This window comes from Falco peregrinus, chromosome 9, assembly GCF_023634155.1.
Source record: "Falco peregrinus isolate bFalPer1 chromosome 9, bFalPer1.pri, whole genome shotgun sequence".
Classification (NCBI taxonomy): Eukaryota; Metazoa; Chordata; class Aves; order Falconiformes; family Falconidae; genus Falco; species Falco peregrinus.
Window position 1 is genome coordinate 34,174,873 of NC_073729.1, and position 144,179 is coordinate 34,319,051.

Sequence of the window (144,179 nt, forward strand, 5' to 3'; positions counted from 1 at the left end):
TCTGCCTTTGCATAAGATGAGGGACTTGGAGCCATGATTTGAATATCCATACAGTGTGGCCAGCCTGTATAGGTAAGTGGTCCAGGTTCACGTCCACCGATGCGAATACATTGCTTCCACTTCATTTACACCTAGCTGTAAATCTCCACTGGGCAATGTAGATTGACAAAGCAGATGTACTCCAGAAGACTACTACATCTAATTTCAACTGAAAGTAAAATTACTTGTAACCAGCCATTTTCTATGTAACACCACAGAAAATGAGGACTTTAAATAATAGGTAGGTCTCTTTGAATTTCTCCACATAAGTAAGTGACGTAAGAAGCCTGTAACAAAGCTGAAAATTGAACAGACTATAAACCCTGCCTCACACCCTACAGCTGGTTATTTTTTTTTTGTGTTTTCCTGCAGTAAAATAAATGAAGTAGACAGGTATAACCACCTATTTCAAGAGGGATGTTTTCCTTCTGTGTTGTTTCTTCCCAGTTTTATCTTTGGAAACAAAAATGGACATTATCATCCTCCGTTCAGCATTCAGGAGGAGGTGTTTAACTTGCCTGGAAAAAGAGCAAATTGAAGATGAGAATGACGGGGGGGGGGCGGGGGGGGGGAAGTGCATCACAAACACAGGCAGAGATTGTGTTTTGGAAAGATTGTAATAGTTCTACTGTGTTTCAAACAGAAGCCCAGCAGACAGAGGGATCCTGCAGAGATTGCAAAAGATGTTGGAAGCACTCTTACATTGCAAAACCCAGGACAAGGAGGAGACACACGCATGGCACAGTAAGCTCTGCCCTCGAACCGCAAAACCTCTTTTAAGCAATAAGCCAGAACAGTAAACTTTCAGCATTTCTACTTTGTGCTTCCCCCAGGCAAGGGAAACAATCTTCATTATGCTGAAAAGTAAATAGAGGCAATCTCAAGGAGACCTTTTAAAGAAGCAGCAAAAAAATCTGTTGTGTACAGCCCAAGGCTGGGATGCTGCACTTTTGGGACCAGGGAGAAGGCTCAGTTCAGGAGGAGGGAAAGCAGCAATGCCTTCATCTGAGCTGGGCTCTCCTGATTCTGGGATGCAGGGAAAGTGATTTCTCCTTCATAAAATGAGTCTGAAGTATAACGCGGTGCACCATCAACTGTGCCTAAGTGGAAAGCAGGTAAAGTACAGGAAAAACATGGACCTGTTAGAGCAGGTCCAGAGGAGGCCATGAAGATGATCAGAGGGATGGAGCACTGCTCCTAGGAGGAAAGGCTGAGAGAGGTGGGGTTATTCAGCCTGGAGAAGAGTAGGCTCCGAGGAGACCTTATTTTGGCCTTTCAACACTTAAAGGGGGCTTATAAGAAAGATGGAGACAGATTTTTTAGTAGGGCCTGTAGCAATAGGACAAGGGGTGATGGCTTTAAACTAAAGGAGAGTAGATTCAACTAGATAGAAGGAATAATTTTTTTATGATGAGAGGGGTGAAACACTGGCACAGGTTGCCCAGAGAGATGCCCCATTCCTGGGAACTTTCAAGGTCAGGTTGGACAGGGCTCTGAGCAACCTGGTCTAGCTGAAGATGTCCCTGCTCATTGCAGGGGCTTGGACTAGATGGCCTTTAAAGGTCCCTTCCAACCCAAACTATATGATGATTCTAAAAATGTTTTTGTCAACAAGCCCAGGAGCTTGTGATGCCCATTTCCTCCCCTTTGACACAGGTCCTTCTGCCCTCAAAATGGTCTTTGAGCTACATTTCGCCTTTGGCTTCCCTGTACTTGCTCGCGGGACACACAATTCCCTGCAGCTGATTACACTCCCCAGGGCAACACACGGGTCATTCCTTTTCTCTGTTACCAGTTAGGAATAGTGGTATTGGCACAACCCGCTGAGCCAAGGGGCTTGGGAGGGAAGCAAAGGCTCCTCCAGGGACACACCTGGGCATGTGCCATCCAACAGCCCTACACGATGACCAGCCACAGCCCTGAAGTAGGTTTCTGTGCCAGTTATCCACATACCAGCCCCAAAAACTGGGCCACAGGTTTTTTCTGCCTCAGTCTGAAGGGAGAGAAAGGGATTTCAGTCTGGATTGCAGCTGGGTGTTGGGAGCGTTACACTCTGTTCTTGGCGGCGGAACTTCCTTGGGGATGGGAGAGAGAGTTATTGATTTATTTATTTATTACTACTTCACAGCTGGCCTACCTCTTCTACCATCACGTGAGGTCAAAACATGGCCACGTTGCCAGCGGTGACAAGCTGAGCTGAACCTCCAAGAAATCTTTGAGATTCATACTCGGTTCCCAGAGTTCTGCCTCTTACTAAGCACTATTTTCTATGAATCGTTCAAGCAGGATTTTGTAAGTTTACTGAATATATGTTATGAAAGCTCTAAATATTTGGAAAGTTGCGAAACCATACATATTTAAGAAGCGTTAGCAGCGTGCCTTGAGCTAGCTGACATTGCCATACTTCTGTGCTGTTTTGGCACCCAGAAATCTGAAATTTGTCCACCTTCCACTGTATTGCCCACCTTCTCCTGGACTATATGTGGAAACATTAACAGAATACCATGTGTCAGAAGGAGACCCAGCAGTCTCATAATTCTAATAAAGAGCCTAATGAAGAACAAAGGGATGCTGCAAATGCACCCTACAGAAATGCCATCCAGGAGATATTAAAACTCTGCAGTACAGCCTGTCTGGCATACCTTCCCTTCAGCTCCTGCTGTCCATTAGCAGTGACACAGCTGGCCAGCGCTGCCTCTGTCACAGCAGCTCAGGGTGTCCTCACCCTCCCACTTTTCGCACGACAGCACAGACACAAAGAGACATTCGCACCAGAGACCAGCCTTCCGATGCTCCTGCCCGTGCGGATCCAGAAGAGATCTGAGCCTCATCCCTGGTATTTTATTTCAAGTGTCTTTTCTGTAACTCCTTCCTCTGTAGGTTAATGAAGACTTAAGTACTCTGTCTCAGCAGCACTGATGTAAAACGGCTGCTTATTGCCTGTTCCATCTCACTGACTTTTATTGTGATACTTAAACCAAAATGGTGAACTATTACACTTCATAGCCTGCAAATAAAAGCAGAATGTTAAAAAGCAGAGGCTATAACCTCTGATCCAGTCAAAATTGCTCTAAACATCTAAGGCTCATAATCTTGAGACAACTTTACTGGGCTCCAAAGAGGCAAGGAATGGCACGGATTATCATCCACTGCATATGAGAGACTTTAATTGTAATGCTACAATTTTTATTCTACACATGCTCAAAGATAACAGAAGAAATCCTAAGCCAGCATGTGAAACAGCTCAGCTCCATTACCTTCAGCAGAGCTACTCCAGTTTACATCAGTGGGAATTTAGCCCACTAGCTGGAAGACTTGAATAATCTGCAGCAGATAGGAGATATTGGTTCTCCTTTCCTTTGGACCACATAAAGGAGCCACTGAGGTGATGGCAGCCAATTTTCCCCGTTTCCAAAGACCCACCTGTTCTGCAAATCATTACAACTACAAACACTGCATTTCCAATTCTGCACTTCACCGGAGCCACTTGGGCAGTGCAATATCCATTTTTAGAGCCAGGAGGTCCTGGGGGTCAGGTCCACAGTGGCCTGGGCACAGAAATCAAATAGGAGAAGGAAGAGAGTTGGCTCCCAGTTGCAGTTTCAGCTTCCTGATCTCGGGGAAAGCCAGAAGCCAGTTGAAACTGGCTCAGCTTAAAGAGAGAAGGGACTGCTTTTTGCTGTAACCTCACTCTTTACACACATGCAAGTATGTTCTGTTAATTTTGAAATAATATTGTTTTTAAGGACCTACCTTAGATATATCTGAGTTAGCCAAGATGGATTTAAGTGCCATATTCCAACACGCTTCCCACCCAGGCAGTGGAAAAGCACTATTGAACCAAACACAGCCTGGCTGGAGACCTTCAGTAATGCAAGCTTCCCAAGTGGTTCAACATTTCTTACGTAGAAAACCAACGGGTTGACACTACTCAGAACTTCTGGTTTTACACTGAGTGGAAAGTCAAAGTGGCTAAGTTGCAAGGATGAAATAGTCTGAGGGATTTCTGATTTGGCCCAAAGCAGGGAAAATTGGTACTCTCACAAGAGGAACTGTTCATGTGGAACCTATACACATTTCAGAGCTCGTCTTCCTGCTTCTGGTTTCCTCACCGGTAAATCTCAGCAGGTTGCTGGAAACTAATACCTTTGGGGAAACTGGAAAAGAGGAAAAGCTCCTATGAAGATCTGAAAAATTAGGCATGGCAGCCATTCAAGAAGACCCTGTTTCATTGAAAAATGTCCGTTCAAGTAAAGAAGTTTTCTGGTTAGAGCATAGTCCCAAGGACCTCTGCTAGACCCTGGCCAGGACCCTGAAATAACATCTGAGAAGATTGCCTCCCATTGAGAACACCTTTGTAGGTAACCCTGGCTTAATGGGACACTGGGAATTTAACCAGCACTAAGCAAAATAATAGAGATAAGATTTTTTAAGTGACTCACTGTTTGGAGAGTCTTTTGGGGTACACAAGTCAAGACACTTAAATCTGTTAAGGAACCTAGGAGGGACCAGACTTCAAAGAAGAAGTAGATTTAAAGATAACTGATTTACAGATCAGGTTCTTTAAAAGCTGCCTCAAGGTAGGGAATAAAAATAATGTCAAACAAAATAAGTACTACCAAGGCAACCCACAGTCTATATTTGCTATTGAAAAATCTTGTTTAAGATCAGTAGAATTCAAAGCAATTCACTCCTGCACACGGTAGAGCCGAGGAAATTCTTGCTAGAGGAAGCTGAAGGTGAAAAAGGCTTGAAAGTGTTCTAAAAGGGGTTGGAAAACCTCCTGGACAAAACCCCACCCCTTGGAGTTTCTTAGAAATATATATTCACCAATGAAAAAAAAAAAAAAGAAAAGAGAATAAGAATTAAAAAAAAAAAAATAGCAGCAACAACAAAATATTTTATGGTGGGTAAAGATAACATTTATAGCTCAAGAAGTGCCTGGGCCACCAGACCCTGGGAAAGTGCTATGGGGGAAGTGTCTCCATCTGTCTGACCCGTCCTTCTGTGCTCCCCTGGACTCCCCCATCCATCCACTTAAAAGAAGTGGACATCTGGCTAAGCAGACCATGGTCCGAATCAGTACAGATGTTTTCCTGTCCTTATATTCTTATGTCTGAATACCTTTATGGAGGTAATGATCTATGGAGCTCCTGGTAGCTGTGAAGATGACACTGGTCTGTACCTAGTACTTTTTGTCTAGACTTTACAATGACCATGACCACTGGTTTTTTCTATTTTAGAAAGAAGGAACTCAGTCCAGCAGTTTGGCCCCTCCACCAAAAAAAAAAAAAAAAAAAAAAAAAAAGGTTGGGGGTGGGAAAGGCTTTGGAAATACCTGAAAATAAATGTGATTAAGGGAATAGCAGTTTGCTATAACATAGTAGTAGCATAAAAGTTCCTGCGCTTTACCTCCGTGAGACAGCAAAGCCAAGAGAGATCTCTCTAATGTAACATAGCTCTATAGCTCCTCTTCCCAGGAACTGATCACCCCCAGATATTCACAGGATCCCCAGGGGACACTGAAGCACTGTAGCACTGTTATATCCTTTTTACAGAACCAGGGAAGTGAAGCACAAGTAAAAGAAGTGATTTACCCAAGGTCCCACAGGAAGCCTGCGGTGCACTGTGGCGTTAAAACTGAGACTCCTTATTCTTGGACAAACAGCAGTGTCCTGAGGCCAGCCAGGGACACTCTCGGGAGCAGAGTCCAGGTCAGCCCTGGCTGAATTTCCCCCTCCTCCTGAATTGCCTTGCTTCCCCCTCCTCGGAGGCATCCCCCTGCTGCGCCGAGCGCTGTGTGTAGGGTGACCTGCCGCCTCTACAGCCACGGCTCAAAGCCAAGGGAATTCAGTTCCCCCTCTTGAAATCCACTCTCTCTCTCATGGTAATGAGCACTTTAATCTATCAGGAAAATGTAGAGCTTCTTGGCGCCGCTTTTTATTTCTGATCTGTGTTTTCTCTCTCTCTCTTTTAGGTTAATTTATCTGATTACATGCAATGCACTGCAGCCGTGCTAAGGTACCAGTCGAGTTTCCACTTGGAGGCTTGGAGGAAAGATTACCATTAAAACGTGACTTCCATCCACTCAGCTGAAATTACTATTGATTGCCAAAGAAAAATATTTGTGCTGTGAAGCTGGGAGCTATGATGTTGAACCATATTAACATAATGTTAGCATAGCTACGGGTGTTTAGTGGCACGCAATCAGATTTGAAATGAACGTTGATTATAGATTGAGATTAATGTTCACATATTCATAGGAACACAATGAAAAGAGCAATTTCCTTTCTACTACAGATCAATGGTTTCCCCATTCAATTATACAGCTGTAATAATTGCATTATGCGGAAATATTTCTTAATGGCTTATTTCATTCTTTCTGTTTGCCTCTGTGTGTGTGTGTGTGTGTGTGTGTGTGTAAGAGCTTGTGTACTTGCACGCACACATGCATGTGTGAAATCTTTTGTCAGCAGTACTTGCCAAAGCCTGCATCCAATGCAAAATACTTTAATTGCTAGTGCAAATGTGTAATCTTTGGCTAAGCTAATAATCTCTTGGCATTTTCCCACTATTCTCTTTATTCCCCAACATTGCCCTCAGATTCCTTGGCTTGTTTAAGGTTTTAACAGCTGGATCCTGCTGCTCGGCAGATACGCCCGTTTTTGGTCTGTGTGCAGCTCTGAATCCCCAGCGTTGGCCTCAATGGCACCACCACACCAGAGACACCCCGCTGGGCTCATGCCAGTGTGTCCCACTGGTTTAGTGCTCATAGAAGCTGGACTTTTAGTTAAAAGCTTTGTGGTCTGGCACAGCTGAAACTCCTTGCTCTCTTAGTGCTGTCCCTCCACTCATAGCAGTTGGTGTAACTAAGCACAGGACTAATTAAGCAAAATAACTTCCTATGGGGTCCCAACCTTGTTCTTTCCACTCAGGGATTTGAACTCAAATTAAACATGAGGCCTTGAATACTGCAGGCACATCTGCAGAAACAGGACACAACCGCTAGACATCCTATTTTATCTTATAACCAAGGCAAGGTAGGACACCTTCTGAAGGGAAATGTGGCAGCAAATGGAGACTAACTGCGAAAGCACCTGAGGGATCAGGGTAGAAGAATCTTCTCTTCCTATTCCAGTGCAATGTTGCTTGAGGGAGCTCTTTTTATTTTCTGCAGAAGTAAAAGTTCCCACTTATCCTCTTTTTTGCTCAAAAACATATTAGCTCAGATGTATTATCCTTCTATGAAAGGACCACCTTTAGTTTCCTAGTTTGGTGGGTCAGAAGCCCACAGGAGAAGAATGTGTCTTAGACGAGAACAGACGTATGTTCCTGTGGGAGTTCATATGGTGTGTGTGAAAGAAAGAATTTTACACAGAGAAATGCCAAGTCCTTCAGAGAGAAGCAGGCTGTAATAAAAAAAAATAAGTTTCAGGAGCTGATGGAACAGCTTACAGTACATTACTTGCATCTGCTTTAGGGGATCTCCTGTTATTGAACTTTTGGGCTTCAAATGACTTGAAAACGTCTCTGCAGGGATATGTTGTTCGATAGCAGCATTGCCCACGATGCATGTGCAGAAGCACATACTCCAAGCTGCCTCCCAATGGAAGCCTGCAACTTTTCCAAGCTCTGTATCAGACACATCTTACAGACCATATTGATAGAAATGATAAAAACTAGTATTAGAATAAAAGAAGTTTTCATAAGGCACAAAGAGTAATGCATTTCAGAGGTTGTTCAGCTTCAAAGCTGAGGGTAAGGGTATTCTGTTTGTACACCATTTCTGCTGACTGTGCTCTCTGTGCTAGCAAGAGTTACAAGAAACCGTCACAGTCATCATGTGAGATCTGCACCATATATTTTAACTGGCTTGACTTCCCCAGCAGTGTTCAGTTTTTCTCTATGGAAAAAAAAAGCTTCTAGCAACACAACACAAAGCTATTCCTCAGCATGGTGTGGCTTGTTGCATTTGTCCGTCTTACAGTGCAAAATCTTTGAGGTAAAGAATTAATTTTTGCATGTTTTTTTTGTTTTTGCATCCAGAAAAAAAGATGTCCACATTTTGGTATATTCTAGCATTCCACATTGTAGGAGAAAACCACAAACTGTGCACAACATGTAAGCAGGATGTAAAGTTACATGTCAAACTAGTTTTAGCTGTTTTAGAAGAACCCCCCACTACCACCTTTTGATATGTGGAAGGAATTATTACACAGGGTTTACAAGAATTGCAGAGTCACTATTCCCCTTGTGATGCTGAGTCATCAGATGGTAACAAATGAGCAAGAATGAGGCAACATGACCCACTCATTCAGCATTTGAACTGACTCCCATTTTCCCCTTTCCTTAAAGTTTCACATCTCCCTTCACTTGTCTCAGTTTGTCAGAAGTCACATGGAAGGACAGGCACAGTTTCACCTCGTGTGCATTCTTGGTTACCAACAGTGGAGTTGCACAAAGAGCGGTGTAGTTGAAGGGTCTTGCCTGGAGGAGAAATAGATGGAAGTAATAGTTGCTTTTGTTAAACTGAGTATCTGGGCTTTTGGGAAGTGGGATAAGAGGAGTTAAATGAATGGAGAATGTGGAAGAAATGGAACTGTTTTGATAAATCCCAGTGAACAGAAAGCAGCATTCAAAGGCTATAATGTTTAAGATTTTGAAAACGTAGCAATTTTGAATGCATGTATTTCTGAGACCTTCTGGGGAATGTTGCTTTTAGAAAAGACATTTTAGTTTTCCAACTTTTTGTTTAACTGTATACTAAATTGTTAAGTCCGTTTTGAAGGTCCTGATTATTTTTCTGTGCTTCAGTCACTCCCAACAAGATGGTCCAGTCTCACCTAGTTGAAACTTACTTGAAAAACAGCAAATACTTGTGCTTACATAGATGCTAAATCGGGCCCTCGGGCACACCGAAGTAACTGCTGGTGGATGTTCTGCTCATGGAATCACTCTGGGTTCACAACAACAAGGAACTGGAGTGTGACACAGTACGGCTCCTGCCTGACCCACCTGGCCTCAGCTCTAGTGGATGCAGATTTGCAACAAGGATCTTCAGAACTACAAGCTTGAAAGTCCCATTGCCAACTCCTGCAATTTGCCATGACCATTCAAGGCAGATATTCTTCAGTGTTCTTTAGAAAGGAAATTATTATGTAAATTATTAGATCACCAAGGCAGCAAATGCTCAGAAGAGGCTAACGTCTTCACTAATAAATTGCTGAAGAGAGCCACAATATATACATTTAAGAGAGGAGAGAAAGCAAGCAAGCAATCAACAATCTTCCTGTCACAGACTTCCCTCAGAAGCTGAGGGAATTATGAATTTCACCAAACTTTGAATTAGCTTCCTCTGGAGAAGAGATGTGTCTTTGGCATGGATCTCTTTAGAAACCCAGGGAGGGATTCATGTCACCTGGCTCCAGACAACTCCAGTGCGGACAACTGTGTATGATCCAGTCACCCCGATTCATTTATGGTTGAGTCAATGGAGGGAAGCAGGGGTTTCTAGATCATGATTAATGACCATTTTTTGCCAAGCAATCAAGATGTGATGAATTGTGCTTTGAAACTGTTGACTATTCTCCATAATCCGTAGGAGAAGGTACACGACCAGCTCCTATGGAGGTGTTCAGACATTTGCAGTTTAGGTATCGACAGTCAAAGTTTGGAAAAAGTGAATCTCACACCTTTTTCCTAAATAACAGGAAAAATACAAGAATCTGAGCATTTGTATGAGCAAAGGTCATAGGTTTTTTAGTGGTAAAAAAGCTTTTCTTTAATAAAAAAAATCTGACTTTTAAAAATTATAATATTTAGTAGCTAATTATAATCTCTTCCTTCTCTTCAGCAAAAAATAAGGGAGCAGAATCTGCTAGAGGCTTGTTCAACCACAGGTTAATCTTAAATCACATCCTATTAGATGGGAAACATAAAGAAATGTTTTGTTCACCCGGTTATTTTCTACAGATTTTCCGAGTGGCCTATAATTTGGCCTAACACTTTACCTTGGAAATGTGGAAGCATATGGCACGACCTTCAACTCCTAATAGCCTTCAAGAAGCTGAAGTTGGATTATTTGGGGTCATGGGTAACAACTGAGAAGCCATAGGTCAAATTCAAAACCATATTACATCTCTAGAAAAAATTACCTTTCCAATAACTTCTGGCATGACCTCTAGCGTTGATTAATCTGTGAGGGGCTTTTGTCATCCGTTCACACATTCACGTATTCAAAATCTCTGGATTAAATATAAAGAAAAGTTCTTTTACCTTGATTGTTATGGTAGAATGTTTTGGGCTTTTTTCTTTCTTTCCTTAAGGACAATTCTTGTTTTAGAAACACTACTTATATTAAATACTTTGCCACTGAAGCTGATTTTAATCATATGCATGAATTCCACCAGCGCTGCTCTACAGAATACAATGGAAATATCACGAGATCAAATAAGTAGATTTTCCCCTTTTGGGGACAGATACACTTTTAAAAGAGGCATTGATATCCAATAGCCGTCTTAATTTATGACATGCTTAATTTTGTGCATGATTACTATAGCTGCCTTTGTAAAGGAGTGAAAATCCATGTTTTAATATTCTGTACTCAAAGGCTTTGCTGTTACAGTATTGCTTGTGCGGGTGCACAAGTCTTCATGACTGATAGGAGTGGCAGACACCCTGGCCATCAACACAGTGAAAATTAATATTTGAGTATCAGTGAGGCAAGCATAAGGGACAAAAAAAGGTCTGGAGAAGCAACAGAACCCAATTTTGTTTATCGACTTACTTACCCCAAAGCAAATTTCTCTGCAATCTAGAACTGCCTTCCCTGGGATAACATCCTCAAACGAACAGAGATGAAGCTTCTTTCTGCCTACTGGTTCAGTCCTGTCAGGAATAAATGTGACTTGATTGTTCTGTACATCACCATGAGGAGAGCTTGGCCAATGCCAACTGCATTTATATCTACAAAAGAAATAAACAGGAAAGTGGCAAAATGAAAGTGGAAGAAGCTTGAACAAAAAGACTTACAGAAAAAAACCTCGTTATGTTGCCTATCACTGCTACATGGGCAAATATAGTTCAGTATGTCTCTAAAACACCCATATGCTTTCAGATCAATAAACAATATGTGATATCATTGGTCAGATATTTATATTGTAATAACAATTCAAAGAAAGACTAAAAATTCTACCAGTTGTCATAAGAAATGTTACCTGTCAGAAAATAACACGATGACAGGTTGCTTGTTTTATAACTGTGCTTCTCCCAGTTTATACTGGGAAGTTGATGGAAGAATTATAATTCCCAGGCATGTTAGGCATTTATTTAGGAGACCACTGAGCCAGGCTTGTGAATCAGTGTCTTGTGAAAGCTGAGTTATTGTCATTAAAAGTGTAAACACAGCACACTTGAGGAAGTGAATCTCTATTTGCATCAAAGACAAAGCAAGTTTTGTTCAAGAGGGAGAAATATCTAATTGTTTAAATCATTTGGGGTTTTTTTAGGTATGTCTGAAAGTGGTGCTAGAAGCTGCATCTGCAGAGGAGGCTTGACATCCAAGGGAATTTGACTTCTGCACTCCAGGCTGGAGCTGAATTTCATCTTTCAGATTCATTGCTAAAGCGTGTTGAGACATTTGTCTCTCCCATGGGTTAACAGAAGTCTGTAAAATTGAGAATTCAGCATATACCACACTGAATTCGTTACCTAATCACAGTTAACTAGAATGCCTTGTGTAGGGATGCCCATGAGGTAGTTCTATATTTTTCTCTATACTCTTTTGTAACCTTCCATATTACAGTCTTCAGATTTCAAATGACATGCTAGAAGGAAAACTTACTATTTGGGAAACAGTAACCCGATAGGAAGAAAGTATATGTTGCAGCATGCTCTGCTAATGTAGCTTACAGCTCTGCCTCTGCGAACCCTTCCTCCTCTGCACTAGTATCCTCTGCCCCTTGGTCTGGGTATCTAAATTCTCAATGTCAGCTGTTTTTGTGTTACGCTGATGAAACAAATCTACAGCTTGCTTGTAAAGAAAAGGGCAGGTTCCTTTTCTGGGCATGTTGTTTTCTCCACCAAACTCTGTTAGTTTTCTTCCCCGTGGAAGAGTACTACTGGGAACGCTTGAGTGTTGTCCTGGCTGAAGGGTGACCTACCTCTGCCTGTAGCTCAGGAGCTGGGGAAGGACCTGGAAAGCACAGCTGTACCGGCCAGTGGGACTGCTCACGTGCTTGGTGGTAGGTGTAGATGGTTTTGGAGGAAGCATAATGTGGAAAAGTCTTGCTGAACAGTCTTTTGCACCAAACGCCAAACCTGCACCAAGATGAAGATAGACTACAGTTTTTTTACCAATATTTGCATCCTAAGAATGAGGAACAGAGCCCTGCTGGAAAAAAGAATGAAAAATTCAAGTATAAGACTTTACATCAGGCTGAAACCTTCATCATCACAGGTTAGCGTTCCGAAAAGGCAACCCTTGTGTTAGGGTTATGCTAGGTAGCACCTTGTAACTGGAAGGGCTTATATGTCACGCTACATTGGAATAGGCATACACTTTTCACCTCAGCTCAGTAAGTTCTTGGCATCAATCACAACTGCCTCCTTCTTCACCTGAAGTGGTTTACACAAAACTGCCCATAATTCACTCTTTCTGAGGTTCTCCAGCTCAATGAACCAAATCAAACCACCCCTGCAGATTACGGCAGGCTCACTGCTGCTCTCTTCCCTGCGCACCACGGAGAGCAGGAGGTAAGTAGAAAGCAGTTACAGTGCACCCTGTCTGCGTGAACCAGCCTCATTCTTCATTTTGCATTTGAAGTTCTGGATTTACCCTCCTCTCTCCACCTTCCCCAGCAGCTTCCCTCCACCCTGGGTATAAGCCATGCCAGATGTTGCTTTGTTCCTTCACTTTATAGCAATGTTGCTGCTGCGCTTTGCGTGCAGATGTTGGGGTCATAAAACGCCAGCATCATACTCCTTTCAACATTTTCTTTTTAATCTTTTTCTCCACACAGTTCCTCCTACCTCCACCATCCAATAGGCAGTTATGCAAAGTCCGTTCGCACGTGTGCTGAGTCCTTAGGGTCTATGGACCAAAGAAGGTGGCATGAGCACAGACTGCTGTGCTAGCACTGGCTTTTGCACAGTTCAGCTCCTTGCTGCAGTGGCCAGGTACTCTGATACTGGAAATTTTAGCTTCCAGTCTCAGGAGGCAGGAATCAGAAAGCTCCAGAACCTCCTCATCCAGCAGAGCTGAAAAGGAGAACGAGTGCCATGATTGCCATGACTGCCTCCTGATACCTTTTAGCTGCGGGCCAAGGATTTCTTAGAGCAAAGCATCAAAGCAGAGAGCTGAGTTGTAATATGAGGGGGTATGGAGGAGCAAGAGGATATTCTTCTTTCCTTCCTTCCTTCCTTCCTGGGGATTCCTGGCAGTTAAGCTGAGTTCAAAAGCATGGAAGGATCAGGAAGCTATTTCAGTGGATGAGGCCTCTGGCACGTACGCTTCAGTCTGGTGAGCATCTTGGTGAATGCTTTGCAGTGTGGGAGGTTCCATGCTGAGATCAACAAGTCTTCCAACCTTTAGTGCTATTCTGGTTCAGTTGGAAGCCCCCATCTGTTATTATCCTCAAGAGTCTCCCTGTGTAGCAGGGTCATCCCTGGATGTGAAGCTACAGCTGATCAGATGTTACTTGCACCTTCTTCAGTAGGTGGAAATCTAGAGACTTACTGTGTGTGGTAAACACCTTCCTGAAATCTGTATCGCTGCCTGGGGGGTGGGAAGCCAAAAAAAAGCAAGGCAAAGAGCAAATCCATCAGTTTCTATTGCACCTAAAGACCTGACTTTGTTTGCAAGTGAAAATGAGATTTATGTTATCAGCCTGCTCCCTTAATGATCATTGGCCGACAATGCAAACCCATCACCTAATGGAGTATGACTGGCAATCCCCACTAAAGAAAGAGCTCTGGTTGGGATGGCAGAGTTTGATCCAGGTTAGGTTTGAGGTATGCTGCCAAAATACTGAAGGGACTGAAGAGGGTCAGAAAGAGAGAGGCACTTGCGGCAAAAATTTTAATCAATTAATTTAGCCCGTTTCTTTTTTTTTTTCTTTGCTTGCAAAATGTTCATGGGCTGATTACAGTTTCTCCAAATCTATTTCTTATTCAAATTTACTGAATGGCATCTTTTGCCCTTTTAAAAATAAATAATATTGACTGATTATAAACAATTCTGTGGGAGGACACGCTGTTCAGTATTCAAAATACAGTCTGATTTAGCTAATGACTTGGTCACATGGATCACACAGCATCATTTCTCCTCTCCAAGTGACAGCTATAGATCTTGTGAGTCAGGAGGAAAATCAGAATACACCAGGGCTATGGATACTAAGGGAGTAGGATCTGATAAACAGGTTAGGGGAGTTTTAAACTTGGCGCATCCTAGAAGAAAAATCAGCCCTCCTGAGATTCGCTGGCTGGGTGCAAAGGTTATATTTAACTTTCTTTGCTTGCCTATCTCAGACAGAGACTTATACCAGAGAGCCAGAAAGCCCCTTTTATCTGTGCATGTCCTAACTAGTTCTGAATCTTTAATAAATGGAGAATGGAAACTGAGCATAAGCGAAGGAACACACAGGGTATGGCAAAATCTTGGATTTACCTTTGTGCTGTCTGACCAGCATGTTCTCAGCTGCAGTGGAAAGGATTCTGCTTTGCTGTTATTATAAGCCAACAGTAAATTTTTTACCTCCTGGTGGAAAAAAAAATAATATGAACACAAAAATTGTGACTGAAGGAGAGACTGAGACAAAGTGTCATCTCAGCGCTCATCCTGAGCTGAGGAATTTTACACCCCACCCATTCCCCCAGGGCTGTGCCCACAGTCTGTGTCCAGTTCCAAAAAGTCAGACATGAGTGTCCACCTGAGGTCACGGGAGGGATGGGGCAACCCTGTCCTGCAGCACATGGAAATGTTTAGGTGCTGCATCTCCAGTGCTGGGGACTGTTACAAACATGTTAAATTCCCATCTGTAGGGAAAGACACCCACTGAATTAATCTCTCTTTGTGACCAGTCTGGACAATCTCATGAGCTTCCTTTCAGTACTGTTTTTGGGACTGGACACAATATAAGAAAAAGGTCCCCAAATCCTCCTTGCCCAGGCCCTGACTGAAAGGCAATTTATTCCAGGCTTTCGTCTCCTGAGGCTCTGCCAAAAAGAGGGTAACCCGAGTGACTTTTGAATGCAGCCACTTGAAGTTCATCGTTTCCAGGTTCTGTGCAAGTGAAGGTAGATTGCCTCAAATATTTGCATAGCACAGTGCCGGGAAGGAGCATGAGTACAGATGATGCAAATCAAACCTGTATCTGAATGAAGTCTGCAGTGTTGTTTCATCTTTTGCAGCATCACCAAGGTCTAAGCAGATGTGATTCTGGCCTAATCTGAAATACGGGACCAGGATTAAGTTGAAATATTGGGAAAAGCATGGAAGAGAAAGGCTGAGGGGCTCTGGCAGGGCTGTGCAGGACAAGCCGCACATCACCTGCCTGCACACGAGAGCCTCTGGGGCCTTCTGCTCACTGCAGGACTGTTCCTAACTTTACATTAAAGCTAAATTTAGCAACACAAACAATATGATAGAGTCATATGGAAAAAAGCTCAGAGACTGTGAATCCATAGCATTATTACCAGCACAGAGTTATTTCAAAACAGCTGTTAAGAAGTAGGGGTGTGCTTATGCATGAAAATCCAAGTGGAAGTCTTTATGGCAAGAAACACGTGCTTGCTTTTATAAGTCCACCTCCCACCCTTATTTTTTTGCAGTTTCACCCTATTGTCAAATTCTATTTCTTCCACTACTTTTGCCTTCCAAAGAAAGCAAACATGTCCCATTTCCAGCAAAACGCTTATTCAGTGCCCGTCTTCCCAGTGCTAATGGCTTTCTCAGATGGAAGATGTCGTGCTAGGCAAGAACCAAATGAAAAAAATAAACAATTAATGGGCAGGATTCATTGTTTTTTACATGCCTTAAAATTTTGCTTTCCAGATTGGCAGCACCATGGGAAACCCAACACTTGGAGGAAGAGCAGTGCATATGGTGAATATGGGGGAAGTGAAGATGTAATTCAGGTAATAAGTGAACGCTGAGAGGGTTTTTTTCTTCTTTTCTTTTTTTTTTTTTTTTTTTTTTTTTTTTTTACAGGCAATGATTTTATAGCACATATCATCAAGTCCATATTAAACAGAGTTTCTGGGCTAATGCTTTCCAGCCTTGACTCTTAGACTTAGTAATTGTTCCAAATAGTACTTTAAAAGGTCTTAGCTGTATAAATACATGAGAACTCAATGTTTCCCTTGTGGAATAAATAAAAAACAAGTTAGATTAAAAATAAATTTCTTTTTTTAGTATTTCCAATTATGTATTGGCCAAAGAGGAAAAAAATCTCTATCACATGAAAAGGACTTGATGTTCCTAATGTTATTTTACAATTAACCTCTAATTTGATATTAGTTTTGGATGCACAAAAGGCCTCAGAGAAAGCCTACATACATTAATTTCTGCAGGGCAGACTTACAGAAGAAAATCAAGTTCAATAAGAATGATTGTTCTTGGCTATCAGACTTGGGGTAGAGACCCCCTTAATGTGACAGATGAACTACCCGCATACAAAGCACTGGGAGGACTAGGGGCCAAGCTGCAGCTTGTTCTATCACCACAAAATAAGCTTCATCCCATAGCAGCACCATCTATCAGGGTCCCCACAGCACCCCACTAGCAGCACAAAGTGGTTTTCTGCACAGACACATGGAACTGGAACTGCTCAATCAAAGAGCATTTGAATTCAGCGGCGAGAGCTTTGTCCAGTCTGATTTTAAACTAACCATCAATTCACCTTTTTGCCATTTCAAATGATTCTTTTGCCATCTGATTACATTTTCTTAATTAATATTTTGCTATATATTAGCTGTCCTTTATTAAATGCAAATTTGCAGAGGATTAAACCATAGAATAGATCTATGTTATATTGACTATCACAGTAAAAATCTCAATAAGCACGAGTGTTTTCCTTTGTTTTAGAAATCGATGGATATTTAATTAACATGGGGTAACAACTCTTGTAACTAGAAGAATCCCTTCAGATTTAAATGAAATCATTACATATGTTAAATCAGAACACAGATATATCTGAATAATTTCAAAGTTCTCTATGAACAAGAATGAATTTAAACACCCTCCATTCTTCCAGCCTGGTGCAAAATGTGATGCTTTATCCCAACATCCTCCTAACCTGGACACTCAGACACCCACTCAAGAGGGAATGTGGAGGATGCTCAGAGGCCAGGATGCCTGGCTGAAGGAATGCAAACCCATGCCATTTCCTGAAGCATTAGGCAATTCTTCCTGGCAATAGCTGGTAGGTACTAGAGACCATGTTTGCTAAAGGTTAGAACATCCACAGAAGACACAAGCAGTCTTCCCATGAGCATTGAGTTGACTCTCATACACTAAAAATCCTTAAGTATTTTCCAAATTCTCATTCATTCTGGGTGCTTAATTTGAATTTAGGGTAGCTTAGCCTGTCTGTCCACCCAGCCCTCGATATTGGAAAAGCTACCGGTGAAGGCATTGCTCTCCAGCTGGGACTTCTGAAGTCACTTAATGATGTCACACAGACTGATATTCCATGGGAGCTGGGTGCCTACGACTTGGACACTGTTGATAACTCTTGTTTTTAATTTTTTTCTTTTTCATCCCAAGAAAATCTAAAGAAAATTTTCACACATGCAGTGTTTCCAAGACAAGGTTAAGGCAGCATCTAATGTTTGGGAGTGGAATTAAGGAAGAATTAGTACTAGACCAGCTGGCAGAAAGAAGACGATGACAAAAATCAGTGTGGCTGGAAGGAATATTTTCTGGGAATTCTGGAAATTCCCATTTTGCCTATCAGTACACGGCTTACATTGTTTTACTTGTCCTTGTGTCTGAAATAAAACCAGTGATACCCTTCAGGTTAAAGTCATGCATCTCCTTTGCTGTGTCATGATGCATCTGCAGCATGGCAATGTCTGGGTAGATGTTTTGGAGGGAGAGTTATAAGTCTTGCTTTCATGGGTTACAAAGATCATTTACACCATGAAAGGAAATAATTTATTTTAAACAAAATATTATTTATTAATTATATATGAGGAATAAAGGGTTTGTTTGTTTGGGGAAGCAAAAGGGCTTTCTCTTGGTTCAAGTCCCCCTTTCTCCCCTCCTTCAGGCTGTCTAACATGACAACATCCCCCCTCCTCATGCTCAGCATTGTCAGTGAGGGGCTGGGGATCCTGCATCCTTAATCACTGCACCAGGGCGGGAGGGGGGTGAGGGGATGCACAGTGCAAGAAAAGAGCAAAGCTGACTGAGATGGATCGCATCGTTTGTGCCAGGACTGCAGACCGCACACCTCAATCCAGCAGCGACACTAAATAATAGTAAGCCCCAACGTTATGAATAGGCTGCGGAGTACAGGGCCTGGATATGGACTTTATCAGATAGCGACCTAGAGATTAACCTCCTGGCCCCCTAATCGGGATTGTGCTGGTACACCATTTATTACCCGTGTCGGGCAGGGGGTGAGACGGGGAGAGAGGGGGCAGACGGCTGCAGGCAGAGCAGGCAGAGCATGCCCGCCGTGCGCGGAGCCGGGCCAATTTCACAACAGCCGCTCTGTCTCCTGCTGAAGGTTTTGTTTTGTTTTCTTCATTGGATTCTAGGGTAAAAATTCTTGGAGTCTTTATTTACTGCCAAGTGGAACCACCGTGTGACTCCGGAAATACCTGTCGCCTAATTAAATTGTCTAGAGAGGAATTTTGGAAAGCACTTCTAATTCAGGAGCTTAATTTAGGCTGGGCCCATGCACCAGAGCTTTCTGTCTTATTATTAGATGGAATTTTAATCATTGCAGATCTCCCCCCACTCCCAGCATTTTTTCCTCTCTCCCCGTCCCCTAACAACCTGATTCTGGCACAATTCCCTTCCCCTTTAACCCTCCGGAGCTAAAAATAATATCCTCCTGGAACTAACCAAAAAAGAAAAAAAAAAGAAAAGAAAAAAAAAAAAAAGAGCAAGCAAGCACTGAACCAGAGGTGTTTAATTAGCAGGAGTGAACTGGAGATGGGTTCAGCAATCATTTTACAGCAGCCTGTCTAGAGACAGACCAAACGCATTATGAGAAAAACCCGGCTTATGGGTCCCGGGAGAAAGGAAGGTGATGTGTTCTCAGGGCAGCTTAAGCCTGTAACATCTGTAAGATGCAGCCCTCATATGCCTGGATTAAAACAAAAAAAGGTCTTGTGGCGAGTGAAAGGATGCTATAAGAAAATGGCCTTAAGTAAATGTTTCAATCTGGCCAATCACTCTATGCACTGTTATTTTTTGCAGTTAAATTGCACTTTTCCACGTAATTGCACAGAGGAATGAGATACAGGACACAGGAGTGATGGAGACAGCACAGGGTGGGCAGTGATGGTACCCACACAGATCACAGACATGTCACTTTTCTGAACCCAAGACCTCAAGAAAGCAGTGGCCTCACAGGTGGTTAGGAACCATGAACGTACCTTTAAAGCACACTGAAATCTTTAGATGGGAAGTATAAAGTGTGGTTAAAACGAGTAGGTCAAACTCTTTCAGACAGTGACTGTGTGTGCATCCAGGGCCACAGGTAACAGCCTCTGATCCTGGCATCTTCATGCAACCACTGGCAGAGAAAAATGCTGGAGAAGCTGCATGGACAAGTTGAGCCCAGCCCAGGCTGCGTGAGAAGTAAGAGCTTTACCCTGTCCGGTGGAGTCATCCTGCATTTACAGTGATGCAACTGCCACCATGAATGCATCTTCGGCATTTTTCACTGGAAATGAAAGGAGATCCCAGAACTTTCATCTTCCTTGCAAAGAAAGGTTTCCTTGCTGCAATCAGATTTTGCTAGGATTACAGGAAAACTGAGGGAATTCCTTTTGTTAATCAAACCTCTCTGACAACTGTAACGCACAAGCAGCTCTGCTCTAGCATGGAGTTTTAAACTGGATCTGTGTGTGGACAGCACACACTGGAGAGTTTTTGCTCAGAGGGTTAGTGCTGCACACTTTCCCTACAGCTGTTTTAATTCTTCTGTGTTGCATCAGCTCTGGGCACCAGCCTTCGCTCACCCTGGGGTGCCCCGCAGCACCCAGCTCCGCACCGCTGTGCCATAGCAAAGGGAAAACTTGTCTTCTCTGAGGACTGAAATTTGAGATTTTCTGTTTGGACAAAGCTGAGAAACCACTAACTCAGCAGCTGGATTTAGTCTGAACACACACACACCTACACACACCCAGGATTCTCCTCCTGCTGCAGAGAGGGTAACATCAGTATTGCTTTTAAACCCAGGGAGAGCAACAGAAGCCACAGGAAAGCGAACAGAGAAATGCATTGACCTACCACCTCTTCAAGGCAGAGGCATCTAGAATGTTATGTTTCTTTATAAATACATACACATATAGATGTCTATAAATCTGTAATATATATAATACACCTGGGTTTATGTTTCCTACACCCCTACGCCTGCACAAAGCACATTGCTACCTGGAAAAGAGGCGAAATGACCACCTGACACCTGATCTGCGCAGGGAAGTGCTTCAAATCCAGCCTGGGATCTGGTGCCAGATTTGCCAACCTGAGCACATGATGGGTTACACAGAAACGGCTGGGAGTATGAGCTCACCTCCCATCAAAGATATTCATTTGCAATCCTAAACTGAAGTGCTTGGATTTTGAAAGATGTACATGCGTTCCCATACATCTATAGATAAACAACTCCCCTAAATTTTTGACTTCTTGCAACTTGGAATTGCTTTTTTTTGTTCAGCTGTATTTACGGGGCTAGGTTGCCTGCTAAGACCATTAAGTATCAATCATTCATTGTTTCATTAGTGCTGAAATGACTCTCTAATTGACTTTGTAATTGTAGTTCAAAGCAACTTTAGCACAGGCTCAATGAAGTCTTCCTAGAGGCCTCTCTGCATCCTGCCTTTCATCTGCTGTCACTGGAACTTAATGGAGATGCCTCCAGCAGAAGGATGGTAACAGGCAGATCACTTGTTTGTAGGATATTGCTTTATTTTGTATTTAGTTTGATTTTACTTTTTTCTTCCAGGGTCTGATAATGACTTGATGTTTCTGCATTATGGGATATTTGTCTGCTAATTATCTAGCCAGGAGCTAAGCCATCACGTAGTGGACTCAGGAAATACACCATGATACTATGGACAGCAGAGGCGCCAAAATGTTCTTGATGCTTTCAGAATCCTGGGAACGCTTTTTAAATGGTCTCTTGTTTTTAATCATTCTGCAAAGGCAGATTTTTTTAATTTAAGTCTGAAGTTTATGCACACTTCCCTTGGCCTGATTCTTTTTACAGGCACTGCGGTGCAAAAGCCCTGAGACTCAGCAGTGCAAGGGCAGGCATGCAGAAGGAAAAGCACTGAGTGTCTTCAAGCTGACTAACAGCCACCGGCTCCTCCCTTCATCCAGCTGAAACGGACCGAACCACCGGGGAGCCCTCGCCACAGCAGCGCAGGAAAGGGAAGCAGGAGGGAATGCTGCTTCCCCCAAGCTAAAGATAGAAAGCAGAGTTCTCCTCTGCTTTTGGCAGAGGAACAGGAGTGGCATTTCCCCACCTACTTCCCCTTATGTTGGCCCTACCAGCATGGAAGGCAACATGCTACAAAACTGCAGAGGAAGCAAACTTGCAATGAGAAGAGACGCGCTGCTAAAAATACCAGAAGCAAGCAGTTTTGGCTGGGAGGCAATGCATGGGGTGCTGGAGGGCCAGAACTGGCTTGTTAAAAAACATACCTAGATCTTATGGTGCTGTGACATGGAGACTTCAGCAGCCAGTAACAAATCTTTTTAAAAGGCTCCACATCTGCATCACCGCCTTTGAGAGAGCAGCATCCTGGGGACCGTTAACCCCAGCTAACCTCTAGTGCTCACAAAAGACCCTGCACCGAGGTCATTGTTGTTATTACAAGATTATAATAAAATAAATATGCTGTTGATCTGGTTTAAATGTGTCATGCTCTCAGCTAGTACTGGTAGAGATTTCACCGTGCCGTGCTTAGGCCAGCTGCAATTCCCAAGTCATTATCTCACCTTTCCAAAAGCTTCTGTTGAATATTGGAGTAGGAATGAGTGTGCTTGATAGCATCAAAGGTTTGAGTTTATGACCTATCACCTTCTTACAGCGTTATTGCTTAATTTGTGGTGGATGGGTGAGATCTCAAGACTGTTTCATGCAGGTGCAGATACATCAGCTTACTCCTGCTGGAGCAGAATTTCTAGAAACCAGGAGACAGGTTCTCCATGGACCTGGTAGGATGTCTCCAGATTTGCTCCAGAATGAGAGGAAGCATAGACCCCGGCACATACAGGATCTGCTCTCCTCATGTAGAGCAGCTCAGCTCACAGTGCTGCACTAAACTGCATCCCCCAAAGCCCATCACAGCTGCAGGTAATAAACAGCTTCTGTGCCCAGGCCAAGAGCTGCTTTTGCTTTCATTTGTCATGTCAGCACCACGGCGGTCCTACACTTCTGCAAAACCTTCCATCAAGCCGTAGCTGGTAAAGCTGCTCACAGAGCAGTTCCACTGCAGGGAGCCCACAAATCAGTGTGTGCTCAAGCAGAGGCAGAAGCATCAGCAGCATGGGTAGCCTGGGCTGTCCTGTGTCCCACTGCACCCAGGTGCAAGGGAGAGCTCCATGTTACCACCACCACCACCAGCAGCAGGTCTGGGACAGTGCCCTAAAGCCTCTGGCTGCTGACTTCAAAGGAAGAGCCTTTGCCCTGGGAACTCCTGCCATTTGGCACGCACATGCCAAAATGAGTAACAGCTAATTTTTAACCTAAACATGGGTCCAAAAAGAGGGCAGAGGTGTAAGTGAGGTGAGAGGCAAAAAAAAATGAGAAACCAAACCCTTCCCCCCCAGTAAAACTCTGCTGGTTTCCAGGTGATTCCTTTTATTGCTTTCTGGTGCCTCCTGATTCTGATCACCTGCCTGGGGATCCTGCCTGGTACCCTTAATTAGATATAAGCAGTGCATTAAGCTATGGGGTGCTGGGGGTTGGTGTGGGGGTTGGCTGGGTGCTTTTGTGTGTCCTGTTTGAGCATGCAGCCTTGGTGGCCTGTGCTACTGGGGGTGTTTGATGCGGTGGGCTCTGCTGCCTGTTTTGCTTGTGAGCATGGGCAGCAGCGATACCCAGGAAGGGCAGATCAAAGCAAGGAGGGTTGGATAAGCCATTGGATTTCTACTCAGCGTAGCGGAGCTGACAGCAGTCATTTCTCTCTGAGCTAACTGGTCGGCATTCAGGTAAATAAAAATATTTTGTGCTGTTAGCTGTGCCATCTGCTACCCCCCCACACCCCACCCCCACCCCCCCCGGTGGTGGACACAGAAAGCTGCTGCAGGGAAGAAGGCACTGAAAGGCCCAGGCACTACCTCAATTCTCTGTGTAGCTTAAAAAGAAGGTTTCTGCAAAGAGCTAATCCTGCCTGCCTTGCACAGCCTGGGTGCAATGTTTGAAAGCAGTTTTTGGTTGTGATAAGAAATGATTCTTCTCTGAACAACAACAAAAAGGTGTTCCTTTACAGGAGTCTGTTTTTAAGGTCCATTCTTTTGTAAGTCTCATATTCAGGTGGATTTAAGGGTGAAGGGAATGATATGCCTTATCAAAAGGGCCACTGTGGAGCTGCTTTGGTGGCTGTTTAAGAAAAAGCTTTGTCAGAGGTCAGCATGGGGAGGGGGTGACCTGGCCCCTCTGCTTTCCAGCACAGGACTTGGTGCCACGGGGGGTTCAAAGCAGTAGCAGGGGCTGGCCTGGCATGTCATCACTTTGGCACTTCTAAATTGCTTTTGAATATATTGGCAATTTGAACAGTGCCAGCTGCAGTGTTTTTATTAGATACTTCCTGGAATTTGAAATTAATTTGAAGGCTTAAGTTCTTAAAGTCAGGAGAGTCTCAATTTTCTCTGCCACTTTCATCGAATCAGACAAAATATTGGATCTAAATGTATCGTGACCCTCCCACCTTGGGTAAATGAACTTTAATGTTTAATTAATTTATTTAATTTAATTAATTAATTAATTAATTAAACTTTAATGTTTAAAGTTTAAATGAACTAAAACTTATTGTATGAAAATCTCAGGTGCATTGTAATTTACTGATGATCTTGGCAGAGCCTGGTTTTGGATAGTTTAATCTGAATTCTCGCGTATGTGGACCTCTGAAGGCCTACAGGTTTGCTTCCATGACTTCAGTAGAGCTCTGCACAGCAGAACAGGTGAAAAATGGGGGGAAAGGAGTGTGTTTCAGCTTCCAGTGAGCTGAACAGAAACAGAACTGACTCTCTGCTGTGGTGTTACTGACATCTGAGAGCATTCAGGTGGGCTCGGGGATTGATCTCTGTTCCCTTCAAGGCAGGGGTGAGCTTAAGGCAGGTACTCTTACAACTGGTTGTTGCTGCCTCTCATCCCGTGTCACCATGAAAATCAGAATATGCAGTCAAGATCAATGCAATATAGGAAGTTGCAGCTTGATTTATGCAAATATATTCGATTTTATGCAAATGCATAACTGACCTTTCTTTGGTCAAAGTACATTGGCAGGTACAGGCTTTTGAGCTCGAGTGCAGAAAAAATGAAAGGTGTCTGCACCGTGCGATGGAGATTTCTTCAGAGAGCAAATATCTCTGGTTACCTACAGCAGAGACTGTGACAGAACATTTTGCTAACGTTTCTTGAAGAGATCTCCTGAATCCTCACAGAGAAAAGCTGGATGGACTTTTCAACAGAAACTTATTTTTAGCAGAAATAAGTTCTTGCAGCTGAACTAAAAAGTATTTGAAAAGGATTAGTTTTTAAACAGAAAAAGGCAGCAGGGGAAAGACAAATCTGAAAAATGTTCAGTGATTTTTTTAGTTTGTATTTCAGGAAAAGGCTTTTTTCAGTAAGCTGGTTATTTACTGAAAGTCATCTTCAAAAATACATTTACTTCCAGTGTTGCTTGTAGCTTTCTTTAAAACACTTGCAATCTGCTCTCCCCGCCTCTAAATTTTCTATGAAAAAACAACAATATAGTTTTGGGTAAGCAGTAAACATGATTGAACTCAACAGCTGTTGGGAGTTCATACGAATGTTCAGAAACATTATTTTAGAGGAATCTGATGAATTCTTTCTTCTCTGCAGCAATGAGTTTTTCTAAGCCAATATACCCCTCTCCTGTGCATTAACTGATCCTGAATTTTACTACACGTTTTCTAAGTATTACTTGTGTATTAGCAGCACAGCTTCTCTGTTAGCCATAACAGGTTTCAGGCAGCTAAACCCCACGCATAGCTTTGAAAACATACCCTCACTAAGCACGCAGTCAGGAAACAAAAGAAAGCAACATGAAAAAAAGAGGGAGAGGGCTGCCTGTGCCCAGGGCTCTGGAGTACGATCTAGGCAGGGCTGATGCACCCTGGAATGGACAAATACACACCACGGGCCAGGAGAACAGCAGTGTGAAAACGGGAGACAAACCAGCATTTCAGCTGTCTTTTCTGTGCAGATGAAAGGCTGAGGGTGTTCTCATTGAGGCAGCTAATCAGGGATCTGTTGTTGTTTTCTCTTTAAACAAGAACTGAGCCACACTTAGCTCTAGATTATAACTGGCCCAACAGCAGAAAGGTGCCATCGGAGCTGGACTCGGAGCCCTGCCAGGATGGGCTCAATCCTCCATCAAGGTCAATCCCACACAGCGGGATGAGTCCATCCTCCATCACAGTAGTGGGGTGCTGGAGCTGGTTGCTCCTCGGCTTATGTTCCCCAAAGCTTGGTCAATGATACAAAGATTGTCTGAAAGCTGAACTCTGATTTAAATCACAGCTTGGCAATCCACAGGACATAAACTATAAACTATAGTAATGACCTGGAATGACAATACCAACATAGAAATGTTGTCAATCCTAAAAAGCAGAGGCAATCAAAAAATTAATCATGGTGGGCGCAGCTGAACTGGTTGATAGGAGGGGAACTGGACTCACTTCAGGACTAAGCTGGATATCCAGGACAAGAAACCCAGCAATTCTAATGTGCAACACTAGCTAGGAAGCAGACCCACTGAGATATTTAGGCATTTAACTCCTACCTGGCTGCCTAAGAGATCATTTTAGAACCTCAACACTTTTGTAGATCAATCTTGGTAACTCATGACAAAGAGATACTGCTAGTAAAATCGTAGGTGGCTTGGCTACGTGGTTGTCCTTGCGTTTCTGTAGGTTTCAGCTGTTCGGTTTGCAGATGCACTTCCAGCATGCCATGAGGTGCTGAGCGGGCAGCCCTCAAGCCCCGCTGCTGGCTCCAGCCTGGGCTGATCCCGTGCTAACGGCAAGGAGCAGCCTCGGGCACGAGCCGACCTTCCCGCTCTACGTTCAAACTCAACGCAGTGTGTTTTGCAAAGCTTCAAAGTGCCACTTAATGGGACTTTCATTTTCCTTCCAGCTGAAGGGAAAGTGTTGTTAAACTCCCAGGCTGGCAAGTTGGAGTTTACACAGATGGAACAGTTAGTGCAAACCGCAGAACAAATACCAGCGACCAACCAGTTTCACACTTCTAAAGAAAGAAAGAAAGGAATGGCAGCGGCAGGCCAAAGCAAACAGGCCTTGGAAAACTCGAACCCGCTGGCTGGAATTTTCAGCTGTTACTTTTCTTTTCACATTCAGGCTTTTTTGGAGATCTCTCGATTCAGCAAAGCAGCGAGGGCTTTTGCATTCATATGAAATGATTTAAAGCTCCGTGAGGAGTGCTGTGCTCAGTCCCAACAACCACAAAACATACATTGTTTGAAATTTTATAAACGTGGTTTTCACTGAGAGCCACACTTTTTTTTTTTTAAAAAAGAGTTCATTTTCTTTCCAGCAAATAATATGTTGTTGAATTTCCCACATATTGCCTAGCTGTGGCAGCGGGGTGTGTCACTTTGTACGCTTTTTGCTTTTTAAACCTGAGGACAACTCCTATGCCCCCAAAAGAGCCCTGACTCCTATGTCTTTCCCTGGGCTGTCATCTGTCCCTGCTCCCCTCCAGTGATGCTGCCCAGCTGAGGGGGGCTGGGTCCCCCCGGGGCTCATCCACCCTGCCCTGCAATCAATCAGAAAGGTCATTGCTGAGCGTTGCTGCCTGAAACCTCTGCACCACCCTGCACCACTGCCTCGGAGCAAAGGACCAGAGCAGGAATTAATCCAGGTCTCTCCCATGGCAATGGAAGCATAACCTCTGGGCCAACCCCAGAGGACTTTATTTTATTAAGACACAGGGGTCGTGCCTCCCTTCATTCAGCCAGCCTTTCATTCTCATCCTCCAGTAACAAAGAAATTGCTAAGGAATTAAAAAAGGCATCTCATGTGAATACACAAGGCAGAGCCACTAGAGAATCTCCACTTGGTGTCTGAGACCTGCTGGGTAAAACTGTTAGGGGTGGGTAAATCAGTTTAGATAAAATTATCTTCTTGTATTCCCAGAGACCTGCATTCAAATGCAAACCTCATTATGAAACTGAAACGCTTCATGCTGTGTAAACTGTGACTTGTACTAACAACACCGAGGCAAGTTCTGCTCCCACTGAAGCAGATGTTGGTTGGAGTAACTTCAGACTGCGCCGTCAGCGCGCGGGGTGTCTGCAGGGGCCTTCTCCTACTTGGGATTTACAGTTACGGAGCTGAAGCAGCATCTTGTTCTGAGCAGTTTCATTAACAGTACCTGTTTCTACCTGTTTTTACTTCCACGTACCAGAGGTTTGTGTTTTCCTCCTTGCTGTATTAGCAGCACCTTCCTACCCCTGCATGCGCAGCAAGACTATCCAGTACCTCAGGTATTGCTGAGATCAGATTTTACTAAATCAGTCCAGACTTCACGTGAAGTTATGCAAACCCAGCTTAATTTGGTGGAGAGACTTCACTGTTCATTCTGGCTGAGACATTAAATGATGCTGTTTGAGGTTGTAAAAATGAGTGGAATTAACTTACGTGATGAAGGAGGAGGCAACTTGACAGAGGGAGTTGAATAACAAACCAGTTATTCTAACCAAAACGGTCAAATCTTAAGCAACAGGGGGCTGTGGCCAAAAGCGATCACTGTACACTCAGCTAACGAGCGCGGGGACCAGCTGCAAGTTTAAGGCTAGGTCAGGTTATCTCTGTGTTAGGTGTGATCTGAGACAGCCATGCAGACAAACCCCTCCAATTCACCCCTGGTTTATCTTGCATGCTCCTGCTAATTGCTTTCCTTGCTACATCACTTTGTACTCACTCAGGGTGTAAATTCCACTTGCTCTGCATGCTTACTGACACAATAACAAGGGGCCTTCACTGGGACACCTTCCAGGAGGACAGAATGGCAGCAGAGCAGGTTGCCCAGGGAAGCTGTGCTAGCTCCATCATGAAGGTTTTAGAGACGAGGCTGGATAAAGCCCTCAGCAACCTGGTCTGACCCAGCAGACCCTCCTGAGGTCCTTTCAGACCTGAATTACCCTGCCATCCTAAGGTGGGCACCTGTGCTGTAGAACTGGGGAAGGTTTTCTGGGGACAACGAGCTTAAGGGACTTGCAGGTCCCCAGAATTAGTATAGCCTCTCCCACATGGCAAGAAAGAGTCCATGTCACATCTACCTCCCCTTGGGTGAGATGGTGCGTATTCAGAAATGGTATCAACAGCCACCCACAGAGCAATGCAACTGGGCTAAATCCTTCCTTGGTGAAACACTGGAGTGCTGGTGCACCATCAGAGAGGTTGTTGTGACTCAGTATCACTTAGAACGGGGTTTATTTCAGCTAATACATCTGTTTATACAATTATGCTAAACTGGACCCAGTGATTCCTGAATTTGCAGTATTTTTCCTTTATTTCAATGCCAAGTCTGTGCAAAGAAAAGAAGATAGTGTCTAAAAAAGGTGGTGGTGGGGAAGATTACAATCTCCCTCTTCGCTCTGCAGTTCCTGCTTACAGTGACTAGTCCCTCCCTTTCAAACAACCTTTGCTGACAGACCCCCGCGATGATACATGGCAGGATGCACTAGAGTACCATGGAAGCCAGTGCAACGTGACGCATTTACTGTACTACAACGTACTGTATCTCAGTGCTAATGACGTCTGGGTATTGCAATAACCTCCACAGGGAGCAACGCTGCAGCACCTGCTTCTTCTGGATAACTGTCTTCATCTCCTTGCTGCAATGGAGAGGAAAAAAAAAAAAAAAAGAAAAAAAAAAAAGAAAAAGACCTCAGAGAGGCTGCTGAAGTGGAATGTCACATTAGGGCATGCTTGTTACTGAGAAACCATTACAAGGTTGCCAAGTGTTCAAAAAGATGCTCCCAGGATTGCTAGTATTGGAAAATTTTATGTAGCATTTAATCATCCAAGGTTCAAATTATGTGCCATAGTATAAACAGAAAAAAACAAGAAAACCTTTCATTAAGTGATGTTTAGTAATCGTTACTCACATATTATTATATGATAACATACCATAATAGGGCTTGGAACATAGGTCCAGTGGTAGAAGCATCTCTGACATTGTGTGAAGCTAACGAGGCTTGAGGGTCAAATTCTGCCCTCAGTTAAATCAGCAACGTGTGCAATTGTGTTGGTGCAATCAAAAACTAGTACTAAAGGGCACTTCTCAGGAGTGTACCAGTTCCAAGAATGAGCAAAAGGCCTTGCCCTAGGTAGGATCATCTACTTTTTACCAACTATTTTTGATTTGACATGGGATTACTGTGTCCAGCAAAGCACATCACCACCCTAGTAACACACAGAAGGGAGATTCGGGTATCTTTTCCACGGGCTTTGCATTCCTCGCGGGGTGCGGTGGGAGGGGGTGTTTGCTGCTGTTACCCTTCCACAAGGTGAAATCATAGAATCGTTTAGGTTGGAAAAGTTCTTTCAGATAGATCAAATCCAGCTGTTAACCCAGCACTGCCAAGCCCACCACTAACCCATGTCCCCAAGTGCCACAGCTACACATCTTTTAACACCTCTGGGGACAGTGATTCCACCACCTCCTGGGCAGCCTGTGCCAGTGCTTGGTCATCCTTTCCATGAAGAAACTTCTCCCAATATCTGATCTAACCCTCCCCTGGCACAACTTGAGGCTGTGTCCTCTCATCCTGTTGCTTGTTACCTGGGAGCAGAGACCGACCCCCCTGCCCACAGCCCCTTTCAGGTGGTTGCAGGGAGCGATCAGGTCCCCCCCTGAGCCCCCTCCTCTCCAGGCTGAAACCGCCAGCTCCCCCAGCCGCCCCCCATTAGAGTGGTGCCCCAGCCCTTCCCCAGCCCCACTGCCCATCTCTGGACATGCTCCAGCCCCTCAACATTTTTCTTGTAGTGGGACCCAAAACTGAACTGTATTCGAGGTGCGACCTCACCAGTGCTGAGTACAAGTGTATCCAGGGAAGCTGCTGGGAGCTTCAGAGTGTGATCCCTGGGGATAATTTTCCTTCTGAATGTTTCCGGTGGGAATTTCTAACAAGTTAGCACAGCAGTTTATGAGATCACCCTCTGCTTTCTTACATGTGTTGCTAAGAAGCAAAATGAGTTAATACCCAGCTGAGATGAATACAAGACACGGGTATTTATGCCTTTCTTCAGGCTCTCTTCGAACTCAGGCAGGCATAATTATGTCACTCACAAACACTTTTCCAAAATTTTCCTCCTATAAAAGGAATACCTAATCTTATACCTATTAGAAGATGTATAAAATTATTTTTATTTTTCATGAAGATTTAGACTCTGGAGGAAGAAAGCGTTTGGGGGCAGCACTGATACACAAATTTACTATATTCTGTCCTATATGAAGTCCTGTTCATAATCAATATGAGACACTGTCAGGAGGATCTTCTGTTGCAAAATGGTGAACATATGTAGCAATACATATGTCTCCTTTGTAATTCAGTAAACATTATGATTTGTGGACAAACGGCCAGTGGTCAAAAGGTTAATGTTTACCCAGTCTGAAACTAATATCTGAAAGCCATTTATCTCTGCAATGATATTGCCTGTACACATAAAGATTCTGTGATTTCCTTTGAAAAAATCTAGACAAAATCTAGTCTTAATATAGCGGGCATATTCCTGAAACAATAGAATTGAAATTTCTCCTCAGCTCAGAATTTTTTCTTCGATCTCTCTTCTATTTATTGATTTTATTGTTTCCATAAATACAGGATTTAGGTTTTGCTCTCCATTTAAGATCAGCTACAGAAATATGACCATTCCTTTAGTTTTCTCAAGTATATAAAGTACTACTTGTAATTCTCTTTTTGTCTCAGCAGATGTGATAAAAGCCTTGAGAAATATCCCTGTGGTTGTCAGAATGAATGTGGAAAGTTACAAGTGCATTTTTTTCTGTATAGATGAAAGCCATTGACAAATGAAATAATTTGCCGAGGAAATGATCCCTATTTGCAGAATAGAGAAAGTTTGCTCTTAGGTGCGTACACTCAATTCATAGTAACTTTATCAAAGAGCGAGTGGAAATGCTCGTGTGGCTTGTATGTGTCCTTTGCAATTTCAATTGCTATTTGAGCGTCAGCTCCCACTGATAGGAAAGAACATTCTATTTGCCAGGTGAACAATCCTCCTCCTGGGCTGTGCACACAGGAGCGTGCACACCCAGTTTTAGTCAAACACCGGGTGAAGGTGAATTCAGCATTTATTCAGACTCTCCCATGGGGGACACTCCTGTGGAAATCTCGCTGTGGCAAACCATAGGTTGCAGTTTGGTATTGTGTCTCCTGCCAAAGAACTTGTACACAGGAAGGCTATTAGAGGACTGGTTTTAGCTGCAGTGATTCGTTCCCTCTTTCTCTATCGCTGAGCAAGTAACCTGCAACTGGAGTTAAATTGGAACCTGGTATTCCATCAGTATCCTAGCTAGCTAGAGAACCAGCCCAGGAGTGCCCTGGGCTTGGTGCAAACTTAAATTGTAACCACTGTGTGGTGAATATACACTCCAAGCAGCGACTACTGGCATTAAATTGGAGCTGATGCTGTGTATAGAGGTCATCTTGGGAACCAATGTTGTGTGTAGAGGGCATCTTTTACATCTCATGAACTTTAAGCTAGAAATAGAGCTGGTTGCTCTGATAACACTCTGCCTCACATTCTTGTCTCTATGCTGGCTCTGTATGTTCAGATTTACTGCAGACTGCTTCCTCATAAAAAACTCATCTAATGATGCAACACAGCATCATGCAAGGGATCCCAGGCTAAATCCAAATGAGCAGGTCCCGATGGAAGTTGTCACACCCACTTGGCTATCTGTGGTGCAGGACCTTTGTTCATCTCTGGCTCAGGTGTCTCTTCACCACCCTTCACGTTGTTAGGTAGGGACATGCTGGAAGGAATGAGCCCTCCCTGCCCTCCCAGTGACAACACGGGCAGCTCCTGCATGTCCCAGGGCCATGCCCCATGTCCCATTCAGCTGCTGGTCCACGTCTCTGGCTGAAGGGTCCGTGGAGGGCTGCCTGTCGTTAAACAGCTGCCACGTTTCATCCAAGCAGTGGCTGCATTTTAGTGGTGGCTGAAGTGCTTCCCCTGTCTACTTTGGAAAGCTCATTGGGATAATTTTGGATGACAGATATTATTACTATATTTAATTTTTGAAACTCCACTGGAAAAGTTAAGCACTTGAAGAAATCCCTACACTTACTACGTTCAGCTTTTTCCCTTGTAAGAAATGACTGGAGAGTTTGTGCTTTTAATTATTATCATTCTCCCTTGAAATTACAGGCAAAGTACTCAGTGACATTCGAAACATAAATTACTGGCCTGCAGCCTTGTGCTACTGTTTCTCTATCTCCCTGCCAGGGCTGCAAATCAATTTTCTGCATTTCTTTCAGATTTTCTGAAGAAAATTGTGGAAAATAGCTGTTGGCACATGGCATTTTTCCACAATGGTTAGAACTATTGAATGGGGCTGTAATAGGCTGCCTTGGAGAAGCCAGCCCCATTAAAATGCCAACCTCAGACAGATCAGAACACTCTCTCAATCTGAATTTCATATTTTTTCCACAGGAAGAGTAACGTAATTTTCCTTGGTTTTGCCTGCAGTTCTGTAGTTTTGTTAAAAAAACCCAACAAAACAAACAAACAAACAAATATATCCCCAAACAGAATTAACTGCCCCCTATTTTTCATTTCTTCTTGTTTATTCTCTTCTATTTTGCTTTTTTCCCCACCCTTTGTTTTGTTTTGCTTAAATTCCAGCCCCCTAACCTTGGGTGATTTCTGGAGGGTTTGGTTTTAGTTCTTGTTTCTTTACTCTGGTTTTGTCAGGGTTGTTCCTTTACAAAGTGACGTGGAAATTCACCTGTTTGTAGTCATGATTATTCAGCCAGTCCAATGCTTTTCCCTCAAAACTGTCTCTGATATGTGTTCAGGTGACACTGGCATACAGAGACATCACTTTCTGACTGGAAGCATCTTTAAACCTGTCCTGGCTTCCTCGGGAGTTAAACTTATGGGGCACTGGCTAACACTGAGAAATTTTACACCTTCAAATTTGGGTTATTTCTTTGGATTTAGAGTCAAAACCCACTAAGACCACTAAGAAAAAAAGGTGAGAAATGACAGGAGCTTTGCAGTCGGTAAAGCAGGCTTCCTGCATTCCCGGTGGATTGTGTAGGATGAGTTGCTGGGAGGGAAATAGAGCATGGCTCTGCACAAGTCGGCAGGTTGCACAAGAGCTGAGAGCCAAAAAAACCAGAACAGCAAATTCCTGGATTTCCAAGGAAGAATTCTTGCAAAAATTTTGCTGATCCCATTGGCTTGGTCAAATTGTGGAGCTGGTTAAAGAAAAAAAGGACAGTGTTATGAACCTACTTACAGATGAGCCGTTTTGCTCAATATGGCAAAAGCATAGAGAAACAAGGTGACATCTCAGCTGCTTCTTCCTAAAATCTGATTCTTCCTAAATCCATGGAGAGACTCAGCTTCTGGGGTTTTGATTATATGTTTCATTGCAAGGCGGTGAGGTAATGTCGTACATGATAAAGCAAGGGAACTGAGCTGGGGCTGAGAGTGGTGGAAGTTTGCTGGTTTCATCCAGGTCTGGGGACTTCAGATACATCGAGCCATAATTTTAGGAGCAAGTATTTGAGGTTGGAAGATCTTGCTGCTGGCTGGTCTGATGTTTGTTTTGCCAGGGCAGAAGGAACTGCTGCAACACCGTTGTAAAAGAATCGTTTCAAAAGGGAAAACTGAGTTAACCTATGGGTGTTTCAGCTAGTGCAGAGTAATGAATTGCTATCTTCATTAACAGAAAGAATGCCAAAGAGGCTAAATGAGTCAGAACAGGCAGAGACACAATCCTTTAATGAGTTGAACAGGAGCTGGTTTGTAATGTGAGGTTATTGATAATCCTGGGGTTTATATAACAGCATGATTCTAGGTCAGGGAGCAAAAAACACACACTCCTATACACACAGACTCACTCGCACGCTGTAAGAAGACACACTCTACTGAACAGATGGCTTCAGCCCAGGTTAAGCATAAGCACTCAGGAAAGATGACTTTTTTCAGCAGAGTAAGTCCTCCTGCTTGCTTTTGCACCTCAATGTGTAGGGCAGATGTTGATTATTTTTTTTCAGTGAACATTTTTGCAAAGGATCACCTGGGCTACCATGGCGCTGGATCAGTTAAAATCATCCCAAGAAACTCCATTTTTAGAGATATTTTTTCAGAAACACTGCAAACATCTCTTCCACAGCTTGAGAAACAGTCTCTCATTTTGCTGACTCCCTGCATTTGTACTGGAGAGTTTGACACCTGGTGTCAAGGAGCTGGATCTGGAAATGGGGGAACCAGGCGGGGTGAAATAACTGTTGCCTCTCGGCTCTTGTTTTTGCTCTGTCTTGCTGCTGGTGGATTAGTATTGCTAAGGAAGGCGGCTTACTTCCCCAGAAAGGTAATACTAATGTGCAAAATGGTTCTATCATCACAAAAAAAAGCTTGTTAATAGTAGAGCTAATTTCCCCTTTTGCTTGATAGTAGCCTTCCCCTTTTGCTGTTTAGTAGCAGTACGACACCATCAAAGGGCAAATGTGACTTCAGCCATGCCAGGGTGCCAGCACTAAGATGGTGCTGGTTGTGAGTCGGGATCTTCACCCGGTTTTGCTATCCTAACTTCAGTCGTTTTGCAGGCAGCAGTTTCTACAAGCTCTCCTGACTGCACAGATTGTCAGCGCTGCCCATGGCACACCTGCCAGTACTAGCTGATCTGCTCTTTATGGTTCTAGGAAAGTCAATTAATGATATTAAAGAAAATCTGAAATGTTCTGAGTTCACTAGTCAATTGTGGCTTAAGCAGCCTACCTTAAATTCCCTCCCGCAGCATTCACTGAGAATCCTTAAATTCCCAGGCTTAATTTTCCTGTGGATTCCATATGGACAAACCTGTTACTCAATAAAACAAAGGAAACTAAAAGATCATCTGGAAGAATGTCAAGAGTGACAGCTCCTGAGTCCATGAGTGACACTTTTAACCATATTTGTATGAAGTTGAAGGCATTTTCATCCTTTGAATTGTCTTGGGTTTTGTTTTTTTATTTGGGTTTTTTTTGGTTTTTTTGTTTTTTTTCTTAATGTGCACTGATTCAGGGTGAAGTTCTTTTCCCAGATAGCAAAAACCCCTCCAGATAAAGAGGGAGATGTTAACAGACATCAGCCTAACACCAAGTCTCAGACCTGTTGCTTTCTCATCACGGTTAGTATTTGGTGACTGCCATTAAAAGAGTACTGCTGGCCAAAGCTGCCCACATTTTCACAGACTTGCTGTCCCTGAGGTCTGGTACCTGCTTTGTGGAAACGGACGTTTTGGTTGCTGTTGTTCCCATTTAAGAAAGCCACAGCTGAGAAGCAGATGCTAGGAATATCAAAGGCTAGAACAGAATTCTGGCTTCTGTCATTACCACTCACAGGGGACACAAAGTGGAACGGAAGACAAACCCCACTGAAACAAGTACAGCTGACCCCTAGAGGGGTTTTGCAAGGGCGAGCGGTGATGTCTGAGCACGCTGCAGGTGTTGAATCGCTTGGAGAACAAGCACAAGTGTTAGCATGCACAGGTGTCAGTAGCTGGAGAACCACGGTGCCAACTTCAGCATGCACGAGCAAAGCCGGGGAGCTGGAGCGGGGCACGCAGAGGCTCTCGGCAGCGATATCCTGGATGAAGCAGGTTTGCAGCTTCTTGGTGTGCGCTGGGAACACGCTACCTGAAGCTCTGTGTGCGGTTTCATAGCTTCAGCCAAAGTCAGCTTCAGTGCAGGTGTAAAAAAGGGAGAGGGTGTTGCAATGGGAGGATTCTGCCCCCTTTCCTCGTACTCCTAATCAGTGGTGGTGGTAGTGCTGCGAAGCGGTTCCTAGAAAGCACAGGACTGAGCCAAAGATACAGCTGAACTGGTGTCCCGTTGCATTGGCAAGAACAGCGATTGCATGTCATCGAACTCCCAGCGTTCACAGCACTGAAAATAGCAGGAATTTTCCCTTCTTGAACAAAATGACATATTCCTCCCGCAGCGATAGAAAAGAAACAATGGGGAAAGAAGATCAGGTTTGCCAAGAGCAGTGCATCCCTTTAATTTCAGCGTTCTCCCTGACACATAAAAAAATGCTTAATTAATTACAGAAAGGAACTAGGAAGTGCTTCATAGTTTGGAAATAAAGTCAAAATATTTCTGAAAAAACATTTTTCCACCAGAAAGAACCAAACCTCTGTTTTGCTGAAAACAGAAATGAATCAATGGCAGTTATTTTGGACAGATTACTCAGTTAAAGCAGCAATAAAAGTGCCAGGAGATGTCTATATCAAACTCTAGAGGCCAGGAGTTTTTCTGATCTTCTCCCAGTAATTTGAACGGAGTATCTGGGTTCATTCTTAAGTGCCATGAAGAGTTCTGGTATGATGAGGGTTGGAAACATGGGCTTTTGAACAGGGAGAAAATAAATTACAGTTGGAGAAGAAGCTGTGGAAGGCCCCAAAGGCACTTTCCATGGAGTCCTGCAAGCTCGGAGACAGCCCTGCTGCCCCAATTTGAGTTTTCCTATTCCCTCTGCTGCGTGAATGCACTACTCACGTGTTTGCTGTGTCTCATTTAGTTGCACAAAAATGAGTGGGTGAAATAGTTTAGATGAAAGAGAGTGTGTGGCAAGAGATCAAGAAAATAATTGCTGCTGTGATCCACTGTTGGAGCTGAAAAATCTCAATTAAGGGAGAGGATGAGCAGGAAAAGATGTTGGGAGGAAAGAGATGTATATGTATGTGTATACAGACACACTCACAGACTCCTGTTCCTTCTTGTGTTTTCAAGGATTTCTCTTGACATTAGCCCAAGAAGTCCTTTGGCTGCAATCCTCTCCCCACCCTAGAGTTAGTTTTGTTTCTCAGAAACTTTAGAAATTGCCTTAGATCTTGCTTTACACAAAGGTTTTACAGCATCTTTCAGGATGATCATTTACATTTCAGCAGGGAGTGCAGTGAGTTGACCTAATATAAATCCATGGAGACTTCACAGCTGCAAGTATCCTACCTTATCTAAGCAGATACTTGAAGAGCAAGGGACCTTTTTCATTGAGGATGCTCTATGGACATGGTGTGGGTGAGGAAGAAACTCCCCTTGACTGAGATGGTTTCCTGTCTCCTTCCTGGGACATCTGGTGACCATGACTTTTCCTAAAACAAAATAGGCTGTTGGGGCGATAGCTGATGACAACTGTTGTTGTCTTGTAAGCATTAATGCTGCAAGATCTGATGGGGAGATGGAGGTGTGGGCATGCCCAGGGTACTTCTCTCAGGATGGGCGGTTTGATAGGGATGGAAAGCTACAGGCTTTCCTTTAAGTAAGAGTTTTGCGACCCAGCTTGGTAAAAACGTGAGGCTGGTGTGCTACAGATGAGGCTGTGAATTTGTGCACTGTAGGATCTTGCTTGCTATTAGTCAGGGTATATAACTGCTCCATGCAAAGTACGTAAGCTGTATTTAAACTGTTGGTTTATCCATTAATGCAATGGCATATAAATGTCTCACTCGCACAGGTTTGCTTGCCTTCTTGGCTGAGAATCGTCATTCGTTTTGCAGCAGAGATCACATGCACCCTTAAACTGTGCTTTTGAAGCATTGACACGGTGCAAATGTGTGTGTGTGTAAATTGGGGCATTACATCTCTTCCCCCTCTGCTTCTGCTTGGCAAATAAATACCCATTTCACTTGTTGCGTAGTGACACCTTCTGTGCATTCTCAGCGGCTGTAGCACCAGGCAGCCTGCCCGCTTCAGAGGTCAGGCACCAGCATGGGTGGCTTGCTGGGACCACAGCTTCCCCCAGACCTGGAGACAGCACCTGCACCCACACATGCTTCATGCAGAGTTAATGGTGGCATGCAAAGTGAATATTTTTGCAGGCAGGTGACATGAAGCAGTTTGTTTGCCCCATCATTGTCACACACAAAATGCACGGAGAGAATTTTTCATGCAAATAAATACCTGCACATTTTTCCCCTGCGCAGAGAAGCTGATCTTAGTGGGTATCGGAAGAGGGCTTTGATGTTTCATCACCACCTGCCAGAGTGTGCAAGCTCTGAGTGCCAGTCCTTCTGCTAAAGAGCCTCAAGGAAGCAGAGTGATGAAAAATAAATAAATAAATAGATGAAAATCCCAGCTGCAATTAAAAACACATTGTGAGTGCCTTCTATTTCTGAGCATGGAAAGCTCTCTGAACTCAAAACTGCAGAAGAAAAAAGCTTATTCCAGATTCTCAAAAAACTGTGTGTGTGAGTGTCCCCCAGTGCTGGTCTCAGCGTGAGCACTGCTTCTGCACCAACGCAGTCTCAAATGCATATATGTAAAAAATACAGGTTTAGGACGACTGTGGGGAATTGGTACCTGGAAAAACATTGCAAAAGCTGTAAGTCATGTCATTCATACTTGTTGCTGGTGGAAGTTTATTGCAATGCCTGCCTACCATGCCTTGTATTCATTACTTCTGTGTCATTAAAGGCTTCACTTCATGGCCACAGCAGTAATGGCAGAAAATGTCAAAGACACAACAGAAAACACGATGTTGCAAGCTCCCTAAGTAGGGTCAGGTTTGGGGTTTGGTTTTTTTTTTGTTTTTTGTTGGTGTTTTTTTTTTTTTTTTCTCCTGGGAAACTCCTGCCTGTACAAGGATATTGCATCTGGTGAGGCTGTGGTGATATACATGTGGGTGGTTCAAGGTGTGGAACGATGTCACTGTTCCAGTTAGAACATGCTGATCATGATGTCGTATCAAAGAAAACCGCTTGCAAAATGACTGTCAGATGAACCCTATGCAAGGGAACATAATGGTTTGTATGTATATGTGTCATTTGAATATCCCTGTGGCAGCCTGCATTCCCGTACCTGCCTGCAAGAAGCCAGGGAGGGGACGCTTGGATGATGATGCAGTCTCATTCCAGGACAACCCATGTGGAGAGAAAAAGCATCTTCTAGCCTCTGCCTGCACTGACAGCTGTCCCTGAGACTGCCAAGGAGGATCCCCAGTGCTAACTGCCTTCACACTGGACTCAATACCATGCAGCTGGTGCCAGAAGCACAGCCAAGACAGGAGCGACTCCTGCAAGTCTCGCTCCAGTTCATACCGGCACACGTTATTACTAACACCAGAGGAAACTGGATGCCTCTAATTTTTAGCACAGAGTGTTGTCATCTGAAAAGGACCTCCTCTGCTCTCCCTGTGGAATGGGCGGCTGGCAGGAGTGCTGGTGTGCGAGAACCTCCCTGCACAGTGAACGCGAGTGGAATGTTCACCTGTATCACATGCCACGTGTCGTAAATCTCCGCATGGTCTGTTAAGGCAGGACACAGGATGAGACCTCACCGTTTCTCTCTTGCCTGTCTGTGCTGGATAAGAGACCTGATGTTACTCTAAGCTGGCAGGTGCCCCGTATAGCTGCTAAGGCTCTGCCCGTGCAGCGGCGGGGACCGGCAGCGTTGATCTGCGGGCCAGCAGTGCCCGTGCAAGCCCCGGGGCGAAGGGTATGCGAGGAGAAGGGCTGTGTGCCATGCCAGAACCCAAAGCACGCCATCCTGGCTGGCAGTAGCCAGCTCATACAGGTTATCACACGTGCCAGGACAGTTCCTGCGCCTTTTGATACCCCTCTTAGAGGCTATCGCCTTTTCTGACCCATGGGCATCCCTGGGTGCTTCCCAAAGGAGCTGCTGACTGTGAACTGCTTTTCTTGGTTACTTTGAACAGATATTTCAGGACTAGGCCAAGGATCCAGAAAGGTTTACAAATTCCACATGGCTTTAGAGACCTGTTATAAAGTCTCACCCTTCATTTCCCATGAATATAGTCTGGCTGACTCCAGCTGAGGATCTGGCACTGCTAACTTCTTTTCAAAAAGTAACTGTAATCATGCAATATTACATGGGAAGAGGCAACAATTAGTAAACCATCACATCATTCCAATTGCCTTAGTAAGTCTAAACCTGTGAGGTGCTGACCAAATTTTTTCCCATTCACATCCATGGGAATGAGAAATCCCTTGCACCTCAAGCACTTCGCAGTGTCAGGACCTTCTAGCATTAGAACAAGGGGTATGGCTTTCTGCCTTTAAACTTTCCAAAAGAAGATGTGCTGTGCCACATATTTCCAATTACTAAAGAGGATTAAAAATCTGCGTCTGGGGTGTGAGTTGTGGAGTTCAAAGCAGGTCCAGGACTGAAATTTCTCTGACACTCAGAAGCATTTTGGCTTGATCTCATCAGACCTGAAATTCCATTACTTTACCCTCGCGTGCAAATAAGCACTGCAATAGTTTCAGTCACTGCTAACGCAGCTATTACTTGAATAAAATGGTTCATTTGTTTTAAAGACCTGAATCAACACTCAGTCCATATATTTTAAAAACAGAACAACCAAAGGACATGTTACATGGCATGAAATCTGCTTTTGGGAGGTCTCTGCTCTGGTGGTTTCTGAAGTCAGCAGAACTCTTTGGCTGAACTATGCCTGTATAAAGCACCCAGGCACCTCTCACTCTCCTCTGCCCCCCCCTCGTGCAGACAGCCCTGCCTGCTGCCCACTGCAGCAGCAGGTGACAAGATGAACCTGTGCACCCAAATGCCCATGGCATGGCTGGCAGGGCACTTAGACCAGGGGGAAATAACCACAGAAATATGAATGATGCTTTAAACCCCCCAATCCCTAATTCATATGTTTCCGTCATGTGACTATCATCTTCCTGGTGTGTGTGGTGGGGGTTAGCATGAAATCAGCAGGCTCAGAGCAGTTTTAACGAAGGTTCATCTGAGGTAAGGCAGTAAGCTAAAGGCCACATGTTGCTTTTATTGCAGTTTTCCCCCTTGCTTGCCATTCTGAGCCAACGGTTCCCTCAGAGCCCTTCGTGCCTACACACACACACTGGCTGCACAGACAACAGGCGTGCGAGGCTTCCCTGCTGAACGCATTTAATATTCTGTCTGTGCTGGCATGCTCTTGTCTTGCTTCATAAAACCTGTTGAAAGCCAGTCAATTCATTAATCTTTTGCCAAGAGACGTTAAATGCCAAACAGGGAAAGACGATAATGACTTGACGGTTCATAAGAAAGGGCCTGATCCTGCAAGGTGCTGGGAGTGGGAGCCAGCGGGAAGAGGAGGGTGCTTGGCATGCTGCAGGATTGATCCCTCGCACATTTGCTGCTCTCTCTGTGCCCCAGTTTAGTACACAGCTTCCAAAGTGAAGCCAGGAAGGCACGAGCATATGATGAAGCCACAACCGTGATGCTGTCCTTCAGGGAGGAGGTCTCCACAGCCTGCCTGCTCTGACACGTCCCCCTGGCAGAGCCTGCACCCGGGGGGTCAGCAGGACTGATGCTCCAAAGCACACAGAGGAGAAACGGGGACAGCTCGGTCTGTTGCCAACATGAAGCCGGCTCTTCTCTGCTCCCGCGGCTAACTGACAGATAAAGCCCTGGCAGCGCTAACTGCAACCCATGCGCAATGAGTAATCCTCTGCGCCGCCTGCTCCAGCTTTACACCACACGACCACCAACACCAGGACTGCGGGTGGTGCTGGGGGGCTGGCAAGCAGGCAGTGGTGCAGCCGAGCCTCCGCACCCCCACCGCAGCTTCGACGCCTTCTCTCTGCTCCACATCTGAGAGTTGCCCAGTGCTTTGGGCAGGCAGGAGGAAGCAATACTGCCAGCCTCGAGCAACTGGGTAGTGTGAGTCAGGCTGCAAAAAGGCAATGAGCTTTGCTGAAAGCTTGTAGGTTTAGAGGATAATAATTGTCGACGCCTTTTGATTTTAATTTTAGGTCTTGAGATTTTAGGGTGCAGATTTTTGAGCCTTTTTCAGCTGGAGGTTATAAACATGTAAAGAAACAAGGTGAAAAAGAGTTCCTTACATGGTTGCACGACTCAAGGAGCTGTAGCTTTACTAATGAAACTGCAGTTATCACAGGACTTGCATTAAGCTAATCGGAGTGGGTATTGCTGAGGCCAACCAGTTTCCGAAAGGTCCCACTGTTTCCAGGGCAGTTAGCAACACCAAAGTGATGCACTAAAAATCAAGTACACTCAGCCTCCTTGGTGTACAGGAGAAGCGGATCAATACTGAATTAGAGGTGGATAAACTGCATTTAACTATATTTAACAGTACCACTGATAGCACTTAAACTTATTAGGTATCAATTATCCCTCAGTTTCACAGTAGCTTGCCTCCATCTCCTATCTGCAACATTTGATTGCTCCAGCCAGACTCCGTGGCAGAGCTGGTGGTGCTCTGTCCCTCAGCTGATGAAATCAGAGTCTAATTTTGCAGAAACTTTTTTTCCTGAGTCATTCATGAGTCCTAAATGTCCCCAAATGAAGCCAATCTGGTGTGTACCATTTTTTCTGATGTAAAGTGCCCTTCCCAGCTTAGTACTTAGGCATCCTCTCCAGTCTGAAGGTAGAAGAAAAAACTTCATAGAAAAGCTGGCTTAGTGGTTTTCAGTTACCATGTACTGCTGATAGGCTTCACAAGGAAATTGCAGTTTTCTGCAATGGGGGATATGAAGAGAGATCCTGCACACTTTTGCAAAATGATTCCCTTGAACATACGTGGTATACAAGGCACCACATGGCCTGCATTTCTCGTTATATTAAGATTGCCAGACTCTTCACTGCAAACAAGAATGGCCTTTGCTGTTGTGTGGGTTTTTTGGTTTTTTTTTTTTTGCATATGCCTACACTGATTGAGTATTTTTAATTGGATGCACTTTCTCGCCTCACTGCAGGCAGTCCAGTTTAGCTAGCAAACACCCTCCGCTCTGTGCATCCCTCAGTCACAGAGGTTATCTGCAGGCAGAGCCTTGGAAGCTCATCGCTGCTCATGGTTTTCCGTAAAGCAGATCAATTCTGACGGTAGGAGAGGATAACCCCAATTTCAAAGAGTGCCTCGATACTAATGGGGCCACCCTCCAGGGTGTTGTCTTCGCTTCTTCCCACCTTTGGCATGTTTGGTGGAAGAGGGGTGGGTGATGGCACTGCTGAAGCTTGTGGCCCATCCTGACTCTGCAGCTCTCTGTAGCACATGGAAGGCGGGAGTGGGTGCCTAGAGCAGCCTGTCTTCATTGCAGCTCTAATCCATCTCAACCCTAAAGCAGTACAACCCAACAGTGGACAGCAGCAGCCACATCTGGGCTGTGTGTAACATGCAAGCAGCTCTGTGGCCTGCGCTGCGGTAACTGCTCAGTGTAGGTGGAAGGTGGTATCGTGGCGCAGCCCAGCCTCCCCTCTCTGAACAAGCAAAACTGCCCCCGATGGGTGGGCTGCAGGCTCCCCAGGCAGGCTCGGGGGAGGACTGGAGTTGGAAAATGCCTGTCACTTCTGGAGGGCTTGTAGTCTTCGTTCCTCGGGCATGTGATCCTTGCAAGTCTTTCCAAAAGCCATGAAAAAGCCAAAGGATGACACCTTGAACTCCTCAGTGAAGGATGAGGGAAGATGGGGGGTATCTTCTTCTGGCCCTATCTGCTCCCATTGGTAGAAGCAGGAAGAAGTCCAGTGTTCAGGCATCTCGAGATCATGATTCTTCTCAAAACCAATTTGTTTTACTGTAGGTAAATTGGGAGATGGGGACTGGGGGAGCGTCCAAATCACCTACAGGCAGACCACCTCCTTGGTTTGAACATAAAGGTCCTGTTCCTCCTCTGGAGGATGCTCTGCCAGCCCAGATCTCTTCCGCTTGCTCCCCTTGCAGGAAGGGCTCTCCTGCCTGCTGTCAGTGCTCGGGAGCAGGAGAGAGGCTTTGCAGCAGGAGGCAGGTAGTGCTGCTGGAGCCCAGTGCTAGGAAAGGCAGAAATACTCCTGGGTTGTGGAGAAGAAAACATTTTTTTTTTCTGTTCTTTCGATCTTGCACCCAAACCGTGGGCACAGCTGTGGTCTGCCTCTGCCATCCCCAGGGTGCACCCAGCCACTTCAAACCTTCAGCCGAGGCTTTGGGCAAGGCAACAGTTCCCCTCTCCCCACATCGAGCATCTTCCCGTGGCCAAATACATCGAGGCAACAGGATTCCCCTGCCCAGGTCTGCACTGAGGTGCTACCGGTGTCTTTTGCTCCGCATTATTTGGGAACACCTCTTTGGCTGGCAAGTGTGGTGTGGGGAGGGCGGCTGTGGGGGATGCACTGGATCACTGCCAGGAGGGATGTAACACCATGGAGCAGCCTGGGTTTCCTGGATACACCCTGTCTTGCAGCTATCTGCAGCTCAGGAGGGTTTGGATCAGCCTCTCCCGGAGCGCAGAGCCTCAGCCGGGCCTCTTTCTGGCAGACTTGTTTATCTGGGTGTTACATTGCTTGAGGCCAAGGCTTAGTTTCTGTTGTACTTGTGCCAGTGTACACAACCCTGGCAGCTTTCGGCACATGGGAGGAGTGTCATTTTATCCCAAGTCTCCCTCGGGAATTGATAACTGTTTAACAGAAGATCAGGGAGAGGATGGAGCAACTGGAGGGGTACCAGTGTGGGGGGGAACCTATTCTGGGAGCAGAAAGAAAAGGCTGGACAGAGGGTAAATGAATAATAAACTGAGGTGCTTTAAATTTTTATTTTTATGATTTGGTGGTGCTGATGGTGGTTAGCTCCAGACTAGGATTAATGAATCCCCTGCAGCTATTCTGCTTTGACTAGTTCTGGCAAAGATTATATTAGAGAGAGAGGGAGTGGGGGGATGGAGGAAGAAAAAGCACCACTTATCAACATGCTTATACAGATAGGAGCTAAAAGGTGTAACCTGATGAGACATCTTTCATTTCAGACAATGCAAGCCCTGCACAGTCCCTCTGGGTCTCTTAAACAGAGGCTCTTTGGAGCCTCCCAAAAGTACATTGTGCTATGGAAAGTGTTAGGAGCTAATTATGCAGCAGGCTGAAGAAGCCAAGGCACCGGGCTGAAACCGAGAATAAGTTTTGTACCCAAAGCAGCTCTGGAAAAGCATAGTTTTGTGCAGCGGGGTGAAAGACCCAGATTTCCCTTCTTGCCATGCAGTGCCCATGCACATCCACAGTGCAGTACAGATGATTTTTAGTTTGGGCGGTCTCATAAGGACGTAGGTCTCAGGACATTTTTGAGCTGTCTTCAGTGCAGCAGAGGCACACCATCTGTGCAGTTGGCAGATCAACTGCGACAGGATCATCTGCAAAATTTTATGTGGAAAAAATGTGACCTGTTTCATAAACAACCCCCTATACTGAAATCAACCTCCTCTGGCCCTGGTCGACTGGGCCCCAGGAATTTTGCAGAGCACTTTTGGTTGCATGGTGCAATTTTCAAAAACGACCAAAGCAGCAAGGCACAGGGTGAAAATTAGGAGACTAATATTTTTAATGTTCAGTGTTAGTGGTGGCGGTGAAATGTGGAAGAAATTCAGGGAAACCTACAGACTCCTCTGCACCCAGTTCACATCTGTTCACAATTCACTGCTACCTGCCAAACAATTAAAAACAACAACCTGTTTTATTAGCTGTCACATCCCATAAAATATTTCAGGGCCCTTCATCAGCAGCTGACACCCTGTCAATAATAGCTCTCTGGGTTAAAAAAAATGTTCACAATGTTATTTCAATGTCTGGCTCTCAGAGGTTTATCTCTAGTGCCCATCACAGGAGTATTCAAGCACTAAATGCAAGGTTAACAACTTTACAATTAAGGATGTGAAAGATATATAGACACTGATTTTCATCCCACCCTGAGTTTGAGAAATACAGGTCTTACAGGCTGAATTGTTCCATGGCTGGTCCTCCAAGAGGTGCCTGGGCTGAGCTGCAGGCAGGCAAGCAAGTGGCTGGCCTTGACTTCAGTGGCAGATAATCAAACAAAAGCTCGGAGGGGCACCTCTCCCTGCTGAGAACTGGGAGCACTGGGGGATGGTGGTGGAATGCTTTTCCTTAATTTTTGTAGTCTAGGAAAAGAGAAGATGGGGAAAGGTATTATGTCATTGCACAAAAGACGGTGGTCAGAGGTTAGATCCATAAATGTATTTAGGAGCATAATGCTAACCAAAATGAGTGGACACAGGCATTGACGTATCTCTGCAGATCTCTGTGACTAGGTACAGCTAAAAGATAATTTCTGCGTAATAAGTACAAGATCTGGTTCTACTCAACCTTGTAATAGTTTGGGGATCTAAGCACTCATTTTATGAAGGCTTCATGGCAAAACTATGCCCAGGATGCTCAGGTGCTGCCCCTGCCCTTGCTTATGGCACTGCTGGCACTCACAAATTCATCAGACATTGTGCTGTCATTAAGCCCTGGTAGTGCCTATCCTGCTACCAGTGCTCCACTCCACTGCTGCAAAGTGTCTGAGGCATCCAATCTGAAAGAGATTGATCCCTTCGGCACAATCCTAAATCTGCCAAGGCTGCCTAATTCTGCCTTTTTTACCTCGCATAGGTACAGGGAGACTTCCCACAAACTTTCCTTGCAAAAATGTGTTTTTTAGAGTTTTAAAAAATTGCATTCACCTACATTTGAGAGTATGGTGCCCAAGGCTGAAATAAAAGTAGGCAAGACTGAAATCAGCAGTTTGAAAACACAAAGACTTACCAGCTGTCATTTTTAGAACTGAAGATATGAGTGACCATGTTCTGAAAACCTGTGGAAGACGTTTTGTACTTTTTCATATAAAAGAAAGAGGTTGCATTCCTTTTTTTCAAACGCTAAGCCAAATGCAATCTAAAAGACAAATATTTTCCATGTTCTGCATACTACACAGCCACAGAGTGATGAGCCTAGCCCCATGGAGCTCACAGTTTAAACAGACCAAAGAGAGATGAAATATCACGCCCAAGATCAAACACTAACTTGGTGGCCAAATCTGTGAGCAGAGCCCAGGCCCTTTGGTTCAGAACTGCTGGCCTCTTCATTCCAGCCATCTCTCCTGACGTGTTCTTTGATTTTCCATCCAGACCTAATTTTTCAGGAGGTAACGTTACATTCACTACTGCTGTTTCATTGCAGAGGTACTTTCTATCTGGTGAAAGATAATCTGTGATTAAATCAGCTGGGATCAAACAAAGCAAGAGGAGGAGGAAATCAGATATCGGAGTCCTGTTGAACACCTCAGGAGTGCCAGGAGCTGGCAGTTTCTGACTGATGGCTGCACCTCTGATCTCACAGGAGCTGCAGTCCCATCCATGAGCCATGAACAGAGCCTGCGGCATCATTTATGTTCCAAGGTGAAAACTAGCCGATTTGCTTGAAAGGAGCTGCTTTTCATATCTCTGTTTTCAGGGATATTTGCAGCATTAATACAGCATAGTTAAGTAGTGTGGGGGAAATCTGTGGGTCAAATTCTGCCCCGTGCTGGCAGCGCACATCCCACGCTGTCACCAGGTGTATCAGCATGAGCATGAAGGCAGGCTTTAGGTCTGAACGGCAGAATTAGGCTTGCATTGGTTTTGTGTTGGATGGAGATTTTCCCCCAGCTTTTAGATTACATTATTGCTGGCAATTACTCCAACTGAAATGTGATGTTTTGACATTATTCCCCCTCAACAAGGGATCGTGGTTTATTTTCAGTGAATGGCAGTTTCTTGGTCACTTCTCATCATGGCTCTGTGTTCTTCCAGAGTAGTTCTTGGGCTTCAGAAAGTGATTTCCACCCCAGGAATGCCAGGGCCTGCTCGGCATATCAGTGAGCAGTTTAATGCTCAGACCTTTGTGGTTTTGTCTGGTTCCAAACCTTCCTATATAACTGCAGCTATAGCCCGTGTATCTGAGCCTTTGGTCATCCTCAGGGTGACACAGGATATGGCAGCTATTGCTTTAATAGCAGGATAGGGGTGGAAAGACAGTGTTTTCCTCTCTGTAGCAGGAGGACCTCATTTAATAGGAGCATAATTTTCTGCTGGTGTACATTCCTGTGCTTGCAGTTGCATGCAATTACTCACAGGCCTGAAAAGAGCCACAGTAACTGGCTGTGGTGAGAAAAAGACAGATGGAAACAAAAGAAATTCCTGGTAGTGGGATGGTTCTTCAGAAGAAAAAAAAAAAAGAAAGAAAAAAAAGGGAGAAAAAAAAAAGAAATTGCTTTGGCTGTAGATGTTTGCAAAATCCCATGTCAAACTGTCACAAAGGGAGATTCCTTGGTGTAACTTCCCTGATGCTAGAGGAGCACACATGGTATTGTCCCTCCACTCCTACAGGCAGTTTCAAAAGAGCCTCAAGAAAATTTCAGCGGGATGTGAAAATCTTTCCTTTGGAAATCACAGCTTGTATGGTATCTGTTCTGTCGCATGATGCTCAGCCTCAGGATTTCTATTTTAAAAAAGCCACAGTGGGAATAGCATGGGTAAACCTTGGGTAACTCTTTGAAACTCTAGGCCCTTGGTGATCATAGCAGGTGAGCCGAGATAAATCGAGCGGCTCCGACAGGCATGGGGCACGTGCTCTTTAAGGAGCACGCTGGACTGCTGGAGTAGTAGAGGCGGGTGGCAGAAAGTACCCTTTGATATAATGATAAAACGTCCCCTCTCAAACCTCAGGGAGCCCCCTCTCCTAATATTATTCTTTCTTCGTTTTCAATTCAAACGAAAAGTGAAAACAGAAAGAAAATAACTCTTTTCTCTCCTTGCTCGCTTCCCCCCCCCCCTTCCTCTCCTGCTGCTGCGACGGCAATGGGAGGGGAAGAGAAAAGGGGCTAGAGCCACTTAGATCGGTTTCATGCACAGGAGAAGTAAGACAGGAATTATTTTTCTTGTTAGCCTTTTTGTAAGAAGACAGACAACCCTTTCAGCCCAAATACAATATTGTAATTGCTCATATTCAACTGACAGAGGTTCCCAGATGAGCTCCACTGAGGCGTCATTTACTAATCTGTCATGTTCTATAGCACCCGGCACAGAGCGCTGTAAAAGTGTCTTCTTCTCTTTAAGTTATTTATATTGTTGGCTGAAAGCGCTTTGCTTGTACAAACTAGAAACTATTAGATTAGACCAGCGGAGACAGCCAGAGGCAATCTTTTTAACAAAGTGAGTGGGATTCAAAGTAGGGTTGGAAAGCAAATATTATTTCACTGGAAGTCTATTAGAGGTAGTTCCCTGGATAACAAATAAGTGCTTTGTTAGCTTAGCTTGAAGAAATGCACCGGTCAGGTTGGCAGCAGCTGGGTCTAATGGTAAACTATGTGATAGCAGATGATAATTCTGTGATCAGTGCATCATGCAAGCCAATTTTGCTCTCCCTTCCTTCACAGCCTGCCACATCCCTGGGTTTACTTATTTAAAGTGCATGTCAGAACTTAGCAGCTGGGGATAACTCCATTTGTTTTAAAACTTCTCATCATAACACACACGCACACGCATAAAAAGAAAAAGTATGTAAATTCAGCCTATCAGAAAGCAAATATTATTCTCACCGAGGAAGGCTAAAAGGTTGTCCGTGTTGGAGTGCTTCAGTGAAAGTGGAAGCTGGGCTCAAACCAAGTTTTAGACAGAGCTCATCATGACAAACAGGAACTCAGAGTCTCTAAGTATTAGGTCAGATTAAAGCATATCCGTTAAAATATGCAAAGCAAGTCATAGTCACTATTAGGTTCTAATTCTGGCAAATATCGTTTTCATTCAACCCCTGAGACAGTTGCTTTCAACGGTGGATAACATGATATTGCTTTGGTAGAGGACAAAATGTCTCTGTGCCGTAAATCCATATGAGAGTGATTCCTAAAAGCAGAAACATGTCTGTATAACACCTTGGGATCTATTTCTTTCTATAAGAGGTGCTCCATCCATGTAAGAGGTTGTCTTTATTTATTATTAATAACCACTTGCATGCTTGGAAATTCCCTTTTTGGAGCTTCCAGGCTGAGGGATTAAAAATCAAAAGTTTCCTTTGTAGCAGGGTGGATAAAAGTCAGTCAAACCATGGGATGGAGAAAGTGTTAATGAGCAGATGATGGGTTTTTGCAAAGCAAAAGCCTGGTTGTTTCTGACTTGTGGTCTGGAGGGCTAGAGACACCAGAAGGCTTCCCAAAAGGCCATTACTCAACTCAGTTCCTTGTATTCACATGTGAAACTGGCTCTGGGCTGGATGCAACAGGAATGCTGGGATACCCAAAGGAGTCAGGGAAACCATGGCCCATGTCTTGCTCTATTGCACCCAGAAGAACTGGATTTCCCCTTGGGAAATGCGTGGCATAACCTGTTAGGGGGGATGGCAGGGGGTTGTCTGCTCCATGTAGTTGCTAGAGCAATTGGACTTGGTAGTGGGCACTGCACTCTGCCCCTTTTCTAAAAGGAACCGTAGTGCCACCCAGGACTATGCGTGGTCTTTACCTAACAATTACATTTTCAAACTCTGACCACCTTCAACATATATATCCCAGAGGCAGATTCATCCCCAGGGTGAATGTAAACCTGCTCCCTACACCCTCTCCACATCCAGCCAGCCTTCCCCATCCCAGTGGGCTGCAGGATCACTAATCAATTAATCCTTGCTTGCTCCACAGCTTGTCTTTGGCTCGCTGTGTCTGACTGGTACTTGGGACTGACAACACAAATCTGTGCTGGAAATCTGTAAGCTGGCAACTCTGCAGTAAGAGAACAGGTAACATGGATACATCGAAGCTAAGGCTTCGTTCATGCAGGCAAGCTGCTGAACAGAGAAATCTCCATTTACCTCATCTTAAAAAGCCAGCTATAAGTATGCTTTTACCATCACCCTTCAACGTCTCACTAAGACTTTTTACTCAACCTCCAAAACTTATGCAAGTTGACAATTAGCTGGACCCCATCCCAAAGCAGACAATAACTTAATCAGAGAAGAAAGTGCAGAACTTGCCCAGCCTGCTCCCACTCCAGCACTGTTACATGCGGTTTTTTGGAGAATCATTTTACTTTCCTAGCTCTGCTTTAAAACTTCGAGGAAGTTTGCCCTTTTGCCCTCCTCCCTCCTTATACTCCAAAGCCAGAGGGGAAAAAAATAAGAGAGCGACCCTTGAAGAGGACACTTGCTTTTTGTTTTCTGGTGAAGGGGCGATAAGGAGAAAGAGTGAGAAGTTTTGTAGGTGCAAAATGCAGTGGGAAATGCAGTTCAGAGTTACCTATGAGTTGTGCAGGTGAAAACCACCATCCACTCATTAATAGTCTTAAGCGAGTTAAAAGCTAGGGATTCCCAGGGACACACCTGGGTTTTACCTTGCCAAAGGAGTGGGAAGAAACAAGGTCCCCTCCCAAGCCCAAATCTCTCCTACGCAGTGGCATAGCCCCAATTCCTCTGTCTGCCAAAGATCCTAAGTGTGCATCCCTTCCATTCACTATTCACCTCTAATAGCGCTGCTCCCTGCTAATGATGGGTTAGCCTTTCTGTTGCTGGAAGCAGGCGGCTAAACTGCAGCTCCCTTTGATCATCCCTCTCCACTCTTCCCGCAGGGCCATATTTTCCTTAGGGAGAAGGGGGCGAGGGTGCAGCCATGTCACCAACTCCCTCTGGAACAAGCCAGGCAAGTCTTTTATCTGCAGGGAGGTTTTGCTCCATTTAGGAGGATTAAGGCTTCTCCAGTTTGACTAGAAGGCCTTGCCTGCTGATAAAAATTAATTTCAATTGCTTAGCACACCTGGCTCAATGCACCGTAAGTAGCTGCTTAAATGTATGTATGTTAAAAGCTCACTATTAACTGGTTTGGTGCTGGCAAACCCACAGCAAATGGAAGCAAATGGAAGGGAGCATGGGGACATGGGAATGAAAGTCCCTATTTCTTTTCCTCCTCTGTTGATGGAGATTTTTTTCATTCTCCACAAAGCATCAAATTCCACCTCTTTCTCCGTAAGAGGGTGACAATTATGACAAATTTCTTTACAGGCAATGAGAGATCAGGGGCCAGAAAAGGGATTTTATTCTTGGATTTGTCTGCAGTGACAAAGAGTCACCAAGTGTGGTTGGGTTTTTGCGATCACTCTTGCTCCTAGTTTGGCTCCTTTGCAGGTCATTGGTGGATCTGTTACACAGGAAAAGCATAAGACAATCCAGGTGATCTGCAGGGACATGGAAAGAACATGCCCAGGAGACAAACATGTGCCCTGGAAAACTAAATGCCTGCTGGGCCAACCCTCAGCTGGTAGAAATGGTTGTATGTCCACAGCAGTAAACACAGGTGGATTTAGGCTGGTGGGATTTGATCCTCTACTCACTTTTTTTTCAGTTCAGAGTACATCAAAGGTTTCCTTTTTCTGTGTACCAGGGGATCGATCCCCAAACCCCTGATCACAGGGCTGCGATCCTGTGGGGCACTTCCAATACACCTGGGCAGGCTTGTGGCTGGAGTAGGGCTGTGGGCAGCAGCTCCGCGTGCCTCGCCACAGGGGCCGGCCAGCCAGGGCCATATGCCACGCTGTCACCAGGCTGTCACCTGTCACCAGGCTGTCACCAGGCTGTACCGAGCCAACGGGACCGGGAAGTACCTCCCCAGCTCCCAGCACAAGAGCCTGGCGGAGACAGTAACGCTTGCCCTTGTGCTTCCAGTAAGAGAGCATCTTCAGCATTTTGCTGATGTATGGACTTACACAAGAGGTGGATTCCTGGGTTTTGTTTCTTTCCTGTTTTCTCATTGCCTTTCCCATTTTTGTGAGTGTAACTCATGATTTCAGAAGCTGGATGTTTCTGTAGGGGCAAGGTGGGGTTAATAATTTGGTTTAACTAGTGCATGTGTTTCATCGGCAGATGCTTACAGCAGAATGGGAATCTAAAGGCATCTGTCCAGGCTGGCAAAAGAGATTTTGTCACATTAATATATTTTTTTTTTTTCATTAGTTAGTTTGGTTTTGTTTTGTTTTCAGCAGCTCTTTTCCTTCCTAGAGCTGACTTACTCTCTTCAGATCAGTCATAGGCAGGCTGTAATGATCTTAATGCAGCTCTCTTCTGTGCAAGCCAGAGGCCGAGTTCGGTGATATATTGCAATCTTTATTGCCCTGTTACTCCTATTGTCTCAAGTGCTTCTCCAGATCGATGGTGAAATTCCTCTGCTTTAGTGGCCGTAAGCTGGGAGGCCGCTCATTCACCAGATGTGTGATAAGCTGAAGTGTCACAGGTTGGGCTTACGAACGCTCAGCCTGCAAAGGATGTCACACAGATCCATTCTACAAAATTCTCGGCCAGGGAAGAGTGGAGTGAATTCCTGCTAGTGTCACACAACTCTCCTACTCATTAATTCTGTTTGGATTTAGTTCTTCCAAGCAGATCTGGATGCTCTCCTCACCATCAGGCTGTCACAAGTATAATATGATAAAATTATGGAATAGAAATAATTCACATGTAAAGTCAGAGCTAGGTCTATTCAGGAGAATAAGGACTTCAGTGAGAAGTAGTAAGGATGCTCACAGGAATATGAGTTTGGATGTCAGTTTTCCAGATCTTTATACTAAAGCTCTGAGATTAGGGGGTCTGAAAAGTTAGGCCATTTGGTGTGTTGTGAGATTTTAAGCTTGAAACCCTTTCTAGTGCTTTTGCATATAATATCTCCTCTGTACAAATACAACTTTTACTAGCTGTTTCTCCTCAAACCTCAAGTTTGAGTTCACCCATTTAATTTCCAACCCTCCCACCTATGCTGTTGACTCTAATTCAAGCCACTTCCAGCCATGGCTTAGCTCCACCACCACCACATCCACAGCACAGTCCCATTCTCTGCCTTCTCCTGGGCTTCTTTGCATCTCTTCCCAATCTTGAAACACAATTGCAATAGCATCTCCTTCTTTATCATCCTAAATTCACAGGCAAGAGAACAATTGCTGACTCCCCCACCCCTAGCTAGATTTGGCATCGGAAGGATGGGAGTGGAATGAGAAGGGAAGTGATTGATCCAATGTCCATAGAAGAGAAGGAACGTAGAGCATCTGCTCTTCCTTCCCTCCTGACCCCAGGAAAAATATCATCTAGACTCCTGAGGGGATCTTTTTCCTGAAAAATAGTGAAATAGAATCTCCATTTTCCATTGAGAAACTTTCAACAACAATAAAAATTGCTGTAACTCCCAACAACTGCAGCCATAGCTGTATAATACTGGATGTGTTGAGGATCTATCTAAATTAGTAGGGTTTAGGAGGTTTTCCTGGTGACTTTGTCATGAGGATGAGGATTTGCTAAATTTTAGCATGGGCTTTGTGTTATTCGCCCTTTGAAAATGTATTTCTGGTCTGGACACTTTTCTAGCCAGGATTTCCAGCATAGAAAAATGTTATTCCAGAATCCAAAGAAGACAGCAACTGCTCAGCAAAGAGGTGGCAAAAGAGGTTTGGACAGCCTAAGATGTAAAAGAAGAAAAATAATAATTAATAATGTAAAAACTTTCACTTCAAAGGAAGAAACTAAGGGCATAAACACAAAACTAAAGCAAGGAATATAACTGTTCGGCCAGAAATGTGAGGAAGTCAGATCCATCGAGACCGGGCCCATAAAGCCCCAGGATAGAGAGCCTTATGAATAACCCTGAAGTAACCTTGTCTATACGTTGTTTCCTTGTTTTAAAGCTGTGTTGCACGTGCACTGTGGGGTACCAGGAGGAACAGGCCCGAGAGGTTATTAGAAGCAAGATGCAAAGAGACTGATGGGCTGGAAAAACAGTCCCCTATAGGAACAAATCTAAGTGCCAGTATATACGAGAGACCGCAGTAGATTGAATGACGTTGTGTGTGTTGGGAGAGCTTCAATTACTTAATTAAGGAAACGATGATACCGAGAGCGGTTTGAAGAGAAAAGCTCTCTCATTTGGATTCATTTCACTTTATATCTTTTTGGTGAAAGATGGAAATAAAAACGGAAGCAGACATGAAATTTAATAATGTTATTGCTAGAAACTAAAATGGAAAAAATACTGGGAATGAATTAAAGTCGAGGCATAAAACGCTAAAAAAGGAAAGAGAAAAATGGTCAGGCAGAACCTAAATAATTCATTTATTTCCAGCAGTGGAAGAGTATTAAAAAACAAGGTACAGTGATTACAGCAGGCGACTGGGAGTTGGGACTCTTGAATTTTATTTCTTTTCCTTAACATATGTCATTCCGTAAGTCAGTCTTTCCATGCTCCAGTGTACCCAATACTTCTTTGTATGACAGTAATGTAGTTGGACTTAATTTGCTGATGCCCTGTAGGTGTAAATTGTTATGAATTGGCAGAAATCACTTGAGATTTAAGGATGAAGTTATCTTTCCATTAGGAGCTTGGCTACCAAAACAAGTTCTCCATTGTACTCCCCCACAGAAAATGGAGCTCCCACTGAAATTTCCCATTTCATATCTCAGTCTGGGTAGAATTCTCCCCTGTGAAGTGATACTTTTAATAGAATATCTCCCTCCAACTCCCTGGTGTGAGCATTGCTTCTGGGTAAGCAGTGTGAATTGCCTCTCTCCTGTTCATAAAGTTGAATCAAAGCTTCACTTAAGTCTATTATTATTATACTTTCCCTTGCAGGACTCAATATCATCTCACATCTGAAGACTGTGGGCAATCACAGATGTGCTGACGATACGTACTCTCTACTTGGCTCTTCCAAACAGACCTGCTGCTGGTTCCTGACACTTGGACAAGAGGAGGATTAGTTGCCTCTTTGCTGGACAACTCTGGCACCTGCCAGCAGAGGCTGACAGTGGTCCGCACACAACCCTTGGAGAAGCAAGTGTTACATCTAGGTGAGTCTAGATGCTTGCATACGTTTAAAACATGGCATTTGCCATCACTCTGTGAATTGCTTTCCTACATGCATTTTTGGAAGATGCTTGTTTCCCCTCTGGCTGGTTTATCTTTTTAAATGAGACATCCTTTCTGAGCAGAGAATTTATGCCCACCAAACCTGCAAAAGCACATTGCTACATGTTCAAGTCAGTTCAGCTCTCACATGCAAGCAAGGTATTCCAAAGCAAAAACTTCCAGATTGTTTATATCCGTTGTAGGCTGGCACGGTACTGATGTTGCTCCTGTACATCAGAGAAGCCATATGAGAATTTGGTTGTCCATGATGGTGCAGATAATCTGTTATCAAAAGCGACTGCACATTCAGATAGAAGTGGCCTGTGGCTCATCTGTTTTGCCAACCTCAGTTGCTGCATCTGGATTTGAATTGCTAAAATCAGCATAAATGTTATTGTTGAAAGCCACAGAGTGTGGTTTATGTCAATGATAGAGAAACCTCAGAAAGTTTGGAGGTTTCCAGTCAGCACCCAAAAGTTTGGATATTTCTCCAGCTGTAGCCAAACAATTGAAATACTACTGTTCCAAAAAGTTCAAGTAGTAAACTCTGGAGAGCAAGTTGTTTCACAAGATTTCTGAAATTTATGGTTTCAGTCTGAGGACAGAAATGTTGCAAGATCACCCCTTTGCTTGATATCTCTTTGTTGCCTCCCTTAATTACTTTTATGAATATTATCACCTCATCTGAGAATCCTGTGATGTTAATGGGGCTACACTGCGGCAGGTTCTATCCAACCCTACAAACGCAACCCTTCTCAAAAAGAGTTTCCAATCTAGACGAATACAACACCTTAAAGAGCAGGAAATGAAGTAACATTGCTCCAGCCTCGCAGGGAGGTGAGACAACTTGCCTAAGGTCCTGATGAGATTCGTGACAGAGCCAGGGACTGACGCAGACCTTCTGAGCTGCCAACCAGCCCATTATTGATAAAACTCCTCATTTTCTCTTTCTGCCAGTGAAGAAGCATGAGTACGGATGCTGAGAGTCAGTTACCAGAAGAAATAATTGCCTGTGAGATTTTCAAACTTCAGAACAAATCCTGTTTTATTTTTGAACAGCAGTTAAGGTCATTTCCAAATTGGTATGAATGGAGTTGACTATCCCTGATTCAGAATAGCGAACATCAGCAAAGCACTGGCAATTAACCAATTTGTTAACAACTGCTCTGCTGGAGTGAGTCTGGGGCAACTGTGCAGGAAGGGAAAGAAGGCAGTTCACTGTAAATTTTACTGAACATTCCAGCGCTGAATCTGATAAATGGTTTCTGAAGGATTTTTCTGAAGTACCTTGGACTCCAAGGAGAGAAAACATTTCTCAGCCCAGATGCTGTGAGCCAGAGTATCCTACCTGCAACACCAGATGTCGAAGGATAAGGATAAAGGGGAGTTGTGGTTCCAATAGAGAAATACAAAATCCAGCCTCACTGGGCTGGTCTTTGCAAGAATTATATTTCAGATATTAAGCTGGGACAAAAGTACTGCAATTTCTGGTTGCAGGAGAAGAGGTAAAAGAGTGTCAGATGCTCATTTTTAGACACCAGGTATCAGAATTACAAGGTCTGCATCCGCAGATCATTATCAGAATCAGCACTGAGGTCATTAACTCCTATATACAGTACATAGGTATTGCTGACTGCTCAGCTGAGCACCCTCTGAAAATACATCATAAATGTCTGGTCATGAACAGTTAGGTGAGTTTTGGTGAATTTGGAACACACAGAAATGTACTCTTTTATTTTAATGGTTTGAAATATGTACCCTTTCAGTCCTTATAGACACAGACCCCACTGCTGGCAAATAAAATTTATTTTTATGCCCTCCTCTAAGAAGGCCCTTTCGTTTCAGCGGGTCTACTTTCAAACTGATGATACTTCTCAGCAGCAGAAATCTAAAGCTGTTGGCTTAAACCACTGTTGCTCCTTATCTTTCCATGTGAAACTTTTACTTTGGCATAAGAGCTCTTATTTCTAGCTTGAATAAGACAACTGAACTTAAAAAAAATAATCTTTTGAAATAGAAATTAAACCAGACTATCCATATGGATAGTGCTATAGCTATAGCAGCAGAAGTTTTAATTCTACAATTAGAGATTAGAACAGAAGTTTTCCTTAGTAAGGATATAAACTATGCACTCACATCTCTAAGAATCAGTAGCCAGATAAAACTCCAGTTACTCATTGCACTAAAAAAACCCACAACCCCGCTTCTTTCTAATATCTCAGTAGAAGGACGACTGTGAAGGGGTGTTTTTTTCCTGTCTCCCTGAGTTGATGCTGTTTTGTCAAGCCCTAGTTTTACTGAAAATGTTGCAGTTAAGCTCTGCAGCCGCCTGCAGCCAGCCTGATTCATTTTGTTTCCTTCCGGTTCATATGCAGCCCCAAATACCCAGGAAAAGTCTCAGGGCCTTGCATTTGATCCTTCACTTGTCAGTCACAAATCAAATTTATTAATCTGGATTTAGAACAATTTAGGTGCAGTTTGCTCTCTAGTTCAGTAATAATTATGAAAAAAAAAATTGCTTTGCCTGATGGCTATGTGTGTGTGTACATAAATACATGTGTGCAATTATAAAGAATTATTCATGTTTCTTTGTATTTGCCATATACTTTTACTTCAGGTAAGTGTTTATGGCCCATTAAAATGGAGCAATTCCAAAATTTCCTAAGCATGATGAGCGGTACCATTAATACGTGTATGCCGTTGCCAATTACTACATGAATAACAATATCCTGAATGCCATATGCCTTCATTAAAAGGTGAGCTTGGGAATATTCTCCGTTTCTGCTTTCTCTGCGTTTCTTGAGTAGACTCCAGCCTCGTGGTAGTCAGCAGCAGCAAGCAGTGGGGAGCTGCAGTTTTAATAACAAATTGTGACTAGTTGCTACTGGCTGCAAAGCAGCTCCCACCGAAGCGCAGAGCCCTCGAGGTTGCAGGGGAGCACACGATATTCCATTTCCTCGGCGGTCTTCTGAGGGAGATGCATCAAAGCCTAAGCAGACCCTTTGCTGTGGGAGATATTACCCGCAGCTGAAACTGGGGATAGGGTTCTCTCATTTGCACCAACCTGCCCATTTACAGCAGGCGATATCGTCATTAAGAGCTGAGAGTGGGAGGAGGGGGAAGGAGGCCAAAAGCCCCCCCTGCTACTCTTTTCAGAGAGCATTATAACTAGCTGTGCCTCAGAGATGAACTTGCTATGAACACGCAGCCTTGTAGTCAATGACAGCAACGCTCAAAAAGACTTGAATAACAGTTTTACAGCCTTTACTGGTAATCACATACACTTAGTTATTATGTCAATGCAAATTATCATCATTTATTATTAATACAAGATGAGATTTTCCAAAGTGCCAAGGACAGACAAGCACCCAGCTCCCTCCAAAAGCCAGTGTGGGAATTAGGTATCTGGATCTACCTGTGTCTCTGGGATCTACCTGTGTCTCCAGTGCCCACAAACGGCTTGGTGCATCTGATGGGCTTGGCTTGTTTATTGAATTATCTGTAAGATTTATTTCTGTGGGATTTACTCTGATTTTCGGAATCTGGGTCCCCAGACAAACAAATTCTCTATTCAGTTCAACTAGGCACTCCAACATATTTTGTTTGCATTAGTTACACTCTGTTGCATTAGTAATGTCCCATCATATCATATTAGTAGTCTGCTTTGCTAATACAGGGAAAGTCGTTCACGCAGTACAAAGTCTACTTGTGTTAGCAGTTGTTTTCCTTTGTATTTCATTATAGACAGAGGCATTGAGCTCTGGGGGGGAATTTCTTCAATACCTCGGGTTAGATTTGTCCAACGGGATAAAAGGAAGACATTTTGTTTCGCTTAAATCTGAACAGGGAAAATATAAGTACTTTGTTTTCTTTCTTCTATCTTTACGAAGGCAAAGAGATTGTTCGAGTGATTTTGTGTTACTAAAAGGAGTTCAGCTGGCTGAGATTTTTAAATGTGGGCATTTCAACTACTTTTGCTTTTTGAAAAAAATCCCCCAAACCCCAAATGGAGGAACAGTGTTTATAGGACACCAAAAGGTTTGTTCCTTCTCCTTCTCCCAACACCATTCCCAACCCTGCCCACTGCTGAGCTGATGTAGCTCTGACTGACAGCGATGAAAGGAAGACTCCTCAGTCCCTGGGAAATAATGCCACCATGTTTTAGCATGTTTACAGAAAATGGAATCCAGCTTAAATCAATGTGGAGACTGAGCTTGAAACTGCTTTTTTGCACTACTTCTAATATGGGGTCTAGGGATTCCTGTTTTATTGTGCATGTATGTGTCAGACATGTCCGCAAAGACCAGAACAAAACTGAGTTCATTTGTTATTTATGGTCTGATCTCAGAACCACTGGGACAATTGCACAGGTCCGTGACCCAAGCGTAAAAGCATCATTTGAAGCTCCATAATTGAGCATTTGACTACACTTTCCACCAAACTGGGTGAGACCAAGCTAACCCACTGTATTGTTGTTGAGCTATTCTGCAAGAGGAACCAAGCAAGAAAATAGTTATTAATTTATTAAGCATGCAGTCATAGTAAAGGCCAATCCAGCATCACAGTTCCACTGAGCTCTAACATACATTAGAACCTGAGATGGGAGGAAGGGGAAAATGTGTTTATATGTGGTGAGAAAAAGGAATATGGTCTTATCTGGGGAACCATCCTTCAACTGTTACTCAAAAAGCAGGATCAGAACCCTTCCCCCTCCTCCATGACTATACACAATATTCCCTCTAGCCCAAGATAACATTAAGAAGCACGGTGCATTTAATGGCATATAGCTTAGACACTTGTCATGTCTCCCAGAGCAAACCTTATTGCCAGACAATCACTTCTCTTATACACCACAATATTTTTTTTTAATGTTTTAATAGACTAATGAGAGTGAGAGGAACACCAGGCACACTTCTGTGTCAGATGTGACATGTGCTCTGTGCAAGCACATACTCCAAGAGACTCCCAGTCGCAGTGCAAAGCATCCCAAATGGATCCTGATAGGTTTTCATAACTACAAACCTATCACGGGCATGTAACATTAAAAAGTGTTTCAGGAGTTATTAGAACTATCTTTGCATCTCTCCTGACTAGTTTTAGTGCCTCAGGTGATATGTACAGTTGCTGATGATGGTTACTGTTTACTGCACGACACTGCCTGAAATATAGTTGTGAATCAGTGCTCGATGGAGTAACAGAACAGAAAGATGGCCCTTGGCCAAGCGGTGTCCAAAGCCGCGAGCAGCACAAGTCAGACGCTGTATGCTGATCTCTCTCAAATATTTGGCCTTTAAAAAAAGGAACACTTTTCTAGACCTGACCCTATGACCAGGTATGCGTTAATCGAAGAGAGAAATGACAACAAATACATTTTATAAATTACTATGTATTTTCTGAAAAGGTTCTCAGGGTATTCACCAATTGCCAAGACTAGAAATGTAATAAAAAGTTTAGAAGGAGTGATTTACCAGCTCTCTAATGGAACAAAACATTTAGGACGTAAGACTTTTCAAACCAAGCTCTGATTTGGCACAGAAGTGAGCGTTACCCATCTGTTACCCCATGACACCAAGATAGAAGACTAGTGCATCCATCTTGGAAGAAAGAAATTCAGGTTTTAGTATAGCAGTTTTAAAGGAAGTATTATAATATCTGAAGCTGCTTGTCTTAGTGTCAGACTAGACAATCTGAGCTGGAAAAATACGTTTTCTGAAAAGTACATTTTTTCCCTGAGATAACTGCTTGAGAATTAAATCCTAAACTGTTAGCTCTTTTTTACTTTTTTCACCCATGTATTCTGTAGAAGATGTTTTTAAAAATGTATGCTAGTGAAGAGACTTCATTTTCTTTAAATTGTCCCTCAAATATTTGGCTTTACATTCCCACACATGGCCTTGATTCTTTAATATTGACAGCTACTGCAGACTCCTTCCTTGAGGTCCCCATTGGGAAACTCCATGGTAGTGGATTCTTGCGTGGGTCTGAGCACACAGGTAAACGTATTGCACAGAGGGGCTGGAGATAAAGGATGCCATCTGCCTCTCACCCATTTGTTTCTGCATCTCGCTGTTCACCTAGAAACTGCCACCTGTTTGTGCCAGGTATGTACCACTTACCAGGGACCCATAATTAATCCTACCATAGCATTCTCATCCACTTACTAAATCATTTTAGCAAGACAGTAAAAATAATTAAAAAATGAATACCTATCCCAAAATGTAGTTTATGGACTAGATAATTCTCTAACTCTGAAGTTAATGAGAAGGAAATCAATAGAATTATTAATATTGAAACTAACATTAGTGTAATCAAAATCAAAATCTTCATTGACTTCTAGGGAATCGTATTTTTCCCACGAGAATATTATATATCAACCATACCAAGCCATGTAGCATCAGCCAAGCAACAGCTCTTTGGATCTTGGTGCACGATGAACACTAAGACATGAAGAATACTGATAAAGTGATACTAAAATGGTTTAATATGTCAGCTTAATATCACTGACCTTGTGAGGGAGACGTAAGGGCAAAAAGGGGCTCTGTGTGGTGCATGCATGCTAGGAAGTCTCTGGCTTGCATGGTGGCTCTATTTGCTGATGTCAGAGAGACTTCAGTGTGATATAGCATTAATATTGTCTCACATGTCAGGTAATGCAAATACAGAAAATTACAAGTAGTGTGAGCATGTACTGAAGATGAGCTCTGTGACATCCATTATGTAGAAGCAAAATCATCTTACCTCATGAAAGATGGCAGCTTGAAGGCTAAATTTAATGAGTCTGATTCTGATCTCGTACTAGGTTAAGCCAAAAGTGACTCCATTTCAGGTAATGGAAATGCACGGCTGCTAAGCAAAAGGAGGGTTGGGTTTATTGATGCACCCAGCTATGCTTCTGTTAAAGTTGACAGCCTACTAAAGCTTGCTATTCATCGCTGTCTGATTTTTGACTGTCATCATAATTGTTATTAGAAAACCTCCAGCAATACTAAGTTAAGATACAAATTAAAAATAAGCCAGCGGTACCTTTAAATGTGCCATGAGCTTTGTTTTTGGCACTGGTATCTTTGAGCAGAGGCTTACAGTTCAATTCAGACAGTTAGCAGGGTGCTGACAGCAACATGTTGGTACAAGACTGTACTTCTCTCTTTGGTTTTGTTTTAATTAAAGCTGCATTTATTTTTTAAAGCAGGTCATAAAGCTAACCTACTCTGACAACACAGAATTACATTATAAAATCATTCCTTATAATAATTATAAATCTCTGCTAAAGCAAATTGAAATGAAATTAAAGTACCGGCGTACGTTGCCTTTCTTCCTGATAGGAGGAATTCATCTGATCAAAATTACTGTCAAATGCTAGGAGTTTGTGGCCAGGACAGATCCAGAACTGAACCTCAGTATTCAGCTTCCTGCTCCTCCGCATGAGTTACTGTGTCAGAGCTTTAGCTCCAAAGGATGCTCTCGAAGCGTCTGACGTGTCACTTGGCTATACTGACAGCACATGCCACCACTGCAGCTAGTTTCAGTGGCACTTTTTTCACCAGTGAAGGATGGGACCCTCCAGATAAATTCTGTCCTTCCGCACTTCCAGAGGGAATGAGAAATGCTGGTGTCACAATTTAAGTGAGGTAGTTTAAAGCAGAAGGAAAAAACATACATACATACATACACACACACACACACACAAATATATCATATTATTATATAGCCAGAAGCATTGGATGCAGCAGGCTGATTTCAGAAGGTTTATAGTCTGGGGTGATATTACTTATATGACATGTATGGAAACTATGGGGTGGAATTTCCCTGAAAACCGTGCTTGCCACAAGATTTCTGGCACTTTGGATTCTCTACGCAGTTAGAAATCCTGCAAGGACAATCTGTCTCATTGTACTTGAGTCGTCCTTGGTTGGGTTGGAAACCAGGGGCCAGATCCTTAATTTATGTAAACAGGAAGAATTCCCTTAAAACAAATAGGGAGGAATCAAAGGAAATTCTCAGTCCAACACTATAATAAAGAAAAAGGTTTCCAAATCCTTCAGGACCTCAAAAAATATAGACCAAATCCCCACACAGAAATGAGTGGGATGAGAAGAGGAGGAGGTGTTTTTTCTTTTTCTTTCGTGATGGCCTGCCCAGAAAAAACAGACATTTTTCTGTTAAGAAATTTACAGTCAGAGGAATCCCCTTGGTCCGCTGCAGTGAGGTACTCGGTATTTTGGCTTTTCATTTCTCAGTGTCCCTCAGAAATCGAACCAGAATTAACTGCTAACTTGAGAATGTACTGAGCCAAGAATTTCAGGATTAGAGAGAACACAGTGTTCTCCAGCCTGTAAGCAAGATGCATATATGTGAGTCACATGTTATAGGGAATGTTAAGGGATGCCAAAGCATGAAAAGTCTAAAGATTATGTCTTGGTGGCCAGACAGTGTGGTCATTCAAGAAGTGGACTGAGTGTTAAAAGGACAAAGAATGTTAAATGGTGGAGTTTAAGGTCGGTTTACTTTAAGTGCAGTAATCACTGTAGACCATTTGGGAGTTCAGTCAATAGGAAGTTAAGAATCCCACTTGCTCTGGATGCATAAATGGCACGTGGGAAGCCTGGCGGTGGCAATGGCAGAGAAGAGGGACTCCCACCTCAGCCTGGGAGCTCAGGCAAAGAGCTCCCTGACAGCCAGGTGCTTTGCCAGGATTCAGTGAGCAAGAGCAGAAAGGGCCAAGTCTCATTTGTGTCCCAGCTTTCATCTGAGTAACTCCAGGGATGCCCTTTCTGTCCTCCATGAGACACTTGGGTTTCAGTTTCGTGCCAAGGCAAGGAGAGAAGGGCTGTCCCACGTAACAGAAAATGGCCATGTATTAATGGATGGCTTTCCAAGGCTTCTTCTGTGTCTCCCTTCACACTCCAGCACCTAAAGTGTTTTTTTTTCTGGTTGAAACACATCACATTAAGTTGGTGTTTGCAACTCAGGAAGTATTACTTGCTAGTGGCAGCTCAGTGGTGTAATTTACTTTCCCCAGGTCTCTGAACTGGGGCTTGTCAGACTGATGGTGTTTAAGATTCTAGAAAGAAACCCTAGCAAACTAAACATAGAGCAAACTGTGCTGCTGGAATAACCTAGCAGGGAGGTTATGGGAGCATTCATTAATTGCTGCATTGCTTGGCAGGCTGGACTGGTTACCGGTTTGTTTCCAGTTGCAATAGAATCTAAATTCCCAGTTTGGATCTCTCCAAATGAAGCCCAGCATGGTTTAGATGCTGCAGCTCCTTTCATCTCTACAGATGTTGAGATCAACTGCAAACTTGCATCTAAGTGATCTGAACTTTCTGTGTGTGCAGGTGGGGTCGGCATACACCTTTGTGGATGAAGGCATTTCCTAATCAGGGCCTTCAGCTTAAGCAACACCTTGCTTTCCCTAATGGTTTGGCAAAGTTAACCTGTATTGCCCTTCAAAGCACCCAGCAAGGCTAGCTATTCGCTCAGATTGCTCCTGAGAAATCTGCCTAGGGAAGTGGAAGCCTGGAGCGTGGATGGGGATGGGTGAGAAGGAACATAGTTATTCATATCTGATAGGGTATGATGTTTTTAACTGATTTGCAAATGCTCCCAGATATCATGATAGGGACAGAGAGAGAAACTGAAAAATATGCAGATACATCAAAAATCACTTTCAGGATGTGGATTAACTGTTGCTACGTAGATTACAATTTTACAAATGTCTGATTTCTTCACAAAGGGTTTGGTGGGAAACCAGAGAGATACTAAGCAAAATCAGTCCCCAAAGAGCTAAAAATTCGAATGATAAAGAACTGTAGCTGGTATCTAGGAACTCTGTGGGCTATGAGTGAACATTCATAGCTTCTGCTTCTAATTCCACTAAGTGACTTCCACTTTGTTGTGGTAGTTATCTGGGACAGCCCATGAGCATCTAAACTGGCTGAACAGGCAGCAGAAGACTTCTGAAGTGTTCCTAACATTGAGCAAGTCACTTCGCTTCCCTCTTTTGCTGCTCTTTGTCTGTCATACCGTCTTTAAAGTCGAAATCATCTTGCTTTCAGGATCTCAGTCTAAACCTTTCGGGGCAAAAGCAGTGTCTGTTTGCTTGTCCATACAAGTGCTAGCACAGCAGGTCCCAGTCTTGGTTATAGCCTGCAAGTGCTATTACAGAATACCTGGTAATAATGGGAAAAAAGGATGAAGTCATCCTGAGCTCTTGTCCCATTTACTCACCACCCATGGAAGTTTCTATATTTGCATCTCTGAGAGTACAGCAGAGTTGCCAGGTCCCTCTGGACCTGAATTTGGAAAGCTTTACCTTCTCCCCCACCTCTGTTGGCTTTGATAAAACAGATTCCTGCCAAATCTACCAGAGGAATGTTTCTTCTCTGTGTCCTTTAAGTGCCCGGGAAGCTGGGCATGACATTCAAAGCCAGGGACCAGAGCTGAGTTTGGCATAGCAGACTTCAGTAACCCAGGTTACTCTCAAATCCAAAACCTGCCAAAATAACCCCAAAAACACATATAATCCAGCTCACATTTGTGTGTTCAGAGTATCTATGTTTAACTTGACTACTTAGTGGTTTTGTGGTATTCATGAATACACAAAAGTAGTACTTGTCGTGAAACTTAGACAATGGTTTGTTTCCTGTGCAGTGATTATATATATGTGCTTCTGCAGCAGCTGAGAAGGGAGTGGTACGGTGGCTCTAACGCACAGCAAGGAGTGGGCTGTGAACTGGCACTGAAGGAAATCCCTTTATGAAAAAGAAGTGTTCCTTGGAGGGCCGTTTCCAGTGTAGTATGGTTGGACAGGGTTTAGCTATGGGTTTGCATTAACAAAAGCTTGTGGTAAATTCCCAGGCATTGCCTTAAAGAGGTACCTGAGTATGGACATGGCTATTGATTATTCAAACTGACTAAGCCTTGAGAATCACGCTTCCATGAAAGCAGTCATGTTGATGCACGTGTGCGTTGGCCATGCACCTGCTATAAAAGTAGTTTCCACAACTTAGCGCTTACACACACATTTTCCACCACATGCAGCTGTGGTGTCTATCTGGTCACGCCAATTTAGAAACCTCAGCATCTAAGTATCTTGAAGATCCAGTAACCAAAGAATTCGACTTCATGAACTGGTTGCAAATCAACACCTGACCTACATTCTCCATTTTTAAAATGTCTCAGCTTATTTGAAAGCAGATCCGAATCTCACTTACTAGCTGAAGCAAAGATAACCTGGTAACTCATAAGTAGAGATTTGTATACAGCACAAATGTGTAAAAATGGTCCCTTCAAACTCTTGTTCCCGCACCAGAAGTGTTTAGAAGATAAGGAGACGAGCCGCTGCAGTAGTTCACCTGCTTAATTCCACAGTGCAGACTTTTAGTAATTGGTAGGAATAGACGGGATGTGAAAATTCTTTCAGGATAAAACGTGCAGTAATATTGTGTGTGGCATACCCAATAAGGCAACTGATTGAAAAGTACAGATTCTTTAGACCCAAACTTCTGAGGAAAGAAATTGCTTCATTCTCACTATTCATGTAACTCTAAAATTAAATATTCAAAGCTGTAGGTTTGTGCTATAAACTACACTGACTATTCTAGACCATGTATAACTCTCATGATTTTTACATTTCTGTTCCCTGAAAATATGTTTATGTGTATGAGTACTACCAATGAAATGATGGTCCTAATGACATTAGTAGCAATAGACACGTTCAGGAAGATTCATGGAATCCTTCAGTCTAAAGAGATTGCTTTCTCCCCTTTCCTGATCAACACAATTTTATACATCTATACAGAAATATCTGTGTACATATGTATACATACACACACATATATTAGCACAAATCCAGCCACCAGTTCCATTTTCCAGTTACTTCCCATAAATATTTTATTTAGGAAGTTCTGATGAAATACTTCTTTTGAAAATCCAGTTCCATTGCTTTTAGCATTTTAGCTGCAAAACAATTACTCAGCCTGTCAGGGTAATCATCATAAATATTGCTGTCCATGGTGTTTCTACAAGCCAATAGTAACTGGTTGGGTCAGTTCAGCTCAATTCAATGACCTTCCAAGAATGAGTTCCATTTGTATTCCATTCCCAAACTACAGACCAGCATGCATGTAAAAATGGGCCAGTGTTAAGGCATTGACCTCTTTCCCATGGTTTCTGAGTCATAGCCACGGACAGCAGCAAATTTGAACTCTGTGTCCCCATATACCTGCAGGGCTACTCTCTTTTTTCTTGCAGAAGCTTGAAGCAGATGTGTTATCTTTTGATTTCAAGAATCTGCCTGGACAACAGATACAGAAACATCGGTTCGGTTCAATTGCCCTATAATGAATGGAGGGAGCTCTGAAGTTTTTGCTGATTCTGTAAGCGAATTGGAACTGGAAGCCATCAGGTGAAAGCAAACACCTGCCATGATGCAGTCCCTGAGGGACCACCTTAAAGGGCAACTTATATGCGATTCAGGGTTGCACTCTCACCAAGTTTAAATTGCCCTGACTTCCCAGGACCGAGTGATTTACATTCATAGAGGCCTGGCCAGAGAACGTGATGATGCTGCGTTTGTAGTTTTAGCACCATTTTTTGTCAGCAGTGCAGGTTCAGCCAGCCTCCACCCCAAGCCTGCCCGGTTCCTTGGCTGGTGCTGGTACAACCCTTTGTGTTGCTGAAAGCCATCCTCCGGGAGCTGCAGCCACCAGGCTCCTGCCCAGCCAGCGACGTGGTCCTGATAGCTCTCACAGTACCTAGAATAGGAACAGCAGCATAAATCAATCACTCCCCTTCCTTGTCCTTCTTTCCTTCCAGTCTACATACGCATGTCTTGGATGTTTCCCACTTCTACCCTCTTCTAAACCACAGAGAGAAAGCAGGCTCCGAAAAGGTCATCAGCATCAGCCTCAACATCGAGCCCCATCCATATTCATTCGGAATATTTCACACCTATCAGTTAAATATTTTTTAATCAGCCTAGAGCCACCTTGCCCCAATCAGTAAACTGAGGCCCAAAGCAGTGACACTGCAGGATCATACAGTGAGTTAGTGGTGGAAACAAGAATAAAACTCAGGAGTCAGCTGCCAACCACATAAGCTATCCCTGCTGCTGGCCTGGAAAGTAAAAATAATGGTTTGGAGTCCTCCAGTTTTCATTATTAACTTTTTGGATGAGTTTTGCCTAAGGGGAATGAGTTATTCTCTGCTGTTGCATCAGTATGTTTCACTTCAGCTGAATTATGTGTCACTTTATGGTAGGGTTGTCTTCATTTTTTTCTGGGTTGTGCTCAGGGAGATCTTTGTGAACATCTTGTTTGACAAATTCTGCACCACCCACATAACCACTTTGAGGCAAACTTAGCAGAGTCAGAGACTGAGCTGGGCCCGCTTATCTCTGGTAGATCTTGTCTTCTTGTTGCTAATTGCGATCTGCAAGGCCCAGTGGCTGGAGCAGAGCATGGGGCTTGGATCTAAGCACTCAGGGATTTGCTTTGTTGTTTGTCCTTGTGGCTTTGGGCAAGTCACTGAACTTGATTGATAGTGTGTTCATTTATGTGCTTGTTAGTTTCTAATGAAGATTTCAGCCAATGCAAAAACTATCTGCAGCAATAATTTTTGGCTTTTTTTTTTTTTTTTTTTTTTAAGGGAGGAGAGATTACATTCAAGAAAGCCTTCTCCCACATGCAAACATTTTTCTTACTTTCTTCTTTTTCAAGTTTCCTGAAACCAAACATGGAAAATAAATCATCCTTAAACCAAGAACTGCAGTGTTTCAAAGAAAATTCAGAAAATAAATTTCTATTTCAGCAACCACTGTTTTTTTTATTTTTTACAAAACCCCCCACAACCTTCCATGGGAGTTTTCAAACAATAGCAAAGGCGCAGAGAAATGCCTGGTTTGTCACCTGCCCTGTCTTGATCTAGCTGCTCCAGTCTCGAATGTCAACAAATACTGGTGCCTTTCAAAAATACATAGGTTGTATTTTGGATGCTATTTAGTTAACCAATACTTCTTGTATATAGAATGGTTTTGATTACATTATCTAGCAGAATAAAAACAGATGGCAATGAAGTAGCTATTTGTCTTCCTTGTGAATTTCAATACACGGGGAAGTGAGGGCACAAAAAGATTGGTGTAAACTTGGCATAATATGGTCACTGGGAGCTATGAAAGCTTTTCCCAACCAGCTTTGCTCATGCATCTAATCTTGACCTGAAGGCATTGCTACTGCTCTGACCTTCTCCTACTTGAACTAGAACATCTTATTTCCACTTCCTCTTCTCAGCCTGTTCCTGATTTGACTTCACCTGCACCAGCACAGTTGCACACCATCTAGTGACCTGGCACAGCAACACAGCTTGGGAAGCACAGGTAGGTACATCCACTGGTGCAACAGGACTGGACAGACGGGAATGATCCGTGGCAAAGGCAGAAAATTACAGAACAGCTCACTGGAGTCAATAATCAAAGCGCTGCCAAATGCTAAGAAGTTTACTGGTGCTCACTGCAGTGTGAAGAATATTAATGTACTTCTGATGAAAACCTGGCCCATCCCCATTTTGGATGCTTAGTTAGTACTTTATGCAATTATGGCACAGCTGTTTCTGAGCTGGTAGCAGGCTTCAGTGATGCTTCTCCATTGCATGTTCAATGATCAAGACCTGCTGCTTGTGTTTGTACCATTTGTGATTATGCAGAGCAACAGTTCACCCCCTCAGAGTGATTTCTAGGACCTATACTGTGGAATAAGTGCAGTCAACACAAGAAGCTGCTCTTGGGGCAAAGAGGACAGTCTGGCAGGGTAAACTGAGCTCTGAGCCTTTCATAATTCAGTATGCTTAGCAGCCTGGGTGGATGCTGAATTTCATTATCTCTTCAAATTGCTGCAGATTTGTTCAAAGGAGCTTTCTCTTGTTGGTAGGGCCACAGAACAAGAACCAGCATGTTCATGTCTGCCAATGACGTTAACTGCCTTTGGAGCGGCAGAAACAAACGCAGCAGCCAAGCAGTGCTGTCTGCCAGCCTAGAGATAGGCGAATCGGAGTGTTCCTGCAGACACCTGCCAACCATGATCCATCCCCTTCTGCCTCCCCTCCAGGTGAAACTCTGATTCAGCATCTTAAACAAAACCGCAAAACCTGCTTGTCAGTCTGGGAGCTCTCTTGCCTCCCTCTTCCCTCCACCACAAGACTCTACATGCAGCCGTGCTGCTGCCCAGGGGCTGGAGCGCCAGAGCAGGGTACGTTCAGTAAGAGCCTGACACCGGCTGCTGTTTGAGAAACTGCTGGGCTTTGGCTTGCTCGGGGAGAGCGGTTGATGCTCCCCAGGCTTGGCAAAGCTGTCCAGACTTGCATTCCCAAGGAGCGCTTTTCAGCACGTCCCAGGCTTTGTCACCAGACAGAACCATATGGGGAGAGTTTGCTTCTTTTCAGGAGCAGAAGACTAGTGTTTTATTCCTACCTGGACTTTTTTTCATGTAATTTAATTGTATGTTATTTTTGCTTAGTGGCTTGAAGAGACAGTGAAGTAGAAATGCAGTAAAAGGATAATCCTGAACACAGTTACTGCTCCAAGCAGAGATGCTGGGGCTTTCCCAGCCCCAGACTTGCTTTGGCCCCCAGAGCAACCTCACTTCAGGTGGAGAGGAGGGCTGAGGGACAATTTCCTAGCTGACTGGAGTTGGCCAGAATTACTCCTCAACCTGTCTACAGCCTTTGCTGACATCCTTATACTTGCTTGAGTCATCCTAGTCCTTATTGCAACGCCTTCTCTCTTAGCCCTTGTTTTTTACATTTGATGAGGTTCACATATCACAGGTTTATTTACTTTCTGGAGCCTGTTGGATTTCTTTTCATATTTCCACTGATTTCCTACAGCACAGAGTTCACGTGGAGAACTAGCATAGCCTTCATCCTTACAATTCAGCTGGCCTCTTTATTCTTGTCTTCACTGACAAGTCCTTTTATTTCCTATTGTAACCCATATGATTTTTTGTCCTGTTCTCTGTTGTTAGTCAAATAGATCCATCCAAACTCTTAAAAGCAGCCTTTTCAGAGAAGAAGTAGTTAACTTTTCATCTCTTCCCTTTAACAGAAGAACAGGCATACAGACTTTTGAGTTAAATGAGAAGGGCAAATATATTAGCTTTGGATATCAAAAGAAAGGCAGGAGGAATTGTCATCCTACCTAAATAAAATGAAAAATCCTGGGAAACGCTGTCTTTAGAAAGTGGAGAAGACTAAACAGCCCCAGAATAAGCATTAACCCACAACCTGGAATTTAAGTCCTTTCCTTGTCTGAGTGGCTGCAGTGGCTGAAAAGAAACATCCCAACAACCCTGAATTTGAAATTACATTTGAACTATGCCATTGCAGCCTCTCTCTCTCCCCTATCATTAAGCTGCGTCTAAAGATATGAATTTTGCACTTAACGAATGGTAAAACTGACTTTTGCCCTGTAGTAAACACATTTTGAAAAGGTCCCGAGAATATTCATGTAGATCAGGAGAAATAGCATAGATACGTCACTAAATCTTGAAAGAAATGTTGATAGAGTAACAAGAAGATACTGAGTTTAGAAAGCTTTTCCACTAGATTGAACAGAAGGAATTAAGCTCCTCTGTGATTGTCTCACAGTTCTAGCCATGATGATGCTTGTAGAGGTCTACAAGAACTAGGCTGTGATTTTCAGAGGCTTGAAGTGATGCAAAAGCAAAACTCCAGGCTTTGAACAGTCAGTGAAAGTGAGATTAAGAAAGGACAAAAGTAGTGTTGCCCTGAGAAAGCAGAGCATGTGTAGACGAATAGAGCAACTCCCACCTGACAAGAACATTTGCATTAAAGTCCACCCTCCTCTGCAGATCAAGGATATAGAATCATAGAATTGTTTAGGTTGGAAAAGACCTCTGAGGCTGTAAAGTCCAACCAATAAGCCAGCACTGCCAGGCCCACCACTAACCCGTGTCCCTAAGTGCCACATCTATGTGGTTTTTAAACACCTCCAGGGATGATGATTCCACCACCTCCCTGGGCAGCTTGTTCCAGTGCTTGGCTGCCCTTTCTGTAAAAAAAAACAAAACACCTCCCAATATCCAATCTAAATCTTCTCTGGCACAACTTGAGGCTGTGTCCTCTCATCCTGACACTTGTTACCTGGGAGCAGAGACCAACCCCCCTGCCCACAGCCCCTTTCAGGTGGTTGCAGAGAGTGATAAGGTCCCCCCGTGAGATCACTCCTCTCCAGGCTGAACAACCCCAGCTCCCCCCTATCAGACTGGTGCCCCAGCCCCTTCCCCAGCCCTGTTGCCCACCCCTGGACATGGTCCAGCACCTCAGCATCCCTCCTGAAGTGAGGGGCCCAACCCTGCCCGCAGGGTTTGCAATGTAGCCTCATTAGTGCTGAGTACAGGGGGGCAATCACTTCCCTATGCTGCTGTTTTGGATAAAAGCCAGGATACCATTGGCTTTCTTGGCCACCTGGGCAAATGTCATTATCAGGGTATAAAATCTTACTTCCCTTCATTGTTTGGGCCAGTCATTAGCTTTTAGACAACTGCTTCTAGTACTCCTCAAGCACAGCTCCAAAGTCACCCCAGAGCTGAGTGGGTCTTTTTCTGACCTGAATCTAATCAGGTTCACCCCAGAGCTGGGTGAGTCTTTTTCTGACCTGAATCTAATCAGGTTAATGAGACTGCATGTGGTAGCACTTGCTAATCAGTGCTCGAAGCTACAAAGAGGGAAAAGTAGCATGTTTATTTGTATCCGGTTTCTGGATAGAAGCACTCTAAGTCTTGAGAAGGCTTGTAAGTAGTTGTGGGGTATTTGTTTGGTTTTTTGTTTGGTTTTTTTTTAATCATCATGCATTCTTTATAGTTTTGCACCAGTTGTCATATTTGATACTTAACTGAATATAGAAATGAGGAATCCCCTTATATTTATGCTTCTCCACACACAGAGATGGTGGTGTGTGACTATAGGAGTCTTGTGGAGAGGCTGAGCTTTAGGACTACTGCATCATGTGGGGTAGACTGGAGACTTGGTAGACTTTCCTGGAGAAGTTAAAACTGGATTAAGTGCTAATGAGGCACGTGGAGTACTATATGCCCCTCAAAGTTTTTATTTTAGGTACCCGCTTCATGCTTTGATCAGCAGCTTGCAAGAAAGGGGAGATACTCTTTCTTCTGAACAAATGAAATGTTTTATTCCAGCTAACGTGCATCCTTTCCAAAACAGTAAGCTTGTGTATGGCCTGTAGTGCTCCTGACTTAATCTCTCCCTGTAGACATCCTCTGTGTCTATTAGAAATTATCTCTGCCTTGATTTCACCTAGGATTTGTAGCTTGTCTAGCAGTTTTCTAGTTCAGGTCCTGTGTATGTTTTGTCATAGTGGGTCCCATGAAGCTTCCACCATAAACAAAATGCAAAATAGTTAGCAACGTTTCTGGTGCTTCAGAACTCAAACCTGGAGCTAGAATCCTTGGCTTGGACAGGGACATGAGTGTTAAATCTCAGCCTAAAAATAATGCACTTAAGAGCTCAGCTGGAATATCCCTTCATAAGACCATCTGTCATAGCTGAGCTACGAGCAGTTTGGTATATTGCTGATCTGTCTCAGCGTGCCGTTAAGTTGTTTTTGTCTCCCCACTGGTGAGGCACATTCTTCTCATTCATTTAATTTGTTTCTCTCAGAATGTTTTTATTCAGCAGTTGTCACCAAGTCAATGTGACGTGAAACAGGAGGGAGGAGAGGGCCATATTCTGCCTGACCCATTCAGGGTCTCTGTTGCTGTGGCTGTACATAGTACCATAGTCCGTTCTTGTGTCTGTCCTGCCATGGTTCCTCTGACTCTCATTGCAGACCGTGCCATCTGCCTACCTGGACACAAAGAAAATCTTGACAATGCCTGTTGACAATAGCTGGGATTTTGTTCCCTTTTTCCATTGCTGGTGACTACTGGAGCCCTTTCAGCCTCCGTAGTGAGCAGTTTCATATAGTGAGCTGCGTTTTCCAAAAGCCCTTGTGATTCTATCACAGTCCTCACTGCAGAATACTGCTTGTATGGAGTTACTTAAAATGTGTTATATATAAACACGCATTTCAGTGCCTTTGCACTCACCGCTCTAGTCTTTCTTTCATATCTTCCTGTCCTTTTTCCCTCCCTTCTTTGCTCCCTGTATGTCTTGTTATACCTTGTTTCTACATGCCTAAGTCATGCTTTAAATAACAGCTGTCTGGTTCTTTGCTTCTTCTCATACCCAGCTAATTATTTTCAATTTATTGATTTTTCCACATGGAGATTAATGGGTTATTCAACTCTCAAAGCCTACATCCACACAGCTGTGAGCTAATGCATGGGTATGGGAAGGGGCGGGGGAGTATGTGTTTATGTGGTTGATCACCTTTCTGATGAACTTGTACAAGAAACCAAAGGGATTTTTCTCCTCCTTACTCATTATAAAAGCCACCAAGCCTCAGACTTTTGCCTATGAGTAATCAGATTTCACAGGGAGTAAAAAATAATAAATAAAAACCTGATAAGTTTGTAGAAAGAGAATTGTTGACATGTGTCTCCTATTTCATTAATTGCACTGGCTAATGTATTCTGGGTGTGAAAGAGCCAGGTGCAATGGCAAAGTACCGTGGCACAGATCTGGATGATGTGTGGTCAGAAGCTTCCCCATGACCCCCAGCTTTGGTCCCACCCCTCTGCCACAGCTCTTTCTGCTTCCTTGTGCTGCTGCATCAGCCTAGGTGCAAATAAACAACCCTTTCCTTGGTTCTTTCTAGCAAAAATAATGTCAGTTGATCCAGTGTACAGCACAGCAGCTGCATCCTACAGCCAGGGTAGGCACAGGAAGCATTGGATTCACTGCTGATGAAAAAAATCTGATGGAAACATAACCTCTGGGTATGAAGCATGGTCTCTGATCTTACTGGTTTATCTGAGCAGCGGGAACCCACAGAATTATGCTAATATAAGGTTGTGGATTTGTGTCTTACATATAATCAATTGATATTTGAGGGGCTAGGAACTTTTTAAATGTTTTGCAACCTCCTCTATTAGCAGTTTTCATATCACTTTTTGTCAAGCGTGAGTGTGACCAGGCTCTATCTGTAAGACTGTAATTGTCAAGGGACTTGGGGAGAAGGTGGAATAAGTACTTAAATGCAATCAGCAGTTGAAGTAAAAATAGACAGAAACATTGGCAAAGTGAAAACTGTTTAGCAAGTCTGGGCTGAATATTTCCTGCTTGCCTGGAGCCTGTCAAAATGGTAGCCCAGATTCTCCTCCTCATTAGGGTCCTTTGGCATGCTTGGCTTGCTGGGCTGCAGGTTTGTAGTCAATAGCTGAACACTGCAGATTTCACTAATTTCAGGGCATGTTCAGAACTCTTCAAAAAATCAACCCACTTGCTGATGTATGGGTCGAGATGTTCAGCTTCAAAAAGAATGTGGTTGCTGTAGCAAAGTGCTCTTTAAACCTCTGGCCTTGACTTTCATCTGTATTTCAGTAACACTAAAGCAAAAAAAACATTTCTTCTGGACCTGATCTTTCTCTTGCCAAGGCTAGATGGATTCAGGTGGGTTCTGGGCAAGGAGCTCCTCCCACATCTGCTACAGCTTTGCTTGTGACTGCTGCTAAAAGAAGCATGTGTTGACATGGGTAGGATAAGTTAAAATTACAATGTGTCCCAGTTAGAACTACTGGTAAGATTTGACTTGGAGCAAGTTAGAAATAGTGATAAGGATGCAGTTCTAAAACTAAGATTTAGGGATGAGAGGCTTAGATACAGGAGAGTTGAGGTGGAACACAGAGCTCTTCTAACCAGAGTTAGACAGAAGCTATAATTATTAAAAAAAAAAAAGTTCCAAAAGGGATAGTGGGACAGCTGAAGTGTGTCCAGATATTACTCATTTTCTCCTGATGTTAATCCCCAACACAAATTCAGTAATTTTTCTCTTCCCTCTTAGACACACGCTGTTTGTTAAGCCATGTTGCCTCAACACTTTCGAACCAGCTGGGAAAAATTTAGCCTGCCCAAGGAAAATGTGCAACATGGCAGCCCTCGGATGAAGGAGCAAGCATGTGTCTTGCCGACTGCAGGCTCTTGTAGGTTATTGCAGCACATGCCTGTCCCTCTCCCACTACAGCTTTTGTTGAAAATGGCTCAAGGTACAAAAAACTGAAGCTTCCTGTTAGGTTAGGAACGGATCAGTGTGGGTAAGGTAGCGTGGGCAGGAAGGCATGCAAGCATCTGGTTTGAATAGTTCCGTGCATGCAGTATCAGCCAACTTTCTGTAGGTTTCACGGTGGTTGGATTTTTTTATCCCAGAGCTCTGGAGCAGTGGTGGGCTCCACCCTCCCTGTGCCTCCCAGGAAGGTTGCGGGGAAGCTCGTGGAAAGGGGGTCAGCCTCCTTCGTTTGCAGGAGCTGCTGAGGTTAGAAATGACTCCAAAAAGCCCAGACGTGCTCTGAAAGGTCAAGCGTCTCCTGTGACAACCGGGAGGCAGGAGGACCTTGATGTGCTTCTGATAGGAAAGCAACGTGTGAGAAGACAGGCGACTGAGCGGCCTGCAGGATACACATTCCTAAATGTCACTTAGCCATACAACCTGCGAGGGCGGAAAAGTGGGCAGATGGAGAAATAATATTTTCATTGAAAATTCTCTACCTCTAAAATATTTCCTGTCAGGTTCCTTCCAAGGAGGGCTGAATCAAGGAAGGAGGGGGGCCGAGGTGGGATGTGTGGTGGTGGATACGAGTTTGTGATTCCTCGAGCCTCTCCATTTTGAAAGCATTTAACTCAATCCCCTTTTTTGTCCCCCTCCCTGAGAAAAGGATCATGCTAAGCATTACTGGAGCCGGAGGCAGTTTGGGAAGTGAAATAAACACCTGACTGTTAAATGCTAAAGGTTTACTCAACCAAAAATAAAAATAGTTCTGGTTTCCTCCACGACGCTCTAGAGTTACGTTCATCAGCACACACAAGCTGGACATTTGCACAGGGGGAGTCTTGAAATGTTGAAACTTTTCGGAGGGGAAAATTTTGAGGCAATAAGACAGGCCTCCCTCTGTCCTGTGAGAGCTCTTCTGCCACCAAGAAAATGCTGCAGCTGTTTTCCTGGTGCAACCTAAAAATAAACTCCCTCCTCCTTTCCTAGCTGCTCATATCGGTTTCATGGGTGCCATCACAAACCCAAGAGGCCAAGTGTAAAGGGTCACAGTCTCAAGGGTGGGTGCAGTCCCTTTCGCATGGCCTGAAGGGTATAAGGGGGCTCTGCCTCAATGCTTCAGAGAAAATCCCAAGGAGTTTGGGGCTAAAGTCGGCGCAGCCTCTGGGTGTTCAGGATCTGCTAGTGGCAAGTGATACAGAACAAACGCTGCAACTAGGCAGCAAGAGGGTTCCTGTTTGGAGGTTGTCCCAAAAGAGCACAGCAGAAATGCTGCAAACACTGACATTAGGAGTCCTCACTGAAACCTTTGTGTAGGTTCTGCCCATCAAGCTGAAGACACCCTGTTGCTGTAGGTGATCTGCACCTCAGAAAGCCAAACTGGAGCGTCAGAAAGTTGCAATGTGTGCAAAATTATTCTGCTTCCGTGTCACCTCCAAAACGCAGGATGGTAAATGCCATGTATTACAAAAGATAGTTGTTGGGGTTGATCATATATGACACATACATTTGCAATATGTTTCATTTTGTCAGGTCATCCATAGATGGACTAGGAAATATCATTTAATGCATATGAAATAGAGCAGATTCCTTCCCTATAGGATGACTGCTTGCCAACTTGTAAAGTAGCCCAGAAGGGCTATATGTGAACTAAACCATACTGAAATAGCTAATGCATTGTCCTATGTAGATATTCTTCTTTGGGTAGCAAAATAGATTAAGCAAACTGGATAAAAGAGTTCCCATTCTGCACGTTTTTACATAGGGGAGGGAAATAGGGTGACCTATGGCAGTCCAAATGAGCATCTCTATTCAAGTCAGATAACACCAGTGCTTGGTGAGAAAAGTACACACCTTTCCACTTTTTAACAAAGATGAAGTTAAATCCATGGGATCTGGAATTATTCAGGACTCCTAGATGGATAAACTGAATTGGAATTACAAGACTCCCAAACTTGCATTTGCTCTCAGGAAATGGGAAGCCCAGAGAGAGAGATAGAAATGTCCAACCTGAGCTGAGGTAATAACAAAGCTGGATTAGCATGGAACTGCTCTGGCTAAAATGAAATTTGCTGTAGTTAACCAGAAAGTTTTAGGGTAAGAAATTATAGAACTATTTGGGCAAAGAGAAATGAAAGCCACCTGTTTAAAGTTACCCTTTAACCTATTCCCTCTGCCTTCCCTTTTGCTTTCTCTCCCTTTCAAATTCTCCCAGTATCTCTGCTTTCCATAGAAGCAAATCTTCCCCAGGGAAAGTCAATTCTGAAGGCAATTTTCCAAAAACCATTTGGCAGAATTGGCCGGTACTTCAACTGCAAACATGAAAAGGCATTTATTCCACTAACTCAAACGTAGTTTGGAAGAGACATTACTGAACTTGTTTTAGGAATATACTTTGACTGCATCAGTTTTATTGCTTCTTGTATAAATGTCAAACTCAATTTGCCTCAAAGCAGAAAAAATGTTAAAGTGCATAGTAATGTACATATTACATACAAAAAACTGGGGAAAAAATTGTTATCTCCATGGTAAATGCATGCCTGTACCATGTTAATTGTGCCCATCGCACACAGTCAGTATTTCATCAGTGGTAAGAAGAAAGAGGGTGTGTGACCCTGGTATTGAAGACTGTGTGTAGGATTGTTGTTAAGCTGGCCAGGTAATATAGGATCTTGAAGATCTAATAATTCTTAAATTTTGGTTGCTCAGTTTTGGGACCTCACATTTTTCCCTTTTATTCCTTAAAAGGGTTGTTTTCCTGTTGCGTAGAGAATTTGTGGTAAGCTTTTCCTTTGTGCACCATCAGCAGCATTTAACCTTGCACAGTTAGCACATCAGATAACACACATCACATTTGAGATCCTGGACACCCAGCAGCAAAGGATTTTTTTCTTGGAAAGAGGCGGGGAGAAAAAAAGCAACTCTTCTAAATTCCTATTTCAATCGGTACTCATTGCTAAATTTTCTAGCAAGAAGCGAATTGGCTATTTCAAAACGCTTTATCTCAGCAAAACTGTAGTTGGAATTTCTTGGGGGCTAAGGAAGAAAGCACGTCTTTAATCCAAAGGTTATCCCCCTGCTGAATTTCAAAGACTTGCTGCAGACGATGTGGGATACAGAGCTTCCAGGGGAAAAACCTGGAGATTCTTTTATGCTAAACAAAAAGTATTAAGCAACCTAAGTAATCTAATTTCTGCTATTTTACTGTAAAAAAGTATTTGCAGAGATTTTAAGTATTAAGCCAGACTACATATTAGGTGCTGCCATTTGTAAAATATTACTGTGAACACATTAGACTTTGCAATGGTTTCATTTGCATTTTGAGGTCTGATCCTGCAAAACCATGACTTCCTTCATATCAGTAGCTGCAATGGCATCAGCAGTGCTTCTTATCTACATAAAGTTAATGTCTTGCACGATTATTTGCTGGATCAGGACATAAGACTGAAAACACAATTACTTTGTGAGTTACAAAAAAGAAAATGCTCTTTGGAATAGTAGGTGAGATTCTCTGCTGGAGTAAATGATATAGGACCCATTGAATTCAATGGAGCTATCCTGATTCACACCCGCTGATATGGCCCATTAATTTTAGTGTAGGAAAATGAATCTCTGCTCTAAAAATACCAATTAGTAATAAGCTCTGAGAAAGTAGAAAAAAAAAATCAATTTGAATTCATTTTGTGTAAAGCACATTTTCTGTTGCTATTTTAGTTAAATTATTATTATGCATAATAATGGCAGGGCAATAGGTGCTGTCACTTTAGGAATTTGCAGCTGTGATGGGTAGTATAAAAGTTTGCGATAGGGAAATTTCAGAAAAGCCCATCAATTGAATACAATTGTCATTATTATGATTTGGATTGGGGTAGTGTGTCCCTTTCCCTGCTGAGATCTCATCCCTGGAGTGCTGAAGGCATAAAGAGACATTATGCCAGATCAAAACAATTTACAGTCCTACTAGAAAATAAAGAGCAGAAAGGAAGAAGGGAAACTGAGGCAAACAGAGCTTCTGTAAGTCACTGAGCTTGGAGTCAGTCTCATGCCTCTCTACTCAGGCCAGGTGTGCTATTCCACCCACCAGGATGATCCTCAGGAAAGTTGTTTGGTGTTTCTGTGTTTGTTTGGGGTTTCTTGTTTGGTTTTTTTGGTTTTTTTTAAGAGCATGTGCAAAAGTGAATATGTACTTTGGCACTGAGCCAGTTTCAGTATTCAAACCACCCGGAGACAAGCATGCAAGCGAGATCCTGTGTGAACACCCAGCTCTGCAGGCACTGAAACACCAGTTGGTGCATGGGGTTATTTGCATGCTCATTTTGCTTCTATTCAGCACTCATCCCACATGCATTTGTGCACAGAAGATCACACTCCTGTGCCAGAAAGTTAAGTGTTGTCTCTGTTCATTGCCATTCAGCATTGGTTTTTCATGAACTATAAAAGCCTTTTGGGATAAATGGCACTCAACGAGGATTCAAAGCTGGTTTCCTCATATTCCAAGCAATCCTGCAATAGTAATGAGTTGTAGTCATAGCTGGATTGCTCGCTGTTACTCAGAATGTAAGAGCTAATACGAAAGAAAAAAAACCCCAGCCTTTTGGTTCATGCAGTGTAGAACTGAAGGGTGGAAATCACGTCCACAGGACATTGGGCAAGCCAAAAGTATCAGTTGGTTCAGAAAGTGATTTAAATCCTGGAGGACGAACACAGCAAGGGCTATTAAACATTATTGTCGTAGCTGCAGATGAGTAGAAGTGGAGCTGACATGCTGAGGGTACCAACACCCACAGATTGCCTTGTTCATGCAGCCTGTTGTCTGCAAAGTGCAAGCAGGCACTGGGTATACTGGGCCTTCGTGTCACCCCAGTGGGGCTCAGTAAGGACCCACAGGCTGAAGTTTGCCCCAGTCCCTGTGGCTACGACATCCAAGCCCTGGTGCCCCACCACAACAATTCAGGAAATTTAAATCTGTAGGTGCTCTAATATTGGAGAGGTGGGGTTTTTTTAAGTAAGAAAATAACAAGTCATACATCAGCTCAGCTATCTTATGGAGTTTTTTCAGGGAGTGCTTTGGGAACCTACTCTTCTGTACCTGTAAGTGTATTGACTTTGAAGAGTTGAGCCCATTTAACACTTCTTGGGTTGACATTAACATCATATTACAACCAAGAGTTCAGGGTTCAAAGCACAGCTTCATGCTACCTGGGATTGCTTGGACCTTCCAGATACGGACCCAAAGATATGGAAGACTGCTATTTTCTTCTAACCTTCAGCAGCTGAGAGATCAACAGCAGCAGTTCACAGAGGCAAGTCACCCCCCAGATATGAATCCCCTTCCTCCCTGACCCTTCTCTCCCACTAGCCCCTGTTAGTAGTTTCATCTTTTTCTGCAGTTATAAAGTTGTTTCTCAATGGCAGAGAAAGAAAAAAAACCCAAAAAAACCCACAACAAACAAAACCAAACCCAAAAAACAACATAACCCAACATTTCTTCCTCTAAGAAACCTATTGATAGGCAGATCCTGCAGATTCCTTCTAGTACAGCTATCTTTGAACTGAGGACTTCTTAGTGAAGTTGGGAAGTTTCCTGGGGTTTTACTGTTTTTTTCCTAAATTGATTGTGGAATTTTTAAACAAGGTTGGTGCCTCTGATCTTTTTCTCAGCAGCTGCAAAATCTGTTTCTACCCCCACAACTTGTTCTACAGAAACCAGGTATTGGAAAAATTAAAGGGGAAAGGACAGCAGCACCATTTGCAGAGCCAAGCCAACCTCAAATGAGACAAGGACCATTCTTCTTGCTTTGTGAGTAATCAAATATCCAAAAGGGCTTTGATCAGATTTTGGGCTTATAATATTTGTGAATTAAGGGTAACTGCAAAAGTTTACTCTAGATTTTGATTTAATATTGGACACTCCAAAGATCATTAATCCCCACTGTTTGGTTCAGATCCCCACTGTGAAATCCAGATTTCTTGTTATTTCTTGTGTGCAGACTTTATTTTTCCAAGCTTTCAATGATGAAGTGTCATTTGTTGCTTTCCACCTTTTCGTAGTGTATTTTCCATGTGTTGTTCTGTATCGTTTTGTTATAAGGATGCTACCCTCACTTGTCACAAGACCATTTGATTTCAATGAACTAGGACTTTATACCACGCCTGGACCTGGCCTGGCATTTTTAATGGCAGTGTGTGTCTCCAGTTAGGTGCAGAGAGGTTATGTTGCTGTGAGTATAAACCCTTTCCCAGGCTGGGAGACCCAGATGAGCCTGCCCATAAGAATGAGAGAAACCTGTAGGGATGAAACAATGCCCAGAGGCAGAATGGGACATTTTTAGAGTCATGTAAAGAAGGGGGGTCGGGGGGGAAGGCATATGCACAAGCACATGTTTTAATTTTGGGGTGTGCTATAGTATGCTTCTAGCTGGAACAACCAACAAAAGTGGCAGATGAAAAGTTTTTCTCAAGAAAATGCCATAGTTTTTAAAATCAGTGAAGTGTTGAAAATCTGTACCAAAGCGTACTCTGCAGAGATTTCTAACCCCAGTTTGGCTGCCTGAGGCTATCCTGACAGAGCAAGGATCAGCATCCAAGTACTTAGGTGGCTTTTTACTCCAATCCTTTTGAGGGACTCCTACCACCAACCCAATCACATTTATTTCACACTCAACCTTTCCAAATAATGTTGGAACCAGAAAGTTATTTATGTGACCTGCTTAATTGAAAGAGCATTTGCTGTCAGTGATCAAATAAACTGTTATTGATCTTCAGCATTGGAGGCTACTCACATGGAGCATTCTGGTATGTATTTTTCATTAAGACACTTTTCAGAAAGAAAAAAAAATCAGAGCGCAAATGCAGCAAAAAAAAAAATTCCTATAGGATACTGAGATTAAAAAACCAAAGAGATTAGAGAGTGACTCCAGAGAAAAGAAACTGCAAAGCACAAAATAGCAACACCACCAGTGATTGCACAGAAATGCAGTGGCTTCAATGCAAAAATGTTTTGCTCTGAATTCCCAATGCTTAGTGAGAAAAAACTATTTTATATCATGGAGGAACAGTTTGATTCTTTGTTTGGGCAAACAGAGGTGAGTCCTGGGAGTGAAAAAGGGTGCAGCAGTCAATGGGATTGCTGTTTGGTACCTGACCTGAGCAAACCCTCTACAAGCCCTGGGACAGGCTGCTTACTTCCAGCCCTCATCTTTTCAGTATAGTTAGGCACTCTTCTTAACTAATGTAGAAAGTTAAAAGTGTTCTTGATTTGATTGGAGCTTGAGTCAGCTAGGGTTTGCAATATAAAATGGCAAAATCCCTACATACCCTGGGGATGCTGTTAGCTGTATCACTCTTGCCTCCCTTTAAATAAGGTACAAATTCCTGCCTTATTCTCTAAGGGTGATTCAAAGAATAGGTGCGATGAATGAAAGTGAAGATCAGAGACGTTACAGTAATGAGGTCATGGCTGCTCTAACTATCCTGCAAACCAGAAATGAGCCAGGGAGCAAAGTCCTAATCCTGAGGCCATGGGGCACAGCCTGGCTTGTACCCCTGGTGAAGGTTTGTCTTGTCATGGTTAAAACGAAAGCCAGGCTGTGAGATAGGGCTATGACAATCCAGGCTTTGAGCTCACTCCTTGATGCTTTCACTTGGCAGTACGGATGTACAAAGGAGAGGACATGACAGTCTTTAAATTCCAGCACTTGGTGCTTTCCCCTTTTTGAGTTTGAAAGTAGACACTGAGACACAAGTAGGGATTCTTTACAAGAACCCTTCTGATCCAAAGGCATGATACAGCAGGTGAAAACCCTAAATTGTTGACCACTAGATGCAGAAAAGTTATTCTGCACATGCTTTGTTCATATAACCTTTCCCATGCATGCGGCATCAACCACTGTCAGAAACAGACAGTAGGATGGATGGACCTTGCTCTGATCCAGCATGGCAATCCTGTATTTTAAGTGGCATTTAAGATGTGTCTCATTTGTCACTAATTCTGTAACAAAACTATTTCTTACGCTGTATCTGAGTGAGGGAAATACTTGTCCACTTCTGCGCCGAGACCAGAGGCTTCTGTTGTGTTATGCTTTACTTACAATTTCTTCTGATTGTGTTTGGGAAAAATAGATCTTAAAGATATATACTTAGAACTATGAGGAAATCGAGGACACAGTTATCTTCACTTTCAAACTACGAAGGCATTCACAGCTTTAGAGAGCTGCTGAGCTAGTTGTTATACCCTTCTCAGGCTGCAGACTCACCAGGCTGTAGATAGGATGTAATCTTGGCATTCTTTATTTTTTATATTTTTTTCCTTTCTATTTTTAAGTGAATTCTTATTCAAACTTCATTTTTCAGAAGGATTTTTTCAGTCTGTTAGACAAAAATACTTTGTATTTTCCTTACTCTGTTATTAAAAAAGGAGATCAAATCATGAATACACTCTCAGACTATAGCCATTTTACTGATAGAATTACACAGCTCTAAAATATAAGGCTTATAATGGAAACACTAACATAGCCTCGACTACTGCAGCCCTGCTCTAATATCACTGAACTTCCTTTGGGGGTGAAGCTTTGCCTCAGGAACCTTAATTATCTGATGTGGTCAATTACTCCAAGATAATGATGATTTTATCAGGTATTACTGCTCAAATATTTTACGATAGACAGGCTATTTAATTGCATTCCTGACCTACCAAAATGCTTACAGATGACTCAATTAAACACTAAGAAGAGGTAGGAGGAAGGGAGGGACAGCACTTAAAATCCTTGCTTATAGTTCATTTTGAGAGTTCTGTTTCTGCTGAAAATCCACCCATCCACCCCTTCATCCACCCATCCATCCTTTCATCCATCCATCCCTCCATCCAAGCAAGCTGCAGGTATAGCATTGCCTAGGCAGGAAGTTTGGATAAACAAACTGAATATTAATGCACAAATGGGAAAACATGTCCAGCTTCTCTTCAGCTGAGGAATTAGAATTGGATCCTGCACAATCCCTGTGGTGGATTAGCAAAGTCGCTTTAAAATCTCTGAATGTCCCAGCGCAGATGAGCATGGTGAGATGAATTTTCTACCACATTTAGGTAAAGCAGAATTTTTAAGACAATGAGGAAAGGTCTTTACTACAGCAGCCTCTGGGAATAGTCTCGGCTCCTGTAAAGCCTTCGGATACCCAGGCGCAATTTGCACTGCGGGCAGCAGGCTGGTCCATCCTTTGCTCCCTTAGCCCGGCAGTTCCTGGTGCTGGGCTGACATGTGCCAGGTAGGTTGAGGTCGCCCTGAGGACTGCTTTAATTGGTGTCTTTGCTTCAGTGGTCATAATGGACCGTTTCCCAGGCACAGAACTGCCATGTCTCAAGAATGCGTTGGCTGCAAAGCGAGCATGCCTCAGCCTCGGGTCAGTCCCTGCCCGGGATGCTCCTGCACGGGCAGCTCTGAGCCCCGTGTACCCAGTGGTGCAGAGACCTCTTCCCAGTTTCCCCAGTCAGGGAAAGAGGGGGGTGTTTCCCCTGCCAAGCAATCAATTTGGTGCTGGTGAAACAGAACTGTGTGCAAGATTTTGAGGGCAGATTATTTCCCTGCTGCTTACAATAATGTTACTGTAACATTTTCAGCAACTCTGTTGAAGGCTCAGCCAAGAGCAGGGAGAACAAGAGCAAGGCTGCCCTCCGTCTCAATGGCTGCTGGAATTCTGCTGCATTGCTCCACAAAGGTCCATTTGTCTTTCCACCCTGGAAATAACATGTATTGTTGTAGTATTGTTGCAAAAACTGGCGGCGAATCCTCCTGGGTAAGAATGTGGTTACCCACTGCTGCACAGGCTAACAGAGAAGAGAGGTGACATTTTATGGGGTTTCACTCAGAAAACTTTTCATGATAATATTATTTCCATTTTATGGAGTTTCACAAAAGAATTTTCATGGGCAGCATTATGACCATTTTCTGTTATGTTTTCAGCCTCGCTAATACTCTTTTCACATTCTAAAGCACAGCATCCACAAATATTCCCAAATATATCCTAAATTGCCCAGGAAGGAAACAATTTTCCTATCTGAAATTAGAACAAAATATGACTCTGTAATGTCAAATTTTAGCAAACCAAAATGCTGCAGCAATTGGTTTGGATAAGTGAAAGCAGTTCAGTTTGACTTTTAAAAATATTACTATCATTAGTTTTCATATCAAGATGAAAAATCATATTGAAACTACTGTAATTCTTTTGTTATTAAGAAGAGTGACAGCTAACAGTCCAAGGAAACAGAAAAAAGCAGCAAAATCTTAAGCACCATGTAACCCGCCGTTATTTTGTTCAATATTACATAAGGAAGGAACAAATTTTTTGCGAGTGAAACGGTGAACTGAGGCTAGAAAGCGTGAGCTCTGAGCAAATAGTGTGCAGCAACGGCATTGGCCCAAAGAATTTCCTATGGCAGCTGCCTTGCTGGTGGTTCCTCCTTTTGCTGCCCACACAGTACTGATGGGCACCGAGATGTGCATCTGTGACACAAACTGCCAGTGATGCTTTCTGTTTTCTTAAAGGTATGCTGCCTGTGAGTTTTATTCATGAAACCCAGGGCATGTTGCATGTCATACACCATGCTATGGTATTGGCAGGTGAAACTGCTTCATTGAGCTGACCAGGCTGGACCCACAGATCAGCCTGCCCATCTATTTATTAAACAGGTAATGAAGCGTGGGCTCACTGAAATTGGTCCTGTTGGCATCCCTGCATGTGTAGCAGTGATGCAGGGACCAGATGCACCGGTGCAGCAGGCACACAGACCCCAAGGGCTGTCATCATTGCAGCAAGGCATTCCCCACCCCACCTGCCTCCCAAAACTGGACCCCTCTAAGCTAATGCACTTTCTTGCAGCAGTTTCCATACAATCTTACACACACACACCCCCCACTTATTCCAAATATTGCAAATCAAATTTCTATGCTTGAAATGCTTCAGCTCCTTTTTACAGTACATACATATTTCAGAGTTACCACTTAATACAATTATAGTTAATTTAGCCAGCAATTACAGTAATAGGAAGACTGGCAACCACTGTCATTCAGACTGTGGAAAATCAATGTTGCACAGAGGTACTTTTATTCATCCTATGGAGTGTCTCCTTCGTTAGATGCATATACTCTGGAATCATAGAGAAAATTTAAGATCACTCTGGTTTGGGGGCTTTTTTTTTAACATTTATCCATATACTATTTGGTTTCCAGACAGAAATATAGTGAATGACATCCTGAGGCCCCTTCCAACCTGATTTATTCTATGATTCTGTGAATTATTTGGCCTGTTCTTTCAGCAGATCCATTTTCTATTGCATTTCACCTGACAGAGGACCTTTGACAATCCATTTCTTAGAGGCAACTCAAAATATGGTTGTCCAAGGGCAATGAAATAGAAACTTCCAGGTTTTTCTTAAACCTTTTGTACAATGTTTGCTTTTAGTCCAGATTTCATAAACTTATGTCCAGGAAGGCATTTAAATAGGTGTTTCAGTTAATCCTTGTTTTAACAGAGTTCTGAAGAATCCACGTAAACATATGGCTACAGTTAAGCAAATGTGCACTAGACAGGAATGAAGTGCTGAATTACAGATGTAGTGCTTCCAGAAGAAATCTAAGGCTATAACCACATCTCCTGAGTTTTAAATCCTCTTTCTCAGTCACTTAACCATGCTGAAGCAAACTTACTTTGGAGTCATGGTTTAAATAGCTGTTATATTTGCATTTCATTATGTGGATGGCCTTAAAAATTAGGACTTGCATAGGGCAAAAAAGATCTGTAATTGTACCTGGAATATTTTGTCCCCAAAAGAGGGTAGCTGGCGATGGGAGGCTCCCTTTGTTGTTCAAAAACAGAAAATCCTTAAATCACTGCCATTACTGCAAGGAGTTATTTCAGCAAGAAGAATAATGATATTTCTGCAGGTTGCCAAACTTTGGCTGTAGAAGAGCCTCTTGGCAGCAGATCCACTTGATTGGATGAGCATTACTAAATTTCCTCGTTGATCTGTTTGTCTCTGCATGGTGCCATCTTTTCACGGTGTTACGTTATAGCCCCTTGTTTTTATGATAAATTATTTTAATCCATCATCAGAGCACACACTTGCTCTAATGATGGATTAGTGTTATGCATCATCAGGGTGAGGAGCATTGATAATGTACCATAAGAACCCCCACCGACAGTGGAAAAATCTGCCAAAAGAATTAATTTGCACTGCACCAAACTGAAACCAGAGATAAAGGTACGGTTACATCCCACAGCAAAAATTCCATGTAGAAGAAGCAAGGCTGGCTCCGGTGACAATCTGGGGAAGGAATAAAGATGGAGATATGGTCACTTAGCCACATGGCAGTGCAGGGCTTGTGCCTTTGCACCGGAGAGTTGTGCAACTTGGATCAACATGTGCAAAGGGGGAGGTGGGTTCAGGGCAGCAGCAGTGTCCCTTCGTGGTATCAGAGCAACTCACTGTGGTGCACAGAGTATGGAGACTCCTCAGTTCATTAGAGGGTAGCACAGGGAGTTTAAAACCAAGCTGCCTGGCTCACACAAATGAGTGCAAGCCTTTGGTGCAGGCATCATTGCAGTCCTTTCTTGTAGAGCCAAACTGCAGCTGTCTCCTGCATCGCCCAGCACCGGGGCTGGCTGTAGGGGCTGAGCCAGGAAGAGCAGCCCGCTGGGGTGGCGTGTGATACAGCCCTGCTTCTCAAATCCTGCACCAGGTCTTTCAGGATGTTGAGAGAAATTGCAATAGCATTCTGTACATTTATTACATCCAGTAACTCCCACAGTACTATGATGCAACCGAACAGAGCGCACCAAAAAGTAAAGGCAGAGCCTAAATAACGGTAAAAGTCTATAAAGTCTACATTTTAACCTCCGAATCTTAAGAGCTTTGTTTGGGCTCAGTCATGACTTCCTTCAACTTTAGCTGCAGAAATAAAAAAAAAAAAAAAGCACCAAAACAACAAACCCAAACAGAAGTGGTTTCTTATTTACACTATTGGAAAAAAATACAGCCCTTGGTATATTTTTCTTCAAATTCACGTTATACCTATTCTACCATACCCTGTGTTACAACTGTGATGATAAGCATCAAGAAAACATTGCACACCGAAGAAAACACATAAGAAATTGAACAGACTATCATTCACCTTCAGGTAAATCCATAATACAGAACATTAAACAATATTGGCATCATCAGAGGCTGGGCTCAACTCATCCTGTAATTTCAGTGATAAAAGTGAACGAGTCTATTGGCACCTGGGTTCTCCGGGGACTGCTCTGCACTGCATATCCTAACATGTCTGTAAGTGCCTGCAGATCATTCTAAAACAGAGAATTTTCCACCTTGAAAGGCAAGCCACAGAACCCAAGTACAGAAGTTGAATTTGTGACCCCTCTTTATGAGGCTGGTACTTTTGGATCCAGCCATCTGCCTCTCTCTGTCAGGACTGTCACACTTGCTCTTCATGCTAGCTCATCTAGGTCAGCATTTTGCCTATCCAATTTTCCTAAAGAAAGTGGAAGAACCTTAATAAATAAGAAGTGATGGAATAGTCTGCTATGATTTGACAGATTTAGGGACAGGGCTAAGGTTTTAGAAAGAGTTTTGGCAGAGCAGGACATGTCCTGAAGAACTGGTGTCCAAGTTAAAAGATAAATGACTAAGCAAGTAGTTATGCATTAAAGCTAACGATTCACTGTAATTTTGGTGGAAGAAAGACATTCTTCTCATTAACTACTTTTGGCACAGACCAACCTGCTAAAAAGGGGAAGAGGGGTGTGTGTGTGGGGGGGGTGAAAGCTGTTGCCCATATTGGTGCAAAACATGCCTGTCCCCACACTGCTTGTCCCAAGTAGATGTTGCAGGCTTTGGAGCCACTGATGACACTAAGCTTTTCATCAGCTTTGCTGAGCTTTTCATCCACTTACTGAACGTGTGTTGTGTGTTTATCCCATGTCACTTTTGGGTTGTGCAATGATCCCAGGCAGCTAGCAGGACTTGCAATTAATTATTCATGTAATGCACTAATGGATAGTTGGTCTAGGAACTAAACTTCCTGAAGTCTATAATACTAATTATTTTTTTTCTAGTGCAACCTCTGAAGAACAAGTCTGAGCACATCTCCTGTCTGGCATCTCAATGCAGTTACCTTCTGTGTAGCGTGGGCCTCACTGCCGCATTTAACCTGACACCTGGAGAGGATCCAGGGCGAGATTTGACCGCGAAGGGGAGTATGACATGGAGCTACAGGTTCTTCTTGACTTCTCATTGAAACCCCTCTGCCAGCCATCCCAAGAATATACCCTAACGGCTGTGATTTATTACTGTGTTATCATGCCTGTCTGCCTCATTACAGACTTTGGATTTTATCAGGCAGCTTGTCCTCTAGTGTCTGGTAACCAATTACCGTGGTCTGCAAAGAAGCCTGAAGTACTTTGCCAAACACTGCTAATAAACTGGGAAAGAGCCTGAGCACAGCTTCAGGTTGCCTTAAGGAAATTCCAGAGAGCACTTTCCACTTTATTGTGTAGTTCACAGTATGAACTGGGAATTATCTCAAAGAGTCATTCTCTACACAGAGCTAAACTCCCCTTTAAAGGTTGTGCCACACTGGATTACTGCACACGGACTTGCCTCCATCCAAAGGCTGCTGAACTCAGTAGGAGTCTTTCAGATGACAACAGGACTTAGTCCACAGTCTAAAACTAAATACTTTAGAAGAAAATGAAAAAAAAAATAAAAATCCTGTATTCCTTTTTCTACCTAAAAGAAAAATCTTAAGCTGGTAGGAAAAATCAGAATGGACAAGTGCCTGCACTAGAATAGAAGGGTGACATGTGCCTGTTGCTCCATGCTTGTGAAAAATATTTTATCTTAAAGGGTAAAATAATCAATAGTGCTTTCTGTGAGTCCTCTGCAGCAAAGTGAATGTCACATGAATCTATAGTATGTGCTCTGTTGTGCATTTAGTATTTTCTTTTGGGGCTGGCTCACTGTAATGTTCCAAGGAAGAACGAGCTGACATCCGTACCGCAGAAGTGACCAGCAGCCACCCTCCCTCAGCCAAAAAACTCTCTTAATCCTGCTCATTTCTCCAGCACTTCAAAGGGCTTCACCTGTGGTCTGCCTGCTTCAGATGGCTTGGATTGTATCAGCGTGAAAGGTGAGCAGATCGACTGGGAGCCCTGCTCCTGGAGACAGCCGCTGGGAGCCTGCAGACCTGCCCTGCTCACATCCCCACGCACCCGCGCACACACCAACTCTCTCTCTCTCTCTCTAATTTTTCCCGCAGGGCAGTCTTCTAAAAAGTTTTTTTCCAAGTTGTAAAAGACCAATTCCATAAAGGAACAGCTTAGTGCTACAATGACATGATTTGTGGCTTCCAGGCTCCAAAGCTGTAATTTATTCAGACAATTAGCAGCAGCCCTGTATTCTTGACAAATTCTTCACTTGTGTGCAGCTACTACACAACAAGGTGCTTTTAAGAACTGTGCCTTACGGATTAAAAGACTCCCCCCTCCTTTTTCCTCCTTATTTGACAAGTTCTTTTCACAGTCAATGGAAATTAATATAGCAGGTTAGAGAGGTGATATACAATAATCCAGCCAGCCAAGAAAGCATTGTCTGAAAAGAGCAAGTACAGAGCCTACAGGAATGTTCAATACACAAAAGGGAACGCTTTTCAGCATTTGCCTTTTGGTGAAGTTATTTCACCCTTCACATAATCCCCCAGAGTTACTGTACCTGTTGTCACTGTGATGCTGTTAATAAGTGTAAATGGTATTTAAGTGCGGGTTAGCTGTCCACAAGCGCACACCGGAATGTCTGCCCTGGCAGTCGGGTGGCTTTGCCTGGACCACAAACCGGCTGGAACATCGACCGGCTGTGCACGATGTGCCTGTGCAGAGCCCCCCACAAGGCAACACAGAGACTCACAGAGGCCCAATATAAATCAGTCCAGACCCTTTTTCACATGCAAGCCCAAAGTTAAACCAGAGTTATAAAACACAGCTCCAGCTCTAAATCCTGCCCTCCTCCAGCACAGCTGAAGTTCAGCCTGGCTAGACGCAGGGGGCTGGGTCAAGGTCCAAATCCTGTTCAGGCTGGGACCTTGTCTTTCAAGAACCACAACCCTGCTGAAAGTAGGGCTCTGCTTCCTGGCACAATGCAAAGTACTTTTTTTTCTGGGGATCTGTTAAAGCTACCACATTACTAGCAGCCAGGCTCTGCTACAGCCCATTCTTACACCAGCCTCTCCCAGCAAAATGAGAACAAAAGCATCCAAATCATCGTGAACTTGGGCAGACATCACTTTCTCTTCATTGCAGGGGAAAAGCCTAAGCTGATATTTGGACTAATTTTGGGGCTAACAAACCACATCTCACTCCAAAACATCTTAGACCTGCAGTGAGACCTCTGCAAAAGGCTCTTCAGAGCCTTCCTTGTAGCACTTCAAGTGCAATGGCACAGGTGGGAAATGACATCAATGATAAATACTATGAACTCCATGTTATGCTTTATAGACACCAGCAACTTGGAATAAAATGGTTTTTTGGCCGGACTGAAATTTGTTAACATTAAATTTTGAGAAAACCGCAAGAAGATAACAGATTTTTTTCACCAACTGTGGGCAGAGAAAAGGAGGTTTAAAAGGCACGTATTCATAATAAATGATTCATCTGGAGCTCAGATGCTGGCGTGAATGGGTATCTTAGAAATACTTGGAGGGTTACAGAGGTGTCCGTAAAAAACTACAAGACTTGGCTCACTGTTGCTTTTGCTCTGAGTTACGCAGCATTCAGTTTAGCAACAGCAGGGCTTCACCCCTTAGCAAACGAAAATTCAAAGTATTTGGCCTCATGGGGCAAAACAAAGTGTTTGTTCAGTGGAACTAACTTAAGCAAATTCCTCTTAATTAATATTTTCTTTCAACCAAAGCAAGATTGCTATTGAAATATAAAGAAGATCTTTTTAAAGATCTTGTCTTGTTTAGGAATGGATTTTTTTTAGCTACCCTAAAAAGGGAGAAGATACAATGGAATAGCAACTGAATCAACACATCTGTTAATTGCCAATAATTTCTAATAGTGACTCAAAATACATTTTAGAACAGAACAGCAAAAAGTTAAAAGAACACAGAAAAGAGAGACCTGTGGGAAGAAAAGCACGTTGGTGCAGCAGGGTCAGTAGGGTCTGGTGCTTTCCCTGTCCTTAACACGCCGCCTGGGATGTGGCTGCCTTTCCTGGACCTGGCTCTGGTGGCAGTGGATGCAGTTTCACCAATTTCAGGGCAGTGTCGTGCTGATTGATACCTACTGGTGCTGTGACACCTCAGTGTGTAACTCTCAGCTATCCAGGAGACTCAAAAGAAAAGCAAGCCATTTTTCTTGCAAAGTTAATTCACAAAGCCACCAGGATACAGGATTTCAAAGCAGTTGTCATTTAGTTGAGAGCCTACCTTAATAGGCTTCCTTTTTCTTTTTTTCTTACAGAACGAGTTTCCTCTCCCCTCTCATTGTCTTCTTTCTCTGCTACCACCTTGTTTTGGGTTAATTTCCCTAAACAGAGACATAAATACCGTATCAGGTTGCCTCTTTTTTGGCTGTGAGTCAGGCCTGCTGTGCTGTGAAAGCTTGTCAGAGTTGCAGAACCTGTATCTGCAACAGCAGCTGCACTTTGCATTTGGAAAAGGACTCAGGAAAGAGCCACCTCCCCTCCCCTCCCCGCCCCCTCCCAGCCTTTGTTAATCATCTAATTAAACAGGGGAAAAAAACCAGTAAAACAAACTGGGGGTAAAAAACCCCAAACAACAACAAACCAAAAAGGAAGGATGGGATTAGCACTTCTGATTTCTTCTAGCTTTCAGCACGATTTTATTCTTCCAGATGCAACAAGCCACCAAAGAAGACCAGGAGTTTGTGTGGGAGAGAAAGAGAGAAAAATCTTAAAAGACAGCTGTGGAAGAAGTCTAGAGAAGATCTATTCGTTGTCAGTCCAGCCTTCGGGTGTGACTCCCAAGGAGTGGGACTCTGCCACTGCAAAGGGGTTTGGCTCACCCGTACAGCGTTTTGCTTCGCTGGCAAGCATCGGTGCAACCGGCAGGACCCTCTGGGCAGCATTTGTCAGGAAACAGGGAAAGAGGATCTTATTCAGGAATATTTTAGGCATGCTTTATTAAAGCAGAGAACATTTCATCCACCTCTGCTTAACCTTGCTCAGGGCCCCCCAAAAGGCAATAGAGCCCCTACAGTGAGGTCTGTTTATTTTCTGCTCAGTTGGAAAGCAAAGGTCCTATTACCGTTAAAGGGAGTTACAAGTATTCATCAAAGAAAGAAATGACCCATAAAGGCAGTTAAGTTAGTTTTATTCCCGCTGCATAAGTCAACCTCTTTTCTATATATAAAATGATGGGGTTAGAAAAGGATATTCATCAGGCAGTCCACTGATTTGATTGGCTGCACTTCCCCAAGTACTTTATAATTTGTAGTTATAAATAAATATGTTTTTAATAATAAATTGGTATTTAAATAACATACAATAACTGTCTTATTAAATCCCACTTTTTAGAATGAATAAGCAGTTAGACATTAAAGACAAGGGTACCAAACAGCCACAGGATTTCAAACCATTTTCTTTTTTATATACAAGCCATAAATATCACTATGGAATTATTTGGTTAGCCAAGGCCCTGGATGAAGCCAGCAGAAGACCCTGCTCTCTGATGATGTTGCCTTTAAGTGATCATATACTTTTCTGGTATGATGACTTTTAAACAATAACCACACATTATTTTCTTTGGCCGCCCCTTACAGTTCAAAAGGGGCGGCCTCAAACTCCAGAGTTGAAGTAATGTGTCCTCAAACCAGAGCCCAAAAAGCAAGGAGCATCTAATAGCAGGTTTGAGATTATTGGTCTCAGTCAGCTGGGTCCACGCTATTTCCAGCATTTAAGTTCATGTGTTGCCTCAGGAAGGGGGAGAAAAAATCCCCTAGATTTATTTTCTTTTATAAAAAGACAGCACTCAGTCCTACATGCACAAAAGCAGTTAGCTTTGTCTTTCTCCGATAGGGACACACTCTCACACGCACACACACACACATATATGAACACACCCTTTTCCCTTGATGTTGCTTTTATTTCAGAAGGAACAAATGTGTGAGGATCAGCCTCAAGTCCCGCTCCTCTGCCAAGGGCTTGTCTGAAATGCGAATGCAAGGAGCAGGGGAAAGCAAACCCGCCGTGTTAGGAGGGAGGAGGGATGGTTTGGTATTGTGGTACCTGGTCCTGGGTCGGCTGCAACACCTGAGTCCATCAGTGCTGGTTTGCCCTACAACAGGGAAGTCACCCGCAGGGCAGGGAAGAAGCCAGCCTTGTCCCTGAAATCCTCTGTGTTTCCCTAGATCCCTGCTGGAGATGGACACCATCATGCCCAGTGCTGGGCTGCATGGGGCACCCCTTGTGAGGCAGGTCCCTGCATGATGCTGATGAAGGAATTTCTGGGTTTCAGGCTGTACCTCAGCCTACCCCAGCTACCAAACATCATCTGCCTCTGTCCCTTCAAATCCCTTCATGTTTCACGGGGCCAGGCTGAGGAGGAAGGAGAGGTCTGGGCACAGGCTCTGCAGCTGCAGACAGGGGCAGGAATTCAGCATGTTTGCAAGGAAACCATTTGTAGCTTGATCTCCCCTTGGTTACAGAAAAGCACCGGGTCATTGTTGTGCATTGGGGCAGTATCCTCCTCCCATTCCCAAACTTCATCCCTTCTGTCCACATTCAGCAGAGGATGCTGCTGGTCTCTCAGGGCAGGCTGGTGCCAGTCCCTAAACCTCTGCTTCAAGGTAGACCTGAAGCTGGTTGGGAAAAGAGGCAATTTTTTGGTGGTTGCAATGGGGCAGGTGTGGATGCAGTGGTGAGGGATCTCCAGGGCAGATGCACGCACAGGTCAGGACATTACATGAGTGCTGGATTTGTTCCTGCCTCCAGCTTGCAGCCAGCAGCTCTCCCACGTCCTGCCTCCAGCAGCTCACCCACCTTGTCCTCTTCTTTTTTCGCTTTTTTCTCCTTTCCCCCCCCCCCCCCCCCCCCCCCCCCTTTTTCCCTTTTAACCCTCTGGCTGAGCTGAGATTTACTCCTCAGCACAGAGCCCTGCTGGAATTTATCACCACTCCACTGTGCAGTAAATCGAGGCACTGGGGTTGTGCTACCAGTGTCCCTCCCACCAGAGCCCATGCTGTCAGAGCCCATGCCACCCATGCCACTGCAGCGCATGCCACCCAAGCCACTCAAGCCACTGCAGCCCATGCCACCCAAGCCACAGCAGCCCACGCCACCCAAGCCACTGCAGCCCATCCCAGACCTTGCTCAGCTGGTTCCTGCAGCACCAGCCCCCCGGCCACGCAGCCCAGCAGCCTACACAGCCCCAAGCACCATGCTCTCCCTCCAGAGGACAAAAGCCAAGTCACAGATAAAGTTTACTGGCATTCTTGCTCCAATAACTTTTCCCATCACAATTTTTTTCCCCAGTTATTATTTTTTCAGCCCCCTCCCCCCACCCCCCACCCCTCCTTATTTTATTTTAGGCGCCTCTGAGAGTTCAACTGTCGCCTGAGGCTTCAAACTAATTTTCTCTTCAGAAATGATTGCAGAAAGCCGCATGCATAATAAATCCCGTTATTGCTCTTGTTATTAAAATAGGTTGTTAGGGATGTGGACTTGGAGGCCTTTTTGTCTGATGACAGCAGTTCTTCTTAGCTAGGCGCTTATGGCTTATTGACTGAGGCTGCCAGGTTCAAAAAAAGCCAAAAAAAAAAAAAAAAAAAAAAAGAATAAGAAAAGAAAATCAAAAAGAGGAGCTGTAGCTGGTGTTTAATAGTGAGTAAGTTGGGATGATTTGAGGCGGTTGCTTTAATCATGTCCATGGGCCATGTTCGAAAGACAGCGCATTTCCAGCAGCTCCATGGCTGTACCGAGGGCCCACAGAGTGTGTCTGTAGCTAGTTCTTTTCTGGAGCAATGATTTATTAATATCTCTTTGACACTATTTATTTGAATGATTAATTAATAATGTGTGACAGCCAGGACTGCGTACCCTCACCATGCTGAGCACCCAGCAGGCCCCAGTGAGAACCAGAGCCTCCAGTGAAGAGCCTGAAGAGATGAACAGGCTGAGGGACTGCAAGGGAAAACGAATGGGACCAATCTCCTTCTTCAGATGGGGAGCTGGCACACACAGAGGCAAAGTGACTTGCTCAAGGGCACCCAAAAATGCAGTGTCAGGGCTGGTAATTGAAGAAACACTTGTAAGTTCCCACTTGGCATGTTGACTATCGACTCACATTTCCTCACCCTTGTTCCAACAAACCGCACGCTTCATCCAGCAACCTGAAAGATTTAGCAAACCGGAGCAGAGCCCCTTTAAAATGAAATGTGGTTAAAGCAGCAAATCTCCTGTGAGAATGTATTCTTGAAACAATAAAAGGTTTTCAAGAAGGTTTGATAAAGGAAAGTACACTATCCAATCATTAAATGGAAACGTTTTCTGGTTACCACATGAAAATATGCTTCATAAATCACTGTTGCCCTGTGAAATGAAAATCTGATCATAGATGAGGCCACACACTTAACAAGTTTCTTATGCATGGAAACTACGAAGCAGGGTGTATTCCCACCCAGTGAAACCAAACATGCCACATCCATACAGGAGCCAGTGCCAGAGCTGGCAGAGGTCTCACAGGGAAACTTCTTGCTGCAGGCACGGCGGCAGGGGCGATGCACACACCGCCTGCAAGGGAGCATGTGATTTGCCGTGCACAGAGCATTGCTCTGAGCCATCACCTCTGCAAGAGCCACTGGCATGAGATAAACTGAGAGATGTTCAACAGCCTCCCTGACAGTTTGATGTCTGCCTGCCTCTCACTCCCAGAGGGAGGACATGGTTTTATTCTCAGTATCGACTCTGAAATCTCCCTGTTAATATACATGCAGATGGTGTTATGCAGTGGTTGACAATTAACGATTATTTTAGCATCAAAGAAATATAGGTTGTTTAAAAAATATTTTTTGCCCAGGGTCAGGATAGCTTTTGTACTGTAGCATCCCAAAGAGGAACTTCTGGAGGTTTTGCTATCAAAACTGTAATATCAAGGTACTCCAGACCTTGCTCTCACTTTCAAGTAGTGGGAGATATCCATATGATCAGTGAGCTCAACCTCTGCAGCACGTAAGCTACCCGGTTAGCACAGCGAGCAGCATCGGGCACACAGTAGGTAATAGCTCATGTGTCAGATTTATCCTGGGAAAAACTAGATCAGGTCCTTCGGCTCTGAAATGTTGAACCATATTGCAAGCTCAAGGCAATGGGATGTAGTGTCTCATTTCGGGTGCCAGTGAGCTGAGGCTTTGCTGGGGACATCGGTGGAGTTGGGACTTGGCCATCAAGAACCTTGCCACTGCCTAGGTTAGGGCAAAAATAGGTGCTATAAACTAATAAGACAACTGAATGTAACAACACCAAAGAGGAAAAAAGAGCTAAATCTAAGAAACACTATCACCCAAAGGAGAAATATGGTCACTCAAAAGCTGTCAAGACTAGCTAAATGCAAAGGCTCCTGTAGAAAATATAGAGTCCATTAGAGGAAATACAGACCCAGTTGCATATTTAATAGGTTGAGAGCCCTAGTTTGCAATTCTTAGACAATTAATTTAAGGTATCCATTTGAGTGTGGAAGCTGACACCCTACGTGAGTAAATGAAGTCAAACATTAATACTTGAAGTGCCCAAATTAAAAACAACATGCCTAGCTTCAGTAAGAAGGAAGAAATTCAGGCACACCTTTCCCACCCGTGTTCCTTGTCTAGGTGGATTTTAAAGAATGCAATTCGTGCCCCAGCAATATAGAAGCAATTACAGAAATGGAAAATGACCAAGTCATTCTCAGGTATTCATAGAAAATTGGCATCTCCTGAATATTGAATTGTACTAGGTCCTAGCTTTCTATAAATACAGAAAATCAATAATTATCAGTGAAATGCTTTGCTAACATCTGAAAGTTGGCAGGACTAGAATAAGAAATGCCATTTACGTGTTACTGCCTGAAAAAGAGAAATAGTTTTTCCTGTTCTCTTGGTGAATACACCGCTTGGCCTCATGATGAGGAATAATTATGGGCCGCTCCATTTGCACACTCAGGAAAGGAGTGAATGAACAAAAGTTGACTACAACTGACCTGTTCTTCTCCATGATGAACACTACAATGTTCCCAGTCCTTCTATTCTGAGGTCTGCAGAGCTGCTCCACCATACAGCTTCATGGGTAGATGGTTTGTTAAGAACAGCTGCTCTCGGAAACTGCTTGGAGGGTCATTGAGTAACAAAACTGTTTATTGCTCACCATCCAAAGATCTTAGGGCACGTTCCAAAGGTCATAGATAACATCACCCACCTGACTGTATAGGCACGGACAAGTGAAGGAAATCACTCAGGCTTTTAGGAGCAGGGTAGATCGTGAACCGGAGTTTATGCCTCTCAACTCAGTGTCGGACTCCAGCCTGTTTCCTTACTTCGCTTCTTTCCTGCACCTTTCCATCCTGGGAATACTGCAGAGGCAGCTGTGCAGTCCGAGGGCTGCAGGTTTCCCCTTCCCAAACTCCAGTATCTTGGGGTTTTCTTCACTGCAGCAGACTTCAGAGTTTGGGAGAATAAAGGCAGAAGGGAATAAATAAGCTAGAAAACATATCATCATCATTATAAACATAAAAAGCTACAAATCTGTCACACTGCAGAAACTCTCACTTCATTGTTACTGTGATTTATTGGGGAGCTAATTTTAAACAAGTTTTCTTTTCCAAAACCACAACACAAAAACAAACTGAATAAGCAAGCCAGAGGACAGAAGCTAGTCGCTACCGGACAATTTAAGCAATAATCTCATTTGCTTTGTAGTATAAAAAGCAATAAAGGGCTGTTTACTGAGTGAATAAACACTGAATGAATCACAAAAAGCTCTTTATTGCGATTATACTCCAAGGCAGAGGAGATTATTGTTATTACACAAGAAGGCACAATGTGAAAATTTAACTCAATGCGCCAGATTTTCAGACTGTTTCAGTGATACAATTGGTTCGGGGAGTACATTGTGTCTAATCTTAGCTCGCTGTTTTGACAATTCTGCATGCAAATCAGGTGGTGGGGTACAAATGCATTTAATTAACTATTTACAGCCAATTTATGCAAGCCTGGTGGCTGGACACGTGTTTTGCACAAGCAATGGCATGCTGAACTGGTTCGAAAATCAGTTGTCCTGTGTGATACATTTTGGCTTGCAGGAGACCCACAGACGTTCTGTAGTGAGGAGCCTCCCAACCACACGTTCAGCTGCAAGGTGCATGAGGTCTCCTCCTCATGGGCAAACCTGTGCAGTTCCCATGTAAAGCTAGTTTCAAGGAGGTGGAGAAGGGGAATGTCAGCAATAAGGACAACACTGATGAGTCAAGCACCTTTCTTTTTTTGTTTCCCTTCCTGTGTTTCTAACATCTTTTTTTCTTGGCAGGTTGTCTTGTCTTGCAGTCCTGATAAAGTCGTTGTGTTGAGAAAAGTAAAGCTAATAATGTAAATATTTTTTTTTTTCTTTCCTGTGTGGGTCTTCTTACTGTCAGACCATTATAAATGGAGAGCTCTGAAAACAGGACCTCTGTGGCATGGGCTTGCTCTCCTGGCTGCTCAGCAGGGATAAATTCTGCTGCAGTTGGGGTGTGCAGTGCTGGGTCCTGCAGGAGCCACCAGCCTTTTGAATGTGTGTGTGTGCGTGTGCCAGGTGTGCGTTTGGACTACAGCACTGCCTCGTGCACAGGGATGTTGGCTGTTCTCTTGATGTGTCCCCATGTCTCCTTGTGCACTAGTCCTTCCAGTGTTACTAGTCTCCTCTCAGCTGACACAATGGACATCATCTCCCTCAAGTAATTACCCACCTCTGGCTGTTGGTGATTTGCTAATTCTCCACTGGAGGCCTTTGTGTCATCATCCAGTATAGAAGCATTGGTGAGATGTGATCTTTCACCATTGCCTTGTCTTCCTGTGAAACCTGCTGCCTTGGCAAAAGTACCAGCATCTGCACCGAGAAATGGCAGGAGAAGATGCTCCCCAGTTACAGAAGGTGCTTTCTGTTAAAGAAACCTTTCCTGTGGGACTGTTGCAGGTCAAAACCCTGCATAGCTCACACACAGAGCTGGGTTATTAACACATGATCGCTAGCTAGGTGTTGTTGACTGAGAAAAGTGGGTTAACCCCTGAAGATAACGCTAAAAGCTTCATTCTCCTTTTACATGTAGTTGAGAAGCTGCTGAGAACCATCTCCAGTGTAACCTGACTGGTATTTGAGCAGGAGAAACAGTAAGATAATACATGAACTGGCCTTTTTTTTTCTCTTGGTTTCCACTTTTAAGGTGCTGATGTTTATGACTATGAGCATTCATGGACATGGAAGAAAACCCAAGTGAGGCAAGGGCCATTCTGTTATGTATTCATGAAAAAAAAAAACAGAAAATGCCTATAGCAGAAATAACATAGTTTGTTAGACAGGAGGTACAGTTAGAAAAGCAGGTTTGTGCTCCCTTTCAAAATATGCATAAGGTCATTGTGGATTTTTTGTTTGTTTTTATTTGCTTTTGGGTTTTGCTTTTTCCCCCCATTCGAAATGCTTCAGTCACGCAAGGAGGGAATAGAAACAACATAATGTGATTTGGCCATCGGTCTCATTAGACAATAATAATCAAATCCAATTACTTGGATACAGTAAAAACTTCTCCTGATTTTTTCCAGAATTGTAGGTCTGCTCCATAAATTTGGTTTGATTTCTGAACTGTCCAGTAAGTAAGCAAGGAACTAAATTCACAAAAGTAATTTGGAGCAAATAGTTGAAATTAGCTCTGCAGTTTGTCCAGTTTGGGGGCCAATTAAGCTGATCCCAGGGACTTGGCTTTTATTTATTTTTTAATGAAACTTAAACAGCCTTCTGACTGCGCTCTTTGTGAGGCTCACATCAGTTCAGTGCTAACAGCACAGGGAACAGACACTGCAGAAACAGCATAAATGCTGATATTTGAAAACATGGCCTTATGGACTTATTTTAAGCCAAACCTCCCACGTGGAAAAGAGGCATCAATTTGGACCGCTCAGGTAAGGAGGAGGAGCGTAGGAGCTTGTGTCATCAGCATTTCCTTGCCTCACCTATCCTATTAACCAACATAAGGAAAAAGCAAGAGCTGTAATTGCCAACAAGAGCAAATGATGGTTAAAGTAAAATAACAAAACGAAAGAGAAAATATAGAATATTATGGGAAGTGTACATGGAAAAAAAACCCCACAGACCTTAAAAATATCAATCTCCTGAGCTCAAAGCAATGGATTTATTTTTTAAATTGTTAAATAAACATGAAACAGGAATGGAGGGGGCTGCCGTGGATGAGAATAGAAAGTATTTTGTTGCTGATAGTTCTGAATCTCCTTTGAAGGTTTATTTTGCCAAGGCTGAAGCTTTCAAGATCCTGAATTCAATTCCTTTGGGCTGCTGGCCTCTGTAAACACTTTCACGGGCTACCAGTGGGGAGAGAGGAGCTCTGGCCCTAGAGAACAAAGCCTTCATGTTCAAGACACAATTTCTCTGAGTAAGATGTGGTTTTGGCTGTTCTGTAGAAACCACTTACACCTGGTTTACTTCAGCAGTGCTGGGCAGGATATGGTAAAAGACCTGGAGTGTTAGGACCAAACACACCAGATGTTCCTACACATACATTCCCTGTCCCAGTGAAACTCCTAGCAACAGCCCCTTCCCCTTGTTCATTCCCTTGACCACAATTCAACAATCTAAGCAAAACATTATTTTTTAAGTCTACTTCTTTTTTTCTTCCAGCCCTGACTCTCATTACCCATTTGGCCAAGTTCAACTTAGCTTTAGTTCTCCTTAGTAGCAAGGCTCTTGTGTTAGCAGTTGCTGCATGTGGTAACTCCCTGCCCTTACAGGTCTATTTTTGCATTCCGACAAAGCATTCCCTTCTGACAAAACCTAGGGATTAGCCACCTTGTTTTCCAGCAGCATTAGTAGGGACACCGGGACACACAGGCATGGAGAAGGGCAGTGATGAGCAGGGGAGGAAGGCCATGCCTTCCTGAAGAAAACCTTTATCAGAGCAAGTAGAAAAAAGCTAACATTCTCAGTGGATCCATGCAAGCTTTCATGCTGGTACCTCCTGGGACAAGACTCCAGGAATATAAGGAGTGGCTTATAAACCCTCAAGCTGTTCAATAGATCTCCTTTAGTAGATACAAACTGGTCTGTTTTGAAGACACAAGGAGCAGTAAGACCTCCAAACCTAGCTAAAATCTTTATCTAGATCAAGAAAAATAAGCCAGGCAAAACGGAGGCAAAAAAAATCCACAGAAAGATCAAACATGCTTGTCAGAGCCCATGTAGCAGCAACACCTTCAAACTGTCTCTTCCCACCTCTTCCCCAGAGAAGCAGAGAAGCCACTTCACCACTTCACCTTTCAAGGTGACGTAACCCAAACCATTACAGTTACACACAGTCAGCAACAACTTGTTGAGGACTGAATACGGCAGATGATATGACTGAAGTGACCTGGAGGACAACGGTGTTTCTCCTGCAAGAAGCTACCAGTGCCAGAAGCTACCAACAGCAGTACCGAGGTGCAGACCTGCCCACAGAGCTTCAGTCTACCAAGCAGCAATGACAACAGCTGGCCACTGAAGCTGCCCAGACTTATACTGGTCTCCACCTACCTACTGTGTAGAAATCCTGGGTCAATACAAATGGATTATTGTTGTACCTGTAGACTTCAGAGGTTTTTTTTTTGTTTGTTTGTTTGGGGTTTTTTTTGTATTTTTATTTTCTTTTTTGTTTTTCCATGCAGCAATCTCTACATCATCTTAAATTCTGATTCTAAGCTGCAACTTGTTGCAGCTATTTTCAAAGGGAGAAAGAAACTAAACCAAAATAGTACCGACATTTCCTGGTCTTCACTTTTTCTGACTTGTCTACCCAAAGCCATAAGCTCTTCAGTGCACACCGTGTCCCTCAGGTTAGCAGCGTGCAACACTTCTGATTTCCCTGTGGGTCTCTAGATGCTACACTAATACAAGCAATACCTGACAGTGTTTAAATGCTGACATCTGGAGTTCACTTGTTGAGAATTTTATGAGGAGAAAAAAAAAACACAACTCACTTTATATGTAATTTTACATGTCACAGTTTTGTTTTTCATTCCCAAATATCATCCCTTTCCCTCAATTAGTCAGCCTTCTGTTGCATGAAATGACTGTCATTTTCTGAAGGCTGTAATTGCCTTTTGCAAGAAGAAAACCAGGTATGGTACTAAAAAAGCCCCCAACCACCTAATGGGGCAAACACTGCACATATACACACAGCTTTGCTCAATTGCAGAGGTGGGAATGGACAGGCTTGGAAAGAACAGATTGTGCTCCATAGCAAAATGTTATTGTGGAAAAATATTTAGGTCCTGCTTTGTGATTTAAATAGTAAAAAACTTACCTCTATACATCTTTATCACGAGTGATTTCAAAGGCCTTCACAGCACAAGTAGAAACTATTCTGCTCAGTCCTGAACAGCGGCCAGCCCTGGGGTGAAGCGGCACGGCTATTTAAAAGTGATTTACAACATGAGGTTAAGAGGAGCATTCAATGCAAATGAACTCACTGGATGATTTCTGATGGCTAACATGCCATTAGCCTTCCTCACACCAAGCCAACATTTCAGGCTTTTGTGAAAAACCACCATGATTTTTTAAATGAAAGAAAATTTCAAAAGCTCAAAGGATTTATCCAGGTGGAGCTGGGGAGGGAGAACTGAATTTTATTTGCGAGGCACTCTCCAGATGAAATTTCACTTACAAAAGAGAGAAGGTTTTAAAACAAAATAACCTGTCTGGGTGGAACCTGGCAGAAGTGCCTAGACAGGGGACTTTCCCTGCTACCCTGCACTAACTTGTCCCATTAATCCTTTTAATTTCATGTATTCATTTTTACACAGCTTAGCTTGTTCACTGCATGCCAGTACAAATCATGGTTTGCTCCCTCTTCTCTCATCTTGCTCCTTCCTCCGACAGGACCTCACTGCTGCTGCAGTAACTTACGTGGTCTGTCAGCTGGGCCGCTGGGATGCAAATCTCTGTGTCCCCTTGGGGTGCCATCGATACTTTATTAAGAGTTTGCATCTCTCTTTATCCGGGGAAGTGATGGACTAACTGCATTTTCCTTCCTCTCTAGGGTCTCCGAGGGCAATAAATAAATAGATAATCTCTAAAAATGTCCAGTAAATAATGGCTGAAGGAGAATCGACTCATAATTTATCTAGGTTTTCTTAAAACTGAAATTTGTTTTAAAAAATGTATGTTTCAAGTATCATTTCCCCCCTCTTTTTCCTGAAGCCATGTTATAAAATAAGTTAGTGATACGTAACTGACACTCATTTGCACTGAGTATCCAAAACTCTGTCTAAAAAGCTACTTCATCTACCCATCAGATTTTGAAAATATAAGCTCTATACTGTATTTGAGTCAGGATCTGATCTGGATGTGATATCCTCCTTACTGCAGAGGAGCTGCCGTTTAATTTGAGGGCCAGGTTCTAACAAACAAACATCTGAAGATTCACCAAAGCTTTAAAGCTAATTGTTGAAGTTTACCCAGACCCATGCTGTCTCCTCTTGTTTGGTGATGCTGAGTTTGTGCTTAACCTTGAGTACATGGCAGTGAAGTCCTCAGAGAAGCTTCTCAGTATACATAAAGCTAAACACATACTTTGCCGTTTTTCTGAAAACTGTGACATCCTGAGTACTACTACCAACAGCAGTGGCATGTCAGGCGATGAGAAAGCATTTCCACTTCTCTGGGTTATATAAAAAAAATTAAAGGATTCTGTTCTTCAAAGCATAATGGAGCTGTGAGAACTGAATGATCCAGAACTGGTGGGTTTGAACACACAGCTCTTGCAGTTTTTTATTTGCAACCACCTTTAAGCAGGAGGTTACAAATAAACAGAAGACAAAGCACAGGCATTCAGCATTGCAATCGGATCACTCTCTAATTACCTTGCCTTTGCCTAGAATTAGCTAGTCTTGCCCTGCACATCAGAGTGCACATGGCAAATCACAGCATCATAGAATCATTTATGTTGGAAAAGACCTTTAAGATCACCAAGTCCAACAGTTAACCCATGACTGACAAGTCCACCACAAAATCATGCCTCTAAACACCACATCTACACATTTTTTGAACAGTTCCAGGGAGGCAAATGGTCAGCTTGAAACCTGGTGTTTCATGACTCCCTGCCGCGTGCCCACAGCGATGAAGGCTGTCCCATTTCCTCACATCATATCCTAAGCAAATGTTTCCTTCCCATCTGCAGTCTCCTGACTTTGTAGAGCTTGCTGTCAGCACCCAGCCTCACAGACACCCCAAGTTATACACAATGAATTTCACAGCCCAGTGATACTCACCCAATTTACTGCTGAATTTCATACGTACAGTGACCACAGGCTTGTGCTCCACAGTGCCATGTCCCACCAAGGACTCATGTCCCAGCTTTTCCAGCTGCTAAGAACAGTTGCCAACAGGTCAGCATTTCTATCACACCTGCTAACCACAACAGCTGGGTGTCTGGCACCTTACCTGTGGGGTGGTGTCTGGCACTTCACAGTCTCATAGACTTTGTTCCTTTTCTAGTTGGAGCGTGGAGCATGAGCGTTTGTGGTGCAACTTTGCCCCTTCCTCCAGAACCTCTTCTTGACATTGCAACTGCCGCTCCCCTACACCATCTCTCTTACTTGTACATGAGTACACACCAGACTAAACGTCTTAAGACTCTTGATTAGCCTCTTCCTAATTACCCTTGCCACCACATCCATGCACCAGCAAAAGGGTAGTAACTATATGGATGGAAATATCGTACACAGGGTTCAACTTCTGCCCTTGTAACTCTTATCTCCGTTTCTCCAGGCTGAATTTCCTTTGAAGAGCAAAATGTTCTTTTCTTAGTATCACTTGTGATACTCTAAACAGAGGAATCTCACTTTTCTTTTAATTAACAGCAGTTTTCTCATTCACTTTGTCATCTTCATAATAAGATGCAGATCTTTAGTTCTGGACAGGTTTAATGCAACCTCCCCAGGATTCCAAAAAGCCACACTCGTTTTGAAAAAATCAGGAGAAGGTGAGACACCAAAGAACAGGTTTGACAACTGTTAGATGACTGATCCAATCCTACCTTGAGTCAGGGAGAACTAGGTGGCATCTCAAGGTCTCTTCCACTCCAGCCTTTCATAAGTCTATTATTTTATACAATTAAAGATGATCAGAAAGTATATCTCTCCATTGATATTTCTCAGCTTTTGAGCATTCACACTCTTAAGAATGTGCTTTTAAGGGGATATTTTTGCACATATGGACATGCTTAATGCAATAGAGAGAAAATAAAGCTGTTTGAATACTGCCTTACAATCATTCCTCCTGTGACAGGAGCATTTGTCCTCGGTGCTGTCAGCCACTACTTGGAATGAAAGGAGAATCATAAGCTCCTTGAAGCCAAGTAACCCTGTGGGCCAGCAGCCATACCCCATGATATCTACCTTGTACCTCAGCAGCGAAGCAGTTAAACCATTTTTGCTCATGTGAAAATACAAAGCAGCTGCTTAGTTCTACATTTGGCAGAAGAAGGCAGCCCCCTCTGCACTCCTTGTCTTCTGCTGCTCTTGGATCGTTGCAGAGTTAACCAGCTGTTGCATTCCACATGCCAGTTACACCAGTTTGGAAAAGCAAGAGCAGGGATAGTTTTATGGCTGTACAAAAGGAATGAGAATAATACACTACTGAACCAGAAAGGACAATATTTATAAAATAAACATTTTCAGGAACATAATGATTCCTTTGTCGTCAAATTTTGGAGTGGTTAATTGCGCACACGAAAAGTGCACCTAATCTACCCGCTCAATAGCAGTTAATATGTTCCCAAAGTGTCGGTGCACTGCAGGTCTGGCCATCTGCACAGCCCTTCCTGCAAAAGTCCTCACAAAGAAGGGTGCTCAAATGCACAAACACTTATGAAAATATAGTTGCGTGTATGAAATGGCTCATTTTTTATATCTGTGAAAATGCAACTCAGATGATTTTCTTTCCAAGTTTAAAAATATCAGACTAAACCAAGCAGTGAGGGTTTATTGCAAAAAGTCTGTACTAGCTCTGTGCATACCAAGAGGGTATTCGGGTAGGAATTAGAATTTGAATTAGAATTTGGTTTTGTGATACGGTGGAGGCAGCTGCAAAAAGCAGCTGCAGACTGGGATTCAGAGTCAGAACCTGCCCGTTGCTTCAGGTGATCATTTCAGGCTAGACTCAAGTTTACTGAGTTCTGTTTCTGACTAAAATCTGGAGAAAAAATGTACCTCACTCAAAACAGGCTTGGCACGAAAACTTTCCTAAAAGCTGAAGTGTGGGTAATCGGTGTGCTTATTGGTGTCTTTGCAGAGGGCCTGTCCTTTGCTTCCTAAACACTGTAAGGAAACTCCCAGACTAGTGAACTGATGACCTAGCGGGGGTACCTGAAAAAGAAACAGAGACAGAAGAGGCCATTCCTAAAAATGAAACCTTTTTTTTTTTTTTTTTCTGGGAAAGCTTACAAACAGGTGCCAAAGGGTCTGCAGAGTTCATACATGATTTTAGCTCAGAGGTGATGCTCCCCATACACAGAAGTCGATACTAAAATTTAGCCTGAATAAACTGACATCCCATATTCCATTATTTTAAATAAGTTCCTGAAAAACAGACTTTAGGCAGGAAAAAAGCATTCAAGTAGACATTGTTGTTTGATCTCATGGTGAGTTCCCTGTCCCTTGGAAATACAGCACTGACATGAACTCACATCAATAAAAACTCCATCCTTGTCGCTTCTTCTCTCTGTCCTGATACACTTATCCTTCTAATCACTAGTGGCTACTTTCTCTGCTACAATATCCCTAAACCCTGACATTCATTCTCTGTACCCCTTGACAACAGGAACCTCATGACTCATGGATCTCTTCAGTCTCTTCCAATTTCTGCACTTCCCCTGAAACCCGGTTTCTAGGAGTATTTTTCCTGGATCTGCAGCTCCTAACAACACTTGCCAGTAGCGCAAGTCCTCAGTGGCCACCACATGGATTTCCAAGCTCAGGGTTTTTTTTTTCATGTTGTGTTTTTGGTTTTATTTTTTTTTTTCTTTTAATGCAAACTGAAGATCTTTAAAACAGAGGAAACTCAGCCAAATGTAAAACCAACATTAAGAAGCATACAAGCATACATCTTAAAAGAGGAGGGAAAAGATTCTTTTACATTCAAGACTTCTTGAAACTTCTGAATCACTTCTTTTAACAGTTTTGTTTGTTTGTTTTTTAAAAGGAATTATCTCAAATATTTTCCTTATAAATAATAAATATAAACGATTCATACCATACTGATATCAGGACAATAGAGATATTGAAAAATTGAGAACATTGCTATTGCAGAATTCGATTACTTCCTATCTAAAAAAATAACATTATTCAAATTTCAAATCATAAACTCACATTCAAATGAGAAACACAGCTTTCTTTATGAAAATACTGAAAAGTCCCACTTTGGTAATTTCTTCCAGAATTCTTTTAAATCTGAGTATTCATGAAAGCCAGAATCGTTTCCCAGAGAACTGGATTGATTTTAGTGAAGTGGCAATCATGTAATAAACCAAAGTCCTTGAGCAGCAGAAAAATTCTTTATTAAAAAAAAGCCCCTTTTTTTTCATACATAGATCAGGAGGTGAGCTCAGTGAATATAATGAAGGATGTTGCATGGTTGTCTACTTTGGTTAATTTTATAGGATATAATTATATAAAAATATATTTATATTTATTAATTATAATTATTAAATATAATATAATATTATATGTAAACGTATATATAAAGATAATAATATTTGGTTAATATTATAGGATATAATGCACAGAGCCTGGAAACCTGACTTGCCTTCCGAACAGCTTTCCCAGCACCTTCCTTCCCCATCCAGACCAGGACGTATGTGATCTAGAGAGTAATATTCCCATAGGATACCTGCAGCTCTGCTCTTCCTGGCATAGGATTGACTGGCATGCTGGAGTTACTGTTGCGCGTGCCATACTCGGGCAGGATTATTTGGTAATTGCAGAGTCCTGGGTACCAAAGTGATGCTTGCCTGTGAGCTGTTATTTGTGGGATGTAGGCTAATGGTTTATTAGGTCAGGCATCCCACCTCCAGTGGAACAGTTTTATCTTCACGATGGAGCGAATTGTTATTTGTTAGCTAGTGGTGTGTGGGATTTGTGTTAATGTCATTACTAACTGAGTTAGCAATGCATGGATAGTGCCAGGTTGTTAACTAATTACTTGCAAGATGGTTTTGGTCTCCAGGTCTGCCTGTGACATGGGAGATCCAGGTCTCCCCCTAACAGCTACCCTGTGCTGGGCGGTGGGGAGGTCACTTTGGCAGGAACACTGGGGAAGGTCATCCCCCCCCCACAGGTTTTGATCTTTCCTTTTAAAGAAAGGTTCTCATTTTTGAGAGCTGCACAAGTTCTTAAACTCATTTATGCTTCCTAAGAAATAGAAAATGATCAAGAATCCCTGCTCAGACAGCACAGATAATTTTGAAACCCCTGCCTTACAGTTTGCCTGTGTACCGGGTGAGCACAGAATATTTCACCGCTATTTTACAGTGCTGGATTTTATCTGTGAGTAACCTGCGCCTTCACCGGAGCTGGGACTTGAGCACAGCTCTCCTTTACCCAGGGCTAGTGCTTATTCCAGATTTGTCCCTCTTTGAGACCAGAAACCTTCCCCTTTACTCCAAAAATTTTGTTGCAAAGAACTGGCATTTTCCAACCAAAAGACTTTTAATGACAAAATTCCTGAACGGCTCTAATTATACCCTACGGCTCAGTCTGAGGGATAATATTGTTAGCCTCTGTAAAATAACGGTCCAGCATCTCATTATGTGTCCCTGATCCTCAAGAACTTGGGAGTGCACAAGTTCTTCCCCCTTGAGAAGCACAGAAACTTGGGGGGCTGTTAGGCGAGTGCATGCTGCTTCTTTGACCACCCTGGATAAATAAAACCCTCCGTGACTGCTGTGGGATCAAAGCTGGGTGGAAAAATACAATTACAAAAGCAGCAACCGGTTTCCATGTGCTGCACACAGTGGGAAAACAGACGGCCAAAGGACATAGCCATGGTGGCCGCCCAGCCCAGGCGAAGGCAGGCGAGGGCAGCCCCGTGCTGGGCGCAGCGGCAGTGCCCAAGGCGCAGGCTGGCCCCCTCCGAGCTGCTCCGCTGCCCCCCGCTCCCGGGGCAATGCCAGAGGGAGTGCGTGGGCCGGGATTCTTTGGCACATCAGCTGGCTCTCCCACCAATTCCTAAAGCACGTCGCAGAGCTTTGGAGTTAACTTTCTAATGAGGATAATTATTATTATTACATGCACACATCTATATAAAAGCCCCAGATCCCCGTGAGGTTTCTTCAGATTGTCCCAGAAAGAAAACATTTTCATTGTGTGGGCTGTGATTGGGAACACATGGACACGCCGCACCCCACTTCACTCTGCTTGCTCTGGTACTAATTACAAGGGGAGCAGAGCCCAGTGCAGAGGTTTCTTTTAATTCCTCGGTTTTGGAGACTCAGCAATCGAATTACCTGAAGAGGCTGGAGCTTCTCTGGGGTGCAATCAGTCATGCAGCGTTTGGGTTAGGCCAGGGTGGGGAGACACGGATAATATATACATGCTGGCAGCGTTCTGTAGCCACCCAACTGGGGAAAAAAGGAATTTATCTTAATTAATGGCATGATGTATGACACGTTAGCAACACAAACTCTTTAATAAACCCTGATGCCTTCTTTTACAATTCACACAAGATGAAAGCAGGTTGGGTTACCTGTAGGAGCCGGGGGTTCAGAGCTGCTGGCAGAGCAGCTTGTGGTGAGCACGCTGTAATAGCTGCACACGGAGCTTTTGATTCCGGAGTCGATTTTAGACAAAGCTGCCTTGAAGCAAAGGAAGCAAGTTTCACTTTCAACCTCGCCCAAGGCTGCTACCCAGAGATGAAGATACCAGTGAAGAAGACTGAAATCTTAATTTAATTAACTATCACTCCCAATAGGACAAGCATGGGAGGTTTGGTTTGGAGCACGATTATCTGAACCAGTTGAGCTAAAGTAGTGGCTTTCCAAGTTCCAGTTCAAGTTTTTGTTTGGCACAGGACTGAGACACAGACTAGATGTGAAGCTCAGGTTTGCTTAGATTTGCCCAAAGTATAAGGGTACTCAGATTTGACTCATGTAAAAAAACTCCATGTTTACAGTTACAAAGAATTTGGCCTTCTCCCACACTAACAGCTATTTATTTAAACCTTTCATTTTGGTCATGTTTTTTCCATCTTATATTTCTTAGCCTGCTAGGTCAAAAAGTGAATAAATAGGTCAAGTGTCCCTGAAGAAATGGAACACAGAGGTGATGTGGCTAGGACTTGGACTCCAGGCCTCTAAATTAAGCATATTGACAAAGACTGTTATGGATTGCTATTTATTCTTATGCTTTTCGATGGTCTTTGCCTCTTTGAAGACTAGCTTTTGGTTTTGACCAAGAAAGGAAAGGAAAAGGAAATGTCCGAGGACTTGGCAGCTGTGGGGATCCCTCAGCTGAGATCCTGGAAGCACTAAAAGCTCAGAAAGAGAGAAGTGGGGGCGTTGAAGTCAAAATATGAAGAAAAAAAAAATCTTCATCAAGGCCCACCAAATTCAGCAGAGAAACCTCACATGACTCCTGCAGCCTTCAGGACAAGCCCACAACTCAGAGAAGGGACACAGATCTCAGACTGCAGGTGTGACAGTAAATTTCACACTTGCCTAATCACAAACACAATAACAACATTATGCTATGACCCTTCTGTAATAAATTTATGGCATCTCATGCCCTTGCACTTAAAAGGGAGGACAGATCCCTTTGGCCTGAGACCAAGACCGGGGTGAGCATAACTCCATATCCTTGAGATCCATGCAAGGAAGCCCATAAGGAAAGACTCCAGAGACCAAACACTCAACATTTTCTCTGTATTACACAGCACAAACACTTTGTCTTTCTTCCATGGCTCTCCATAAAGGTAAGAAAGAATAAAACTCTCCAATCAGTAAAAAAATCGCATTCCCCAAAAGACAAAGGAGAGAAGAGTCTTGCTCCAAACATGCTTCTTCATGCGGGTATAAAACTTTTTCCTTTTTTTTTTTTTTTTTTTTTTTTCCAGAGCAATTTAGTGTGGCCAATAAAAGCCCAGCTAATTTTTAAATCAGCATGTAGCCAACTCAGCCACCCAGTAGCTCTGTCCTTGGGCAATATTATTGAAGCACACACAATCTATACTAAAACGATCAGCTTCCCTCAGGCCTGCCAAGGGGATGCGTTAGGCGAGCCCAAAATATGACAGAAGGAAATTTATGTGCAACTTTTACACATAATATCTCATTATGACTCTCCCCAATCTTTCAATTTTAAAAATAAACGGCCTTTGTAATGATTTTACCAGGAGCATGTTGGAAGGGAGATTGAAAAAAAAAAAGGAAAGTGGCTTTGGCTACAGTTATTTCTTGTGCTCTTCTCCTTCTCTCGGGTTTTTCTTTAATTTTCCTGAAGATGTTTCCACTCAATTTAGGAAGAAATGGAATTTCCCCCTCCCTGCCACCATTCTTTCTCTGTTTTGCCCATGTTTTCAAAGAAGGGAATGGCTGACATAACGAAGCTGCTGTCAATAGCAAAATCATTTTGACCAGTTGGTAAATAATGAAAGTTTCCACTTAACGTGCAAGGCGGCTTACACAGGGGACGAGAGCTTGCTCCTCTTCCAGGCCAGCAAAGTGTCATCTCTTGCACCCCACGCACACACACACATCAGAGAGCATTGCCTTGCAGCAAGGAGAAACCAGAGCTTGAGTTCAGCAAAGACCAGAGTCTGCGGTCGCTTTGCCATGAAGCACACACACTTCTGGACACCAGAGAACTGATTGCACAACCACGGGAGCTGGCGCTTGCAGGATCAGACCCAAAAAGGAACTGAAAAAAGATGGAATAAATAAATATGTGCAAATAAGGGGGGGGGGGGGGGGGGGGGGGGGGCAGGGGGAGGAATCCCAGTGATGAGTGATCTGCAAATACACTATTGCCAGAGCTGAACTCTAGGACTGGGTTTGATAAAGAAAGGGTAATGCTGTACATTTGCCCTTCTCCACTGAGATGCCAGTCTTTGCATGATTTTGTGATGTTTCATTGTGGGTATCAGTGGGAATGACTTCATGTGCTATTCATACTCCACAGACCACAGCTTGAGAACCCACAGGAGAAACATATACCTGAAGTGAGAATCCGTTATAAGGGTTTTCGGGAACAACCTCCTCTTAGGGGGGTAAGGAAAACAAACAAAGTTAAACTCTCACAGCTTCTGCTGGTAGCAGAGCGGGTTTTTCTCAGAGTGGAAAGCAGAATTGCTGCCAATGTACACTGACTGATGGAAAGAGCTTTCCCATTGCGGGCTGATGGGCAAACGACCATTATCAGACAGAGAGAACTGGAGCAAATGTAAAAATACTCCAATCTGTACAAAAAAAGCTTTCGCTGTTACACAGTACTACACCGTAATTCCTTTGCATCCCAAGTTCCCAAATATCTTCTCAGGAGCCAACAGCTTTTGTACCTGTTCCCCTCTAGCTAGTCTCTTCCCTCCCCTGAAGCCTGAAGTCCACGCACTGGGACAGCATCACGCTTTCAACTGTATTTGCTTCATTCATTAATACATTGCTGCTTACTTCTCTGTATGGCTACACACTGCTTGGGTTTCATTTTCAATGTGCTTGTGAACCCCCTAGTACAGTTATTAGCACCAAACCCCTGTAAACACCTTTCGGAAGACTCATTATTCTCTTCATCAATCCCCACACCCCTCCAGTGAGTCCAGCACTGACAGGCCATCAATACCTGCCGTCACGGAGCCAGTGGGGTGATCTCTTCCCTCGGGTGGCTTTCAGCAATACCTTTTCTCTGAGGGCTGAGCTATGAATTATTTGTGTAATTCTGAGGAAACCACAAGAAATCTTGAAGCTGGATGCTGAAGTAAATAGGAAGAATGTATATATATTTAGTAAATAGCCATGACAAAAATAACATCAGAAAACATAGAGAATGGAAGAAAAAAGATATATATCTTGGCAAAGAAGAAAAGAAGACTGTGTATTTTGATTGTATTTATAATGCATTAATTCTACGTTTGAAAAGGTCATTTGGTTTAGGCAGGACAATTTCACTTCATTTATTCTCTTCAAGAAAAAAAAAAAAAAAACCCAGACCAAGGCCAAAGGGCTTCTCCTCAGTAACTTATTACACACTACGCAGAATGAAATAATGGGAGGTGAGAACTGAACCAGGACTTACCCAGGGTGGTGTCACAGACTAATGCCGTGCTTTTACCCATCCCAGCAAGACCTGGGAAAAAGTTGTATTTAACAGGAGTCTTCCAACAGAGAGGTGAAAATGAACATGCTGAATTTAGAAATATTTAAAGGAGATTTACCCGTTGATGTTCGTCAACAGGGCTTGTTTGTTGCAGTAGCTTCGCTGTAATATTTGTTTTGGGAGGGAATGGCTGCACCAGCATTGTTACCGTCGGTATCGTGACATAAAGTGACATCAGATAAAGAGAATTTAGGAGCAAGTGGCAGAAAATCTTCAGCCTGGGGGCTGCTGTGGGTTGAGTGGCATAATGCGGTCAATGATTCTCTGAGCCTCAGTTTTCCCCACTGTAAAATAGATACAATCCATTAGGCTAATGAGAATTCATTTATTCTTAGACACTGCTTTGAATTAGCCATCTGCCACGGACACACAACGTATGTGAAGAACTTCAGACCGAGCTCATTTTGAATACCCCTGACACAGGTCGTACATGAAACATATGGCAGTAAAACACCTGAACATTTAGCATCCAGGTTGGAATGTTGCAATTCCACTGATTGCAATAAATACATGTTTGTGTTATACCATAATTGCTCAGCTTTTAAATCAAACAGCACAACAATTAGCACGTGGCTGTTCTTCATACACCTTAACATCCCTCACTTCACTGAACGCTTTATATGAGAAATTTTACCTCTTTCTTTGAATGGATTTAAAGCAAATCTGCCTCAAATCTTTCCAAGTTTGCCACATCTTCATGTATTACCTGGCAACGCTGCTGCTTTCACTGAGCAGTCTGAGGTTGGAAAACCCTCCTGAAGTGAAGGCACCTTTGTTCCCCCACTGATATCTTTGGAAATACAAAGCATCAGACACATCCCAAACCCATTTTTCTGTCCATGGAATGGAGAGACTTTTCTACTGAGTTGCTACAAAGGGATCCACCACTACTGAAGTTGAGCGTATCTTTGAATTATTTCCTAGGTGGGGTATTAACACATATTTCTTTCCAAACACACTTATTTCCAACAGAAAGGGTTGACTAGAAAGCTCAGAATTTAAGAATATTAGGAAGGGCAAGAGGAGTGTGGAGAGAAGAGAGCAGAGTGTGCTGTGGTGGGGCTATTTCAGCCTCATCTTTCTCATCTGCTCTTTTGGAGACCTCTGGTCACAGGTCAACATCACACCTCTGCTCCCGGCAGGCTGACCACAGAGGAGAGGACCTGGTCTGGCCACTTGGTCACAGCTACCTAGAGGCAGCCAAAAAGTGCAGTGACGGCTTGTGGTTCCCAATCCCAGAACACATGAAGCACAAGTACAGGTTCTAAATGCGAGGCTGTGACCTCTCCACTCACCAATAAAACATGCCCAAAGTCATAATAAACAAAACATTACAATTCAGGGTGGCGAGGCATAAACCAGTCCTATGTATTTTTTTTTCTGGCCACTTAAGCAAATCTTAGTCTTTACCAAAAACTACCTCAGTGAACTAAGTTAGCAAAACAATCCTGATTACAACATAGGTTGTTTTTTTTTTTTTTTTAAAAAAAAAAATCAAATAAACTTAACCTAGGGTTTCTCATGGGATGTTTTATGTTCTTGTTCTTGCAGAGCAGAATATGGGCCAGGATAAACATGGAAGGGACACAAGTGTGATAATATAATGATACCTTTTATTAGCTCAAAGAAGAAAAAAGAATAACAGAACTTGGGATACATCAAAGGTCGTTTTTTCTTCACTTTCAGGATGCAGAAAGGAAAAACCACAGCTTGTATATTCCTGACAATACTCATCTTGTCGGGAGCATGAACTCACGTTGTGGGCTTTTCATTTCCCTGGATAGCCAGTGAAGGAGGGGGAAGGGGAGAAAAAGAGTCGCTTTGTAGGAATGGAAGGAACTGACATCTGGTTATACAAAGATACAAATTTCCAGGTCATACTTAACAGCATGAATAATAAACTGAAAAGAGTTGCTGGCTACTTTCAGCCTGACACCGTGGTAACCCTGTTAAGCTGTTTTCCATGGGCTACCTATGGAGCTGCAGCGGACTGCAGTCAGGGAAGGAGCAAAGGCAAATTTTTAGGAAATACTTACTTCTGCAGGAGGCAAAGATGGTAAGATCCGAGCCAGCGATGGGTATCTGAGCCTTTTCACAGAGCGGACAAGATTCAGAGCTGCTGGAGGGGGGAAAGGAAAAAACCCAACCGAACCAAAACACAAACCCCAAGCAAAACAAACCGTGCACATGAGGAGATAAACCTGTGGATAAAAGTGATGTGCTGGCAGTCCGGTATCTGCTGGCAGTTACCAGATGCAGCAGAGTTGGTGCAGTAGATTAATGATTTCTTTTCCATCCTCTTACATCTTTTTCAGCCCCTGCCATCATTTATTATAGCATCCTTACTTTGTTACTCAGACTGACAGGAGGGGAATAAACTTTACCCTGCAGGTGTTTTCAGGAGAAATTATCTTTTCCCCAGGAACTGAATTCTAGGTTTGGTGAGTAATTTTTCCCAACAGTTCGTGACACTGTAGTAGCAGATGTTTTTTCCCTAGGTATTTCAGATATACCCACCTACATCCTAAACAGTACTGGTCTTCTGTGAATAGACATTTCTACATGTAGGAGGTATTTTAGAGTGTTAGGCTAGAAAGTGTATTAAAAGAACTATCGCTTACATTGATTGTAAAGCATTAGATTTTGACATCTTCAGTGCCGACAGACCAAGAAGCTTAAAATGCACTTATCACACCAGAAACAGATTAAGTCCATTTTACCCTTTCAAAGTAGATCTCAAACTTCCTCAAGCAATAATGGCGTATTTTTCAACTGACAGAAATAAAGAAGGGATTAATAGGATTTAGGGTGACTGGGAAAAAGGAGCCATCTCTACAGATTTCAGAACACAGGCAAAGGGAGATGGAAAAAGAGACCTTTCCCAACATGTTGCTTTCAGTTTAATACCCTCCTACCTTCATTTAGCATAAAACTAATGCCAAATCACTTGTTTCCCTCAATGTTTTCATGAGCATATAATATATATATATATATATATATATATATACACATATTATAAATACATACATATATTATACCACAGCAGAGAGGCAACAAGGGAAAGCACAAAAAGCCTGGTGCAGGCACACTTTTAGGAGGCAGCCAGCAAAAGGCTGCAGGAAGAACAGAGAAATCATCAGCTAATGAGCTCTATCAAAAACCAAGGATGGTGATGTTTGGGAGGAACAGAGACGGTACACGGAGGAGACCAGCACAAGGCAGTGATTGCCATGGCTAAAGGAGAAGCCCCAAGCCTTGCAGATGTACGGTTCAGGCTGCAGCACTGACTTTTGACTCCACATCTCTGTTGAGCAACATTTGGTGAAACAAGATGATGCATTTTGATTTTTTTTTTTCCTGCCTGCATTACTCTGAAACACAGAGGCACAGTGGAAGGACAGAAATGCATACCTACACCTATACAGGAGCAGTTTCTGTGCTTTCCACAGAACAGTACACCTCTGGGCAAAGCTGAAGGGCTGGGAATATCCCCGCAGGGCAGCCACGGGAGCATGTACAGGCGCTTTGTACCACCACACTGCAGCCCAGCAGCCCATCGGCTTGGGCGCACCCACGCTGCCAAGCTCCAGCACGCCGGGAAAAACCTTGATGAATTTTAAAAACGGCTGGAGAGAACACATTAAATCTACGTGCCATTGCCTGGAAGCCTGGACCATAGTGCAGGAGGAGTTTAACCTATTTCTTAGGACCGCAGGGAGGATAATTTTGCTGATGCTAGGCGTGCCCTAGCTGATTCAGAGAGATACTCAGCCACCACCAGGTTCAGAGCCCATAGATTGAGAGATAGCATTTAAAGTGTGCCTTCTACCTGGAAGTACTAGGGAGAGACAGAGTGTTGGGCACCGGCTGAATCACACCCAGTTGCCCCACCAGCTCTGTAATAACAACTAGGAGAGGGGACCAAATGGCAAAAGAGTATGCCTTGAACCCTTTGCCTTCTTCAGAATTGCTTTTCTGCATTTCTTCTGGTCTCCTTCCAACCACTGAGTGAGCTATTGTTCGTTAGAGTAGTAAGATAAATAAGAATTAAGTCTCTTTGGGGTTATTTTTATGGATTATACAGCCTTTATTTAACAGTTACTCTGCCACTAAGGCTAACATGAAAAAGATGGTCTCTTTTGCAGAAAGTTCAGCACTGGCACATGGACACACTGAGAATGCCAGGTTGCAAAGTGTCTGTTCAATATCCAGTTAACATATGGGCAATTTCATTTATTTATTTTTTTAAAATTATTTCTTTGCCACAGAAATCTTTGGAAGATGAATTTTTCTGAAGACAAGGGTGTTGCTTGGCCCAGTCTGTCAATGTCAGCTTTACCCAAGTGCACTGGACTTTCACCCAGACCTAAGCTGTAGCACTACTGTTTGCAACACACATGTTGAAAAATAAGGCAAAACCATTTTGTTGCCAGTTTGGGGAGATTTTGTGGGTTTTTTCCCTATCATAAGAGAGAACAAATGAGTGAATCCCATTTACCTGCCCACACGTCACTGTATTTGTGGAAGGCATAGCCCACTTAGACGACCGCTAAAATTGGCCTTGATTCAGGAAATTCAAAAGAAAGCAAAATACATGAGTGATCTATAGCACTATTTATTGTAGCAGCTTTGGGTCATTCCACAGGTCACATACTTGCTTTATTGGATTAGCAGTGAACACGTGTGCATCGCACAAACACACAGAGCAAATTTTGTGTCTTTTGGTCTGGCTTTTTGGCTAGGTGGCAAGAAAATGCCATTTCTCCTTTATTGTAGTGGAGCATCGACAAAAAGCTTTGCTCCAGCACCTGCCAGCCTTACACCAAAATCCCGTCCAGCCCTCCCTGCAGGCTTTGCCCTTCAACCATGCGCAGGCATCCCCTTGGCATCCCACAACAGTCCCGCTAACCTGAACACTGCTGCTTCAACCTCCCCTCCAACCCATTCACTTTTCCTCGAGCAATGCAAAGGGGAAACTTGCTACCAGTTGCAATCCTGGTTTTATGTAAATCAAAGACAAATCTCCCATTTCTGGCAGGAGTAGCTGCCCTAAATCTCTGTCACTAGTGCAGCTCTTTAAGAGCACAGTAATTCTCCACCAAATTGAATCTTCTCTGACAATTGGCAGCACATCAGAGACAATTCACAGGCATATTTTTTCCCCTTTCCTAACAGGAAATAAGGCTTGTGTTACATTTACAGTGACCTGGAGCTCCAGGGGCAGACTAATATCTCACCTAAACAAACAGACAGTATTTCTTCCCTGATAAAGGCGGATGGGCTGAAAGGGAAAGCCGGCTTGGCTGTGGCCTTCCCAGCTCCCAGCAGCTGTATGAGAGGTACCAACCACGCGCAAACCTGCGGACACCAACACAGACATCCCTGACACAGCCCAGGATGATGGTTCAGAAGGTTTGGAGCTGCAGGTCAGTGTTTGCACTCAGTCTTTGTTTTTGTTTTAATGAAATGACCATCGTCTCATCTGCTGTAGACCTCAGTGGGGTTCCCTCTCACAGTGTGAACTGGAGGTTTCACCACTCAACCTGTGGAAGGGTAGAGAGGACCCAAACACACCCTTCTGCTAACATCTCCACCTCTTTGGAGCCTGCAGCATTTTCCCAGGAGGTTCCTGCACTCCTCTGTGGGGACAGGGAGGTAATTCTGGGCTTTATTTGTGGTAGATTTAAAAAAGCAAACTACAAACTGTGCGAAACAACTCCAGGGGACAAGAGCTTGCAACAGATGTCACGATCGATCAATGTCCAATTGACAAGAGAGCCTTCAGAAATAATAAACGCCTACATGTGCTTGCTTGTAAGACAAATAGCATTCAGATACTACTCTTCTTGGATTTCCCTCCCCCGATATACTGCTGTACATTTTGCCCAGAAGTGATAGCCCATTCATCCTTCGTAAAAATCAGAGAAACAAACCGAAACCAATGGGGCAATCTACCAATTGCAAAACTCCACACCACGTGTGCGTCGCACCAAACATGCACATGGAAAGCAGAAGTGAAAAGTCTGGTTTTGCACCCATTAACTCCAAACGCCAAAGGCACCAGAAAAGCCTGCAAGTTTCAACCGTTCACCTATCCCAGCAGCAGCATTCATCTCTCTGCTATCCAAAACCCCATCAGCTCAGCAGCAACCATTTTCCTGATACAAACAGGCTTTGCACCAGGCCCCCAGCATACACAGGATCACACCTCATGCAAATCTCATGCCCTTCAGGATATCCAAGGGGAGTAGAGCTTAAAGCTGAAGGTGACAAGTCTCACAGCCTCAGAAATTTTTGGCTTTCCAAAATACCACGGAGAAACAAACACTCTGCAGCTTCTCCCCTGAACAGCTTCACCCCTATCACAGCAAGCGAGTCGCAGCAAGGTGGAGGGACCCCCGACAGCTCAGGGTGAGCCTGTGCCAGGGAGTCCCTCTGTGCAACACCTCCCCGAGCCTGCACCCATCCCACAGGATCCCTTTCCACACCTACTGTAGGAAAAAGTACCCTCCAGGCTATGGAGAGTCAGCCAAAGCCTGCCTTTCTAGACAAAAGCAGTGCAGTGGCAGGAGGAGTGAAAACCGAAGTGGATGGATGTCTGCAGCAGCAGATACTCACTTAGGGAGCGGCAGAAAGACAGTGACAGGTGAGGGAGCAATACTGCTGGAATGACTCTGTTTAAGCTGTTGTTTTGGCTTTTTCAACTCAACCACAAGTTTGTTCATGCTAGGCACAGGCCTCTCTCTCTCCCTGGTTATTTCCAGGAATCGGCCATCAATGGCTGGCAATTAGAAGAGGGCGAGAGCTGTGGCTGGCCGGGCTCAGTAGGTCTGAGGTTCTCGGTTCATTTTTTTTTTTTTGGTAAGAGGAACAGCTGTTGACCTTTGGCTTTTCTGTTTCACTCATCATGACATTGGATAGATGTATTTTAGGATGACCATATCTGTTTACACCAAATTACAAAATATACCCTACAAATTTTGCTCTTAAATAGAAAAGCAATGTGCTAGCAAGTCTTCACTCCTACTCGTGTGGATGCTCTCTAATCATCCCCCTCAATACTTCTGGGTTGTCCAGGGTTGAATTTGGGAAAGCAACTGAATTTTAACTCCCTGAATCTGTTTCAGGCCCCCCAAAACCTTCTGCTGAAGCTCAGAGTGAAATCCTATGCCAGCTTCAACGAGTGAGAATGTTCTATGACTGCATCCTGTGGTTTCAGCTGGTTTTGCAATTAAGTTTGTGTCCTAGTTTCATTCTGAATTTCAGCTGATGCCACGCTCAGCTTAGGTAAATCAGAACCTTAAAACGAAACTCAACCCCATACGAGCCTCTCCTCTGAACTAACTGTTGCCCTATGCTTTTTGTTCTTTTTTTGCTATTCTCTTCCCCACCTCATTTCCAGTCAAGTCCAGCTCTCCTCTAGTCACTGCTCTTTCCTTCATAGCACAAGCGAAAGGAGCCTCCCAGGGCATTTGGAGGTGGTTGCTAGGCTTTTCCCTCCAAATGCACATTAATCAGGAGCTTTGCTTTCAGCCTTCATGCATTTCTGAAAATGTAAAAGCAAGGAGATCTCTTCTCCATGGACGTGCATGCGCTGCAGGGCTCTTTGCAGCCTCTAAGTACTGGGCTCAGTGTCCACCAAAAAGCAACTGGTGTGGACACCCGGATGACCTCTGCCTGTGCATTGGAGGGAAGCTTACCTGATATGATGGTGGTTTTGTAGCTTGAGAAGCACTTTGTTTGTTAGTAGTTCGGAGAATGAAATAACAGGAGAGATAAACAAGCACGAAAACAAAGAAGCTTGGTCAGGTGGGTATTCAAGGGCTTCACATCTTTCCAGGAGTCTGAAGTCCAGAAGCTAAAATTTAGAATTTAGTCTAAAGCTGAGAAACCAGAGGTCAGAGAAAAGCTGCCACTTGCATGTGCCCAAGTTGCGTAGATGCAGTTACGTACTTTTGTTTTCATAGTGAAATGTGTTGCCTCCATCTGTGTAAACAAGAAGCAGGGAAAGTTAACAGTACAGGAAATATACAGTAGAGGGAAAGGGAGTCGGGCAGGTTTTGGCTACACAGCAAAGAAATTTGGTAGGATTAAGGCTTCAGCTCAGCCCTGTCCTCATTTTCCAATCCAGCTAAAGAAAAAGAATGAATGCCCAACAAATTGGGAAAGGGGAAAGGCCTTTTCAGGACCGTACCAGCCAGGCCAGCAACGTGACCGATGAGAACTCAATTTGATTTTAATGCAGTGGGAAGTATGCCCAGGACTCTAAATAATGCTCTGTGTTGTATGTAGTGCTACACAGAGCCCCAGTTAGAAGGGGTCCTGAGTCGACACAGCTGGAGGGAAAACTCAGCAGGAGTCCCACGCTAGGCAGTAAATAAATAAATAAACTTCAGCACCATTCATTTATTTATAGAGGTTTTATTATTGTTCAGGTACATTTAAAAAAATCCCAACAACCTCAGCCAACAAGGTCCTTAGCCGTATTTCCTTTGTGCAACTAAATGATTTTTATATCTTACCTCTCTCCATACACATACATCTCTCGTCAGGCTCATAGTGTCCTACCTTGCCTGGCCCTGCCCGATAAATATCCAGAACCTCCTTCTTTCCCCCACTACCTTTATAAAGGCTCTCATGCAGTTTCAGGTGCATCCTATCTGCCAGGCAAGACACTGAATTTGTGCATCTTGCTAAAAAGGTCCAGGCTAAAAAAGCATTTGCTTAAAGCATGTCATGTATTATATAACCTCCCCTCCCCCCTTTGCTTAAATAGGGTTATAATCAAAAGTGTCACACAAATGGTTAATGTGATTTTTGAACAAATTTTTTAAAAGATCAGATCATCAGATCCTGGAAAATCTGAAAGTATCTCAGGATCTGCCTCGACTGCAGGGAAAGGGCACTCCACTGCAAGTCGTGCCTGCTGGGCACCCTGGTCAGGACACCTGCTGGATGTCACTGGGGAGCTGTTCTGGGCTGTATTCCCCTGATGGGGAAGCTGGGTCTGGGGGAGATGTGGGGGGGCTCTGCTCCTGCATCGCCCCCCAGCTGGGCACTGCAGGGTGTAGGGGCACGCACCTCACCCGGGGCTACTGGATGTGCTCTGGTCTCCCATGATGGAGTTTGGCCAACTGGATTAAAAGGAAAATATCACTTTACAAAAAAAAAAAATTTACCGTATAAAGGAAATGTTAACTATGAACAAATAGAAAATGTATTTAACAAGTAGAGTAGAATGATTAAAAAAAACCTTAGAAGCTCTTAAAAAACGTTGGCATCAATTCAATCTGTGTATTTAGTCTAGATACTAGAAAACTTCCACAAAAAATGAAAGCTCTAGAAAAGCTGGTGAAATTTCCTCCCCTTAGCTGCAAGTTTGGGGTTTTATGTTATTTTAATTTTTTTTAAAGCTACCAGATAATAACAGATGCACAAAGCTTTCCCTGCGACTTTCTCCCTCACACATACAGTCACACACCAGCCAAATCAGACCCAAACCGGATAGTGTGGGCAGAACAATGGGAAACAGATAGCATCTGGTTGTTTTTTTGGTTTGTTTTTTAAAAAAAAGAGGGGGGAAAAAAAAGAGGGGGAAAAAAAGAGGGAAAAAAAAGAGAGAAAAATCATGCTCAAAGTGGTTAAGTAACTGTCTCCTTCCCTCTCCCACCCTTTTTTGGTATCTTGATTGAAATCCAAACCACAAAGCAGATCTTTGGGGTGAGGAAGCAGGGGAGGAGAGGAAGGCAGAGAGGAGGAAGAAGATAACCTGTCCTATCACCCCATGCCCTGCCCCTGGGAAGGCGAAGGGTGGGGAAGCGGAGCTGCACCGTGCAGTGACCCAGACAGCGTCCTGCTGGCCCCGCGCAGCCTCCCACCCACCGCCACATCAGGGATGGAGCCTCAAGGCTGACGGGTGCACTCAGAGGCACCATTCTAAGGCCAGGTCTCCTGCTTTTTCACACAGACACTTTGGTGAGAACTGGGCAAATGACTTCTCTGTGCAGGTCTAAACTCCCTAAAAATCAACCTAAAAACCTGATGCCATCACTGGACTTTTCTTCTACACTTAAGTGGGTTTTTTTTGCTATTCAATATCAACAGCATTTATTACTTTCCTACTTCAAAAGTGTCAGGCAATAAGCCAGAGTGAAAAAAATGTGATGTGATTTATGTGATCTATCTTGTATAGGCAGTAATATAAAGGTGTAAACTATATATTATTGTTGTCATTCCTGTTGGCATATTATTAAGAGCAATCCAGAATCTACTGGATTCCTCTATTGCATCCCAGCAGAATATCTTTGTAGAAAACACATAAATTGTAAGTGTAGTGGTAACAAGCACACCCAGGGAAGGCTCATGGATTACATGCTACCAGGATCTAAAGTCACCTTCAGGTCTATGACTTTTACCTTTTTTCCCATGTATTAAAAAAACCCAAAACTACTACCCCTCCCCCCCAAAAAAAACCCCCAAACAAACCCAAAAAAACCACACGACAAAACAAACAAACCACATTTTCACTGAAAAATCAAAGGTCGCTTTTGAAAAATTTGGGGTCAAAGTGTTTCACACCACACACATACATGCCATTTGTACTGCCAGCGTAAGAACGTAAGATACCAGCCACGTGCTCTACCCATTTATACCTGTTAGCTGTGTGAACTGCTCAAAACTGGAGGGCACATGTCACTTACTCTGACATGCAAATCTACTGCTTTGTCTGCCAGGAAACCTGTGTAAACCAATGCTGCGTTCAGGTTCATTATATCGACATTCTCACCAACAAGTAAACTGAAAGGTTACATTGCTGACATACCAGATGTTACACAAACTGCTTTTCAAATCATGGTTTCCATACATCTCTATAAATAAATAAATTAGACGCTTACAAATGGTGTGTGAATCAATATATGGTAAATCACCCATTTATATACACACAGCGAAAACTACTGTGTGTAAACCCCATATTTCACACAATGTCAAAACCTCCTTTTTCACCCAGTACTTTTCATTTTCCTGAAAATAGCTGTCATCTATGTAAATGTTTTCCTTGAAGACCAACTGTTCTTCATAGTAAGAATGTTACACGGAAACCTGGGTGCCTGAATTAGCACATGGTGTTATCAATGGGAGTTAAGCACCCAAGTGCGAGTTAGGCTATGACACATCCTTAAGGATTTCAGTTTACATATCTAACAGAATAGATTTGCATGTGCTAGTTAGCACGTTCGGGTTTTAATATGGATTTGCTCCAGTTTAGATTTAGCCTCAGGGTATTTTGACCCCCTCCTTCTGCATTTTTATCCCCCTTGACTCATCTCTGATAACAAAAATAAGCAAAACGCTGTTTGTCCGATGAGGTACTTATCTGGGACTGGTTCTCCTTCCGTGGTGATGCAAATCAGGTCTGACCTTGCAATTACAGTCTCTATGAAGCACACATGGTCATGTTGAAATCACAAGGGTTAATAATGTGATTTTTAAATGGTGTTACACTCCCTCGGTCTCAGAACTCAAAGTGGGGCTGACCCCAGCTTAGCTTACAAAGGCCCTCAGGTGCCTCAGGCCCCATTACTGCCAGAGAGAAAATGGTGTGTGGTCCTTGGTCATCAAGGTCTCCCACTGCAATTGCTATTCCTCTAGAAGTCCCCTGCAATGCCAGAGATTTCTTGCCATGCCCAGTTTCCAATGTTTGAGTTTATACTGGTATAAATCAGGGCAAAGCAGATTAATTTCCTAAATCTCCAATTGCAGAGGAATGAGATTTCTTGGAATGACGGTGATGCCTTCTGCCAGTTGCCTCATCTCCTAATCAAAGAAATGTCAAAACAAATCAGCTTTTCTGTAGTACCTTATATACACTCAACATACAGATGCAGGATGGTTTCAATACACTCCAAAAGGCTCCTCCAAGCTGGAAGAAGCCTTGATCAGTTCAGACCATTCCCAACCAGCTGTGACACAGGACTGTGTCTTTCCCACTTTATAATTCTTCGCTGAGTGCTCATACTGAAATTGTTTCATAACCACATGAATTTGGAGTTTGCATTTCACCCTTGGAAGAAATGTAGAGTCTGGCACGGTGACAAGTATAACAGTGTGTAAAAGCACAATTAACTTATGCTCCCACCCCATTTTTTTACATTTCTAAGGAAGCTCTGAGATTTCAGAGTGATTGTTTTCTCTTCAGAGCCAGCAGCACACGATCCCTTCACTTCATCAGAAACGTCGTACAGAGACGGTACACTCGGTCACCGGCATGAGCCCCTGTCCCACCACCGGAGGAGAGAGGTCACAGCACATTCCGCATCTTCCCCCCGCAACAGGCTGCCCAACCGAGGGGGGCAGTAATTAAAAAAGTCGAGTGAAGTTACATATGGCTCTAACAGAGTTAGGCACTGTAATCCTGGTTTTTTCCTAGTACAACCAACTTCTCATTGCAAAATGTGGATCTGTTTGTACATAAACAATGTAAATAATGTACATAAAACAATGCCTTAGAGACTCGAGATCAAACAAAGTTTTTCAACACGATTAGGTTAGAATATGCCAAAAGGTGCTGAAGTTACCCATTTGCCAAGTATTTTGAGATCTTGAGTTGTCAACTCATCTTGGTGAAAAATGGCTAAAAATGAAGTGGTTTCTGACACTCTGTGTTAAGATCCCAACACTTCAAACGTTTATGAACTTTCATACCTACCTGCTTGCCAAAGACAGCTTGGATGAGCAAAGTTAATTGTAAATTCTTTCTGATTATTGCTTCTTCTAACTAGTGTGAAAGTCAAGGAAGTTTTTTAGTTTGAAGATGCTGAATGAGCAAGGCTGAGCTGCTCTGTGCTGAAGATGGATGCTGTATCAAACCATTGCTTTGAACTGGGTTCCCTGGTGGCTGCTGCTGTTGGTTTACTGCCACTTGCTTCCCTGAGATCTCCAAGTGACACCATGTAGAGTACCTCACTTGCATTTCGTTTTCTTCTTGATCAAAGCAGACCCTTCAAAACTTGCAACTGTATATTTTCCTTTCTGTCACCCTTTTATTGACCATTCTTTGGCAGCTACACGTAGGTGTCTCAACAGCAATGGGTGCTAACATAGATCAGAGGTGCTTTCAGATTTAATCATCCCAGGCCTTAATAATCTCAAGAAAAAAAACCCCAAAACCATCTCCTCCCACCCCGCAAACCAAAAAACCAAACCTCCAGAGTTCATCTGTCATAAATTCTCTTAAAGTTTGTTTTAGATATCCATCAGGCTTGCCACTTCTAAGGGAAAATAGTTTAAAACCAGTATCAAGCGGACTGTCACTGCAGAACCACCATCACTTGGATCAGAGATGGCATGAGGCACCAGCCAGGTATCGTATTGCCAGTGGCGTTCTATAGCATTACATATGCTTTTCCTTTACCACCAGCACCATAAAGACATACTGCCAGACACAATCATCTGTATCTACCCTGGCAATTTATAAGCTATCCTAAGCACATGGTCTGAAGAGCCAGCCTGACTGTTAAAAGAGGAACAGCCAGCTGCAGCAATGGATAAAATTGCATCTAAAAGCAGAACAAAACTCTGCCATGCCGAGCCTTTGCGAATTCTCTTTCACAAGCCTGCACCCAGATTTGTGCAGGGTTTTCAAACTCTGTTTAAATAAATAGATAAGTAAGGAAAAGCATTCTGCCACTCCCAATAGTTGCAACAGTCACAAATTAAAAGCAACACATGCTCATATTCACAGGAAAGGCAAAGGAACTGGGTAGGTTTTATATGGTGAGGCTTTGCTCTGTGGATTTTGATTATTTTTTTAAAATCTTGATTGTTCATTTTTAATGGAGTTCTAATGAAACACCCTCCAGCCCTGCAGTGGTTTGCATCTATGGTTAGCAAGCCAAATACTAGTATGTTTTGTTTCACAAGTAGCTTTAGAGATAAGAGAGGGTAAGATCATGCCCTGGTTTTACAAGGCTGTAAGAGGCACTTAGGGGCCATACAGTCCCCTGCTTGGCTGCCTAAAGCCTACTCTGGTCATTAAAGAATGTGAAAGGCTTATAATAAAAGCTGGTGACTAATATATTCCCTTTATACAAATGTTTTACATTTGTCACTGTAACCATTACAGAGAGACAGCTCCACTCTCCTAAAGGCTGAACCTTGCCCAGGTTATTATTTTTTTTTTTTTTTTAAATTTACTCAAAACTGCACCTTTACAAGTCACCATTTGCCAAATGCTATCACATCCTGATGAGAGTTTACATCCTATGATAAGTATAAGTGAAAAAAAACCATAGTCGCAGGGTCTTTATGATACCAAGGTAAGACCGAACATCTCCAGCAGGAAAAAGGGGTGGGAAAGGTGTTCAAAGAGCTCTTGCCTTAAACTGCTTGGAACCATACTTTCCAAGAGAAGATTTACTCAGTCTGGAAGAGGAAAATAACCCCACAGTTTTGTATGAAGTGGCAAAAAAAAAAAAAAAAAAAAGGAAAAACACCCGTGCTGGACGCTGAGATGCACCACAGATGCACCTCAACTACTTCAATTCTCTCACGTGAAAGTCACAACGGAGGGCTGCCAGAGATGGACTTTCTGCCTTCCAGCCACATGGGTCCGTTTTTACCATATCTTGTGGTTTCGGCAGGTACCATGTGAATTGCACATGAGAAGTACATGCATCAAATATGTCTCACTGTTGATTCAGTACCGCTGTCCTCTTATTAAGGAAATAATTTTGCATTCTTGAATGTCCTGGGACATCTGCAGGTGATCCCAGGCAAATGGCAAATTATTTCACTGAATCACTTCTCCAGATGACTTTGTGACTTCCATAGTAAAGTACAACCTGGCAATGAGCACGAACCTGGACCTGACCCCGAGTTCCTGGAGTCGTACCAGCAGCCTCTTTGTTCTAAAGAAATTTTAATTGATCATCTTCCACTCTTTGTGGTCATTTATTTCATTTTACTGGCCTACTTCCAAGTAAAGGTCCAGGCATTAATCTTGCTTCCACCACTTTAACTGCCTTTCTCCATTTGCAAGCAGGATCGACAGATGGCTATACATTCTGCAAGTGGAGGGACTTCTATTCCTGTCTTTGGGAATGGATGAGCAGACACCTTCTCCCGCTGTATGCAAACACACACACCGTACCACAGCGAGCACCTGAGACAGTATAAACCCACAGCTCAGCCATTTGGCCAGCACTTCCCAAGAGAACCCCTCCCATGCAGAAATAAGCACAGTGTGACCTGCAGTGTACAGACTCCCTTTCTCAATTACACCTGTGCTTCCCTCAGACTGCCTGCCTTTCTGGTGGTAGTATGGACAGTTTGAAGCTATAAACCCTTAGAAAATCAAAAAGTCCAAGCAACAGAGATGGTGATACCTTTTGTCTACTTGTACAGGTCACGTTAGGACCAAACAATATTACAGCCCTTGCCTTGAGTGAAGCCATGTACTGTCTTTGGCAGTGTCTTAAGGAGTTGATACAGGCAGGGAGAAGAGGCAAGACTGATGCCTAGAGCTTGTCGAGGTGTTATAGTAAAGATTTTGCCAAAATCTCATTTCTGACCAATCAAAATATTCCCCAGCTTTATGATAGTTTCTCCAAAATCTAGTGGTTTAAAATAGCCATCTCAAACAATGAAAACAGTTCAAAAACATTTAAATGTTTAGTTTTCAAATTTTCAAAAGGAAAGATCAGCACTTTTCATTAATAATTTTAAACTTATTTCAAATTCTGTGGGGGTTTTGTTTAAAGCTTAGAGAAAATTTAATAAAAACAATTAAATGAACAAAACTGAATTGAAACTTCTAATTCAACCCAAGAAGTAAAGCTGACAGCTTTTCAGTTCACACACTTTTTAAAGACAGAATGTTTTGAATACACTCAAAAGTTCTTTACAAATATTTTTGGTGCATGTTTTCAGAATTGTCAGAAAACAAAAATAGGCCATTATTCACATAGCTGTGCCAGTAAGCTCCATGACAGCGAAGGACACATACTCGTGTGGCCTCCAACAGCTGTATTCCATCTAATTCTCCTAGTTCAACTTTGGTTTCCTATTGGTTTGGCAACCCTGAAGGTCCAGAATATCTAGTGGATAAACATTAGGCATGAGAACATAGGTAGAATTTAGGCTGCCTGAAACCAGCTTTGAATTCATGGATGTTTTCCATCTCCTGGTGGTCTTCCAGGAATGGTGCCTCTCCAGCCTACCTCTTTTACCTCTTTTTCCCCTTCGTCTAGGACCATGTTCTAATGGCACACTCAGTCTCTACAAATGACATTGAAATGCGTGTATGTATAACAATGGTGCCAAGGAACAAGGTAGGATGCCATCAGGTGAAGGAAGAGAAGCATGCCAAGGAGAAAAAAAACAACCTAGGAGTGATGAGTCAACTCAGTTCTCAGAAAGCAAGTGCTGAGATGGGTTGCTCTGGTGACCAAAGGAGATATGATTTGTAGGAAAGTGACATAAAATATAAACCTGTGAACCAATGTTCTCGCTGCCATATCTGGGGGTGGCCAAGTACTCACAGAGGTTTTCACCGGGAGGAAACTACTAGATGCAAGTAGTCACCTCTTTCTTGGAATACAGGCTGTCACCAGAGACTGAAAGAGGAACTAAACATGACTCTGCAAAATTTGTGCTTTCTCATAAACCTTTATATAATGTTGCATTTTTAAATTAAAACTCAGCTGTGGAGCTTTGTTTTGTGACTTACATTTAATATCTATCATCATCATCGTTCGGTCCCAGATCGTGAGCCCCTTGGGAATAATGACTGCTGTAACGACGAATGCCAAATCGTGCTCTGCCCAAGAAGCCTGATAGCTAAATGTAGGACAAGAGAGAGATGGAGACAAACAAACAAGAAATAAAAGAGATCTATGCGACAATCACGATAAGCAATAATCTCAGCACATCATGTTCCTGGCATTACCGGCTCTTTTTGTAGGCGTTGTGGCAGAGGGCAACTTTATTCTTTTGGTCCAAAAATAACCTATATTTTGATTGCTTCATTATACATTTGGTTTGATGAGTCACATGATCTCTGGAATGAGAATAAACATAGGTTATCTTAACAGAAAAATAACTAATTGGACATTTACCTTCAAGCTGTTTTTCCCAGTTTTATAATCTACACACACACACATATATAATTGTATGCTTTAAATGAATTGGCATTCTTGCTGTGCCTTAGCCCCATTGTGAAAACCCAATTTCTGGATAGATGAGATATTTTTATAAACCAAGGTTTTACTGCTTGTTGTGGACATGATCTTATAACGGTTTCTGGCTTGTGAGGTTACACGGATGAGGCCTGTGCTGTGCCTACTTCATTAGGAAGCAAAGATCTTTCTTATACGAAAATAGGTTGAATTAAAGAAATCAACAAAGAACCATAAATTACACTGTCAAAAAAATATTTCTAAGAAGATCATCCAGTTCAAACTAAACTTGGTGGAAATACTCCAAACAACATCAGTAGAGGCAAGTCCTAACTATAGCATGGATGGTTTGTAAGATGGGTGTGCTGGGATAAATTATTTACATGGCAGAACTGTAATTTTTTGAGATATTCATATAGAAGGTCCAGTTAAAGTGAAGGCTCTGTCTATCTGAATTGCTACTAGAACTCGACGTGGCTTTTTCTATGTCCCCATACAGAGGAAGGACTGACAGACCGGCCACAGTGGACGGAGTAAGTTTAATCTATTCACCACCTTTCTCTTCAAAGTAAAGAGTGGAATTACAGGGGAGGAAATGAGGCGAGCCTCGGCTCAGCTTGCTGGCAGGAGCATCTTAGGCTGTGTGGGGTAGGAGATGGGAAGGCAAAAAGGCCTCCTGAGGTTAAATGGCCACCAGGAAATTACTGGCCTCCCTCAAACTGGAGGAAGCAGGGAGGAGTGTGATTCCAAAGGATACTAAAATGCCTGCTCAAATTAGCCAAAGGGTGATGCAATTTGGATGCTACCTACTGCGCTGGGTGGCACCTGTGGGTATAATCTAGTGCAGAGAAATGCAAAGGCATCTGAAATTTTAAAACTTAGGTCTGCAGACAGATATAGATCTAAAAACCTCTATTTGGTTCTACAGGTTGTAGGGGGCTATTTTCAAAAAGGCCACAACAGTGTCTCACACCCATCATGGAGCCTCTCTAGCACCATACCCATTACGAGAGATTTTTGTTTCACTCTTCACAACCTGTAGTTCAGGACACTAAGCCATTGTCCTCCAGATAACTCATTCAAATCAGTCTCTGAGTAACAGTGAATTAAAACGTTTGCCTTCTTAACCCAAGAGTTTGGTGGCTGAAATAATCTGGCTGTTGCATTGAATCAGACCTCATTTCGGCAGACTTTACTGACTGATGCAGCTACCTGTGCTAAGACACATACCAGCACCGTGTCCTGAGCTCAGTGCCAGCAGGGCTATACCACCGGCGTTGCCCAAAGCAGGCTAGAAAAGGATTGTCTGACCAATGCTTCCCTGGGGACCTCCAGGGAAATGAGTTGTATCTCATAAGCTTCTCCATCAGCAGAAATTGGAACAAAAATAAATAAAACAGTTGGTGGTCTCAGCTGTGTTTTTTGTGGGCAGTCACCCATGTTGTAAAAGCTTTCCTTGTGATGGGCACTAGTTGCTCTGCCTTGCTAGAGGTCTTAGTCAAGAAGTCAGAAGGGAAATTACAACAGAAAGTAAATGTCAGGATGACAAAAATATTTTGGTGCTTTGCCCCACATAAGGAGCCTGAACTTCCCCCTGAACCAATGGGAATGTTGGTCCCTGGGGAGGAATCACAACCTGGACTTACCTGACCCACATTTAATCGCTACAGTGATAGTGAAAGTACTGCTGTTTCAGGGTTTTCTACAGGAGTAAGAAATGCACCTTCAGGAGTCAGACCAGAGCTTTTGTGGGACACTCAGCTCCCCTGGAGGTGCCCATCTCCTCATGCACTAACCAGGAAGAAAGATCAGCATGACTTCTAATGCCAAAACCTCAGAAAACCGCCCAGTCTGAGATGTCCTGAATCTTGGCCTGTATATCTGAGCCAGTGTGGACCAACCTTGATCGCAGGATCTCTCTCACCTCATCCTAGTGACTACAATACAAGCAACTAGTTTAAGCTGGTCTTCCTCATGCTTCCTCTGGGGAAGCATCTCTCCATTGATCTAGATGGATCCTTTCCCTAAATTTGAGGCTTTGCGCATCTTTGAACTGAGCTTGCTCTACTCTCTCCTCTGCATGGTCATGTTCATGTGTGCATGAATGAGCCTCACTGCTGTTGCCAGGTCAAAGATGGAGATCTTGATTTTTGTGAGTTATCATGGGTATCAGTAGTAGCAGGCAGAAAATAGTTACACACTCTATCTGCTATGAAATTCATGAAGAAGTGTCTAAAGCAACGGGAAAAAGCAGTTCTGAAACTACACATTTTGAAAGAAACTAGATTAAAAAGATAGGCAGTGGTTCTCAAACACAAATATTAGTTCTCTAAGCAGAAAGCAGGTCACTGGGTGCTTCCCATGAACAATACATTTGTGGTTATGCAAACCTTATAGGCACAGTTTCTAATACAAATTATTTCCATTGCTAGTAAGTTCAGTGCAAATATGTCTCTTTTTCAGTAAAAATTATTTTTTAAAATTATATCTCTAATCTTATCTTCATTAATTATGATATAGTTTTCTTTATATATTTGGGATTTTTTTAAAGGTAGAAAATACATTTACTAAGTGTTTAGGTTTATACCCTGAGGCCCGTGACTGTCTAAGAATAGATCCTAGATATTAATCTCATTACAGACATACTCTCAAAACCTTAATTTTAAGGACTTCCCAGTAATCAGGATCTTGCATCCCTCATGGGGAGTTGGCAAAAGGTTCTCATGAAAGGCGTTGTCAAGTGGTATGTACCTGGTGGGAAAAAAGTGGCGTTTGGTGTGTGATGGATCAGCTCTTTCAGCCACTCATCGCTGCAGCTTTTCCCATCATAGGCATAATCCTAGGTCTTATTCTGCTGCGTATTTCCTGCAGGAATAACGTAAGTGGCAAATCTTCAGGTGTGCAAACTCACAAATGGGCTACGTCATGCAGAATGCCAGAGGACGTACTCTGGAGTTACAAAGAAACAGAAAACAGATCAAATGAAACAGAAACAGTCTGATTATACAAAACAAAACTGGTACTATGGTTTATTGAAATCAAATTATTATTGCTAAGAATGTATCTGGGTTTAGTAGGAATTATTTTCTCATGTGATATTTCAATGCTCAGAAATGCCAAATGTTTTAAAAGTCACCATTTCAAAACAAACGGTGATGTTTCAGCAGAAAACATTGACATTTTTTCAATTGAACATCACTGATTCTTGGGGATTATTTCGTTCTACAAAAGCTATGGAAGTCTTCTCCAACTCTACCTGCTACTCTCAAAAGGAGAGTAGAAGGGGAAGGGGAACATTCTTAGTAGAGCAAATAGGGTCTGGGATGACAGGAGCAACTTGATGCTGAGTGGGGCAGTGAGTTTGTGTAGTAACCGCTCTGATCCGAAAGGCAATGTCCAACCCCGTCTCCTTCTTAACTTCAGCTTGGAGCAAGTGTCAGATCCCAATGTAAACTTTCCCATCTGTGTTATTCTATTAATTGAAAGGGAAAGGGATTAGCGTGTGTACTTGTCACATCTTTTGACCTGTTGCATACTGAGACTGAAGGTAATGTTAAAGCAAACAGCATTCTTCACCCTCTGCCAGGATAAGCAGGGCGCGGGGGTGGAGTTTTGTTAAAAGAAAAGAAAGCCAGACCACGTAAAACAAAGTGTGTACCCTGTGCAAAAATAAATCTTGGAAGTTGAAGATTTCCAAGGGGTATACCTTAAACAGGGAGCGCGCAAGACAGCGAGAGAAAACATTTGAGAGGAAAGTTCCCCTCCCTGCCAAGCACCAGATGGAGGGCCTTCCCACGGAAATAGCTGCAGAAGACAGATCGCTGACAAAAACCACTGCCAAGTGAAGGAGGTCCCACTCATTGTGCTGGTAAAAGCTTAGTGGATGAGAACATAATACTCTGATTAAAACACGTGCTCCAGAGAGGGAGGCTGCAGTGTGGCACAATGATCTTTAACTCAACAGAGCGTGGCTGGTACCCCCAAAAGGAGTTTTCATTTTGGAAAGTTGACGTGGCTTGAGGCTTCGTTCCTTCTTTTCAAATAGATGCTTTTTTCCCCCTATTGTAAGTTTATAGAGCATGTGTGCACACACAGAGACATGCATAATGGCAACAATAATCTGCTTTTCCTCTCCCTCCCCTGGATTTTATTTCCACAAGACCTTTGCTGTGACTGGGACAAGATGAAGTGTTGGATGCTGACACTGATAGAGAATACATTTGGGGATAGAGGGTTTAATGAAGCCAGGCACCAAAAATCTCTTTTTCAAATGTTTCAGTTAAGTTGGCACTAAATTATTCATAGAAAAAGAAATTGAGGGCTTTTCACTCCTGCTTTTTCCTAGATGTTTCTGGCTGCTTTGTAAAAATCCATAGGAGCGCATGCACTTCGACAAAGAAGAAAACAAAATCAGCTTCTCCAGGATGACCCGGTAGGTTCAGCAAATGGGGAAAAAGGCGATTAACTGTGTTGCTGTCACAGAGAGCCAAATGAATGGACAAGATGACCTGGGTACAGAGTGTTCAGGAAACAGGCTCTTCCAAGAAGGCTGAGCAGGTACACCCCGATGTTCCCAACATTTGAATGAGAGCCATTATGTTACAGTTATGGTCAAGGCCTGAGCATCTGATGTCAACAGAACAGACAGTTAAAATCAAAATGTTCACCACAACTAAAACCCGGTTCCAGTTCTGGACCATTTTCCCTCCTCACGATACAAGAAGTATGTCAAAAATTAGGCTGAGTCCAGCAGTGGACCATCAAGACAGACGGATACACGAGGAGAGGCTGAGGGAGGTGAATTTTTTCAGCTGAAGAAGAGAAAGGTTAAAGAAAGATTAAGAGAAAGGTTAAAGATCTAATTGGTGCCTTCTGCTAACCGATAGATGGCTACAAAGAAGATAGAGTCCAACTTTACTGAGACAGGCACACTGAAAGGATGAGAGGCAATGGTCACAAATTGCAGCAAGACAAATTCCAACATCATTAAAAAATAAATCAAAAGGAGAAAAGTTAAGTTCTGGAACAGGCTGCACAGAAGGCTGGTAAAACACCTAACCCTCAAGATTTTTATAACTTGACAGAACATGGCCCTGAGAAACCTTAGCCACCTTTGAAGCTGGCTGTCTTTTAAGCAGGGGCAGATGATCTACAAATGCCAGTTCCAATCTTAACTAGTCCATGACTCTGTGAATACCAATTATATTTTTTTCAGTGATATAGACAATCACTTTCAGAAATCACCATCTCCTACCTTGACCGCAATGTCCACTTCTAAACAAAAACTTCTTCTTTTACTCCTACAAACCAGAAGACAAAATAAAGCATTGCTGAAAACAGTCTGTACCACCTGCCATTTGTGCCTTTGCAGCAGGGCTTTTGATTCTCTGTGAGCATCACCATCGTCACCATCTGTGGAAGAAGGCGGTGGTGTTGTGCCAGGAACCACACCAACACACGGCACCAGTTACGGGTGACCATGGCCAATTCTGCATTGTCCTGTGCTCTGTCATCAGTGAATAAATCTCACTCCCTTCCTTGCTGTTTTTAAGCCAGAGGCTTGGATGCACTGTGTAGACAAAAAGCAGCTTTGTTAGCATGTCTCCAGAAAACAGTGCAACCACACCGACAAAAGAAATTCCCTTAAAATGTGATGTGTCTGTTCTCACTGGCAGAGTCGTAACAGTAGAGAGTCTGTAGAGAGGAGAACTGAGGATAACACACAACTTCCCTGCAGTGACAATTAGTGGCATCAAAAAGAATTGACCAGGGTGTGACAAAAAGGAATATCATCATTTCCCCTTGACCTCAATCTTTTTGACGGGAAATATTTCCCCATACTTTGCAAATACTTTGCAAAGTATTAGGCAAACCTGTGTTGAAGTTCTAGGGAAACCCAAGTGGGCAACACTGGGCTTCTGCATTGGGAGGCACCAAATGGGATCACGGAGACTGCTGCTGGGATTCCTCTCCACTGATAACGGTGTTCCCAGAGCACATATTAACCCTTCTCAAAACAGACTATTGAACCAAAGTTTATGGGAGGCTGTTATAATAAATGCAACCATTTCAATGCAGTGATTGGGAATGTTTACAGGGTGTAATTCTTGGCTAAACAAAGAAGGCATTTTTGGGAGGCCATGTGGCATGGGTCATTGCTTTGCTGAAAGACAGAATGAGATAAGAGCCCTCACACTTCACCAGGCTTACTTTTTTCCCTTTACATGGCTGGAAGGGTCCAGGCTGACAGTACAAGGCAGCATTATTCCAGATTCCCCCATACAATGCCATTACCTCATTTTCTTCTCAGCTCCTGAATCATCTTTACTCTCTTTGTCTTACAGCAGTGCATAACTGCCCCATCCACAGGCCAAGGCTGCCATGTGCTGTGCAAGCACAGAATGAGACCCTGACACTGGTTCCATGGTGCCTTAAAGGCTGTCCTTCCAGCAGAGATGTATGTAGTGGTATTTGTACATGTTGATAGCCTGAGATCTCTAAATTACATTTCCCAAGGGAAATATCACTGTGCATTGTATGTACATTGACAGAGTATTTCCTAATACAGAGTCTTGACATTATCTGTGCAGAAGTTCCTGGAAAGAACTCCAGAACTCCGTACGCAGATTGAAGTCAGATGTGAAACTGCCTAGGTTCTAGGTTTGATATCTACACAAACAGACTGTCCTTTTTAATTAATTAATCTACACTTTTGTGTAGATGTGTATAATGATGTACATGTACAAGTATGCGTGCAAATAAATACAGAGACAACATGCACATGTAACGCATGCTATCAGATAAAGAATAGAGGAAAAAACACTTCAGGGCCACTGGTTTACATTACAGATTTGTAGTCTCCTGAAATGGACAGACAACACGTGTTTTCTCCAGGATTATTCAATCTGTGTACCAAGCCAGTGGCTTTAAAAAAGACTGCCTTTTTGCTCAACAGAACTTACTAGTACTGCTTGGCAACTTTCCACTGTAGTTCTGTACTGGCCAAATAATCTGCCTAATGCATTTTAAGTTTTAATTAGATTTTTCTTACTTTTTTTTTTTTTTTTTTTAATTCTGTCTGAAAAGAATATAGTTCAAAGACCAAGTATTTATAGCCCACTTGGTGTTCTGACACCGAAACGCTGATATTCTCACTACCAGGCACTACCAAGGCTTAAGGATGAGCATATCTATACGTCCGCACAAACAGCCCCCCACACCATACCCTCCAATGTTCTGTACTGCTACGGCAGACCTGATGATTTGCCCTTATTTTAGCAGTAGCAAAGTGAAAGGAAAACATGGTCTGAGACATTTTATTACCTTACACATTCTATTTACCTGTTTAAGTAATGTAAAAGTTTTACGAATTGGGATCTTTTAATACTCTTCTTCCATCATCTATTTAATTTAACCACACTATGCCTTCAAATTCTCACTAACAATTCTTACCATCTGCTTTTTTTTCTGCAGTTGATGGGTCCAAGATCTGTACAAGATGGTGACATTTCTGATAAGATCAACAGTTTTTTCTACTTTAGAACAGGTGAACAAAAGGAGCACCAAAGCTTTGCTCAAACTTTTTGCAGTTATAGACCTTTCTTTACATGGAGAAATTTGGATCAAGTCTCTCTCTAATACAGTAAGTAATAGTGAATGACACTTGGAGGATCTCCCAGGGTAAAAACCACAGTTGTGTTTTTTTTTTAACCTATGTTGTGAAGGACAGCAAACTGCAAATCACCCACTGGCTTCACTGGAGTTGGGGTTTCACAGTTTTCTGCAGGGCAATATATCCTTCGATTAGCTAAGCGATAGCAGCATAAGTCTCGCTTGCACTTTGTCCTCCCTAATTTCATTCATTACCTGCCAGCTGCTGGGGTACCTCTAAACTCAGCGTAGAGACTGTCCTGTCAGCTAACCAGCACCCTTGCTGCTGTCAGCGCTATTCACACAGCGATCTGAATTGTGCTTCGTGTAGCTTGCCTATACTGAAAACATTAAAAAACTGCACCAGTATTAAATAATTTCAAATTTGACTGTATACATTACGTAGATGTTGGTGTGAATGAGCATATCAGGATCTGGCCCTCTCAAAACAAAAATAAGGTTCGCTCAGCATGAGTTTGAGTTTTGAACTATGTTTCATCAGAATCTAGATGTGAAGTGATTGCTATCACTTTGCTTATTTCTTCACGCTAATAAAGTCTGTCTACACTAACACAAAGTCCTCAGAGAAGTCTTTTAAAGGAAAAAAAAAAATCAAGCTAAATCAACTCTCAAATTCCCATGTAAACTGGGTTTAAGAGTGGAAAATTTCTTTTACCTATTCTTTGGGTGGTACAAAAATCTAAAATTCCTATAGCCCTGCTTCCCTGGGCCAAGTCAAACAAGGATATTGTCCTTTTAATGTCTTAAAGGCTCTGTTTTCTTGTAATGCCAAATGCAATATTTTTTTGAAAACACTACACCAGAAGTTTCCCAGCTGAGAAAACAGGCTGGTGAAAAATGGTTTCAGAAAACGAAATAAACGATGCAAAAGCTGTTCAGGGTGTGTGTATGAATTGAACATCTGGATTTGGCTTGTTAAACTGCCTCCTTTTTTTTTTTCTCGCCCCCCCGCGCCCCCCCTTCTTTTTCTCACAGCTGTTCGAAAGAGTCCTAAGGGCAAAGAGACAGGTCAATGGACTGGGTTACACCTTTTTTTCTTTTTCTTTTTTTCAAACCTCTTTGCACCTACACAAGGAATCCAGGCCACATGTGTGTTTAATAAGTAGGCACAAACACAAGAGAGAAAAAAAAAAAAATCTCAATTCCTGTTGGTTCTTAGGAGAGACACTGAAGGAAAAATAAACTCCGGATTTCAAATTTTCTCCCTCTCTCAAAAAAAAAGAAACCTTATGGTTCCAATAAAATATTTCTTTAAAAAACCAATGGATTATTATTTCTTTTAAAAATCAGGATCTTTGTAGAGTATATCTTTTTCTCTGTTCCTTTAGAAAGAAATAACAATGGGTTAATCCCTTACCTGCTGAAGCAAGAGGGAATTAGAAAATGCCAACAGCCTGGGTTCACCGAACTGAATCTTCCTATACTACAAAATAGATACATACATTTGTATTGAATGGGTTCCTATTTAACTTCAGGCTGCAACTTCCCCAGCTTGAGTAGTCCAGAAACGAAACTGAGAACAAAAGGAACTGAGAAATTATCTGGAGACAATATTTTCTGAGAAACAGATGATTTGTCTTTTCCTGCTGGCACGATGTCCCCTGGCATCGCTAACGCAATGGCCGACAGCAGAGCATCCTTCAGCTGCCACAGGCTTCAGCAACCTGCTCCCAGCAGAGACTCACAGGGCGCTTCCAGCCAAGGTGTGAAGGTTGCGTTAGGTCTGACCCTGGTCTTGGATCGTGGGTCAAACGACAATACTACATATTTCAGCCAGCAATCAAGGCCGCTAAGATAGCTCTAGTCCCCTAACAACTAGCCGCTTAAAAATACTCCATCCCCTTTGAACTACAGCCACATGGCACTGAACCCACTTATGGAGACAACCAAGGAGCAAGGCCACCAAACCTGAGTAGACACTGGCAGTTACTATAAGCAAAACGACCCTCTTTATTCAAAACCCTGTTTTCTGTCCAACTACCAACAATTTCTTTGCTCATCTACACTTGATGCACAGATTTTCACCTTAGAAGTATTGCGCTTGCGAGTAGGTCTCTATAAATACACACCTGATGCTGCTTGGAGGGTTTGCACCTTTTGTGACCCTTGCAGTAGCAAACTCGAACCATGACTATCTACTCCACTCTCCTTTTACTCTTGCTCCTCC

General features: G+C 43.2%; 3 long non-coding RNA genes across 6 annotated transcripts; 2 read left to right on the forward strand and 1 right to left on the reverse strand.

The window, feature by feature from the left end:
* Positions 1 to 8,042: 8,042 nt before the first annotated feature.
* LOC114011705 (uncharacterized) lies at positions 8,043 to 10,990 on the reverse strand. Its single transcript, XR_003553747.2, has 3 exons — positions 10,830 to 10,990; positions 10,194 to 10,283; positions 8,043 to 8,526 (listed from the first exon to the last, which is right to left on the reverse strand). It is a non-coding gene; the product is annotated as an uncharacterized LOC114011705 (long non-coding RNA).
* Positions 10,991 to 23,200: 12,210 nt separating this feature from the next.
* LOC114011717 (uncharacterized) lies at positions 23,201 to 82,834 on the forward strand. 4 transcript variants are annotated; one of them, XR_008748828.1, is made up of 6 exons: positions 23,201 to 23,434; positions 56,078 to 56,295; positions 62,269 to 62,454; positions 68,609 to 68,762; positions 70,645 to 70,730; positions 82,754 to 82,834. It is a non-coding gene; the product is annotated as an uncharacterized LOC114011717 (long non-coding RNA). The 4 variants fall into 4 exon arrangements; XR_008748827.1 differs by lacking the exon at positions 68,609 to 68,762; XR_008748826.1 differs by lacking the exons at positions 70,645 to 70,730; positions 82,754 to 82,834 and adding an exon at positions 51,122 to 51,219 and having other exon boundaries at positions 68,609 to 70,636.
* A 359-nt stretch (positions 82,835 to 83,193) lies between these two features.
* On the forward strand, positions 83,194 to 96,008 carry LOC129785184 (uncharacterized). Its single transcript, XR_008748830.1, has 3 exons — positions 83,194 to 83,331; positions 91,638 to 92,710; positions 95,433 to 96,008. It is a non-coding gene; the product is annotated as an uncharacterized LOC129785184 (long non-coding RNA).
* Positions 96,009 to 144,179: the final 48,171 nt, after the last annotated feature.